General features: G+C 41.5%; 3 protein-coding genes across 6 annotated transcripts in view; 1 reads left to right on the top strand and 2 right to left on the bottom strand.

Annotated features, from left to right (window-relative positions):
* Positions 1-2,273: 2,273 nt before the first annotated feature.
* Positions 2,274-36,746, top strand: slco5a1 (solute carrier organic anion transporter family member 5A1). The gene is made up of 10 exons (XM_085418650.1): positions 2,274-2,361; positions 2,857-4,339; positions 20,515-20,647; positions 20,748-20,968; positions 26,541-26,705; positions 29,337-29,535; positions 33,790-33,949; positions 34,364-34,605; positions 34,706-34,770; positions 35,618-36,746. The coding sequence occupies exons 2-10, from the start codon at positions 3,379-3,381 to the stop codon at positions 36,073-36,075; spliced, it is 2,604 nt and encodes an 867-aa protein (XP_085274776.1). The 5' UTR covers positions 2,274-2,361; positions 2,857-3,378; the 3' UTR covers positions 36,076-36,746.
* A 2,033-nt stretch (positions 36,747-38,779) lies between these two features.
* Positions 38,780-73,280, bottom strand: sulf1 (sulfatase 1). 3 transcript variants are annotated; one of them, XM_085418646.1, is made up of 19 exons: positions 72,888-73,280; positions 59,741-60,035; positions 59,110-59,349; positions 58,271-58,422; positions 55,452-55,621; positions 52,735-52,885; positions 52,470-52,645; positions 52,211-52,339; positions 51,611-51,667; positions 49,654-49,780; positions 46,967-47,180; positions 46,189-46,435; positions 46,005-46,101; positions 45,815-45,909; positions 45,548-45,619; positions 44,619-44,791; positions 44,288-44,430; positions 43,942-44,065; positions 38,780-40,803 (listed from the first exon to the last, which is right to left on the bottom strand). In XM_085418646.1, the coding sequence occupies exons 2-19, from the start codon at positions 59,913-59,915 to the stop codon at positions 39,854-39,856; spliced, it is 3,492 nt and encodes a 1,163-aa protein (XP_085274772.1). In that variant the 5' UTR covers positions 59,916-60,035; positions 72,888-73,280; the 3' UTR covers positions 38,780-39,853. The 3 variants fall into 3 exon arrangements, with proteins under 3 accessions (XP_085274772.1, XP_085274773.1, XP_085274774.1); XM_085418647.1 differs by lacking the exon at positions 72,888-73,280 and adding an exon at positions 60,475-60,588; XM_085418648.1 differs by lacking the exon at positions 45,548-45,619.
* A 47,649-nt stretch (positions 73,281-120,929) lies between these two features.
* lg9h8orf34 (linkage group 9 C8orf34 homolog) overlaps positions 120,930-144,179 on the bottom strand; it is a 73,128-nt gene continuing 49,878 nt past the window's right edge. The window contains exons 11-15 of one of the 2 annotated variants that reach the window (XM_085418651.1): positions 139,547-139,673; positions 131,120-131,610; positions 128,256-128,352; positions 124,513-124,551; positions 120,930-123,721 (exon numbers count right to left, since the gene is read on the bottom strand). In XM_085418651.1, the coding sequence (XP_085274777.1) occupies positions 123,714-123,721; positions 124,513-124,551; positions 128,256-128,352; positions 131,120-131,610; positions 139,547-139,673 (762 nt within the window). In that variant the 3' untranslated portion in view covers positions 120,930-123,713. The remainder of the gene's footprint in view (positions 123,722-124,512; positions 124,552-128,255; positions 128,353-131,119; positions 131,611-139,546; positions 139,674-144,179) is intronic. The other variant, XM_085418652.1, reaches the window with a different exon arrangement.

The following is a 144,179-nucleotide window of genomic DNA, read 5'->3' on the forward strand; positions in this document are numbered from 1 at the left end:
CTGTATATTCCAGTTAATCCTTCTGTTTTTAAAAAAATCCACAGTGCCGGTCTCCCTCTTCAGTGCCAGTTCAGCAGAGAATGATCAGTTTCTTCATAAAACATCCCTTCTGTGTATTGGCCAACAATATTGAAATTTCCAGTAGTTTGATTTCTGACCCCATATGAGTAATAAACTATTCTGCAGTCATTATAATAAGTGGCTGTAAATTCTTACTGGTGGGAATATCTGAAATGCAATGCAGTGATAATAGCTGGCAGCGCTTGTGGGAACCATTTACACGTGAAGGAAAGCTTTGTAGTGGCTCCACTGTTAAAATGCAGTCTTGTTCAGGCCCTTGTGGTACAAATTTGCTTGTTTATGTGGGAAAATTTCTGTTTGTCCTTTTGCACAAAAAAGGCATGTTTTGTTCTTCTGCTGGCATTTAAGAGAGATTCTTCTAAAGCAGGACTGAACTCCATAAAAACTATCCCTGAGAAAACGTGTTCGTGTTAACCTTTAGAAAAGGCTGCTCCTGTCATCTGTGAAGTCTCCATTCACTCTCCTTGTTCTCACAAAGGTCATGGGCTAACCAAATGTCCCCAGGATAAGGCTAAAATGTTGCTATCCTCTCTGAAAACAGCATTTGGCATTTCTGCCGTACACCATGAATATACAGTATGCGGAGTAGACAGATACTTCTTGAACATCTACAATTCATTCCACATGATTGGAACTAAATGGAGATATTGTGTTGGAGGTCCTGACCTCATAACTTTGCCAGGTGAATGGTGGCTCTACTGAACCCACATAATAACCAAATATTATAGGACATAATTAGATAATCACACTTTTCTACATTGGATAGAAATGTAAAGGCGTTATAGGCAGTGGTCAGCATTGCAGCCTCACAAAAAGAAAGTCCAGAGTTTGAATCCACTGACCTCTCTGTGTGGAGGTCACAGGAAACTTTCAATGTCAGAACATCACAACAACATCAAATGTTAAGCCTGGACATCGTGTCTCTGTAAAAGTTGTGCTCCTCCATGGAGGAGCTGAAAGACATCTGAATTAGAGGAGGAAAGGACTGATGTAGCTTGTAGACCAGGAAATTAATTAATGACCACCAGCATAGCGATCCATCTTTCTGACAGGCCAGCCTCTAGTCTCTAAAAAAGGAAAGCCTTCAGCCCAGATGTTTTACATTTAATATCTACATTTACAAGTGAAAAATGAACAAATGTATTTTACAATCTCATTTTTTATGAGTGGAAGTGGTGTTGCAGTCCTCTTGAGAAATATCAATATATGTCATGAGACATTTACGTTGTCCTCCTCAAAAGGCAAGTTTCATGATTTACATTAATGAATCTCTATTGTGTATTGTTTGTATTTCTTAATAAAAGGTTAAAACATTTTGTCCAAGGATGAGGATGTTATGTTATTTGCGGTGTTTACTGCAGCGCATCCCTGGAGGCCGTTTCATCATTGACAAGGTGGTAGGAGCAGTGGTCTCAAAGAAATGAAATGACTACGCTTGATGTTGCTTTAAATTTATGGCTTCAGAGAGTGTGGCAAGCTCAGAGGCCATTGTCAATCCCAGTCAATCACTGCTATGTCAGCAAGGGTCCCAGCTGTCCACATGACGTAGTGCACTAAACCAGTGACCATATGGACTGACAAGCATGCTGGTACATGGAGTCACAGTGTCAGTGCAATTTAAGTTAAGAGAAAGAAAATTAAATTTCGGAGAATTTACTTGAGTAGCAGATGTAGTTTATGCCTGAAAGTACCTTCGTTACTGAAGTCAATTATTTCTACGATAAAGCAAAGAAATGGACGTAGGTTGGGCTTACGGAAAGAAACTACAAATCCCAGTATGGCTGGTGTGGGAAAAACAATTCACCCCCACAATCTGGGGCGTTCAAATTGCTGTAGCCGCGTTGGATTTTTACCGTCACAGTTGGAAAACTGTGAAAAAGATAATCAGCCTTACGATTAATGTTCGTGGTGAAAAACCGCAGGACGCAGGCCGAGAACTGCAATATCCCAGAGCTCAAAAACAAAGCACTAATTTCACTTATGGCCTTTAAAAACATGTAAATCTTCAATTAAGTATACACTTCGAACAAGAAAATGCTTATAGTCATATCAAACATGCAGTTCTAGCGCGTTTTCCATTTTACGCGTTTTTGTTATGAAAAATTAAAAACATTTAATAGTTTTTTCCTGCACTGTTTCAGGCTCTAAACTCTGCGTTATATGATTTCCGACCGTATTTGAAAGCATCCCCAGCGGTAGCAGCCCCTCCGCATCACACACAGATTCATTCACTGTGTGGCTGCTCCGTGTAGAACAACAGGCTACCTCCCTCAGTCCTGTGTGAGTATTCCAGCCTCTGAGCCCTTCGTTAAAGTTAGAATAAATATTAAATTGTCGTTTAGCCTCGAGGTCAGATTTCTTTTAAGCTTCAGCACAGTAATATTTCTCTTGCGGTTGAATCGGGGGTTTTATTTCTTTTCAAAGTCATGACTGAGACGTTTGTGGACAGCATGGTCTTTTGTTCTCTAGCTATATTTCTCGTTTTGACAAAGGAGAGCTGGGTTTTTATTTTGCCTAACCGCCTCGGCAGCTCGACACCAGTGTTTGCTAGTGTGGGTTATTTTTTTTTAAATTTTTGTTATGAAATATTCTCCAGTCCTGTGTAGCAGTTAAGCTTTACAAGGCGACTGGTATAATCCTGTGTAGACATAAAACTGACATAAGAGGAAAGGGCTGTATTTTGTATTTAGGCCTGTATGAATGTATCCACTTTGGAAGTAGCTATACTTAATTATGTTTTTCTTAACCCCCCTTTTTTGTATTGTTTTTTTCTAGGATGCTGCACAGCAAGGGAACAAAGGAAACAACAGAAGCTTTGAACCAATTTTGCCATCTAACAAAGAGCCATAAAATCAAAATCAACATGGGATCCTAGATAAGAAAATCATTGTGACAGCATCTTTTTGTTGTTGATTACATTCTAGGAAATGTGTTGTCAACAGATAACTCTGTTGATGACTTCAGGTTTTTAGTTCAAGAAGGTGATGTTTTTCCGTGTGCAGTCGAGCTACCGCTATCAGGATTGTTTTGTGTCTTGTAAGCATATTAGGAGTCTGATGTTTTGCTTTGAGGGAGGCTGCTTGTGACAGAGCAGTGCTGCTGTGAGTGGGGATGTGGAATAAAACATGCACATAACTAGAGGAGTTCAGTCTGCCTCAGTATCACTGACAGGGCAGTCCTTTCTCCAGCACACAGCCCTGCAGCAGCTCTACACTTTCCTCATGTGGCACTAGTTACTGACTGGCAGACTTGTCAGCGCAGCCAGGGGCCGACTGAAGCTGAAACTCCAGCTGCACCATGGCTTCATTGGACAATGATGAAACTGGGAGTGATATGTCTGAGTCTCTGGAGATCTGTGAGCTCCAGGACCAATACATGGAGCCAGAGAACTGCTTCAAGTCCAAAAGTCTACCAATCCTGAATGAACCTTGTCAACAGGGTGGCAAGGCTGCCGAGCCTCGGCTGGTCGGCACAGCCCACACTTGTGTGGCCCTAGAGGACAGTTGTGGGCTTCATCGTAAAACCCCAGACTCCAGCCAGGAAGAATCCCCCTCCTCCAGAACAGACTTCTCCCCCTCTATGTCCAGCATGGTGGGGCTCAGCAGCTCCCTGCCTGTGGAGGGCCACAGGGCCACAGGCTCCGGTGGCAGAAAATTTGGATTCTCCATCACCCGCCTTATCCGCATCCCAGCTAGAAGGTATGTGCAGGTCATCCTGAGCGACTCGCGCTGCTTCTTGTTCTGCATGTGCTACTTGACCTTCATCCAGTCCCTGATGGTCTCGGGCTACCTGAGCAGCGTCATCACCACCATTGAGAAGCGCTACAGCCTGCGCAGCTCCGAGTCCGGCCTGCTGGTCAGCTGCTTCGACATCGGCAGCTTGCTGGTGGTCGTCTTCATCTCGTACTTCGGCGGTAGAGGTCAGAGGCCACGCTGGCTGGCTGTGGGGGGTGTTGTTATCGCTGTAGGCGCAGCGCTGTTTTCCCTTCCCCACTTCATCTCACCACCTTACCAGATCCAAGAGATGAACTCCTCAGCGGGCCACGAAGGCCTTTGTCAGAGCAGCAACAACAGCGGCCGTGAACTGCTGGACGTGGCATCGTGCCCTCGCGACCAGGAGGGCAATGAGCACAACCTGTATGTGGCACTGTTCATCTGTGCCCAGATACTCGTGGGCATGGGGTCAACGCCAATCTACACCCTGGGACCCACCTACCTGGACGACAATGTGAAGAAAGAAAATGCATCTCTGTATTTGGGTAAGTAGCAGCAGAACAGGAGGCACTGCATTCAGAAGAGGATAAATCTGTTCCGTCCTCTAATCCACTTCTGTTTTCCTTGCTTATGACTGACATTTGCAAAAAGTCAAGGAATTATGTTTCAACACTAAAGCACTTAGTTGGTTTTGCTCAGCCCAGACTGGCTGAATTTATATAAATAAATCTGTAAAGCTTACAGACCGCTTTCTACGACTTGAGCAACTTCACAGTTAAACCGAGCAGCTCTGGTGTGTGGCTGGAAGAATGCCGAGACGCTGGGTTACACAGTCAGTGGTTTGTAACACAATTAGCATCGCTTACCCGAGCCTATTTCATTCCATTTGTTAATGGATTGGATGTTGGGAACGTCCGAGGCGGAAAGGTTATGAATTTCTAATTCGAGAGATTTAAAAGACTGCTTTTTAATTTGTTGGGTCATGTGATTTTTACAATGCATGCGTTTATACCTCAAGATTTTATCCCCCACTCTCATGCTCTGTTCTTCTGATTTAAACCTCTACGCCATGTGACCTCTGCACCACGCTGAGGTAAATACAGAGACTGCAAAGTCAACCTTGGGCCAGAGGCACACAAGAGATGAATCTGTACCAAGAAGCAGAACTAGGTTGCTTATGATTAATAGACCACAACTGGCTCTGTGCGTGCGTGTTTTCTCCAAGTTTTGTGTGTGCATGAAGAAGCCAGAAAAGACAAGGTTGTGTTCGAGGTGTTAGCAGACTGTTTTCTCTGTTCTTATGTGTACTTCTTCACAGGTTTCCTTTTATTTATCTGTGTCGGGGCTTTACCCGTCTCTTAATGTGTTTGCTCAGATTAATTGGATTTATGTAGATGTATCGCATACTTTAAATAGCTCATGGAGTAGCTTATGACTGTAGTAATCCTATATGTGCACTGTAGCTGGGTTACCGCGACATGGGGCACCCTTCAGTCTTGGAGACGGCCACTAAGGCTACGTTCACACTGCAGGTCTTAATGCTCAAATCCGATTTTTTGATCAAATCCGATTTTTTTTTTTTTTTTTTTTTTTTGTCTGCTCGTTCGCACTACAAATAAAATGTGACAGCAAACGCGCTCTAGTGTGAACCCTCAAAGCGGCCCGCATGCGCAAAAGAAGACGTCACACACAACGCGCTCTGTTTAGTCCCAGACCAACCAGTATTGTTTGACTGATGGCCCTTAATATAAAGACTTGTTTCGGACTTTACGTTTCCCAATTTTGCTTTAAGTTATAAAGTTATTTTGTTATTTACATATGGCCTAATAATTATCTTTATTGCTGTTTTAGAGAGGAGCGGTGCTTCAAAGGATAGTTGCAGATTTCTGTCAGAATCTGCAGATTATACAGTACAAATAAAATGTTCACGTTTCTCCAACGTTGTCTTCCCAGCTGTTTCACTAACATCTACACGGGATGGCCGGGAAGTGTTCGCGATGTCTTATCAGGCGCTTCTCTGGCGCTGATAATTGGCGTCTGTCTTGTGTCAGTGACATAGAAGACGGATTTAATGTGACATGACCGTTCAAACAGCAGTCGCTTTCTAAAACATCAGATATGTATCGGATTCAGTACCACATATGAAAGTGACCCCGATCGGATTTGAAAATATCGGATTTGTGCCGTTCACACTGTCATACCATGATCGGATATGGGTCGCATAGGGTCAAAAAAGTCGTTTCATTTTTGATTTTTTACACTAAAACCATCAGATAAAAGATAAAAACAAGCATTCAGAGATACAGAGAATATATGGTTGTTTTGTATAACTGTTCAAAACTCTTGAACCACTGACTGTTTTACTTGATTTGTCCACTTTTTGTCATCGAAATCGTTGATTAGATGTTCACCGGTGTGCATGAGCATCTGTTTCAGTGACAGCTGACTACTAGTACTTTTGAAATTAGTGCCTATTTTACCACTGAAATGAATTCACATCATTAGCCACGCTGCTGATGCTGGCCCAGTTATTTCAGCATTGCGCAGCCTACAGAGCATCGGTCTGCTCTGCTGCCTGCACTGTTGCCCTCGAGACCCAGTATTGATCAGATCCCTTCATCACAGCGACTCATTGCAGCATAGCTATCGAACCATCCACAAAAACAAGGCCCAAACGGTCTCAGACACCAACTTGCTTCGCCTTCATCCTGCTAAGGTATTTCCGCAGCAGATGCATTAGGGCTCAATATGCTCCCTGAGTCGTCCTGCTCAAGACGTCCCTTTGTGCAGATTTCCATCAAAAGCAGCGCTTGCTCTGATGACCTTGATGGCTATTTTGAGAGAGCTCACAAAGGGATAATCTGTTCACTCCAGTAAAGCATTGTTTGGAAAACCAGACATGTTCTGACATGTCAGAGGGAGCAGATAATCGGGGGAAAAATGTACGTTATTTGTATTGTAGATCCCCAGAGAACCATGGTAACGCAGTTTCAGTAGTATCCACTTTGAGAACTCTTATCTTTCAGAGTCTAGACAGCGATGGCTTATCATGCTTTCTTGTGAGTTTGAGTGTAAACATAACCTGAACAGAGGAAGGAGAAGAGACCTTACAGCAGGACTGCAGGTTTTCACCCAGAAAATCATTTTGTAAAAATATAGGCTAACCCACATCTAGAAGAAGCCTCCCCTTTTCTCCTCCCTTCAAACCCATTAATGTAAACCCTATCTCAATTTGCTCTGCCTCAGAGGGGAGGAGTTGCTCTTTTGTAGGACAACATGCTTTACGTTGAAGGGTACTTCTGGTGTCCTTGGAGAGAGAAAAGGCATGCACATGTGTAAGAGAGATGTATATTTGATGCGTGTCTTTGTGTCTGCATGAGTACACAGAGCCCATCACTCCATTTCTCAACTCCGGCCCACATCTCTGGGGTAATATAATAGGGACGGTGTCTGAACTTTACCTTTTTTGCTCTACTTTCAGAGCAAATGGTGACATCAGTGTAGCATTTATGGTGTGTTTTGCCGCTCTCGTCTGTTTTCTAAAGACATGACTTGGACGGACACAGGGGCTACTACCTTTCCTCTTGTCTTTCCTCTTCTTTCGCTCAGACAGATTTACAGCATATCGTTCTTGGTGTTACTATGGTGAACGTTTGTCTGGGAAGTCACTTCATTTGTGTGATGGTGGCTCGTTGCAGTGGGTACTGTTGTGTGGCAGAATAATCATTTGCAATAGATGAATGAAAGAAAGATGTATTTGAAACACTTTTGTTCTTGTTATTTCTGTTCAGTTTACTCAGCTATTGTTGTGACTTGTTCTCTATAAGTAAAACTACCTCAAAGCACCTTATAGTTAAAAGTAAAGACCCTACAAACCCTTAACAATCAGATGATCCCTATGAGCAAGCACTGGGCGAAAGTGGGAAGGAAAAACTCCCTTATAACAAGAAGGGAGGGGAGGAAGGACCAATTGTGGTTAAAGGGGAAGGAGACAGGAGAAAATTGTTGTTTTTGTTTGTTTGTTTTTTTAAATGAATGTCTCCAAAGAGATCCATAGAACTAATCAGTAATCGTGTTTGTCTTTGAATATTTCCTCCACACCAGCCTTTGGGCTGTGGCTTAACCTGTGCTTATTAGATGGGGTCTTTTTCCCCTCTCCACTGATGACCGCAGTGATTTACATGCTAATGATGCAGAGAAGGTATAATTGACATGGAATAACTTGAGATGCTGGGTTTGATTTTACTGCCTTCTGCATTCCACAGTAACTTTCAAATGGCGTGCTTGAGCTAAATTTATAATAAAATAAACAGAAAACACTGATATTAAAACCTTTTGTTTATGCTCTGTTGTTCTTTAATAACCTTTCAGTGTCTAGACGTTGCTGTCTCTGGCGCTTGTAGCTAGCTACCTGCTTTACATACAGGATAAGGTTAATTGATTCCTCCTAGCTGTCATCCTCACGGCCTCTGCATTAAGTACTGTAGTTTGCAGTGCAGAGGTCTCTCTGAAACTTCCATCCCAGTTTCCATTATTGGTGTTTTTGAGTTATTAATTTTTTATTAGGTACTCATGGAAACCATGCATCAAGCCTCTGGAGAATGAATAGGAAATGAAGGAGGCGATGCCCAGTTTATGAAGAGAGGCCTAAACAGCAGTGCTGTCTGCACGCTGACACACAGACACATGCTCACATGGACACAAGGGGTGTGTTTTCTGACAGATTTAGAAAGAACAGTTGCTCTCAGACTTTTCTCCTGCAGTGCGTGCATGTACTGCAGCTTAGAGAGGCAACAGAGGAATGGACTGTTAAGTTTACAGTTTAAACCTCACTGTGTTTATGTATTTATTTTTTTGATGTAGGATTATCACTCGTGGACCTGGTACGTCCCTTTTTCTGCTCACTCAGTCAGTTTCATTAAATTGTGTGTCCTGGTCTGCTTAGCAGCAGCCAAAGCAAATGCAGGTTGTGCACATAGTCAGGCAAACAGTGAAGTCCCCAGAGACCCCGCCTTCTCCCCGCTCCTCTCTGCCCCTCTGGGCTGACGGGCTCAGGTTTCAGGAGCAGTTTAGGGTACACATTGATCTGTCAGAAGCTGGCACACATATAGAAAGAAGACTGGTCTCGTTTCATTGCCGTCCTCATGGAGGGTTTAAATTATGCCACACTGGCCATGCAGGGTTACTCAGGAGCAGGCGACCTTTCTGTGGGACTACTACTGTTACTATGACACGCCTGTGAACGACTGACCTCTGCGTGGCTGTGCTACTGATGACAGTGTGTGCATCAAGAAGAGAAGTGATGTAAAAAAAAAAAAAGGTTCATGTGAGCATAATAATTTGTCTCCAGTGGTGGAAGTTTTTAACCGCAGCAATTGTAGTGTGTTGTATTTATTGCTTAACCTCATTGACCAGTGGCTGTTTTTCAGTGTGGTGGCCGGTTGTTTTGACAGTGTGGGAAGGTTCCTGGGGAAATGCCAGCAGAGTTTTTTGTGATATGAAGAATGCTAGAAGTCCTTTTGTTTTCAGCTATGCGGGAAAGAAATGCTTGCTTTGTTCTTGCAGCCTCTTTGGTGCATGTTGTTCCACCACATCCTCACTGATCCCTGACTTCTTTTTGGAAATCAAATTAAAAATAAATTCTCAGAAGACCTTTTGGTGTAGTTAAACTCTCAGAGCACAGAAACACTGTCGAGGATTGGGAACACTGGTGGTAGAAAACAAGACCGTGTTATGGGTATAACATAATTAATAGACACCTCAATAGAGTGATTATCTGTATCGCATTTGCTATTTAACTTGTTTAGGACTGGATCTAACTTATACCTAATTATTAATCTGCAGTAGGCAGTAAGCTTTTCCTTTGTCACCACTTCTTTGTAGGGGCTAAATTGAAAGCTGACTTAAACAGGATTGCAACCTTGCTATTTAATGATAGTTTATTCTGGAATATTTAGTTGCTAAAAACATTTTCACCGTTACAAGTTACCTATCATCCCTCACCCCAACTTCTTTAGCTTTTTATATGGATAGCTTTGCTCCACTCAGCTGTCAGATCCTTCTGAAAGTGTTTTATTGCTTAAAAACTGCAAGTAGCCACTTCCTTTTCATCGCTGCTGGATGAAAACCCTCAAAATAATTTCTGTGTATTTTCTGCTGTTAAGCTAATCATAACCGTGATGAGAAACATGGCCTTCCGTTGCCTGTTTTGTCCGGTCCGGAAATGAATTGGCGTCAATAATTGCCAGATGTTTGCTACCAGGGGTGCAGTATATCCTGCGATGGCCATCAGAACAGAGAGTACTGCTGCTAGCACACGCCATGTTCTCGGAAAGACGCATTGTCTGATAGAGCTGCTTTGGGTTTCCACGTAAGTGGCTTTTCTCTTGGGATCGCAGGGTTACACCAGCCAGACACCGTACAACCACATCAAGTTAAATTGCATTTCCTCCTCTCCTTCTTGTGCATGCTACCTCCTCTGCGCAGTCCAATCTCCATGTTGATGCAGGCTTCAGGGTGTTTTAAGAGTGTTGCTTTGCTACAGAGACGAGGGAGAAAAAAAAATCTCACTCCATTCCAGTGTTGTGCTCTCTTAGCGGTAGACTGGCTATTGTTCTTCTTGACCCCTGTGCTGCTCAGATGGAGAGTGAGCGAGGGAGGGTGGCTGGAGGGAGAAGTGCTAATGGGATTTACATAAGTGCAAGAACATGTGGAGAACAAAAAAAGTTCTGTTTATGAAAATATTTCTGTTGCTGTTGTCCATACAGATGCCCAGCAGATCTTTTTTTTTTTTTTTTTTTTTCTCTTCACAAGAAGTGATTTATTTTTATAATGGTTTATAAATGGACATAAATCCTGTGTTGAGCTTCCCAGAGCTGCTCTGTGGGATGAGATGGATGTCTTTAAACGCTCTCTGACCTAACCCCATTGGACGCACTGTGCACAATGACGCGCCTTTCGGGAAGCGCCAAAAAAATAAGGCATTATGACCAAAAACGTTGCCTGACAGCCGCACAGATGACAAGGGTGAATTTAGCTGTACGCTTTCACCTGTCTCTCGCAGCGATGCTGCCAGGCTCTGTTTAGCTTGTAAATGTAGCATTAATCTGGTCGTGCATTATGCAACACGGACTATTAGGCTACACATGCAACTGTGATACAGTTCACTGAAGAAGCAGTGTTTTGACAAGCGTCGTCCTCAGATGTTGGCAGCAGCTGAGTTTGCTCTTTGTGGCGAGGTTAGTGGGTTGGGAAGGTGTACAGGTACAACGGAGGATCCCTCTGCTTAGCACAGACACTTTATGCTACGAAAATGTTCATTTTTCACACTTTTGTTTCTGTTTACATGTGTGGGGGGGTGTACCTAGTTTTAAGGAGTTGGTAGGCTCCAGGTGTGACCCTGGAGAGAGCAGCTGTTGAGAGCTGGCAGGATGCTTGCCTGGGGGAGGGGGAGTACACATATATGAATGTGAGTGTGCACCTGCAGTTGGGGTGTGGGTTAGAATTGAGGGCTTTTGGGGGGGTGGCTGGTAGTGTGGATAAGTATTCGCAGAAGGCTTGTACACTTGTTTTTCCTACAAGCTTACACTTACAAAAAAAGAAAAAAAAATGCAGGGCAGAAAAGTCTCATCCTCAACGTCAAGTATGGCTTCATACTCTCCTGCCACAGTGTGTAGGAGGCACTGCTGCAGAGCACAGTCCTTTTCTTACTTGCGTAACACCAAATTAATGAAATCTGAATAAAGCATGGCTGTGCTATGTAATCTTCACATCCTCTCGTCGTGCTCTCCTGTGTTGATTATATTCACCCTGTTAGGAGATCATTAGATCGCCTGTCATCCTTCAAGATACCCAGAAATCAAATTGTCTCAGGAGTTCTTACATGGCTGTGAATTGCAAAGCACACCTACAGGAATGAAAACAGCAGGATTTTCTTTTTTTTTTTTTTTTGTTTAAGAATTAGCTTAGTGTGTGTGATTAATTTCCAAGTCAGAAAGGGGAAATTTTTAACTAGAAACGTCAGTTTGAGTATGAACACAACTTTTTCTTTTTTAAAAAAAAAATGAGCTCTTGAGTTGGAATGAACATTTTTGTGGTTTAAAAGAGTAGCAGAAGTAATAGTCCTAGTGGAGGATGTATTGAGGATGCCAAATAAATTCTGGGCATAGCTTTAGAGCCATGGAGCAGATTAGTGTGCCATGTCTGTCATTTACAGAAACTGAAAAGCTGCAGGTGCCAGCTTGTGGCACACTGAAAACCTAACTCGCTGCTGTAATGAATTCACAGCTTCACCGAGTGTAATGTGGTTCTACCCTCAGCCCCCAGATGCCTCATTCATGGCCACTCATCAGCTGAAAGATTATTTGCCACCCTCTCAAATGTTGGAACATTATCTATGCACAGGCAAACACACAGCTTGTTGTGTTTCAGGCTGGATCTGGGACCCCTCCCCAGTATGTTCCTGTTGGCAGGGAAGAAATGAAAGGAAGGTACTGTAAAGGTCTCCTCAAATGTCCTTAAATGCTACAGCTCTGCTCAAAAGTTTCTCTATGTGATGATTCACAAAGTCACAGCACAGGCTTTAATTATACCATTAATCTCCTAAATCACATACATTTTTGTTGCAATTTTTTTACAAGGTGTTGATCTGAATGTTTCTTTACCTTTTTAGAGAAACCTCTTCACTTATTAACCATAAACATTTAGTCTTGGATAAACAAAAAGTTGTCTACTTTCTGTTCAAATCTTGTAAAGTGAATGCACGAGAAGTCACAAAGAACGATGGATTAAGAGGAGAATCCAAAGATGATGATGGATTAGGCTGCTAAGTAAAAGGATTTGCTAAACGTGGCAGCACGCGAAAGACTTCTGAGAGTAAGTGAAGTAAAGTAAAGAAATAAAAAAAAAAAAAGGGAGGAGACGCAGTGGAATTAATCCGTTTCTCTTGAGCCCGTGTGCCTCTGAATGACATTTCATCACTAAGCCATTTAAAGAGAACCGTGTTGCTTTCATTGGCTTGTCACAAGGGCAGATTGTGAAGAAGAAAGATTTTCAGTTGTAACAGTGTTCACAAAAACACCCTTGCAGCTGCTGCAGCGTCACAGTTAAAGTAAATACGTCATGGCTTACTTATAAGTAATAATTAACTGCATATATGTAATTGTACACTGCTTAATGCAGGGTTTGCTTTTGTTTTTCATGTTTTACTGAAGGGAGGGTGGCAAAAAAAATACACGGTACACACGGAAAGTGGTTCTAAGAGAGGAAATCCTACTTAAGCAGATTTGTTTTCCCATGCGTTACTTAAACTTAAAATCTTACACAGGGCAGATTTGCATTCGAGGCCCACTCACACATTTTAATACATCACGGAAGAGCGGGCAGCTGAGCTGAGTCCTGATGTGCGTTGCTTGCTGGGTTTGTCATGTTCCCAGATGATTTTGAGATTTTTCTTTCTTTTTACCCTACCCATGCGTTATTTTTCAGCTGTGCTCTCTCATCGCTTCATCCCCTTGAGTGGATTCTTTTATTTTTTTATTTTTTTAGATCAGCAGCAGCAGATTTGAGGACTTTTGCTGCCAGTGCAGGACTAGAAGCCTTAGGCCAGCAATGGAATCAGCAGAAAATGGTCATTTGGTGTCAGACTGGGTCTGTGACGCAACTAATGCACGCTAGCGTGAAGCTGTGTGTGGGTGGATCGGCTCCCACTGGAGAGCAGTGGCATGCTGGAACCACTATTTCTTTTTGGACGTTGCTGACAGTCTGATTAAAACAGTTAATATCTTTTATTCCCATCTTTTAGGATGTTTTTCTTTATGCTAATTCAAATAAACAGATAAATGTGTATGCATACATGGCTGGTTGAAGTGTTGCCTCACTGGCTGACTACTGTACCTCAGGCTCTCTGCTGCAGCCGAGGAGCAGCTAAAAATAGAGAAAACCCCTTTCGTTCTTTTTTCCCCCCTCTCGTTTTCTAAATATTTGATTTTGCCAAGTGAGCTTGGGGAACCCCTGCATGGAGCAGCTTTCATGAAAAATTCATTACATTTAGAATTTTTCCTGCACCCTACACAGCAAAGTGCTGTGGTATAACACGTAATAACAGAGAACACAGTTTCAAAGTGACGCAACTTGTGCCACTTGACTGCAGCATGCACAGAATATTTATGAATGGGCCTGCACTTGCCTTTATTGTGTCTTACACTGGAGGCATCAATAATATACCATATTACCAGCATTTTTCACAGCTGGATTAGGCAAAAACATTCATAGTTTGTTGTACAGAAACAGAACGTAGAAGAGGATGGAGGAGACAGGCAGGCTTGAGATGCTGATCAAGTTCTTAGTGCTCCTTGTGACTTGTCATGTCTCTGCTTAAGGGGCTTCCACAGGAATGCCTGGAGGTAAAGTGGTACAGAAGTCTAACGGGTGGCCTGAATGTTGATTTCCTTCTGAACTGCTTTGATTGTGCAGTTCAGAAGGGTTCCCGGTAAAGACTTTGGTCTGGGTCTGTACCCGGCTGTGCTGCTGTACTGCTAGATCAAAGTTTTCCCCATTTAATCCATTAAGATCTTCACCGCTTTCGACACCTGAATGTAAATTCAAATGAAAACGCAGTTTAAAAAGGTGTAAATCTCATAAAGAAAATCGAAAAGTCTTGCTTGTTCAGCATGTTTTCATTCACTTTATCTAGAACATTTATAGAGTGCCAGCACTATTCCTACTATTCCTTAAATATAAAGATGGATATGTGTATTAATAGATCTGATTTGCATCATTAAACTAGTCCAGATTTAATGTTCTGTATAGCTATGCAATTAAATGAGGCTGTGCTTTGTTTGGGTGTCCCACGCAGATTTATGTTGTTATCTCAGATACGGTATCTGCCGGCTGCTCGACAGTGTTTGACTTTAATAAGTAGTCAGTCTGTTTTGGTTGCCGAAACTAGGAGCTGGCAGTACAAGGCATTCCTTTATCATTTCATATTACTAACACAGTGAATGTGCAAGTGTATTAAATGTAATCAGTTAGTAATAGTCGGCTCAGTTGTGCTTATGTTGCTTTCAGCTTTTTTTTTTCCTTTCATGCCTTATTCTCTTGCATTTCCACTGCCAGTACTCCATCGCATTTTCTCTATCTGTTCATGCATGTCTCTTGATTTCCATTTAATTCTCCTCCCTGAATGTTCTTATCTGACTGGAAGCAGTTGTACAAGTATGTATAGAGAACTTTCCCCCCATTATTCACTTGGGGCTAAACACATGCACGGTCTTGCAGAGGCAACTCATCCTTCAAGTCTGTGACGACGAATGTGTACTTCATTATAATTGGGACCACATCCATCCTGAAAAACATCATCAACACATAATAAATGGACTTAGAGATGTATGCCTTTTTGTGTATGTGTGTATCATATAAATAACTCATGCATATTAAAGCAGTCTGCCCCACTGGCCTCACTCTGTTCGTGTATGTGTGCCCTTTGGGTGAAACTGTAAGGTTAGGACTTGTAAGAAGACACTGCTATGTCAGCAAGTTGTCATGACAATGCCGCCATTCCCCTATTTCATTGTGTTTTTTCCTCCTCTTGTCTCTCGGGGTTGGAGAGGTCACATGACTGAACTGATCCCCATAATACAGGGATACATAGAGCGGCGTTTCCCTTCTGTGGCTCTTTTTCGAACAGCAGACGCCGCATAGATCATCTATCAAAAACCCCACAAAAAACAGCTACTACACTTTCCAAAGAGCTTTAGGAACTCCACAGAGCAGCAAATCAAAATTCTGTGGTGCCATATCGCATAAAGTAGATGTTATTAAATAAAGTAGAATAACTCATTCTGAGGCTCAGTTGTTATCCTAGGCTAGAGTGAATAGTTAACGTGTGATGTATAGTGCCACATAAATCAACGTGGCAAAGCTCAAGTAACGCTCACGAGACAACGTGATTGCATCTTTTTTAGAGAATCGGCAGCTCCCACGTAACGCGCTGAATACGAACCCAAGGTCGTTCGCTTGCTGCCTGCTGCCTGCTATCCATTCCCGGGCTTGTTTAGAGGCTGACTGAGCGGTGTAGGCTAATGGCCAGGTGGAGCGCTACATAATTCATTGAAACGAAGCTTTGCAGCCAGAGAGCTGGAAAGAGAAGGATTACAGAGCGAGGCTCATACCTCTACAGCCTTTATTGCAGGACAGTCACTGGAGAGAAATAAATTCCCGAAAAACAAATGAGATTTTTACTTTGGCTGCACGTAAACGTCGCTGCATGGAGTTTGGTTTTGTATATGTGGCTGTGTGGAGCTGTGCGACCTTTTGACCTCACTGACGATGCAAGCCTTGTCCTTTTTATTTCGTCAATGTGCTTAAATCAAATCATTAATCTGCGCTAATTAGTTTGACCACCAGGGAGCTGCTTCATTAGCCGCAATGTGCTTTCTCATCAGGTCCTGTGGCTCTGCATCCTCTGCTGCTCTGGCTGAGTCTCATTGGTGAGGAGAACACGAGGTCAGGAGAGGTCGTGGGGGAGGGGGGTGGAAGGTCACTAGAAGCCATTGCATTTTTATGGATGAAAGTCCGTTCTTGTCATCTAGCTATTCAAGCAGCTTCGGGTGCCTTGGTGACTACCAAAGATGACGCCGTAAAAGCTGAAACGCAGTAAGACCGAGTGCAGTGAAAATCATCTCACCAATTCTTTCAATTCATTCTTCTTTTTCTCTTTGGCCTTCATTCATTCCTACGAGCTGTGAATGAGTCACTGCTGCTCGTGAATACAAAGGAACCGGCAGTGTGGAGGAGGCAGAGCGGAGACAACAGAGCAAAACTGGTCCCTGAAGGTTAGATGTAAGAGGGATGCTGCTGAGCAAGCTTTATCACTCAGTTACACAGCAGGATCAGTCACCGCAGACTGCACCCAAGCTTCTTCTTTTTTTTTCTTTTGCGCTCCTTCTGTTTCTTGATGTTCGCTCTTTATTCTCACTCTCTGTCTCACATATTGTGACCATACATCACATTTGGTCAGATACTGAACTGGCAGCAGTAATCTTAGGCGCCTACCTTGCCCCAGCGTTTTAGAATTTGTAACTTTTTTACAGCAACACTGATTTTTGAAGCATTGTTTACTTTTCTGCAGAATCATCTTCTTTTATTTTGCGTTTTTCTTTTTGCATTGACATACATATGCTTAATACCTTCTTATTAAATTCCTTCGCAGCCTCTGCATGCACTACAAGTCTGGACGGACATGGGTGTAAACTCCTGCTTGACTGGTTGGTAGACAAATAAAACGGTTTCTTGCTTTACTGCCTTTCTCTTTCTGGATTATTGTTGAGTAAATCTCCTTTCTTCTCCTCTGCCTGACACTGCTGTGTCCATCCATCACAAACACTGGAGCTGAACTGCTAAATTGGTGTCAGTGAAGCCGTTTAAAACCCTAACCTCACTCTTACCCTTAATGCACCTTGCCTCCCTCCTTTCACACTTGCGGGTGAATGCACATTAGAGTTAATGTTTTTAAGATGCAGGGAGAGCTGACCTTGGATGCCGGTGAAGTCACTGAGTTGTAATTGAAACTGTGTGCTTCTTGTTGAGCTGTTTTTGGTGCTGGGGTGATTGTGTTTCCTGAGATTATGTGGCTCAGATGGATTCTGTTTGTGTATCTTAACATGTATGCGGTGTGACTACATTCTCAGTTTATATCTTTTGAGGCCTAGAAACCATGAAGGCTGAGCCGTTACCTCAGCCTACATGAAAGTCAAACTGAATAACCACGTGGATGATTTAGACTTTGTTTAACCTAAGAGTGATAAACCAGTAACTGCAATGCAGCGCTCCTAACGCGGTGCCTCTACACGTGTAGAAAGCCACATCAAGTCTTAATATGTTGTCCTTCAGGTGCCGCTGGTGAAGGTCCATTGTGTAATTCAGTGAAATGAGCCTGTGGGCGCCATGCGTTCCTCATTGGCATGCACCCCTGCAGTCCACTGACGTCTGCCACCGCAGCATGTGTTGTGTGTGTGTCTTTGATGGAGCGCTGCTGCTGTGCCAGCATATTTCTCAATCCGATGCCTGTGCCCCGGTCGCCCTTCAGGCCGGATGTGGCCCTCCAATCCCTTCATCCCAACCTGCTGATCTAAACTATCTCGGCTCTATGCCAAGTGGGCAGGATAGGGCAACGACTAAGGTACAGTTTATGACCCGCCCTTTGTCCTTCAGTCAGGCACAACGGCGTTAACGTGATAGATGGAGTAGCAGGACAGACACAATCCCCCACCAAAGGGGATAAAATATGGCCGTCCTAACCCGGACCCCCACGTATGACGAGGATTGAGTTTGGAGGGCAATCAAAGGACCATGCTTGGTGCTTAACTTTTGCATGACAACATGCTGGTTGGATGCACCTGGTGTATTTGTGACTCAAGCCAGAAGGTGTTTACACTGTGATGTGTTATATTTGGGACAATAGAAAGGTCTATGAGACACTGGAACTATAACTAGTTATTTAGCTATACCCTTATACCGAGAAAGATTGCTAATGGAAGCTACCTACAGATTACAGTTGTCTGTATTTCCATGTAACAGATATAGTTTATTGACTAATGTAATGGGCAGTGAATAAAAAGATGATTTGTGGATTTTCTTTTCTTGGATATTTGAAATTTGGAAAATGGGTTAATTAATGCTTTGCAACCCAATCTTTGTTTGCTTCAAGTTTGTCAAGCTTACAGTACTTGATAGTGACATTTAGAGTCTGTCTGATAGGAAGTTTTTAAGACAGATACTGATATTTAGTGAAGAAGAAGATCAGCCTGTAATATGGATCAGCAGATGAATCAGTGCGACTATGAGGGAGGATCGTGACGGGGGCAGATCATTTGAATCTGCAGCAATCTATAAAATGGCGTTTACCTACACATTCACCCTTGTCTTTAAACTCCACTACATTTCCCAGAATTCATGTGTGGTTTTTGTGAGACATTTTTAATTTCACAAAAGCCAAGGCACAATAAGACCTCTTATTGTCCCTGCCAACTGTAATGAACTGTTTATTGTCTCCAGGTGCTAATATCCTGTTGCACTGTGTAAATGCTTTGACTGCGGCAATGAATCGACTCTCCGGGCAGCAGGATATGAGAAACGGCAAAGTGAAATGAGTTAAAAAGATCAAACGTGATAAAGGGAGAAAAAGGCAGGAGAAGCTTTAGGTGTCTGGAGAGGAAATTCTTCAGTTCATGTAGATTTTATTGGAATAAAACTTAACAGATCTCCAGGCTCACCCACAACTTGGTTATACATTTTAATATATGTGTTTTTTTTAGATGTGTATAGGTTGTTTGTTTTCATTACATTTTTAAAAAATATATTTTTATATAGAAACTTTGAGTGCAGAGAATTGCTGTCTTACATCTTGCGCTTACAAAAGTGTGTTACTGTTAGTGAATGTCTGCTTTAGGTTGGCAAGAGGAGGCTGTTGAGCAATGTTTTCCTCTCTTCTTTTACTCAGTGCTTTTATTTAAGGGAGCCTTGATTTAATTAAGTTTTGATGAGGATTTGGGCTTTAGAAATACGCTTTTTTTTTTTTTTTTTGCTACTTTACTGGCCAAAATCCACAGAGGAAACGATGTCCAACAACACCCAAAGTGCTTGGATGAAAATATGTTGGCACGGCAGCTGAAACATTTGGTTAAACAGACTGGGATGAAATGGTGTTTGAGTTTCCATTCTGACAAAGGCGAGCTTACATGGTGGATAATGTGTGTGTGTGCGTGCGTGCGTGTTATGTAATCTGGCTGAGAAGACGCGTTCATTTGGTCTCAGAGATAGATTTGATATTTTGGGTGCTGGTGTGGACACACGGCGCACCTGCTGCCTCTCCTGCTAAACACAGGCTCTGTCACAAACAGCAAACACCAGCATGTGTGAACACACAGTTCAGAGACGCAAATCAACAAATCTGAGCGTGTGTGTGTGTGTGTGTGTGTGTGTGTGTGTGTGTGTGTGTGTGTGTGTGTGTGTGTGTGGGAGACGAGCAACAGAAGCATATGGGTTGTAGCTATTTTGATCTCTAACTGCAAAGTCTACATGTGGGTATGAATTTTGTCATTCACGGCAACATTTTCAACCGCACACACACACACACAGTAATTATTAAGTGCTAGCAGCAGTGTTCCAGGTGTAATTATAGAAAGTTTTGCCCCCTCATTCTGACTGGTAAATGTCTGCTGGATGTCCACAGGAGGTTTTTCCACTTGTCCAACTAACTTTAATGAGTTTTCCTCTTCCTGAAACAAAGAGACGGTGCATGATTGGCTCTCTAACTGATGGTCTTAGACCTCGGTGAGTTAATGTTTCAACCACACAAGGTCTGCTGGTGTGTCAGAGCTACAGGTCATCGTGAGACCTTTGTTTTTGTTTTTGTTTTGTTTTTCCTCAGATGCTTTATGAGCTGTGAGAAATTACCTGAGGTGTAGGTGCGCAGTTTCCACTGATCTCAGTGCAGGTGTTTAAGATATAATGAATGTGATGTAACGAACAGCTCCTCCAGGTCTGATGCAGTCAGTTGCTGGGAACAGTCGGTCATTAAGCATTAATGTGGAAATTTGTAGGCTTTGCTGGCTGCAGGCTTCACACTCATCAAAACTTGCAAATACCTGATAATGTTTAATGAAAGCTGCAAAGTGTTTGTTTTGCAGACTTCTGACTGTTCTGTCTGTGCCTCTTCTAGCCATCATGTATGTGATGGGAGCCCTTGGACCCGCAGCTGGCTACCTGCTTGGAGGCGTCCTTATCGGTTTTTATGTTGACCCCAAGACTGTTGTCAACATAGACCAGAATGATCCTCGGTTTGTTGGAAACTGGTAAATATGAAGCTCGTTTCCTCGTGCCAGCTGTCCTGTGATATGATCATGTATTTTCTCAGATATCTTTATAAAACTTTCATTTTTCTTTTCCTTTCAGGTGGAGTGGTTTTCTCTTGTGTGCCATAGCTATGCTTCTGGTCATCTTCCCCATGTTTGCCTTCCCTAAAAAGCTGCCGCCACGCCACAAAAAGAAGAGGAAGAAGAAGAAGATTGGCTCACCGGGTGACGTGTCCAGTGATGATGACGTGATGAAGGAAAAGTCCAATAGCAAAAGCCAAAATGTTTCCTCCTCCATGGGCTTTGGAAAGGATATTAAAGGTGAGGAACAGATAACATTATTTTCACTAAGTATTCCTTATAGATGGATCTCTAGGTACCTTACACAAAGGACCCATGAGCTACTGATGTCCAAACAGCCTTTAATTCAATCAATGACTGGGATTAGTCATTTTATACTGTAGTGCAAGGTTCACTGAACTCTCCTTTAAAGATGTTATCGATTAGTGATGGAAGAGCGTGTCTACATAGATGCCTAATGAAGCAGCAAACCTTGGAAGTGTTAGTGGACTTTAGGTTCTATTAACTTTAGTAAATAAACAGTAAACATGTCTAAAGGTCACACACAGGACAGTATGGCTGCACAGTGAACTTAATTTTAATCATAGTCACAATTTTGGCTTCCTGCAATGAAATGAGCTCCATTTTAAAATACATGCTCTGCCAATTAAAACACAAAGCAAAAGCAAATTAAGCACTCCTTAAATTAGGACCGACCAGGTGCCTGCATGTGCTGATCGCAGCTGTTCCCTGCACTGTGCTGCTTGAAGCTTCCTACACTAGCCTGGTTGAGCTGGTTGAGTTAAAAGACAGATTTATAAGAAAATTCAAATGTTTGGCACAGGTACAAACACAAGTTGGCACAAATTTAAAAGGAATGTAGCAAAAGTGAAAGCGGTGCTCCTTTTTTGGTCATTAAAATCAGTGTTGATCATCATGATGATAATCACGATTATCATCGTCGTGCAGTCCATCAGTTCATTTTGCCACCAAAGATTACTCGCACTTAAGGATGAACTGGTTCGACTTCAGTGATCAATGTAATATCAAAGCAATGCATTTTTGTGGTCAAAGGTCAAGGTTGCTGTAGCTTCTTATGTGTTCCATTCTTGTGGTTGTTGAGGTTTCATGTGCACCTGGATTATTTTCATTACATCTGACACAAACGTTTTCTTGTACTCAGGATGAACTGGGAGGGACTGGATTGTGGTTTTTGCACCACCCTAAAAAATGAAAAATGTGCTGTTAAAAATGTGATTTTTTTTTAAATTTTTTTTTTAAAGACCCGCCCAATGAATTCCTCCTTCACAACAAATCACATATCGGTCTAGACTCTAGACAGACGTGATTGCAAACTGCAACCGGACTGGTTTTTGGAGGCGTCCAGCTACAAAGTGGTGATTCTAGTTTATGTCATCTCTGAGCCAGATGCCCCAGGAATCTCCCGGCTTTCCCTGGAAGAGCCTCTAGCTGAGTCCTGCTCTAGTGTTTCCCAGTTACCTCTTGTGCAATTTTTGCTCTCAGTCAGACAGCTCTCTCACTCTCTCTTTCGCTCTCTCTTTTAAATGAGCTCTCAAGAGAGTTCAGTCACATTTCCACACACAGGACTAGACAGACTGAGCTGCAGAGGAGTGCACGTTCGCATATGTGAAAATCACAGCTGTAAATTTGAACACGCATTTAAGGTTTCTGCACGCTTATAAATGAATCCCCGTGTGTACGTCGGAGCATTCGGAACAGGATTTCGTCTCAGAGAGACGCACCCGTGCTGGAATGATGATGAATGCGTTATAGCTTCATCAGCCCACAGCTAGCTCTCCGGCTGTTTTATTTGTCTCAGCACAATGTTTTGGGCTGTTGTGCAAACTGTGGCCAATTTCGCAGACTCGGGAGGTTCAGTGTTTGGATCTGGAATGTATTACAATACTGTGCATGTCCTTCAATTGAGGTGTGCTTGTTTGTCCATAGCCCGAATTCAGCACTTTCTGCGAAAGATATGCTGCTGTGAAGTAGCTATCTTTTTTCTTTTTTTTTTGTTGTGCCCTTCACATCATAAGCAAACCCTGAAAAATACTAACACTGATTTTTTTTACACATCACAGTGACAAACTCTTGATTATGGGAAATTCCAGGCCTTGGTCTACTGCTGCGTGAATGCAGTTCCCCATGGAAATGTTGTCATTATGGATAAAAAAACTGCTGACACATACTGTGTATTACAGCCATGTTTCAATATGTGATTTATTACCTTGGCATGCTGTGAAATACACACACAGGTATTTCAGCTGGCATTTATTCCTCTCACAGGATAAAACGGATTTCAAGACTCAGTTCTTAGCTCCAAACGTCAGCATCCGTCTGAAGAATAGAGTCATTTCATGTCAAAATATGCGTTTTGCATTTATACCCTCTCAAATCAGTTTTAAATACTGTAGCGCGCAACGACTCAAAGCTAAAATGATATAGGGGTCGGTGCATTGTATTACTAACTGCGGTAAATTGTCGTTCTATATCTTTAACCAACACGAAATGTGACACGCGACTATTAACGACGCTTAACGTGTCTGTGTGTTTCAACCTTGTTGGTTGGCTTGATCAAATAGATGACACAATTTGACGGTGTCGTCAAATAAATCCTAATAGAAAAGCAAATGTGGCAACTCTTGTGAGCCAGTGGTCTGTGTGATTGAGGGAGCAGCTGCTGTAGATGCCAGCAGGACTTCACCATCTGTCCCCCTGCAGACAGCGTTACAGCACGCCTTCCAGGAATGAAATAATTAGCGTCACTTTCCTTTTCCTACCATTTGATCTGGGATAATGCTGACAGATGCTGCTAATATTTCCCCGCCTACAACAAGATCAGTTGCATTAGTACTGAGACTGCTATTCTCATATCTAGGCACCGTGTCATCTAGTCACACTGGCCGGCTTCCTAATAACCTCCTTTAATAAAAGGCGATAATAATCAACATCACTTTCTTTCTGCCCTTTCTTTTGTTCCTGCTTTGCTTTGTGGTATTTGCTTTTGAGGCGTGTGAGTCAGAAGAAGCCCTCGTGAGAGCCGCATGGCTGTAAAACCTTTTGTGTTTAAAATCCCTGGACACACATACACACTAGCAGGGAGAGACTGGAGATGCCAGTTGCGCAGAGGGTAGGCGAGCCACCTCCAGCTAAAAGGTTTTCCAAGTCTCGCTTTTGTGCCCAGATGTGACTGATCAGACCACACACACACTCATACTGAGAGAAAAAGACTGTAGAGATGGAAGAAAGGCTGAGCGGCAAGAGCAAGATTTTCATGATTAAAATATAAGGCTGTCATTATAATCTAATGATTTTTTTCTCTCATTTGAATAAAGAAGCTTTACTGACATATTTGTGACCTGACTTCTTAAAGTTGGTTGGACGTTTTCTGACTCTTTGTGTTTCCTCTGAATAGTAAAAAAAAAGAAAAAAAGAAATTTTCCCAAATTTATTTTTCTTTCTATTCACTTTGTCTCTTGTTATAAGTGTTATAATCAAAGGAAACCCTACAGACTCTTAAAGGATGATTTGCTCCAGCTCAAGGTGACTTTGGAGCTGTAGATTCTGCAGCACGTTCCGGGCGTTCTACGGCACATCAAACATCCAAACTACATGGATAGTAGTTATAGAGAAGCAGTAGCTTGAATCTGAGGTCCCTGTGGATTGCAGAGATCCTCATTCTGTCAAACTGTTCCTGAAATTGTATACCTTAGCTGTGCTGAGATGGAGAAGTCCATATGCGCCAGTGACCTTGTACCTCTTACAAGCACATTCAAGGAAAGCTTATCTTACACAAGGTTTAGACACATAAAATATACAGAAGACCGAAATAATGTCCTGAATATGTCGTGAAAACAGGGAAACCAGGGAGCCATCCCTGGCAGAGACTGTATATTTCCATCTCCTCTGATCTGATATCTTTTTATAAGATATAAGCAGGGATTAAAATCTGAAACCCAATTTTAGGGGTCAAATCTGGAACAGAATTACTTAAAAAAATCTTGCTTTTGTGAGGTTGTGGTCAGCTGACCTTTGCTGCTCTTTGTGTGTTTAGTCAGCTAAATTCAACAAGATACATATCGATGTTTCACAACTTATATCACTGATTTTTCCAACCCTTTAATACCATGAAAGTATTATAAAAGGTAGCAAGTGAATCTAATCAACATCATTTGAAATACAAATTAATGTCTGCTACCTTTGATGTAAGCTAATATTGACCACGAACACCACGTCTGCTCCGTAGCAGTCCAACATGAAGTCCTGACTGTAAACTTCACCACAACACTGTAAACTAACCAGTTTAGCCTGCATTAAACTGCTTAGTAGTGTCCTACAGTATTTTTATGCAAAGTTTGAATGAGACAAAATGAGTGTACTTCAATTCTTAACTTTCATTTTAAATGATCTCCAACTTAACCCACCCTAAACAAAAAATTGTTGTTGTTGATAATATTCGCTTCTCTTCTGTAGCTCTGACCGCAACTTTACATTTGCACCATGAACGGTTTACAGGAGTGAGAAGAAAACAGAATGTGTTCCGGGCATAGCAGTGAGTGGGATGTCTTTATTTTCTCATTTAATGAAAAGGATTTCTCTGTCATCATAAATTATGAACTCATTTGACGGTGTTATGCTGGCAGTATGGTAACCCGCCTATCAGATTTAATAGATCATTAATTAAAGGTGCTGGATTGTCGTTCCAGATCATTCCTGCACACATTAATGTCTGTATATAAGATATATGCAGAGATGCATTTTTGACATAACTGCATAATTGCATTGGGATAAAAAACATTTTTTAAAAACATTTCCTGGGACTATTAAAGGCTAGTAGCAGGGAGTTGATTAGTGATTCAAATGGAAGTCTCACATTTGTTTTGTCTTGACAGCAACCATCTGCCCTGCTTGTTTATGTATGAGTACCTGAATCCTTACTTGCTCCAAACATTTTTTTTTTATTGTCACCAGATATTTATCTTTGAATCAATAAAAACATTTCGGTCCACTTTTCTTTGCTGCTATTTCTCAGCCAGTATGACCAATGTACTGGACTCCATAGGAAAGACAAGGAGCTCAGTTCTGCCCGGTAACAGTAATGCACATTTGCAGTTAGACCACATGACTACCGAGTGACAGAATTAAGGGGGGGTGTTTTCATCATGGGGACCAAATCATATGGACACTGCCCTCAAGCAGACATAAATGCCCTTGTCATGATAAACCAAGGATGACAGTATTCAGGCTGTAAATGCAGAGATTGGTTGGTTGGTTTTGTGCACGCAGCACAGAGGCACATGATCCGCATGTTTGCACTGTATGGCAAACATGCCGGTGGCTTCGTAAAACCCCTGAAGCTCAAAACGATATGTAGGCACAACTAAATAATGAAGGGAGATAATTAAGAGGGCAGCATGAATGGTTAAATTGTGCTCATTTATAAAAAGAAAGCGTTTTCCACAGAAATCGCGGAACATCTGCATGTTTGTTTACTGTCTTTTTCTTCTGCAGTCGTGCGTGAAACAAGAATAATTACCCGGACTAATGAGACGAGGCTGAGTGCATCTTTGTATTTAACAATATTTGAGTGAGTTTCATAGACGTTTAAGTGTTGTTTACTCTGACATTACCTAAGGCTGATACTACTTAGGGCTCGTTTTGGCTTTTTTCAATTACAACTCTTCTTGCAACGATTCTTCCGATTGTAGAGTGTGTGTGGGAGAGAGTGAGAGCCAAATTAAGAAATTGATTGCGCGTTAATTACAGCGCGAAGGTAATGAGCTGCTCCGTCTTGTCTTGTGTCGCTCCTCAGACCTTCCCAAGGCAGCACTGAGGATCCTCAGCAACATGACCTTTCTGTTCGTCAGCCTGTCCTACACAGCAGAGTGTGCCATTGTCACCGCCTTCATCACCTTCATTCCCAAGTTTATTGAGTCACAGTTTGGTATCCCTGCCTCCAATGCTAGCATATACACAGGTGAGTGTGACTTTCTTTACTCGTAGGTGTGAATATGTTGCTACTAGCTGCCAGTGAAAAAGCTGTGGCAGATGGTTCACTTTATTAATGGTACTTATGTCGGTTTTGTTTTCTACAATCAGAAAATAGCCGTCGATTCAGTCTGTACTGACTTAAGCTCACATTTGTTCTCACCTCTCCACGTGCACACATCGCTATGACTCTTTGAGTCCTGCTGGATTTCATTCAGTGATAATCTTCCATTACATCTCATGACTGTAACACACAAGTCTCTGCAGGCGACATTCATCATAGCTTGGTCTCTCTGATATGCACAACCACACATACACACTCACAGGACCCTCCACCCTGCCTACGATTTGTGCACCACATACGTAGGGTTCACAAAGAACCGGTCTAATCCTTCAGTCGCGTCTAAGCCAGCGGTATTAATGCACAACTAATCTGGTATCAGGATTACTACGCTAAGGACTGATTAAAAACTTAATTATGTCTTTGAAGTCATGAAGGTGTGGGTATTTGTGTGTGTGTCTGTGTGTGTGTCCAAGAATACTGCTGGCTAACATATGGTCATTTTTAGACTCTCACATATACACACAATACCGTCGCCTCTTCTCGTCTGCCTGTTGCCAGGATACAAGGGGTAAGGGCAAACGGGTGGTGCAGTTGCCATGACTACTCAAATGATGCCAAGCTGCCAGGATGTGATGATGGTTAGAGGCGAGGAGGAGAGGTGCCTCCCGTTGATGGGAGCATAGTGCTTCCTCAAATAGTCAGCTGGACTGACCGAATACATTTCAGATATGATGCAAAGGAAGTGTTGGTTATAACTTAGTAGGTGTAGGTTTGGTATTTATATGCCAGATATCCAAATCTCTTTGCTAATAGCTCTTCTGGAATCACATTGTTTGTGCAAAAATACTCCTTTATGTCTCTTAAGCTGCAATATCTTTGGCATTTTTCATAGATTCGAGGAAAGAAATGGAAGCAAATTATATGTCTCTATAACAGGCTGCTACTAACAAACTGCCTAAAGGTACAATTTAAAATTGTTTTTTTGTTAAGTTTGCTTCAGTGATTCATAGGTCAGTGTTAAGTGGGTTAACAAACACAAAACTTTGAAAGACCTCCAGATAGCCTGGAGAACTATTGTGGCTGTAAAATACAAAATAATCTCATCTTTCAGGAACCTTTGAATGGTTTTTCTCTAGCACAAACAGTAATGGAGTTGTGCTTTTTTGAAGAGCACTTGTAAAATGTGCACGCTGCAAGGCTGATGTTTAAAAAAAGAAGAAAAAATCAAAAAGATCACTTTTAAAAAAAAAAATCCAAGAAAGTCTGGCTGCTGGGAAGCAAGAAAGAAATGAGGGGTGACTCAAGACTTTTGCACAGTACTGTATATAAATAAACATGACTCGGCTTAGTGTAACTAAAGTGAGCTAGCACTGCATTTAATGAATAGCAATATAGTCTCACAGACATCAAATAGAAATAACTTGAAATCACATTAATTACCACCTTGTTGGATCAGCATCATGCCTGGTTACAGAGCTGCCACAGCTACATGTTCATTAGATGTTGCTGCAGAGATAGAGCTGTAACATCACACACGCCCCTCTCAGCTGTAGCCTCCCCCTCTTCTGCTGCTTTGCTTTCTGTTTTTTGACTATTTGTCACTTTAGTTTCCCTTTGTGTTCCTTATAGTTCTTCTTAGGTTCTTAAAGCACCTCTTGCATATAGTGACACACACGTAACCTCTCATGTTAATAACTGTTAATGCGGAAAGAATATGTGTAAAGAGCCTTTTTCCCCCCATGTGTACATGTTTAATGTCTCACAAAGTGCATGGTTTAAGCATAGAAACATGCACTTATAGGATAATTTTAAACACCTGTATTCTGCCTAGTTCTCCCTGAGCATGCTCAAGGATACTTTGTCTTTTGTCCTCTCTTCTGTTTTTTCCTCTTGAGCTCTGCTTTTAACACACACACACACACACACACACACACACACACACACACACAAATACCATGGATACGGTGAGAAGCCACATGACATTTATGTGTACTCTTATCATTTCTCTGCTAATCCTCTGTCTTTGACGGCCCTCCGCCTCCGCTGACTGACCCGGTCTTGCTCATTACCCGGCTGTGAGCATGTGCGGCCGGGCTCGTGGGCTGCCATGTGCACCCACCCTGATCCTCGACCCCAGCATGAGGACACTTGCCACTCGGCCTGTTTTGCTAGAGGCCAGGGTTGCCTCTCTTCTCGCTGTCAGTCTGACTGGCTGTGGTGGACTGAGAGCACGTGCTGCAGCCTGAAATGACTCACAGCTAACCCACAGCGTGGCCTTGTCACATTGATGGAGCAAACCTAGTCTGGTCTCTTGCTTTCGATAAAGTAATTTATTCTTGATTAAACGGGCGGGGTGACCTTGAGCAACAATTTCTGACAAAACTCACAAACTCTGTCATATAAACGCATAACGAGCTCGCTTGGCATTCGTGTCGGTGTGCCTGATTAGAAAGCTGTGCCTCAGATGTGTACACCAATTCATCCAGTGTTATCATTTTTCCATGGCACGTTTTATCTGCTTGCAACACCTCTCCATCTCACCGATTACTTTCTCAGGTGTGATCATCGTACCCAGTGCCGGGGTGGGCATCGTGCTGGGGGGCTACATCATCAAGAAGTTGAAGCTCGGCGCAAGAGAGTCGGCCAAGCTGGCCATGATCTGCAGTGGGGTGTCTCTTCTGTGCTTTTCCACTCTCTTCATAGTGGGCTGCGAGAGCATTAATCTAGGAGGCATCAACATACCCTACACCACTGGGTAAGGACAGATAAACAGAAGTTATTGGAAAGGAATTGTAAACCTAACATTGCTTTTCATTCAAAATAATATCTAAACATCATTTAAGAGGTTTCATTAGTTGTAAAATAGACACACTAGACAGTTTTTTCCCCAGTCTGATCGAAGTCTTGATTTTTTGCTTTGCAAGCGTGACTCTAAAAACAAAATTAATCATTTAAAATGAGCCATTGCAAAGCCAGAATGCTCAGACTAGACTGTGTATAAGATGTATCTGAGAAAGGGTGTGGGCTGTCAGCGCTCCCATCTTCCTCATGTGTTGTGGTGTTGGGAGTGTGAATGATTAATTAGCAACACTGGCATCTGCTGAAGTGACTCGCTTTGCCACCTCTATTTCTGAAGCTGCTGCGGCTCGACAGCACATCAGCAGCCTGCTGCTGAGTTAACAAACAGTCATGTGACGTGTCAGCCCCGGGGGCAGAAATATGGAGTGGTCTGCTGGCACACTCAGCTATGAGCCCGCTCGCACAGACGGGCGGTACCATCCACACGGCGACCCTGGATGATGCAAAAGACCCTGCAAACTGATTACAAACATTGCAAATCTACTGTAATAATTTCCTCCTCTCCTCCTACTGTTTGCTGCTAGCATTCTCAGATGTTACGTGTGCAAGCATACAGGGATAAATAATACAAATGCAGTGAACATGACAAGTATTCACAGCACTTCACTTATTGGACATTTTGTTAGATTTACAGCTTTATTCCAAAATGTATTAGGTTCAAGTTTGGGCTCTGGCTGGAACACTCAAGGACATTTTCAGAGTGGTCCCAAAGCCTGAAGCACACTGAATGATGTCTCTCTACATTTGTATTCATCTTTCCCTAAACCCTGACTAGCCTCCCAGTTCCTGCTGCTGACAAAGCAGCATGATGCTGCCACCACCGTGCTTCACTGTAGGGATGGTATTGGGTGATATCATTTAACCTCCTAGGACCTGGCGTCCACATATGTGAACATCACATTTTGGGTTATTTAGACCAAAATACAAACTTTTGCTCTACAAGGGCCTGATATCCACTTACGAGGACATTGTACTGCCATTGTTCTGTCGAAATTCAAAATGAATGTCCTCATATGTGGATCTCATTTTTCTCAGAAACAAAAATCAGGTAAAAATAAAAAATCAGGTAATTCTTTGTTTTTACACTCATCTGGTCCCAATCAGCCCAAATAGCAAAGAGAAATTAAGAGGTTAATAATAAGGTGATGAACAGAACCTGGTTTCCTCCAGTAGCAACAATCGGCATTCAGGCCAAAAGGTTCAATCTTTGTTTCACTAGACCAGAGGATTTAGTTTCTCGTGGTCTGAGAATCCTTCAGGTGCCTTTTGCAAAACCCAGAGTAGGTTTTCCACCCTGTTGACCCAGGATAATATTGAAAACCTGCAGGACACTGGCCCTTGAGGCCTGTAGTTTCCCATCCCTGTTCCAGAAGGTTCCCCTCTCACCACAGAACAACACAGGAGCTCTGTAAGAAAATTTAATGGAACAACTGAAGTGTTGTGAATACACCAAACATTTTATTAGCCAAGAAAACTTACATTAATTAGGCTCAACCGAAAAACCATCCAAGAGTGGACGCACTTGAGTTGACCTCATAATTCACAGCAAGCTAATGGCTCTGTCACACAAGTTTACTAAGAACAGATTGTATGTAATTGCCAACTTGACCCCATTCAATTACAGACTGATATCAGATTGACGCTGTCTTATGGCAACATTTATGACAGGGTTAGGGTTAGGTTAACTTCGAAGACATCACTTTCAGTTTAAAATAAAAAAGTAATATCGCAATATTTAGCATAATATTGTACCTTAAGTAAGTTATTGTGATAATATCGTATCGTATAATATCTGGTGATTTCCACCTCTAGTTTGTATCCATGTGTATCCCACTAAATACACTTAACAGTGCTTAACCTATGTGAAATGTGCTTTTCGCATAACTAAGTTAATTAAGGGGACTATTTACTACACTGCCAGTAAGCCCCTGTGCTTTAAAGTCCTGGAGCTGACTCATTGTAACTGTAGTTTTTGTCTGAGCCCATGTTTGTAGAGGGGTCAACAAGACTGTGTGAGCCAGCGGGCCTCCTCATTACGAGCAGCGGTGGTCTCTAGTCACAGGTAACACCCACACGGGAAATATTTAACCCAAGCTGCCCTTTGTGTCTGTACTCTTATGCTAGTCTAGACGCGGCTCTCCCCCTGCTGACAGACTGAGGACTATCTGACAAAAAAAGGACAAAGCCAGGAGGCATGTCGAGTTATGTAATGTTCTTAAATGTCTGCTAAAGTGTAATGTGATAATGTGTTGGGCTGGTTTTCTTAATTGAAAGCTACAGCATCTTCCCACAAGACCTTTGTTCCTGATAAACCTCCCGACATCACAGGTTTGGTTGTTGTCCTTTTTTTTTTTTTTCTTTTCCTGGTCATTGTCTGCCAGCGACAAAGCCGATTAAACCACTCACTCTCGTCGCTCTGTGCTTGGGTTTTTCATGCAGCGTTGCCTGGGCACAGTGATGCAAAATTTGCAGGGTTCATTAAAGGCCGGGGTTTGGTCTAGAAAGGGACATGTGCAATCAGTGCTGCAAGACTGCAACTCCATGAGCCTTAAATGCCTTTTCTTAAAAAAAAAAATGTATGCACACACACAGAGTCTGGAATGTGACACTGTTATGTCAGGGCGAGCCCAAATGTGTCGTTCCAGTGACAGCTAATAAAGATGAGCCTGGACTTTCCGGTCCTGTGAAAAATGATGGTCCAGTGATTTAAGAGTTTTTTATTTTTTTCCCCTGTTTGGCAGATTTTACGTAATGAAAAAAATTACTGGCAACGAGAGTAACCTACCATTACACGGCATGTCAAAAATAATCAGAGAGAGAGGCCCCACCAGTGTTGGCTGTGTGTGCTTGCGAGCGTCACTCCTGACCGCTGTGTTGTTAGGGCCTGTCCCCATCTGTTCCGCAGGGCTCAGAGTGAAGCTTCCCAGAGAAAACCCAGGGCTCGCTTCACTGCTCCCGGCTTAGATGAAGCCAAAGTCCTGTCTGGCTTAGAGCGACTGTTCCCACACTGCCTAAAGAGCCAGTGGAGGTGTCACTTCCTCATCCCCCCTCGTTTCTGTCATTCTATCATCACACATTCCACACGGCTAGATCAAAGTTAATCAGAAGGCGGATTATATATAGAGACAACTGTAAAGATTGTCAGGAAGATCAGCAGCCTCCTCAATAATACTTTTTCTTTGTTGAATATACAGCTCCACACAGAAACTATTTCAGTTTTTTAATTGCTTTTTGATGCTTTTTCCCCCCTTTTTTCTCCACCCTTGAAACAAAACTTTATGGCATGCTGAGAGGGAGAGTGGGACAAGTTTAATTGTCTTTGCAGCAGGGAATGTGGTTTAAAATGCTGCATATAGGGCCATTAATTTGTTTTCAATTTTCCCGGAGCTAAGTGACGTGCTGATCCTCCCGCGGGCTCACGCTTGCAAAAAGAGATTGCACTCACGCTAACCTGGACAAATTAATGCTTAAGAAATTATTAAATTCTCCTGCAAATTGAATGGCCAATTCCCCTTGCCTCCAGCTCTTGCTAACACAGCGCTCGTGTGCATTGCTAAATTAAAAATGAGGGGTGGGGTATATAAAAAAAAAAAAAGACTTTGGTGCATTTTAGCATTAACTGATATAGTTGGAAAAATTGAATCGGCTGGAAAATATGAGGTAGAAATAAGCGCCGAGTCAGGCCAGAGGGCAAAATAAACAAATAACATTACTGAATTAAATGGAAAAAAAATGGCTTTATGATGATTAAAAATTCACTTTTTAAAATACCGTGCTCTGCTATTGGTGCATCTTCCACCCACTGATTTTTATTTTATAAACATATATCTAACCTGAGGTCTCTTACTGGGCTGGAACCAGCCAAAGCTGTGATTGGCCCCATAAAACCCCAACGTGCAAGCATTTGGTGACAGTGGCAAGGGAAAAAACCTCTGGAGGGGCAGCCATCTGCCGCAATCGGTTGACACGCATTCTCTCACATTCACACCTACAACCAGTTTAAAACTAAAGTTAGTCTAACATCCATCTCTTTGGACAGCGTGGAGGAAATGCAAACTCCACACTGACGATGAGGAGGTTCAAACCAGGGACTTTCTTGCTGTGAGGCGACAGTGTTTTTGTTCTTAGCGTCTACGCTTTTCCTCTGCAGCCCGACTCTGACGATGACCCACAGGAACCTGACGGGCAGCTGCAACGTGAACTGCGGCTGCAGGATCCACGAGTACGCTCCAGTCTGCGGCTCTGACGGCATAACCTACTTCAACCCCTGTCTGGCTGGATGCAGCACCGTCGGCAACGACAGCACTGGGGTGAGTGCACAATAGAGGGGGCGATTGCGTACTTGCTGCACTCATAGTTGCTTTTGATTTTGTGTCACATAATTGCACAAGCGTCAAATAAATCGGAGAATTATGAGTGGAAAAAGAAATCCGAGGAGTTTGCCAGAGGATACACAAATCATAATGGATACACAAAGACCTGTTTTCTGTGCATTCTCTTCTTGTAGCCCTGCAAATAGAGGAAATTAGCGAACAACAATGTCCCAGAGGAAGTTATAACAACACAAGGAAAGAAAATGTTTGGATTCTTTGCCTAGATCACTGATTGCACCGTGCTGGTGGTGCCATCCAGTCTGTATGTGAATCTAAACGTCTGTTTTAAGGAGCTTTGTTCTGATTTAACTCAGTTTAATTGCAATTTCTCATTGTTGTTTTCTCCCACAGATCAGGAACTACACCGACTGTGGCTGCGTGCAGAGCAGGCAGGTCATCACCCCGTCCTCCGGCAGCCAGGTCAACCAGCTCCAGCTCGTCATTGTTAAAACGTACTTGAACGAGAACGGCTACGCAATGTCAGGGAAGTGTGATCGCACCTGCAACACACTCATCCCTTTCCTGATCTTCCTCTTCATTGTCACCCTCATCACTGCCTGTGCCCAGCCCTCCGCTATCATCGTCACACTCAGGTAAGGGAGGCTGTCCTGCCAGGTTTTGCCAGAGAACATCTAACAACCTTTGTTGAAGGGTTCTCAGTTTTTCATTCTAATGTGGTTTCCCTTTACCCAGGTCCGTCGATGAACAAGAGAGGCCTTTTGCTCTTGGGATGCAGTTTGTCTTACTCCGAACTCTTGGTATGTTTCTCATTATTTACACCACATAGAAAAACTGTCCTCGGTATGCTTTACCAACTTGTTAGTTTGGATGAATCTCTTATCATTGCTGCCCATTGAATCTACTTTGCCCATACAGGAAGTGCAAACGCTTTAATTTAGTGAAAAGTGAGTATTTGTTATTATTTTGTTCACTAAGACAGCAAACAGCTTTCTGAGCAGCTGAAGATGTGTCGTCAAGCATGTAGCCAAGCAAATCTGTCATCTGATGTTTTCACAGCTTCTCCATAGTCCACTTTTCTCCAGCTTTTATTGTCTTGTTCGTCCTCACTAACGCCACAGAGAGCAGGGATATGCCAACTTGTAACACACCTCTGTGAACTTTTGAGCAGACAGGTGTAGAAAAGTGCTCGGGCTGAGTAAACACTACCCTTGCGTGGAATCCAATCAGCCTGGCCTTGCTGTGTGAACATAAAGTTGTCACAAAGTTGCAAAATGTGTGCAAGGATGCACAGCGGAGCCCTGTGTGTGTATAATTATAGAGTTAACACAATCTAATAATGAGTTTCATTATATACACCTATACAATGTTACTGAAGTTAGCGGCGCTTCTGATCGGCATAAAGACAAACATTGCCACCAAGTGGTAGAGAAATGGTACTGCAGTGCAGTTACTGTTACTACTGTGCTGTATGTATTAGGATGTATTTGAATTCTGTGAAATTAAGTTTATTAGCAAGAAAGTTTAATTTGAGTTAAATTAATTCAGTTCAATTAAATATTGTTATGTCAGCCTCAACCCACTGTATAGTTTATATTCAGTTGGCTGAAATTAAAGTAATTAACTACAGCTTCTCTCTCCCTCCAGCCTACATACCGACGCCCATTTACTTCGGTGCTGTGATCGACACCACCTGCATGCTATGGCAGCAGGACTGCGGCGTGCACGGCTCCTGCTGGGAGTACGATGTGACCTCGTTCCGCTTTGTCTACTTTGGCCTGGCTGCCAGCCTGAAATTCGTCGGCTTCGTCTTCATCTTCCTCACCTGGTACTCAATCAAGCACAAGGAGGCGCGAGCTGAGCGCTGGCGTCAGCACCTGCTTCCACTGGGTACTGTCAGCGAGCTCGTATGCCACGCCGGAGGCCAGAAGAGCCACGCGCGCACCCGTTCCTGCCCCGTGTTCATCCCGCCTCGACCCGAGCCGCCAGCCGCCCTCCTGCTTAACCGCGGCCACAGCAGCCTCAGCTGCCCAGGCAACGCCCTCAAAGCAATAACTCCCCCCATCTTGCTGCCACATCACCACCGAGGCTCTGCCCATGTCTGAGAGTGCGCCGGTTTCATAGTGACACGTGCCTTCCTGTCTGTGCATTTGCACGACACGGCGTCTGCTCACCACACCAGTCAGACGCCAAGCGGGGGGTCCGCCGCTGCTGTAGGACAGACAGGCAGAGACACAAGTGCGCCCACCACACCTAAAGGGCTGCTCGTCCTTTACGATGACAGGAGAGCGAAAGATGTTCTTTCACTCAAGAGCATATCATCAGCTGCAGCCACACGGCATCCACACAGAAGGTCAGACCTCCAGGTTTGGACGCTATAAAGACATCTCATGGTGCTACTGTTAAAGGGCAGGGCATTATCATTATGTACAGTCAGATGAATCATCATCAACACAGCGTCTAAAGCACAACCTGTACTATGCAAGCTCCTGTGTACAGCTCCTCCCTTCTCAGTACTGTACAGCTCCCTCTGTATTCCACATCTGTACCTCCTCTGCTCCACCCATACCACCACACTGTTGTCCATTCTTTGATAATCCCATTTTCACTTGCAGGTTAAGCATACTCTTGTGCATTTGAACCTTTTGCACCTGTTCTCTCGTCTGGTGTTGTCCACATCTTCAGTGGGACTGCTTTCTAATCCTTTCACCTCCTTCATTTTTTTTTCTTAACAGTGCCTCTCAGGCTGCCTCGGCCAGTCCAGTATAAAAGGCTAGCTACCAGGGTAAACGCTAGCTACTAAAAAGCCAGTCATTTCTTCTTCAGCTGGGCGACAGCACTTATTGGTCGTCACAGATGATCGTCTGCAAGTTAACCATGTAGCTCAAAGCAGGCAAAGACCAGTTGGTACAGTGTAGAATGACTATAGGCAAGAAAACGATATTTCATAGCAAGTGGTGTTATTAAAATGTTATTTGTCAGGCGGCAAAAAGAAGAAAGGAAATAAGAACGGTACATTATCTCTTACCATGTGCTGAAGTTACTGAATGTCCCAAAGATGTGACAGTAGGATTTATTTTTAAAGTGGCAAAACCCCCGTTTACTTTAACCCCTTTTTAAAAGCGTCGTCTTCAGAGTAAAATGATTTGTATGGAATGAACCTGCAGATGAACACGTGTAATTTTGGCTTTGTATTGTAAAGGCGTCTCCATACTACTGATCATCAGATGTACATAGTAGTATTTTAGAATATAAAAGTAGCAGTGCAGCAAGCTTGACCCCTTATGTCACTTATTGGGCGTTTGGGGCCATCTAGTGGACACAGAATGATGGCGCGTGAAGGCCAGTGAATGTTGCTGTTTGTCAGACCTACTGTACTATGAAATTATGGGTTTCTAAGTTAATCACTGCTCTGGATTAATTGCTTCAGACCCCCAAAGGTTATAATCGAGAGAACAGATGACCTGCTGTCTTGGATATTTATTTATTTAAGTCAGATGTTTAAATTTTTTCTGGCAAAGTCTGCTGAGTTTCCCGTAACACTGGGCTTGTGTTGTTTAAGTAAATTATAACTTAACTTCCTCTAATCAGGAGCATTGAAGCCTTGTTGTGTTCTGATGTTAGAAATATATAAAAGTGCATTGAAAAACTCAAATGTGAGACTTTTTTTTTTTTTTTTAAACCACATTTTTAGAAGTATTTTTTTCTCCACGTGCAAGGGGATACATAAGTCTAATAAAAGTAACAGTATTTTATATTCTGATTGGTATGAGTTAACAGCCCTGCCACTTAAAGATTATCATAGGTAGATCAAAGATTAATTTTTAGTGTTACCGTGACTTCAAATGAAATATTCATAAGTCATCATTGTGTAAATATTAAAGCAAATGAATCATATTATAGAGCTCACGTGTAGTTAGAAGCATATTTATAAACTAATCCATGATGTTGTAGTTAAAAAGGTAAAAAAAAAAAAAATTCTTAAAGCTAGAAAAATGAAAAAAAAAGTGGTAGAACAGTATTATTCACACGGGAAGGTTCATTTTACATCACAAAGGGGAAAGGTTGGGATTATTGAACTGTTATCCATCAACTGAACATAATAAATTAAAATGTTGAAACTATGCTTCCCAGAATGTCCTCCTATATTATGATTCTCTGCTCTTCCTCCCCTGGGTCGTATTCATCACGCACTCTAAAGAGGACTAGCAACGTAGGATTACGAATCATCTGCTCACTTACTGTGATTGCTGCTCATGAAACTCTGTTCTGATCCTTAAAACCTGTGCAAAAATACCTTAGGAATATGTTCACTGCAAGGCAGAACAGTAACATTTCCAAAATATTACTTAGCCCAAGGCCTTCTGTGTTCTTAAAATTCGATTTTTATTTTTATTAAAGCATGAAAACATCTCTTTGAGGTGAAGCAAACTGCTCTCCTTGCAGGGAAGGCTAGAGAATCATCCGGCAATGCCGCACCAAGGCGGCGATTTCTGACTTTGCTGTACTGTACACACACTTGGATTTCAGTGTCCTGCTGTTCAAATGTCTGGATTGCTACTGGCACAGATGACTTTGTGTTGACTGCAAGATTTGCTTTCTTTCTTTTTTCTTTTCTTCAGTATTTACACTGAAAGTGAGTTTCCTGTACTCTCCAAGTTGAGCTTTTATTGCTTTGTGTTCCTCAGGAGCAAAAGTCTAATTACTGTTTGTGAACACTTGATTTACAAATGCCTTGAATACTTGATATTTGTCATTCAAATAAAATAAAAAAAATCAATAAATAAAGAAAATGAACTTGCTTGAATCATTACACACGGAGACTTGAGGGTGAAAGGTTTTATTTCTTAACAGCGTCGTGGCTTTCCCGAAACCAGAGTTGTTCCATAATTTCTACACACACAGCTAATGCTGCAAAGAAAAAGGAGCTTCGTGAAACCAGTTTCCAAGATAGATGTGAAACGTTGCCCTTGGAGAACCTTTTAGGCTTTTACTGACATGGACAAACCTGTAACAGTGTGTCATAATGTAACCACCTTGAAATGAACTGGCCATGTGCAGCACCATTCTCTGTCGTACGGTGACGTTTCTTTACAAAGTTACAGAACCACACGAGGAAGACGTTCTACCACGCGAGCGCTTTTCTTGTGATCAGTGAAGAAAATCTTTATTTAAAAAACAAACAAACCCCAAAACAAACGTGAGCAGGTGTCGTGTTTCACGCGCCTCGTAGCTGACTGTTAAACTGTGCCGTGATTGTCTGAAAGCAAAACAAAGTTATGTTGATTCTGTAACCTTTTTTAAATTATTTCATAAAATCTGAGTTCACAGCAGACAGGCAGTGGAGGACCAGGGTCGTTATTTTTTTGGGTGGGGAGGGCTGTTTAAAAGTGCTTGTGGATTGTGATGAGAGTTTGTTGCGACTGGGCAGGACTAGGATAAACTGATGAATGGAGCGTAACTAACTCGATGCTAATCACCCATTTAGAGATGGTTTAACCACTCACACCGTTTTTCATAAAAACATATTAAAAACATCAATGGTGTTGTTATCCATGTGGAATTCAGCATTTTTAATTCCAACACTTAAGTTTAGCTGCATTAAGGCTTTTTTTTCTAAAAAAAAAAAAAATATATATATATATATATATATTTTTTTTTTTTTTTTTTTTTTTTTTGAGGAAAAAGAAACATAACACTGTTTACTAATAATTGTAGGCAACAGTAAAAAAATAAACAATAACTTTAATACTCATTATACAACTCTGACTGACTGAGGTGGCATTATTCTTTTTGCTTCGCTCTTGGCTAGCACTCCTTAGTCACCGTGTCTTTATGGTGACCGGAAGTTTATTGGCTGGCTGGCCAGAGCGTGAGTCTGCCTCAGAGGGTCTGACTGGAGGGTTGAGGCAGAGAGCCGCTGGCCTCGTAGTCCAAGGTGATGGGCAGAGCTGACTGAGGCAGCACCACCCTGACACTCTGTGTGCTAGTCTGTGTGGTGGGGATGGTGGTGGTGGGAGGGCTCCCTGTGGTGCCAGCTTGGACCTTAGGCCTCAGAGTCTGCGAGACAAAAGGGAGAAAGCCTTGGGCATGGAAAATATCATCCTCCTCTTCAGGGTCCAGGTTATGACTAAGACCCTGCGGGCTGATGGTCTTTCGGTGACCGGGGCCGAGTTCTAGCTGGGCTCGCAGGCTGTTGTGAGTACGCAAGAGATCATCGTGTCGCGTTTCGAGTTCTGTCAGCCCATTCCCGCTAAACGTTTCGCCTTCAATCTCCTCAAGCAGCTGCGCCCACGTATCGCTGTGGAGGACATCCCTGCCTCTACTCAGACCTGGTGATGATATCACTGCTGATTTTGACATAACGGACGTCTCAGGTCCGCTTACAAGCCTCTCGGGAAGGTCGTTGACAGCAGGCTCCAGTTTCTGTTCCAATGTGGGCCTGGGTGTGGGTCGTGCCGATGGTATTTTGCTGGGGATGGGGGTGGTGAGGCGAGTCTCTGTGACTAAGCCCGGCCAGACGTCACTGGCAGAAGCCAGCTCTTCTCCACTGCCCACTTCAAGCCCTCCACCCCCGGCCCCGGAGCCCAGCTCTGGCAGGGTGGAGTCGTCAAGCTTATGGGTTTGGTTGTTAAAAACGTGTCGCAGTGCAAACATTTTATCTACATCCTTCTGGAAGTTGTCCCAATTCTCTGGGCTGGGGCTGTAGTCAGGCCTACATTCATACAGGCTTTCGTTTATGCTATACAAATCCTCCAGTCCCTGCCAGTTCACCTCCTCATCTGTCAAGTTGGGTAGCTTAACCTTGTTGTCCTTCCCATATTGGCTGTGTGCTGTCAAAGAAAGAGAGAGACTGTGAGGAGCAGAAAAATACGGGGAGCTCTTTTCAGGTTCACTCAGTCAGCATGCAGTCACGCTCAGCTCCCAACTCTCACCAAAGCAGCCAACGTATAGGAGTCTGAGGCCTCAAGCAACACACACACGCTTCAGAAGTAGCATTAGAAAAACACAGTATTCACCCTGAGCTCAAGCCATGAGTAGTGCAAACACATGCTGGCTTTTTGCTAATTCAGAATAAATAAAAAAAAGTCTGAGGAAAAACAAAAATATTCAATGATCCATTATAATATACTAACAAGTAATATGTAATGATATAGTTAATGAAGGGCCTGGGCTCAACTGAAATGCAAAGTCAGGCAACCTGGAATAAAAGAATGTAATGGCAGAGGAAACAAAAAGATGGTCAACAAACAAAAGATGAAACTCATGAAGCAAAGTAAGAGAAAGTGCTCGGTAATTCCCAGGAAAAATGAGAAAGGAATTCAAAATGCTACGAAGAAACAAAAGTAGCAGCAAAAGCCAAAATCAAGAGTTTGTCTCAGTTTGATAAGTGCAAGAAAAGAAGCGTCAGAGCCGCTTTTGGTTGACCGTCCTCGTGGAATCGGCTCTCTTCAGGACTATTTGCAGCTAGGAAAATGGAGATTGTCTGACATCGGGTTTTTAGGGACTCACAGGAAGGAGAGGCTTGTTCTCCTCTTTGACCATTTTCGATGCTGCTGCCGCCTGGTAAGCAGGTGCCAGAAACAGAGGTCAAAAGTGCAGAGGTCAGTGCCTGGACAGAGAGGTCACGGCAACTCAAGTGTCCATTCTACTGCTAGCTAATGGCCATGAGTAGATATGAAGAGCTATCCTGAATGTCGCGTTACACCGGGACAAAATGGAATGACTGTGGCTGGCATGGCATGAAATGTCGAGTGTTAAAGGAATAGTTTCAAGTTTTGGGCAACTTTATTTTTTGCCTAAGTAAGATGAGGAGATGGATACTCCTCTGTCTGTTTTTACCCTTTGCTTTTGTGAGGATCAAACAAACGAGACATATATTGAGTTGATGAGAGGAGATTCCTGGAAGTCTCTTTCTATTCTTCATGCCTGGCAGGTACACACCATTCAGGGCTGTATATAAGCTTATCTCCCAAAAATGTCAAACTATTCCTTTAATGTCAGGTAGTGATGCATTATGGGGATGATGCGGTATCATGCATTGTCATTTACATGCACTTGATGCTTGGCCTCAAGTAAAGAAATATCCATTATTAAGACTTGGGATTATTCTATTTAAACAGCCATGCTATCCTATAAAAAGATACTAAAATGATCAATATTTTAACATAAGAAACTGATAGAAATGTTTCATCTTGAGCATTGCTGTGAAAACATGTGGCAGAGAGCATCTTAGCTGCTGCAAATCGACAATCCACAGCGAGCAAATATAAAGACAGACTGTGTGCGCAGGATGAAACAAACAAACAAAATATCTGTTATGCTTTGTTAGCGCATTCCCAGCATGCAGCCACAGATGAAGCGTCAGCACTCCGTGTATGACGGATTAATGGGAATGAGGCAGTTGGGCCCATGCAGGTGTTAAAGGGAGGAGAAAAAAAAAAAAGCCACTGAAGAGAAACAAAAACTTGGAGAATACCTGTGTGGCTCAAAGCTTCCTCCATCTTTACCTCCTGATAAAAATAAAAGCAGTCGATTGTTAATGTTTTGATTCAAGGAGGTGTGGGAGGGAAACAAACAGATCATTCACACTGAAGACGTCTTCATGCACCGCTCCTATATGCTATGGAGAAACGCAATCATTGGATGATTAGGAGGAGGAGGAGGAATGAGGAGACAATGGAGGAAAAAGTCTGAAAGGTCTTATGACTGGGCTGGGTTTAGAGATGAGGAGATTCAGAGTTAAGTGGTCTGATCAGGCGCTCACTTTACAGGTTATCCCCTTCAAAAGCAAAAAGGATACGAGGTTATCCAGTCAGGTGATTGCTGAGGGTTAAGTCACACATCACAAATAGATTCTGCTGGACCCATTTCACCCCACAGTTAAAATTTTAATAATCTAATTTTCCAACTAAAACATCACTTGATTGAACCACAACAGTAATTTCATTGGTTCACAGAGCTGGCACCATAACTGAGAAAGGGCAGCCAGTGCAAGTAAGAGATTTTCGGTTGTTTTGTGACATGTGCTGGCACGGATTTGACAAGACCAGCATGCCAGCGCTGAAACACAATCAGGTTTCTCAGAGCAGCTTTGGCCGCTCCAGTGCTCCACTCTCCAGCTGGTAATTACAGACATGAAAGTTTTATCCTCGGGACATAAAAAACGCAGCCAGTTCATGCCACACACAAACGCTGTATAGCTCAGACTTTACAGGCTTAGGTCATACTGACATTACTTATTAACCGCCTCCATCACTGGGATGTCTTCTTTTAATGATCCTTGGACCAATTGGCGGTGATAAAAATAAATAAATAAATATACTGTGGCTGCCTATAGCACCGATGCGTGACAGGCTCGAATAAAACGACAGCCTCAATTGCTGTGATGACAGAGTCCTCCAAATAATATCCCTAACACTCGGTGACTCACAAAGGGGAAGATTGGCCACGATGCACAACTGTAACCTGGCCCTGTATTTTTCTTTTTTTTTTTGATAAATTCAGAATATATTCCAGTAGAGTGGGAGATCCTGAGCTGAAAGACAAGTCACAGTGCACGTGTAGGTGTGTGGGTATGTGAGAAGAAAACACAGGAAACAAAGGGAATGCATATCTCAGTGATGATTACTTGACCTCCACCTGAAATTTGAGCAAACTGAGTGGATCGTCCCCAAACACATGCACCATGCAGATATGTACAAACACACACAAGACCGAGACTGAGACAGATTCAAACCACAGAAGACTGGAACACAAATATTATCACATCATCCCTCGGATTGTGAGTTATATTAACGATACCACTTGTTACACGCTTCAGTCAGTCTGTTTCTTCTGTGTGTAGAATCTGTTTCTGTCTTTATTGGCATCACAACCACCACTAAACCCAGTTCTTCACTCAAACGGGGAACAAACAGACTGAAAGGAGATTCTTTTATTTTAATTACTCTTTTTTTCTTTTTTTTTACCTGTATCCAAGCCTTTAGGGCGAGGGTTACACTGCTTGTATCCTTGACAACTCCTCATCTCCATGAGCTGGGCATGGAGTGTGTTCAGCACCTCTCGATCCACTGCATATACTGCGTTGGTAAGCTGCCAACACAACACACACACAGACACTTGTTTTATTGTCATGATGTTATATCTTCTTGTTATATTCCCATGTAAATACCTGCAAAATTACTAACAGCACCTGTTCTTTAACAGATGAGTTTTATAACGCAGGAGCCAATGAAAATTGTTTAAGAGTGACAAAGCAGACAAACGCAGTGAGAGAGAGCACAGCTGACTGATTGTAGACAGATGTTCACCCACCTGGTAGGGGTCACTGTTGAGGTCAAAGTACTCCAGGAAGCCGGTGGAGAATTCGCAGAAGAGCGTGTTGTGGGTCTCGTTGATTGTTCGCAGGCACCAGTACGTGTTGTTGTTGGAGCTGGTGCACGCACAGAATGCCCCCACTACGAAATAAATGACACAGCTGCTGCCGTCAGTCCTAATCCCGACCATTATTTCAGGCGAAAACGTGAAACTCATTAAATGAATGGAAATTTTACGAATGTTTGACAACCAGATCTACATCATGTTAAACGCTGATCAAACAATCATTATCTCGCTGATGTTTGGAGACTGAAGCTAATAAACGCACGTGTCCAGAAGGGAGCCGTCTGCCAGTGGTCATTGTTATGCGTGAAGCAAGTGAGGCCTGGAAGGCTGCAGTCGTCGCCATTCCTCTGGCGCTTCTTCTCCTTCCTTTCCTTCTTTCTCCTGCGGATCTCGTTGTACAACTGGGCCTTCCCGTCTATGTCCCGCGCAGCCTCTCTGTCAGACAGAAACGTGAGAGAGGATTACAAAGGCGTGACGCAAACATGACATCAGCCCCTACCCTCCCTGGTGCAAGTAACCGCAGTAATTGGGGGGATACAAAGGGGACTTCCAGAAGGCCTCACTGATGCCAGGCTATGACAGCCTGTTTACTTTCATGTTTGAGGCCTTACTACAGTATTTCCAATTTTCTCTGGAATGACATTCTAGCCACTGTCCCCTCTTCCTCCAGCCCGAACACACGGCAGGCACTGCGAGAAACAGCTGCTTTACATAAGCATAATCGGTTCCCAGTGTTTCCTGGTGCAAGCCGATCACTGTGTTTGAGGGACTAACTGATTTCCCTCTCTGCTGGATCATTCTGTCTTTCCATGCAACTCAATCACTTCCAGACACACAATGACAACATCTGCTTTGTCATTTAAAGTCTATTGAGGGACCATTTATAGATGGCATGCCTTCTTTAGAAACCTGTGTGTATTTTAGGATCGCATACATCATTAACACACCAAAGTAAACGTACATGATGGAGTGTTTCAACTGTGATCTACAAAGCAACCGAAAATGAAGATGAGCTTTAGTGATGGATTCGTGCAGGGACCACCATGCAGATGTACGGTTAAAGAGCATTACAGCACACACCATTTGCACATTTTCAATCAGTTGCAGATTTCATGGTCAGTGTTAACTGAAAGATAAAATGCTGAAACTAAACAGGGCAAACTCAGAATTAAAAGGGGAAGAAAAACTCACTTAAACGGATGGAGTTGATCATTCCTGCTCTTCAATCTCTCTGCCTTGTTTCTGTGTCCTTTGCTATAATAGCTGTTTTTTATGAACAGAAAAGGGACCGTGGAAGAAAAGTTGTTTTTTTGTTTTGTTTTTTGTTGTTGTTTATTTTTTAATCCATGTAATCCAGCAGGGTTTGGAATAAGGCCTAAAACAAGCTTTAAAATCAACTTTTCCAACAATACTGGAGATATAAATGCATTTTTTAAAGTGAAATTATAAGTGACTGACCTCTTCTTTCCACAGTCACAATCATCTGGCCGTGTCCTCTTCAGATGACCTCTTACTTCTCGCAGTTTTTTCATTTTTTCTTGAAGTGCTTCAATCTAGAAATACATAAGCAATACAACCAATGACCTTTGATAAAAACAAATATCCAGAAAACTGTCCAAGAGCCTCATATTGAACCTCATACACTCACCTCCTGGTCCACATAGCTCTTATGATCCTTCCACGCTCTGGGGGACTGGTAGATTTCTCTCTCGCAGTGGACGCTGTCGTTCACGAGGATGTAACACCTAAAAAAGATGCAAAAACACCCCCTGCTGTATTCTACTTTATTGACGCAGAGAAATGTAAGTGAGAGGGGAAATTTGATTGCTTACTTGTGGGTAACTTTCACAGAGTTCAGGTATCCGACTGCATTTGTATCATCTGCCAGCATTTCCTCTGAACCGTCGTCAGACCCCAACTCATATTCTGGTTCCTCTGGGTTGTAGTGACGCTTGGAGATGACACGAGGACGGACAGCTGACTGATCATCTGCCTGAAGGTCAATATCATATATTTGACCTTCAAACTCCACAGACAGAGACCTGGCAGGTCGAGTGTGGACGAAGCGTGGGCGATAACCTATTATAAAGAAAAAAGGATGCTATGTATTTCTTTTTACTCTCATTTCCACCTCATTTCAACATCGCAATGAAGTAAAAGCCAGCATCCTAATACACCAACTGATTTTTGGTAGGATATCCTATCTGGATCTTTAAGGCTTATTACATGTTCATACCATTGTTGTACTATTTCCAAGACACATCAGAGGGCATCAGACCATTTGATAACAAAGCCCCAACAGCCCACGCATGCACAAAGGCACGTCCAGAGCATACATTCCAGGACCTGTTGAACAATGTTTGCTTTTTCCATGCATGGGTCTCACTAGAGCATAAAAAATCCATTGCCGGGAATAAAAACTTGAGGCTTTAAAGATTTCTCTTTCTAGTACTGAGAGACAGACATTAATGGGACTTTTTAAGAAAACAAAAGCTCTTGTTTTTGAAGTGAAATAATCTGACACACATGTATATGCATTTTGCCATGGTTTCAATTAAATCACTGTCCCTCTATATTACAAGAAGAAAGAGCAGGTTTGGGTATACTCACGGCGGCTTGTTGAGGAAGGAACCTGTCGGTGGGAGCGGCGTTCGGTCTTGGATCGTTTATACTGTGCGTCTCCACAGTCGCAGGCCCTCTCCCTTTTGTCGTAACTGTCACGGGGCTTTAGGCTGCGGGCTCTCTTCCTGGAGCCTTCTTTGGAACCACCTTTACACTTCTGTATCCTCCACTTCCCTGTGATCTCCTCAACGCAGTGCCATTTCTGCAGAAAGAATTACTTTTGGTAGCACAATAGGCTTGCAAAAAAAAATAAACCAAAGTTTCCTTGCAACAGCAATGAACACATCTTATTTTATTTCTTTTTGGGTATGGCTAATTAGTGCCTTAGATGTTAATGATATGACAGCACAATTTGAGATTTCACAACTAAACCTTTAAGAAAATGAGCACATGCTTCTAACAGACATATCAGAGCCTGTGGGAAAGAACGGCATCAAAAAGCAGCGAGAAAGATCAACCAAAACTAAAACATGAGGCGAATTGGGTCTGTCTGGTTTCTGGAAAACAAAGCGGAGAGCCATATCGTTTTCACATTGGGTATGTCCATACTATGTGCGTCACTGGGGTAATTGTGTAAATACATGTCCATACAATCGCAGACATCCCCCGCGCCATTTCCCAACATGAATTCACGCTGGGAAAAGAAAGTTTTGAAGCTAATTGCTGTGAGTAGTGCCGCTTGTTGGGTCTCGAGTAAACGAAAGAGACACATCAGTAAAGTTTGGTATAGATGATGAGGGCTGAGTGTGGGAACGAGGGTCCAAACAAAGGGCTATAAGTCAGATCGGGTTCCTTTTGGAAGAGCTTACAGACCAAACAGGGCTGTTATATCAGCATCAGACAAGACGTGAGAGCGAGAGAGAGAGATGTATTGTCACTGGAGGACGAGAACAATCTCCATATTTCTTTCTCCTTCTCCCTCGCCCTACTGCGAGTGCTTTAAAGGTATAAGAGTATCACTGCAGCAGCAGAAAAGCAGAATAATATAATATAGAATTTCAGGATTTCATCCTGAGACCGATCCATGTTGAGATTTTCCACTGTGCATATTAACAAAATAAGATAACTGTAATCAAATTTGTTAGCATGGATGAAAAGGAGAGAAAAAGCATTTGTTTGCTTTGAGCAAGAAACACTTTACTGGCCTCCAGGTTGCTTATATGAAGGTATAGTTAAACCATTAATAAGAAGCTACTTGCAATCAGTGTTGGTCAAGTTACTTGAAAAAAGTAATCAGTAACTAATTACTTCCCCCCAAAAGTAATCCTTTATTTTACTGATTACTTATTTTCAAAAGTAATTAATTACTTAGTTACTTAGTTACCTTTTAAAAACATGATTTACTACCTGAATAGGTGATAAAGCGATAGATCTTTCAGCCCAATTCTACTTTTTCTGCGTAATCCATCATAGAAAATGTAATCAAATGGAAAAGTCTCTTTTTAAAACTTGTTTTAATCTTTTAACTTTATGCATCAAGCAAACATTAAATTATATGCATCATTCTCTGACTGGAAGAAATTTGTTTAACATTTAAACCTATTTTCTGCACATTCCAGCACATAAAATAAAATATTTTTTTGTGTTTACACTCAGTCTTTCAAATAAGTGCAAGTGAAACACAGCAGAAAATAAATAAAATCAAAGACTCAGCGGTCCTGTTGCTCTATTTTCACCTGTATAGTAGGCGGATGTTTTCCCTGGTGCAGGTGTGCCGCAGCGGTCAGTGGAAGAATCCGCGAGTTTGTCTGTGAATTTCCCTGGTAGCGCACTGGGTGCTTGCACGGAAGTTTAGGGGTTTTTTCACTGTAAAAAAAGTTTTCTTCCCACGCAGTGAACAGCGGACGCTAATGTTTTTGTCACTTTTTACGGAATCAAACTTAAAGTAAGGTCAGTACTTCCACGCTTTAAACGCTGCACGCTCACACTCTCTCCTGCACTCGATATATTATCCGTTGTTGATCTGCACACAGCTGTTGCCACGAACGTCACGACACTCTCGCAAAAAAAAAAAAATCACGGTTTTAGTAACGCAGTAACGCAGCGTGCTTACGGGAAAGTAACAGTAATCTAATTACCTTTTTTGCAATAGTAATCCCTTACTTTACTCGTTAAAAGATAAAATACGTTACTTGTAACGTATTACTGCCCATCTCTGCTTGCAATCACTTCAACACACTAGATGTACTTATGAGCACATATGATGAGCTTTCACTTGCATTATATGATGCAGTATACACCTCTGATGCCTATTGCTCCTGTTAATAACTCATTGTTATACACACTGTGAGGTGTTCGTTATGATGGATCTGGACTGCATTAGCCAAACCCTCATAAATCTCTGTGATTGAATACTACAGGACATTTGTAATAATTTGTCTTATTCTGGCCTGTCTGTTCCGGGGCCACAACCTCTACTATTTGGCTGTTGCTCTGCCAGAAAATTCATGGGCATAGATCAAAGGGATGTACCAATTAGCGCACCACAAAACGGTGTAAAGCAGTCCAATTATAAACCAGTTGTGGCTTTGTAGAACAGTTCAAAAGGCAGCTAAGAGGTCACTTCAAAATAATTGCATCGGCTTTCTTTAGTGGATATATCAGGGCACTCATGTGGTCAAAAGGTTGCAGAAAAAAGAAATGTGCTTGTGTGCAAATGGGTGTTTCTCCTTTACCTGTCCGGGCTGTTCACACGGTGTCTGGAATTCAGCCTGCTGGCAAGTCTCTCTGACCTTCTTGTACTTGGGGAGACTGTTGCTGTGTTGAGTACTCGCTGAGTCGTCCTTTTTTCTCAGGATCTTCCTACACGACAAAACAAGGAAAGCAAAACCATATCAAATGGTGAGTGACGTCAAATGGCGTCAAATTCAACTGCCCTGTCCCCTTTTCCTTTACAACCACCACCACAAACACTGGCTAAGTCTCTGCTACGGCCATGCCAACACCACTGTCCTTCCTCTTCCATTATACCTCGACTAGCCACAGCAGTCACAGACAGAATGAAGATGCCAGTGAGGCACAGAACAGCCTGTCCCCTTACACAGGAGGGCCACTGCAGTGTTTAATTTTTTGTTGCCGTCTTCTTTGGCTGGAACCAGCCAATGTTCACACGCTAGCTTGGCTGACGTATCTTGCCTTCAGCCAAGAGTGATTAAAGAGCAAACAGTTGTTAAAGACCCTCCCTGATTGCTGCATTACGTAGATGGAGTTTTAAACAACACAGTCAGTCCCAGCTGTCATTCAGCATTTCACAGGCTCAGATGTAGTACTGTAAGGTTATGTGAGGTTATTAAATCAGACAACATATCACATGACTGGTGCAGGAACTGCAGATAAAACTTCGACTACTGTATTTGTGTCAATAGAGTCAAGTTAATGGAGGCTAATCTTATCACTTAAAGAAAAGTGGACCTGTGGATGTCATTTAAAAAAAGTTTAGAGTTTAACTGAGAAACAGATTTAAAAGTCAGCAGGCTGCTGGCCGACATGAGCAGCAGTAAAGCTAACAAAAGCTTCTTTTATTCTCTTGATAACGTGTGAGAAATGATAGCGGTGATGTAGCAGTAACAGCAGCTGTAAAGAAGAATGTGACAATGTAATATACAATATTTTTCATTTTAATTTTTCTCCTTTTACACAGTTAGACTGTGCTGCCAGCACAATCTGCCTTCAGCCAGTGATTGTTCTCTTGCCTGTCGTTTTCATACGAGTGCCTTCATGGCTTTCTTTTCTTGTTTCTTCAACCTATGTTTTTTTTTAACCCTCGGGCAACTGTATATCATAAAGTCGAGCTTGACGGGATTATTTCTCTCCTCGGTTGTCATGTTTCTGTCAGTGTACCTCTGGCGTTAGCACAGCGAAGCATGTTCATTGAACAAAAGTGGACTGACAGCTTGGAGGTATCATTTTCTGCGACATATATCTTGTGGCAGAGGAGGTTAAATAAAGAACTGACAGGGTTTGTGAAAGGACACACACTGGATGGAATCAGAAAACAGCCTTGGGGAAATAGTCAAGTGTTTTCTGCAGTGTGGCTCCTGCATTCCACACTGGGAAAGCTGGTGACATGTCCTGTGAGTGGATTGAGTGTGAGGCTTCCAGCTATTCCTCAGGTAACATCATCCGGAGCTTGGCTAGCCTTTGTTTATTTTGCGTATGTCTAGTCCTCCCATGTTACTGAAATGTATCTTCCTCCTGTCTCCATCGATGCAAGCTAAGTCAAGTTTAGGACTATGATCTAGGATTGTGTACTTAATATATGCAAGCCCCCCTCCCCTCCGAGGAGACAAAGACTCGATAGCTTTTCTTTTCTTTTTTTCCCCCCTAAATGACCTGGTTACATGTGTCAGCGCCCCTTGCGTGAACTGTCATAATTTTCCAGGAATTTTAGCTTCGCCAAACAACTTACAACACTTTCAATTGGTTACACACTGCCGTCCAAGCCGAATGTGGTCAGGAAATGTCTGTCAGATAACAAATAACCGGGAAAAGCAGATGCGTTGCTCGAAAAGGGAACACGCACCGAGCCCTGCACATTTCGGGTTCATTTAAATGTTTTCATCAGGTTTATGTGACACACAGTGACACGGATGTGTTTGTGGTGTGGAAAGGGAATAAAGAAAGCCGGTTTACCCTCGCTCCACAAGGAATGTGTCCCTCCAGACTTTGGGTTTCCGGTTTGGTTTGAATCTGGGAAAACAAAACATACAAAGTTTATAAGCTTCATATGGCCTATGCACTCACTATCAGCTACAGCACGGTGGGAACAAAGCTAGTCAGAATTATGGAAGTTGATCACAGCAAGAACAGGACCTTGCGGGCGTAATGCTCTTTTAGTATTAAAGGGATTGTGCTAAGTTTTTCTGTAAAAACATTTTCGTGCAGATTTATTATAAATAGTGCAAGGCACAATAATCTTGCATTCCTTTTATACACGGTTAGTACAGTGGGTTTGCTGGAGACAAAAAATGATTCAGTTTGCAAACAAATTCTACAGGAAACCTCATAAAGAAGAAACTCAGTGTTTCCCAGCCAAAGTCCCACAGCCAAGGAAAATCTGCCAAATTGCCCCAAACCCACTCTGCCCAGCTGGAGCAAAAGCCATCATTTTGGCTATGGAAATTTGCATTTGCTCAATAGAAGTCAATAGAAAGAGTTGTTGCACATACGCACGCTGTGGAATTACATGTACATAGTATCCATTACAGCATGGCATAATGGATCCACACAAACCTGTTGCCAGTCCGTTCCTGTTCCAGCAATTTAAGGATGGGCTTTCCATCCATGTCTGGAGGGATCTCCAGTCCAGCAATGTGGAGAAATGTGGGAGCCAGGTCAATGTTTAGCACCAGATGAGGGTTTCTGGAACATTACAAGCGATAAAACTGATGGATTGAAATATCAGAAGTTTACTCAAAGAAGACAACAAGAGTGCAGCAAAGACTTACTGAATGTTTTTATAGTAACAGAAAAAATGTGCGTAGTTACTTACACTGCCCCAGGCTCCACATTCGGTCCTCTCATGAAAAACGGTACACGGATATCAAAATCATAAGGCATTGACTTGCCCTTGACCAACCCGAACTGACCAATGTGGTATCCATGGTCTGCTGTATAAATGATGTAAGTGTTGTCCAGTTCGCCTGTTTCCTCCAACATGTCATAAATCTGTGTGAAAAAAAGCATCAGTAAAATGATCCATGGTAGATTACTCAATTATTTACAGTAACTACATATCCATTAATAATTACTCATACCTTCTGCACTGAATCATCCACAGACATAAGCGTCTGTAGCCTTTTCCGATGCAGGAAGTTTGTGAACTCCATGTGGATCGGTTTCATGGGGCCCGTGTACTGCATGATCCAATGTTTGTCCATATTGGGGGCATAGTTGTAGCTCGGGGTGCTGAAAGGGCAAAAGGAAAGGAGAAAGGAGACGGGTATGTTAAAAAAATGCATTATTTGGGTTTCATTGTGTTGCCGTTTAACTCGCGTAGAAGTCCGAAAAACATTTTGGACGTGTCCACATCAGAGCGCCTAACAGCCAAACATTTAAGATGCCAAAAACACCTATCTGCTACTTTTCACAAACCTCTGCTCAGCAGCAGGTGTCACAGTTGTCCACTGTGCTTGACAAGCATCAATAGCCGCTCAGTTTGCTGGGGGAAAATGTCTTAATACTTTGCACCCAGCACCTTGACTGTTTTTCCACACCTCTCTCAGACCAGATCTCTCCTCCTCACACAGACACAAGTCTCCTCGCTTCACTACACTCCTGGCAAAGACGAGTCATTTGAGGGTTGGCACATGCTTAAGAAAATAATAGGTCCAAAAGTCGGGTTTGCAACAACTTCTGGTCTAAAAAAGCAAAGAAGTCATGCTCATTTGAAATTGGGGAATTACAAGACTGGACAAAGGCAAGACAGAGAGAAAAGTGCTTGCGTTTGTCAAGTTTGTGTTCAGCTGAAGGAAAGTGTTCCCCTGCTTGCAGTAAAGGGAAGCGGAACATCTGATGTTGTGCAAATCTTCTGCAGTTGAAAGCAAAATAGCACACAAATTATATACACTAAGTATATATAATGTACGTAGAAACCCACAGAATCTCAGTAGCAGTGAAGTTGTGTCCCTTCAGCTTTAAGTAATCCACTTTATAAATGAGCAGCTTCTACCCCTGAATAAACAGCCCAAGCCTCAAAATCTGCGTACTTAATGAAGACTTGCTTTGGGAGCTACTTTGCCCTCAGTGACTGAGCTGCCTTCTGTCCTCGTCTCCTCAGGACTGCTTTGTGAGAAGGGTGAACTCTTCACCCACTTAGCAGGCGGTCTAATAAGACCCACAAAGGGACCCGTTTCTGGGCAATGGGCCACCAAGGTATGGGGGCGCTGAGCACCAGGGAACCAGGAATGTAGATGTCAGTGGAAAGACGCCAGTCCGTAGCAGAGGTCACACCTGCATACTGTTGCATATAGTGCAGGTCTACCTTATTGTCTACATTATCCTTGGCTTACAGGAGCACTCCATGCACCCTAAAATGCCTCCTAACCTTAAAACGTTAGGAGGCACGCTTGAAGATGAGAGAGTTTCCATAAAGCAAGTTTTTAATCTATGGCCAGAATAGCATCTATCACTCCCTGCAGGGAAAGACATGCCATTGACAAACCGCACCAAATCTACGGTGTTTAAAATAGGTCGGGAACATACTTCGCATCTGAGAGAGAGTAAAAGCACCTGAGGAATGTTAATGACATTAACATCAAACCATCCCCAGCTACTGGTGCTGTCAAAAGCACAGACGCTTGTTTTGATTTATGAAGCGGCTCCTCCTTAACTGCCACGCGGTCTCTTTCCATCTCTGTGCATAACACACTAGCTGTAGATGGCATCTACTACAAAGTCAAGAATATTCCCATCCATAAAAAGAAATTTTTGAACATCGGAAAAAAAGTGTTTCCATAGCTGTTATGAAAGTTTATAGTCAAACAAACACCCAACCATGCCAACCACCTGGGCTCTCCTTAGTACCACTTAATCTACACAAACACACACACAATAACTGGGGCAACCCCTTTAGTCACTCGTGGGCCCCAGCTCCACCCCCTTCACCCGGAGACTCAAGCTAAAAATAAATTAATAATGTCACAAAGGGTGTTCCAGAGCGCACAATGCATTCCTCTGGTCCTAGGAGCTCCAGGGCGAAACTGCTGATTGATATGGATGGGGTCAGGAAGTCCTTTGCGAATTGCACAGGCGGGGAGGAAGGGGTAAGCAGAGCGAGCTGGAAAGAGAGAAGGAGATGACACTGGGAAACAAGGAGGGAGAGGTAAACAGAGTGATAGAAACAGAGATATACAGATAGAGAGACAGAGGGGTAGTATAAATAGATGACAAAGTTAAGTGTGACAGAAAGTGAGAGGCAGGAACACTAAAACCTCTGGGAAACATAAAGAAAAGGGAGTATTGAGTCTTCAAGTCCAAATCTAGTTCTCTAAAACACCATGCCTCCACACATTGAGCCGTGCAGTGAGGCAGTAGGGCTTGGTGCCAGTGAAACAACCCAAAGTACTGCAGCGCTGCCTTAACTCAATGAGAGCTGCTGGAGGCTGGTGTGGGTTTGGCATAGAGCACAGTGCTACGTTAAAAAACCATTCCCGATCTTCCCTATGGTATGTGCCTCAGCTACTCTTGGATGATAAATCATTTTGATTTCACGCTTGCCAAGTCCTCGCCCCCAGCGGCTTCAGAGCAACCTGTCATCTCGTGGGGATTGGGGTGCATACTTACTGTAATAATGTTAGGCAAACCAAATCGCAAAAACTCAATTTAGCTGTTAATGAGACAAAGGCTGAAATCAAAATCTGGGCCCTAAACACTCATTTTTCATTCTTCTCTAAGGCTACAATTCCTGTGTCAAAACCCTGATTAGTGTATATGTTTGAGCATGTATGATAATGTGAGCCTCAGTATTGCTTACATGTGCTGCGAAGCATTCGGGAAGAATTCGGCATACTGTGGCGCCGAGTCTTCTGGGCCGTGAGGAGCAGCGTGACTGACGACCATCATCACGGGACGGTGCGGGTACATCTTCTTGGACATGCGGAAGAAGCTGATGCTGTCGTTGGTGATTAGGTCAGTGAAATAGTCCTTTGAAAGAAGAGCAAAAATAAGGCCCGTTAAAAGGGCGAAAAGTCTAAAAGAAAAAACCTAGAAATAAATATGGAACTGAGGGAAAATATACACCAAAAAAAAAAAAACATAAATTACACAACACATGCTTTCATAACTCATTTGCAGTCCAATCACCGTGACATGTTGCTTGCCTTCGTCTAGTCACTTTCAAATAAATTGAGAGGGGCCATTGGGGATATGAAGTGGGGCCATTGAGTACACTACGGTACCAATCTGTCGAGTCAACAGCTGGCAGCTTGCCTGTGTGTGTAAATGAGTGTGCGTATGTGTATACAGTATGTGGGCAGTTGCCTCATCAGTGAATCTCTGCACTATTGAATGTGACACCACTTGATGGCGAGGGGCCAGGCCCTTTTAAATAGCATGTTGTGATAAATTTGCTTTCTGCTAACTTCATTTTATTTCGCTCACTTTCTGCTACATCTCCCTGCTTCCTTTTGTCTTTTTCACACAAAGTGACATCAAAATATCTTTTAAGAAACTGAGATATTGGCTTTGGGTAATATAAATGGTAAATGGACTGGTTATTATACAGCGCTTTTCTCCTCTACCTAAGCACTCAAAGCGCTTTATACAATTTGCCTCATTCACCCATTCACACCATTCATACAAGCACTTTTTCTATGCTTCTTCTATCTGACATTTACACACATTTATACTCTGATGGATGCATGGGAGAGCAACTTGAGGTTAGTATCTTGCCCAAGGATACTTGGCATACAGACCGGAGCAACCAGGGATCAAACCAGAAAGTAGACTCAAGCGCCAACAACAGTTCTCAAGATGCCAAATGCTGTGTTTCTCTAAATTAAACACCACAGGCAAAGAGAGAACAACTGGATGAATGTGAAGAGCTTAGACACAGGAAATGTGAAATTGTCACAACACTGTACAGCAGTCCCACCTTGAACTGAAATTACAGTAGCATTCGCCAAGTTTCCAAGAGAAGACCAACCATTGTACCTGTTGTTGCTGCCTGGCATACAACAAATGAAAGGGAGTGCCAGGCTGAGAATCAAAGGGTAACGGGTGATTTCCTTGAAATGTCAGAAGTGGGTTTGGCTGATTCATCTTGTCTCTATTAATAGGTTTTACAGCTAGACCAGCTTTAATGGCCTGGCGGCTGTACATGCCCGTGGAGGCCGATGATTATGTGCACATGGCAAAGCACCGCCGTGCACTTTATGTTGCCAGCTCCCAAATCTGAGCCACTGCTGCTGAGAGCTCTGGCAGGTCAGAAGGAAGTGACAGTGTCGTGGGGAATGCCTGGCCAGTGACTATAAAATAGTCAGGGAGGTGAAGAATATCACTTTTCCCTTTTGGAGCTGATTGGTAATAGTAAGTGGCACTCACCCAACGGCACCCCATTAGTACATGGTTTCATTTTCCCAAATCGTTCATCTATTTAATTTGTAATCCTCATAAGTTTTTAAATGACCTACAGGACAGCCAATGCACCAGTGTTTAATAGGTTTACATTTACAACATTTATTGTTTTTTCAAAGTTACAAGATTGCACATCTGTCAAATTAGCAGTGAGACACTTTATAATATCACAGCTGTTAGAGTTGTTGCTCTACTGTCATGGGATTTGATATCGATGGATGATATTCTGAAACTAAATCTCACTCAAGAGTGTTTGACAAAACCCTTAACCTCAATTAACTCATCCTCCTACAGAAGAAAAATCAAACAGGACCTAACTGGATGAAATCACACAGGGTCTGTAGCTTAATCAGTGTCATGATGTGCAAGATGCACTCTGCACAGATACTCTGACCTTCTCACCCCATCCAAACCTAAAGAACTGCGGTTGTCCTGGTGGCAGCAGGTTGATGGGCTTTGGCAGTAAACAGAAAATATTGTGTCCATTTGGTTGTAAACCACAATCTGCTGACCAAGTCCGTGTCATGTAAACACACCGGCCCAAGCCTGTGGGTAATTTTACACCTTGGTCCAAGTTGGCAGAGAAGTAGCAATCCAAACATTTGTTTGCCCATCTCATAGGCCAGCCCGCCACATGGATTTCTTGTATATCCAGCACTGTGCAACCTAGGGAGATATTGGCACGGACTTGCGAAAACAAACTGACAGCTCTTACAAAAACATTTGGGGAAGATTGATGACCGATGCCATCTAGAGCTACAAAAAGACAGTGTAACCACAGTCATCCCCCAGCAGTAGCAAACAGTGGTGTTACAGCACAAAGTCATTCTGCAAAACTTGATAGTGAGACACAAAGAGGAAGAATAAGAGTGAGAGACAAAAACAAGTGCAGGTCAGTTTTTGTCACAAGTTGTCAAGTTGGCTTCTCATAAAGATGCACCAGTTTTATAGCGTCTAAATATTGAGGAAAGGTGCATCATAATAAAAGGATGCTGCAGAAAGAGGAGGCGTCAACTCAGCTCGTTCCCTTTAATCCTCAAGAGAGAATTCCTGCCATCCTGAATCACCACACAGCCATAAGCTGCTTCACTGTCTGTATTTATAAGCGAGTGGAACCTGCAATTTGTCATGTGAAGTCTTAATATTAAGTCATAACGGCAAAACAAATTAGGGACTGAGCTAATAGAGCCTTTTCGTATGAATTATGAGAACACATACCTTGGCATAATCAGCACCATGTTTCTCCTTGTAACCATTCCGACAGACAGTATAATTATAGAAGCGGGAATTTTTGATCAATCCAACCCATTCGCGCCACCCAGGTGGGATGTAGCTGCCATTGTACTCATTGAGGTACTTGCCGAAGAAAGCTGCAGAAGAAAAGATGAGAGAAAGAAGGGAGAGATGGGCCTCTTTTAATATGCAGTTTCTTTATATATGCAGTCTTTACAAGCACTGCTTCCTTAAGGCGATGCCTGTAAAAAAACAAACAAAAAAAACATAATTGTGTGACTGTGCGACTTTATCTGCGCTTATGTGATGTTTAACATTTTTGCTTGTCTCCTTTTCCCTGGATTCTCTGACAACATTCTCGGATAGGCTGGGCAGGAAGCCAGGCTGTCCCAGAGACGGCTAATTGCAGACTAACGCAACGACTCCAAAACCACAAGTCGAGCTGCAGCCCACAGGACCCCACTGAGCTGCCCAGTTCAACGCCTGCCCATCACTCAGGCAGACAGTGTCTGATGAGACACGACATCGACCTGGCACGCTCAACGTGTTTGCATTTCTCACAGCAGACAGCCAGGCAGGCAGGCAGGTTTGTGGAGTCTAGCTTACTGTATAAATTTGCATTGACTAACATATGAATGGCGTTGCCAGGAGGAGATTAGAGCTAGTAGTGACTGACACTCTGTTAATCAGAACCGAGAACCTCATACAGGTGAACCATCGTCACTATCAAAACTGCCATTTTCCATAAATAAATAATAAGAGAACACCACAGGCATGAAGTAAAGAGTCCTCAATTATATTTGTGTGAGTGTGTATTCACAAACCTGTTCTATAGCCAGTTTCATTGAGGTAGACTGCAAAGGAGCGCGGCTCATGCTGAGCTTGCCAGGAAGGGGAGGAACAGTTCTCATTGTTGGTGTAGGTGTTGTGGTTGTGGACGTACTTGCCCGTCAGCATGGAAGAACGTGACGGGCAGCACATGGGTGTGGTGACAAAGGCATTGGTGAAAGAAGTGCCACCATCCTCCATGATCTTGCGGGTTTTATTCATTACCTGTAGAGAACCTGGAGGGCGAGGTAACGTGATCAGTGCTGTACAGTTACAGCGAAATCTTATTAAACACACGCAAATACTGTTTTTCACTCGTATTTACTTAATCTGTGATTCAGTGCTCTGAAAGGCAAATAATTACAATTCAGCACACGAGAGACCAGATGGCCATTCCGGTGTGGCTTATGGCCTCTACTTAATATTTAATGTGCCAAGAAAGACTACAGAAGTCCTGATGCAAATCACCACAAAGACAAAGAAACACATTAGAACAGAGAGGATTGAAGACTGGGAAAAACACTGAATTTTAGATAAACTGTGCACTTTTTCTTTTAAATAGGGAAAAAAATTGAAGCCAAATGAAAATTTCCAGGAAGACCAGGGGTTTCTGCCAGGCAGCCTTACCCAACTCAACATCCTGGTCGTCAGTCATGATGAGGATGATGTTGGGCCGGATGTTTCTGCGGTCTCTCTGAATGCGACCTCTGAGGCCCTGAGCCCTGGTGGTGGTGAAGGCCCAGCTGCCTGGAGCCCAATCCAGCGACAGGAGGGCCAACCAGGACAGCCAGTGAATCAGCATGGTGACTGAAACAACAGGCCAGAGGATGGGTAGATGGAGGAGATTAATGGAGAGAAGGGGAGGGAGAGAACCAGCCGGGCCGCTCACTCACACTTGTGCAGCTCTTGCAGCAGTGATGGACTGTGGGGAGACAAGAGGGGGAAATGTATGGAGACATTACAACAATAAGCATGGTGGGAGGTGAAACTTTAGGGTCAGTTTTGCAGTAGTGGAAGAGAAAACTGCATTGCACCTGCAGAAAGCCAGAATCCCTGTTGGAACATTTAAGCACATTTACTTCAGGTAACTTCTGTGCAGATGGTCACAAATCACACTCAAACAGAACAGTTTATCCATAAACAGGGAAGCCAAAACAGATTGGCTTTAGCCCTTAACGGTCCAGCAAGGAAAACTTATTCAGCAGTTCAAATATATGCTGTGTGCAGATGGAAACTCCATTAATACTGAACACAAAAATCCCTCACCCTCAACTCCCTGATCTGAAAGAAAAGAAAATACTCAACTCTGTCAAAGTTAAACAAAAACAAATAAACTGAAGATCTAGAAACACAGATCTCACCTCAGAGAATCCCGCGAGTCCCCTACTTTTACAGTTTTCTCTTTATCTCTCTCTCTATCGTTTCCTGGTTTTCCACTCTTCTACCGTGTCAGAGAACACACTCGTGCACGGAAAGTCTCCATCCCTACTGGACAGCTGCTGTTTAGCTAACTGTGATGAGATTAGGCCATTGGCTGCACACCCAGAACCACTTGCCTGCATGAGCCAATTGTGGCCCCCCTTTTACCTGCCACTCAAAAGTCACCCCCTGGTGAGTCAAGCATGACACAGGGCCAGTGGGGGGAGAAAAAAAGGCACTGGAGGCGGGGAGAGGGTTCCACTACATTAACTGCAACGCCACTGTCGGGAATCACAGATGACCACTGAGTCATCACTTGGCAGCCTCTTGCTCACTATAACAGTCATCATAGCTGAATGCTCCGACTAAATTCCAGTGATCAGTAAAGTAAAATGTATACTAGTACAAACCTGAGCTCAGATTTTATTCCTGTACCAATGAAAAGCCAGTCTAAAGGAATTCAAAACATTATACCGGTAGTGTTGTGCTACAAATTAAAGTTAAAATGTAATAAGAATTCAAAGATGCCTTCAAATATATATAAAATATATGTGAAAGAATGGCTTCTGCCTGTGAGATGAACCGTGATGCAGTAATAATGAGAACCTCATCACCACCTGTGAAAAAGTGCCTTGCGGACAGCAGTCCCACTGAGTGGCACCACACTGCTCCCTATTCTGGGTTAATGGCCTGAAAACAAATGGCAGGTCTATGACACCTGAGCCCGGCCAAACCCCACTGGGTGGCTCCGCCCTTACCATCATTTCCACAAAAGGCCTGTCCGAATCAGCAGAGAGTAACAACCCTAATAAATGATTTGTATCTTGATGATTTTGATCTATCGCACAGTCCAGAATGAACTAACGTGCGTTGTTCGGATGGTAGTCGAGGACGGTAAAGATTCTGTTTGGTAATTTGCATCAGGAAATTAAAACACCTACTCTAGTCGTGTATCAGATAGATGCAAATCATCTCAAACACCCAACACCTCCCAATGTTGACCCTGCTCTACTACGCTGTTTATTTCAGCTGCTTCTCCAGTTTGATGTTAGATATGATAAGCAGAGCTTCAGACAGAGCTTTAAGAGTACTTTGGTGTACTGGGTTTCAGACAAGCTGTGTCTGGACTAGCCAGCCAGCCCAGTCATCGTGACAGCCCTGTGCAAACACTGGCGCCGTTTGGACAAACACCCCTCTGGTGCGAGGTGGCAGAGTGCACAGAACCTTGCAGTGAGCTACACACACAACACAAACTACTTTACAAACACATGGTGACACGCAGAAACTCATAGACGAGCCTTTATCCCACAAAAAACACACTCTTCTGCCGTGTGGATCCAAGTCCTCCTACACAAATTGGGAACGCTTCCCATATACAAGACACATAACCCATATCTAGACAAAGCTCAAGTCTCTGTTTCTATCAGAGCTGCGGAAGACCTGACATCAGCTGTAAGCCAGTCGGCCAGCGAGTGTAATGTTAGCACCCAGCGCAAATTCAATTTTACATGCCAACGATTCCAAGCAATGGCCTCTTCTTGCATCTTAGACAAAACAGACAAGAAGGTTCATTGTGGTGTCTGATGCAAACCTTGTGGTGCTGATCTACAGTGGAGTCAATAGCTATTCTGTCTGAAATGACTGAGACCGCAGGGCTAATAAAGCGCCACACAAAACCCCCCAATAGAATGAGGGCTGTTATTATGCAGGCCCCCTCCCCTTTTTCTGGACTACCGCTCGTAGTCCATTTCACCTGATCCACTTTGCTCACTAGGCCATCTGAGGTTCACTTAGGAGCAAAAGGACTTCTACAGGTCTTGAGTCATTCGATCATCCTTCTCAAAGTGACCCATCATCAAAGAAAACCCAAGTATATGCTGGCATCATATCCTCAGTGCCCTGACTTCCTCATGCTAATGTGACATATGGAGCGTAAAGCCTCTAGAGGAAATGAGCAGCTGAGTGACAGGACATGTCAGAGTGTCGAGATAAGCAACTGCTGTTTATAAAGCAAAGATGGCAGGCTATATTGTGACCTTTAGTTCATGCAGAAAGTTTCCAATTCACTGAGCAAGAGTGAGAAAGAGGCAAAAAAGTGATTTTACTTGAATTAAAAATGTAATTTGCCCAAGGATGCTTAGGAGATATTCCTTCCATGCACCACATCGTGGTGCTTTTATCAGAATAAAACAAGTAGCCCTGCAGCAATTTCTGCCTCAGACAGGTCCACTCTACATGAAGATTTAATTTGGCTTGTTTTAAATATAGAATACATCCTGTGAGCACTCTAGAGCAGCACGGTATGCTTTATAGTTTAATATGCTCTATTTAAAATGTATAATAAAAACATCTGCTCCAGATTTGAAAGTGTGTCTAAGCTTTACAGACAGGATAGTTTAAACACCTATTTAACTACCGCTAGATGTCAGAATGAACTCCATTAGTTGTGTGTGTACAAACACACGTGTGTGTGTATTTTGTTTTGTACAAAAGCTTTACAAAGTGTTACACAGAGTTAATGGCTTCAGGCACATTCAGGGATCGGCATAAATTAGGCACTTTGTACACTTTAAATACACAAAACAATATGAATGACTTCTGATATGTGAAAGTTATTATTAGGCTTCCAAATCCATCTTCTGTTATCATCACTGATTCTTTTTTGCCTCCAGAGTTCAAATTCATGTTTCCAATTTCACGATCCCTCGCAGATCATTTTCATGTCATTTTCGCAAGCCTTTCATTTTGAATGACTCATTTATTTATGTCATGTAGCGTGATATCAGCAGAACAGGCAACTTCTATACATCTGTGGAGCGAACAAGAGGTCTTTATTACTGGACAGAGTCAGAGGACTAGGGAGCACATTGTTTCTCCTTCCTCATTGTTTTGAAGGATTAGCTCTAATGACCCTTTAAATGAGCCCTTACTGTACTCATCATGGTTAAGCTGGGGGGAGAAATATTGGGCATGGATGGGAGGAACGCAGCATGCCTAGGAGTTCAAAAGGACTGAAACAAAAAGGCCACTATGGAGTTTTCAGATGCACAGCTGCCAGATACATAAAAGATGTGCAATTTTCAGATTAATGGCAATCAACACTTTTAGCACACCTCAACACCGTACTAATCTTTGCTTTCATGAGGGTATTTTTTTCTCCTACTTGTAGAAAAACAGCTCTTTTACTTGCTTTCCTACAACACATGCAGCATTGCTCGGTAATTTGGTATGTCTATACAGACAGCTGTGCTTTGTGCATCGAGTAAAGCTGAACATAATAGAGTTGCTGCTTGTGTAGCCATGCAGGGCAGCAGTATTTGGCTGGTTGGCAGTTGTGCCCTCTTGTTAGGGCCTCAAACCACACACTGCTGCGTCCTGACCCTCCTCCGACCTGAGTGGTGTTATGGCTTTGATGGTGGCTTGTTTAACCTAACCTCAGCAACCTGAGGCTACCCACACACAGGGGTTAAGAGGTGAAAGTCTGAAGAGAGAGCGAGAGAAAAAAAAAAGAAAACAGAGGTATGAAGGCAACAAAAGTCTTGTCTGGTTGTGATTGGCCCACATTTTCATTTCATCAATGGTCTGCATCTGGCTTAAGTCGTGTTCGTTCAGGAGCGGCAGTCTATACATTTATCAGCTGTGACTGAAAAGTAGCAGATTACCCAAGAGCGCACATGAAAGACTTCTTATGTAAAAAGGCAGGATGACAGCCGAGAGTTCGCGTATCTCTAACAGCCACATGTTTGTCCACGAGCGCATGCATGCTCACAGAGGAGGATCTTGCCCAAGTTAACACAGAGAGTTTGGAGGTGAGGGGGTTCACATTCCCAAAACAAGATGCAAGTCAAACACAAACCAGATGCCATGCTCCTCTAAAGTAAATCAGTCATTCATAAAAAGGCCTTGCTATTAAGGACAATGGCCATTTCAAAGCACCTCAAATCCCCCCTTATTCCTGTTCAGTCTCTCTCTTGCTCCCTCGCTATTTGCCTAGTCCATCTCTATGGCAGCCAAGTCACAGAGGAACAATGGAGGGGAATTATAGTCCAACAGCATAGTTTGAATTCTGTAGGCTGCTCTGCGACTGTAGGCTGCATGACTTGCAATAACAGTAAAAATCATTTAATACATAGTCATTCCTCGACCATAGGAGAACTGCTGAAAGAAAGAAATAAACATCGCAGAGTCGGGATATAAAACATGCTAAACTACAGGCTGGTCTGATTAACAGATAAAGACACAATGTTTTGCACTCCTTCTTTCAGAGAGGAAAAAATGAATAAGACGAGGACTTAGATTAATATGGAGGTTTGTCCAAATATTTCTGTAATCTGAGGGAATTCAGCTGGTCTGCTGCCATGAGGGCTGACGAGGGACTTTTATACTGAGGAGAGCCTGTGTCAGGGCCTGCTGTGCCCGGCAGGCCAAGGGCAGCGCTTGTACCCATCAAGGCCCACCCGTCAGCCACACTGAGCCGACTGAAGGGGAGTTCTGTCCCAGTACATTTACTTGGCTGTGGGTAGGCACTGGGAAAAGACTCAAACCTTGGTGTTTTCAGACTCTTAACTCCATTGATTTGTTTGACCAAAATGCCCAAGTTGGTGTAAGATTTATGCAAAAATTCCAATGAGAAAACCCAAGTGCAAAGTAGTGAAGAGAGATCACTGTTCCAGCACGTTTATGGCTACAAAACCCTTTACTGTGACAGGCACAATCAGAATCTTTGTTTTGTTCAATATTAAAAACGATAAAACTTCAGATGTTTAAGCTTCCCGTTCACTGGAATGTGGTTTGTTTGGGGTACAATGCAGGCCACTTTAATGAAGAAGAATGGCCTCAATTCAGTGAAACATGAACCTGGAGTTAGTGCATTCACAGCTATTAGTTAAACCCCACATGTTTCTCTCGGACCTGGGGAGAGACCCTTTGTAGTGCCATGGCTGTCAATCCACTCCATCAATATTATGGATGCATCTTAATGTATAATTAAATGAATCCGGGTCCAAAATACTTCAAAGTGGGAATGACTTGTGGGCCCACAAGCAGCCTATTGGAAACATGAGTGGGTTTTGAGTACATTAGGAGGTAAATGATTAAAAAACACAAAAGGTCACATTTTATTTATGTATGGGTGTGTTCCCAGTCTGACGGTGGTCTGTATTTAAACATTCATATCCTCGGCTATTTAGTTCTTTGAGTCTAAACCAAGAACTTTATGTAGGCATCCATGGCAATCACTCACACACGGCTATCATACTTTCAGTAACCGGACTGGAATTTAGAAAGTTCAAGAGGCCCGTTTCTGCCTCCATGATTTAAAATTAGTGGTAATATTTAAAATCAATATATTTTATATATAACGTTATGATGTGCTGGTGCTACACCTATTGGTAACCTCTGCTGTACCATTGTCAAAGTATATAAAACAACTGTAGGTGGAGGACGGCTGGGCAGTTTTTTTCTTTCTAATCTGGTGTTTTCCTCCATGTCAGTTTAACACAGTAATTAAAACAAAGTAGTGCCACAAGTTAGCGCCTCCTTTCTCTACTGTGTTGAGCTAAGCTTAAAGAGTTCCACACATGGCACATTGCTCTGTCGAAAGAGTCTCATTAAGACTTTTGTTAATGTTCGTGTGGAAAGTCCTATTATTGTATCTGACAAATTTAGGTTAGCAAGTTAAACCAGAGACCACACCAAGTAAGCTAGCCAGGTGTTATATAATAGCATGTTATTGCCTTCGGCTTTCTTCCCCGAGGGCCTGAAGGGCGTCCTTCATCACGTCCTTATTTTAGTTTGTTTGTCTCACTGGTTTTTGTCTGGTTTAAAACAATTCAGTTCAATTTTATTTATATATTTATAATCACACTGATAGTCACCTCAAGGAACATTCAGACGACACCCTATGAGCGAGCACTTGGTGACAGTGGAAAGAAAAAACTCCCTTTCAACAGGAAGAAACTTCCAGCAGGGTTTCTCTGTATTGTTGCTTGGGCTTTACCTTACAATAGTGTCTCGAGGAGACTGTTGTTGTGATTTGGTGCTATATAAATAAAACCGACCTAAACTGAAATTGCATACTACTCAGACGCATCTTCAGCGACAAGAGCAACAAGTAGTCCTGCCACAGATGGTCTGGCCCTTATACAACCCCAATCTCAGCATGATTGAGTTAGTTTGTGATTAAATGAAAAGATAGAATATCCAGAGAGCCAGAAGCTTGGCTTTGTATACGAGGTTCAAGTATACAAATGGAAAAGCTCATTTACTGTTCACGTGGGTAAGGGAAAAAGGTAAGGGGGGTAGGAAGCAGAGAAGAAAGTGAACAGAAGGGAAACCACTCCACTGATTTATAGTGTGATATGAAAACATGGAATCACAATCAGAGGATCAGCAACCACAGTTATATGAGCCTAAAGCAAGCATTTTCTTTTTTAAACTATTCTAAGCCATGAATGGAAACCATTAGCAACAGACGACCTCAGCTGAATGAAATAAAAACGCATTTTTTATTCCTCCAGCCACGTTCTTGTCAAAATCCACACTCCCATCAGAAACACTCTATCAGAGTACAAGTGCTCCAGAGAGTGAGAGGGAGCAGAATGAATTGCTCACTCACGGGTGGCTTTCTTGTCTCTTTGACGTGTCAAATATACCCCAGATAAATTATTTCTTTTACCACAAAAGAGAGCTATGGCAAATTGCTTCAATGGGTTTCCACTGAGGTAATTGTCAAGAATAAAGAGACTGACTTCTTTTCCATGAAATCAGCAACATGATGGCAGAGAGAGAGAAACACAGAGAGAGCCAATGCACCAAGCCTGATGGATGATTTTTGTTCCCTTATGTGAAAAGTGTGACTTTATTTTTTTCTCTTGCACTCTGTGAATACTGAAAAAGCAAAGGATTTCTAAGGTGGTGAATTTGTTTAATAGGAACAAATGAGCTACTCTGTCAATGTCCACTAGTTAGTAATTGACAATAAAAACAATTTAATGAAATCTTTGTTTAGAATATGCTAATTCATCAGAGTTTATTACATCTAGCTTCTAGACAGGTGACTGTAAATGAGTTTAATCTTAGAAAAACTGTTGTATTATAAACCCCCCTACTTCTGTGAAAGAGTGAAAAAGGTGGCAACAGTTGAGAAAGGAAACTTCTATTAAATGTAGTGCGGCTCCTGGCACATGAAACTAAACACCCCCAAAATGTGAAGCATGTGGAGGCATATTTTTTGGGAATCATAGACAAACATAGATCATGGGAACCAGCCTGTGTGACCGTGAATGTCGTAAACAGACTTCTCGATGACTCAGACACACCAACATGATACCACTCATAAAAATGTATTGGACTCATTGCACCTGTGCCAGTTCAGCACTCCCCCCCTCTCACCCAATCATGCCTTTGGATATGTGTGTGTGTGAACGCCGGGTATTTGGATATCATGTACTCTGTGAGTGCGTGTCATTCACTCAAACAGAGAATGAATCACTCAGACTTGAACGCAGACAGACACGTAACCTGTAATTTGTACGCAGGGGAGATCTCCTTTCCATTGCCTCAGGCTTAGTGTGTGGCTTTCCAAAGCACGCAGCAACGTCATTTGTAATTGAATTAACTTTATCCTCTCTGGCAAAATTTCCATATTTAATTCCATTGTAAATAAAGAAATAATAAAACACGATTTCGATAAAAAGATAAATTAGCTCGCACAGCGTTGAACAGGAAGCTTACCCATCCGAATCCTTCCAGGCCTTTTACTTTTGAGCCAAAAGTAGAAGAATGCAGCCACTACATCATCCAAACATGTTCAAGAGACAGCAGACAGAATCAGCTGAAGTTGCCACGGGCAACTCGAGAAAACCAAGATGACAATAATGTGAGTCATGCCATCATAGAGCTTTTCATTATAAAGCAAGTTGCTGTTCAAACACTTTAAAGATGCAGCCATTCTGCATCCACACGGCCGAGTCGTGTTGATCAAATAAGGTCAAACAGGACTGGAGGCGACCAGCAGAACACGGCCAAGTCCTCGCATATAAGCGCTTGTGCGTGTACGTACACAGAGGCAGAGGAGGGGAGAGCGCTGGCAGAAGCTGAATGTGTTTGCTCGCTCCAGGGGAGAAGGAAAGAAAGGGAGCAGAAGAGCTGAAACAAACGCATGCTGGCTTCTATTAGTCGAGCTGTAGAGCGCAATGAAGGGGTGAGGAAACATATTCATTCCCTCTGCCTCCTCCCCACCCAACAACATCCCCCCCAACCCTCCCACCCCATTATATCCATTCTGGAAAGGCGGCGGATGAAAGGGGCAACCCCCCAGTGGCAGCACTTCTCCCTCCAAACTTTCGCCGACGCATTCTGACGGCTGCTTAATTGTACGTGATACAGGCAGGATCCTTTCTCTTTCAAATCTAAAACAGATTGCTTCTCCCTGGGGAGGAGGATTATTGGACAAGAGTAATGACAAAGCAGGGACTGTCCAGCCCTCTGGGAGGTGGAGGACAGAGGGGGTGAGCTCGTGCATAGTGTGCTTATGTGTGTAAATAGCTTTTCTGTGTTTGTCTTTTGTACAACCCTGTCCTGCAAGAAGATTATGTTTGTACCCATGTGTTTCAAAAGTGCACACATTATCCAACCTCCCTGCATCTTTTTCCACTTTAAAACTCTCTCTTTCATCCCCTCTTTATCACACATTCACACCTCCCTTTCTCTGATCTTGGCCTCTCCTTTATCTTATCCCGCTTCCACTTCCCCCTCTGTGGCTCTCTTGACCTGGCTTTCTCTTTCTCACTCTAAAGTCCATGCTGCATCTACGTGCAGTGACATCTGAACAAACGCTGCTGTGAACATTACAGAAAAAGCATTAAAACCTTCTCTCTCTCAGTCTCCCTCTCTCACCAAGGATTTACCCATTAAAGTGCACTTTTAGCCACCATTAGCAAACCCGCATTTACCCCTGTTGTGTAAATTCTCAGGCCACAATTGCACGGGCTGTCTGGGGTCATTCCTGGCTTTTGTGTCGCTGAACCACCTACTGAACATTTTCTTCATAAAACACATCTTTCCTTTTTGACTAGTCATCAAGGCAGAGGCTCGAGACAAAGGGGATGAGAGCCATAGAAAACAGTAAAGTACTGAATGTGTGTCTGGATTGCTGCTCCTTTTACGGTGTCCTAAATACCACATCAAAGGTTGGAGGGATAAGGAATTCCCTCCAATAATGAGATGGATGTAATGTTTGCATGCCCTGACCTCTCTCATTCAAATAGCAAGCTGAACAAACATATGGGGTGCTATCATGAGCTCCCAAATACCGCCTAAAAGATTTCTTTTGAGATAGGTGCCTAAAATAAAAAAATAAAAAAAAAGACTTAATTTAACGTGCACTTTGCAAATGGATCAAAACTCCATAACAATGTTTGATCAGTAAGGTCAACAAAGGAACTGGGAAAGTGGCTGACTCATCTAAAGATAGCCTTTCTGGATCCCACATAAATAAAAGCATGCCAAATGCTCACTGTTCAAATGCTGGTCATTTGCAGTGATAGGACTGTGCAATCTACACAAGCGCTACTATGCAATCAGGCTAGTATGAGGAACACTATCATTAAGTTGAAGAGATAAACAAGTTCTGGAGGAGAGAGGGTGGTTTAGGAAATCTTTTCTTAACATGCTCACACACACACAAGAGAACACACACAAACTACAGTTATACAGCACTGCTCTCTGTACTTTCCAGAGAGGGAAAAGGGGGAAAAACTAAACTAGTGTCATTCCACTGGACTTCAAAGCAAAGATGTCTCAATCCAATTAAACTGATTAAGTGCTACTTGATTCAAAATAATTATTCAATACTAGAACCTGTGTCACCACAATCCCAACTAAACTCTTTTTTAAAATAAATGACAGAATTCAGACATCTGACTCCTGTCACATAGGATCAAGTTCACAAAGCAATGCAGCATGATGAATGAGTCGGAGACGACAACAAAAAGCAGAGGCAAGTCAAAGCTCATCTAACATGGTTCTGATTTGGAGGAAGAAGTAAGGATAGAAAAGCTAAAAATACTGAGCACTCACCTGAAAGCATCTCCCCACACGCACACACACAAATGGAGAAACTTGGATCAGTATGACATTACATGTGCCTCTTTTCTCCAAAGTGGCTTCCCACAGGAGCGTTACCTAAAAGTTTAAAACTGTGTTTGCATCCCGTTTAAACAGAATCTTGTTCAGTCTATTAGACTAACACACATATATGCATATTTGAGCCATTTCCACTTCCTGCAGTAATCACTCTTCCATGAATGTGTTGGCCCTGTTCATGATGAGATGGCATGCGTGTCTGGGAAATCTCTGATCCACTGGTTTTGGAAAAAAAAGATATAAAAAAATACACATACAGAAAAAAAAATTCAGCACTTTTGGTAGCATTCGCTTACACCCAGTCTCTCGGCATGCTTATCAGAAGAACAAATTAGCTCACTGAATACTTTCACACACATAGAGAGACACACGCACATACATCCGCAAGCAGATCTGAATGATGGCAAAGCGACTACTGGAACAACGTTTGTCTTGGCAAGCGCCTACCCCCCAGAATGTAATTATTTGCAGCAGCTGCTCATGCGCTTGTTTGTACCACAGTTAAGCTAGAAACTGTTTAAAGGATCTATCTTCTTTTCTGCGCTGGCAATAAGGCACGGCGTTTTAAAGCAGTCCAAAGCTGCTTTGCTGTGTTCCGAGTAAGTTAATCAGAATATTGAGTCTAAGCGTTGCTTGCGGATCAGTCTTGTCAGTAGCGAAAGTTTCAAGTTAAAGTTCGCCATCATTCTCCAGCCTCGCATTCAGTAATACACATGGACACTGCCAAAGTGTTGAAATGTAAGTCAGCCAGTCTACTCAAAGAACTAGATTTGAATGGGACCACAGTAAAATTTTGCCATCTAGGTCAAAAGGATAAATTCCCTGGTTTTTGCGGACTTGTAGGTGAGCACAGTGATCCAGTACACATTAAAGTCAAACCGTTCACTTGGATGGACTTCAACAATGTACCACACACACAGCAGACAGGGGCAAAATGTACTCCACATTTGGATTTTTTCTTTATTAAGAAGCTTACTCAGTTTCACTCAGTGTCCCTAATAAAATTTAAGACTGCAAAAGCAACGACAGTCGGTCATGTCTCCAGCTGATTGATTCTAACAATCAGCTCATACAAACAACTCTACAGGTCTTAAAGCAGTACTAATCACTACCTGTTGGTGGTTGTGTTAAATACTTCGAGTAACAAGCAGGAAGTGTAGCTACGGCTGGTTTACAAAGGTAAACACAAATTCACACAGCAGCAGCTTTCACCCATACAACCTTCTCTCCTCTCAGCCCAGCTGCTGTTCACACAACTTTTCACAGCTGCACAGTCTCCATTTGCAAATGCCTCATACACACACACACACACACACACACACACACACACACACATAATGCCTGCAGCAAGGCATAAATACTATACATCATATTCCCACTTCATTGGCAAGTTTCGCTTCTCACTTGACTTGAGCTAAATAGCTAAAGTGAGGTGCACATTCCCAGCGTCTCTCCCTCTCTGCTGAGCTTTGACAGTTTGTCCGGAAAGAACTCTTCAGCAGCTCATCCATTTAGCGCATACTGACACGATCTGCCAGAGGTGCACTCTGAATGAGATTTATGAAAAAAACTTATCTGGCCTGAAGTGAAGGAACATTAAATGCCACGCTGATTTATGGAAATGTCGAAAAAAAAAGGTGTCTTCATTTGCTATTACAGAAAAGGAAAACAATTTAAACTCAGTACTGGATTTCTGTATGATAAAAAAAAAAAAGACACCATTAAAATAAGAACATGATAAAATACAACCTGTAATCTTTTATAGATTGCACCATACTGACAGTTACATACTTTTAAGTGAGAGAGCAGTTTAAAATGTAATGGAGCTACCTTTCACGCTCATATAATCGGTTTCGGAAAATGAAAAATGAACTGATGAACGCTCATGTTTTGGGGGAAAAAATGACATTAATGGAATGTGCTGCCTTCTAATCCCTTGAGACGGAGGAATTTGCGACCGAGGGAATTCCTGTCATTCACATGGAAAACTATGAGATCCTGCACACACTGAGCTGCTGTACGGGCAGCACAGACAGGCTGCAGGAACAGCGCAGCTCACAAGTCCAGACTTACTGAGTTATACCTGACTCCTGAACTGTAATGTGAATCAGAAATTTACTGCTAAATGAACAACAACATGCACGCTCTGCAAAAGAACTGGAAACCTGACAAAAAAAGAAGTGAAAGAGTAAAAAAAGTTGTACAGTACCTGGAAGGCAGGAGAGAAAAGTGCTGGCTGACTGAGAGGCAAGGATACGATTCCTCTCAGTTTTATCCCCACGCTTCTTGACCAGATCTGCCTTTGCTCATGGAGGGGTTTGTATCTTCGTGCTGGGACTTGGTTTCAAGAGTAGGGGGGACCACACAGCTCCTGGAAGACAACCTCTCTCCTCTAATCCTCTCCCCAATGTGATGACACTCTCTAACCTCGACCATCTGTTGAAACACGTCCCAAAGCAGTCAGCACCACGCTGTGTCAAGAACCCCACTCCCCTGCCCAATCACAGACCGGCTGCTGGGTGGCTCCTCGCTGCCAGGAGGCAGGGACAAGGACACAGCACAGCGCAGAGGGAGACACACACACACGCACAGTCGGTCACACCACTGCCTCCACCCCACACTCACACAGACACTCTACGAGATGAGAGCAAGAAAACCCCCCAGTCATCGTAACCTGAGAGGCAGAGTAGGACGGGGAGAGTGAGTGGAGGAGGAAGGGGAGGGGAGCAAGCAAGAGAGAGCAAGGGAGGGGAGAGAGGGTGAGAGAGAGGGGCACATGCTTAAGAGCTAAAGTAGGGAAGATAGAGAGATACAATTTGTATCTTTCACATTATGTTGCTGGCAATGTCGCTTAAATAACAATCCCTCCGCCCAATTCCTCTCCCTGGATCTATAGCGCATGTGGTCTAAAGAAATAATACTTTTCAAAAAATGCAATAAAATTCTATATTGGCTCCGAGGTGGGAATGCTGTTGGCACTAAACTGTTACATCTGCAAGCGTAGAAGCGCAGGCAGCAGCCCTCACACCTTAGTGTGTTAACTCCTTACGTCCCCCGGCCACATTCCAACCCTTCACCACCTATTGCCTTAAGTTAGGAAAGAGGGCAGAGGGGAATACACTAAAATGACAAAGCTAAGGGAAAGAGTAAGATAAGGAGAAAAGAGATAAGCGACGTCTAGATATTTTTGACTAGATGATGGCCAGCTGTTTAAGCAAACACCTTTGACGATCAGTCTTTCGATGGCAACACAATTACTACTCAGTTTCCTAAACAAATCAATCCAATTCTCAGTTTACTCAAAACACGAGGAGCGTTAGGTGAGAAAGGTTGTCACGTTCATCAGTTGGTTGAACTACTGTCCTACTCATTGATCCATTAAAAAGGGATTATGAGACCCTAATGATATTCAGGGATAAATTCAAAGGCAAGCACTAATGAGGTGATGCCCGTTTGATATGCAACAGCATCATCATGTGTTAATCAGAGTGGGGAAACGGCAAAGAAAGGCTTGTGAGTGATTCATTTACATTACATAAGCACGAGCAGCATACACACAATGCCCTCTGTTTGAAGTTGTCAGACAGGTATTAATCAAAAGTTTGAGTGCCACTTTCCAACTTCCCTTGATAATGAGTCATTTGGTGGGGGAGGGTGTGTGTGTGTGTGTGTGTGTGTGGGGGGGGGGGGGGGTTAATACCTAAAAGAAAGTTTCACCTTATTGTGTAACAGTCCCAAATCTGTATCAGCTTTATATTTTAATGTTATTTTACTGCACAAACCCAGACAGAGTGACTTTTTTCAGTGGATGCTACTAGTTATCTCCCCTGCAGGTTTGCATTAAGCTAAACAAGCCCTAGACATGTAATGCTCTTCCCAGCACCGACTGATGTTTGAAACACGGGCAGTGGTGAGACAGAGCAAGAGCCTGAGGGGGGAACGAGCTCAAATTAGATTAACTAAATTTACAAAGACTGTCCCCAGCCCCTGCTGCACGGTTACACACATCCCAACCCACACCTACAACCCCAAGCCCCCATTCTCACGGCCGAGAGGTTTCAAAAGGGCCTTCAGGCAGGACAGGGGCGACCAAATCCCTGTGCTCTTTACTGGATTAAAGATGGCTGCCCCACTAGGGGAGAGGGGCTGTTTTTATACAAGCTGAGCACATCTGTAAACATCTTAAAAGGTGTGTTTCTGTGAAGAAAACATCCAGAGTCTTATCCACGGCTATTCAAACTTTCAAAAAGGTAGAAAATGGTCAATGGTTTATGCAAACAAGCTAACCATTTTGCATGACCGCCATTAATCTCCATTTTCCATTTTCACTTCCGCTGATGGACACAAGGGCAACAAAAGCGAGGGCAGGGGGAGGTCTATAAAACGGCCTCATCTTATGAATGACTGAATGACCTGCAGGGGGGCAACATGGTCCTCTGGTAACCCCTATTCACTCTCCTTCTCCCTATCCTGACTGCACAAATAATTCACCAAGCACATCAGCGGGGACATCAGGCACATAAATTACCTTTAAGATGAGTTGTTTTCTCTTATTTTATACTTATCTTATTAGGTACCTCTTGTCTCTTGTGCAAGCTTTGCTCTCAAACTGAATCCAAGCCTCTTCTGACCTCAGGCTCACTTCCCCCCTTTTCCTCAGAGCTTTCCAGCCATCAGTTGGGTTTGCAGGTGCAGGCACAGCCCAGTGTGGGGGGGCTCCTCGGTTCACTAGCTCCATTTTCTATGGTTGAATGAGATATATAGGGGTGTCATAGCTGTGATTCTGCCTCTGTGCCAGTATAAAGTGCTACGCTCAAGCTGAGAGGTGGGGGGGATTGGGCAGACATGAGGTCATTTTGTCTTGTTTTATAAAGTATTTTCAAACCATTCTAACCTCCAACTGTACTACAGTAGTGTCATGCAAGATGACATGCACAGCTGGTCAATAAAGTGCAGAAGAATTAAAGAGGGCAGAGGGGATATAAATACGTGATAGACAAAAGGCAAGAAGGTCTAAGGGAAAAATAGAAAGTTAAAGTCATTGTGCAGTGAACGTTAAATACATACCCCACACATATGGAAGAATCTCACCTGATACCCACACTAGCAGTGCCATGGAAAAGGTCAAGAACCGGTACCAGACATGAGAGAGACATGGCAAAGCAATCTGAACTAAAGCTGATGATGTCAGAAGGGAAATAACTTCTTATACATCATTTGGGGCAAACTTTAAAAATTGTTTTTATCAGATTTGACTGGTAATTTTAAATTCCAGAGGCCATTAAAATTCAAGTTAATTTAGATAATGCTTTAACATGATTGCTCACACAACGCTGGATTTAGACCTTTGCTGTAAACCGACTTAGTAACTTATGAGGTAACTGGAAACCCCTTTTACCCTAAGCGGTAAGCTTCCACGTAGCGTCACGTGCACCTCCTGAAAAGTGCAACTACATGTCAACACAGCCCGCAAATATTGTGATATTATTTCTTCTGCAGTTTAGAATTTATCACTTAGAGAATAACAATTACTGTCTCAATATAAAGATGAATAATAATAGTGTAAATATAAGGACTCACAAATGTCAGCAAATTCCTGGGGGGAGATTGCTGAAGCTACCAAAATGGTCGTGAGGGAATGTACGAATAAGTAAAAAAACCTGAGGGACAAATGTGTTTGCCTCTGGAAAGGAAAAAACTGACCACAAAAAAGAGCCGGGACCCAGGAGGCAAAAAAGCCCCCAAACATGAAACATCGGAACAAGGCCACACAGTATTTAACACGTAAACACATACAAGCACAAATGTAAGCAATGACATCGGCCCCTTACATTAGTCTCCACAAAACTCCCCGGGGAATTCTATACCAGAGGTAAGTGGCCAGCGTGGTTTATTAAGAAGGCTACCGAGCGGCAAGGCTTGCATTTGAAAGTATTTGTTGCTACTGAATTGGTCAGAGGAGCAGATAAACTAACAGTACTCCAGTGTTCATTTGTGCAATATTGTTGGGAGATGGGATGCTGTGTAAAATGAAAAAAGACAAGGACTTGCTTATTTTAGCAAGAAAATACCAAACTACATCATTCACGTAAATAAATCAGCATGGCTAATTATTAAGCTAAATTGACGTGGCTGCACTCAACAACAACATTTGCAGTATTTTCTGTTTCATTGTGAGTCAAATAAATGTTACGATTTTTTAAGCAGCACAATTCCAACACCCTGCAAGAATAAGACAACACCTCCTGTTCAAAACGAAAACGATTTGTCTCATTTTTCTTCTGCTCAAATAAAGAAAGTGATTGAAAAAGAGCATCTGAGATGTTCTCACTTAATGCATAAAGTTTAAAATCAGTAAATACTATTTTTGTTTAGATTTTCTACAGCTTCCTAACAATTTCTTATAAAAAAAAAAAAGAGTTTCGATGTCACATGTAATAAAAATTCTACAAAGGCTCTGATAATTCTTGTTGGCTATAAAGCCATGGAAGTTAGCACAGGTCAATTTTTAACATCAGTCATACAGTACAGGGAGTGCAGAATTATTAGGCAAGTTGTATTTTTGAGGAATAATTTTATTATTGAACAACAACCATGTTCTCAATGAACCCAAAAAACTCATTAATATCAAAGCTGAATGTTTTTGGAAGTAGTTTTTAGTTTGTCTTTAGTTTTAGCTATTTTAGGGGGATATCTGTGTGTGCAGGTGACTATTACTGTGCATAATTATTAGGCAACTTAACAAAAAACAAATATATACCCATTTCAATTATTTATTTTTACCAGTGAAACCAATATAACATCTCCACATTCACAAATATACATTTCTGACATTCAAAAACAAAACAAAAACAAATCAGCGACCAATATAGCCACCTTTCTTTGCAAGGACACTCAAAAGCCTACCATCCATGGATTCTGTCAGTGTTTTGATCTGTTCACCATCAACATTGCGTGCAGCAGCAACCACAGCCTCCCAGACACTGTTCAGAGAGGTGTACTGTTTTCCCTCCTTGTAAATCTCACATTTGATGATGGACCACAGGTTCTCAATGGGGTTCAGATCAGGTGAACAAGGAAGCCATGTCATTAGTTTTTCTTCTTTTATACCCTTTCTTGCCAGCCACGCTGTGGAGTACTTGGACGCGTGTGATGGAGCATTGTCCTGCATGAAAATCATGTTTTTCTTGAAGGATGCAGACTTCTTCCTGTACCACTGCTTGAAGAAGGTGTCTTCCAGAAACTGGCAGTAGGACTGGGAGTTGAGCTTGACTCCATCCTCAACCCGAAAAGGCCCCACAAGCTCATCTTTGATGATACCAGCCCAAACCAGTACTCCACCTCCACCTTGCTGGCGTCTGAGTCGGACTGGAGCTCTCTGCCCTTTACCAATCCAGCCACGGGCCCATCCATCTGGCCCATCAAGACTCACTCTCATTTCATCAGTCCATAAAACCTTAGAAAAACCAGTCTTGAGATATTTCTTGGCCCAGTCTTGACGTTTCAGCTTGTGTGTCTTGTTCAGTGGTGGTCGTCTTTCAGCCTTTCTTACCTTGGCCATGTCTCTGAATATTGCACACCTTGTGCTTTTGGGCACTCCAGTGATGTTGCAGCTCTGAAATATGGCCAAACTGGTGGCAAGTGGCATCTTGGCAGCTGCACGCTTGACTTTTCTCAGTTCATGGGCAGTTATTTTGCGCCTTGGTTTTTCCACACGCTTCTTGCGACCCTGTTGACTGTCTTGAATGAAAGGCTTGATTGTTCGATGATCACGCTTCAGAAGCTTTGCAATTTTGAGACTGCTGCATCCCTCTGCATGATATCTCACTATTTTTGACTTTTCTGAGCCTGTCAAGTCCTTCTTTTGACCCATTTTGCCAAAGGAAAGGACGTTGCCTAATAATTATGCACACCTGATATAGGGTGTTGATGTCATTAGACCACACCCCTTATCATTACAGAGATGCACATCACCTAATATGCTTAATTGGTAGTAGGCTTTCGAGCCTATACAGCTTGGAGTAAGACAACATGCATGAAGAGGATGATGTGGACAAAATACTCATTTGCCTAATAATTCTGCACTCCCTGTATAGAGAAATTTGTTTGGATGCAAACGTTCTATTTCACTGCATGTAGCAGATAAAAAAAAGGCTGTTCCTGCAAACATCAAAGGTGACACCTATTCTTCCAAACCCATTGTAAATTAAGCTAACAAGCAGCGCTGCAGACAACAAGAATCCACACACTGACGCATTATGAACTCATTTACAGGAACCTGACTGAGTGTGATGGTGATGGGACTAAGAGGTCTTTTCATAATAGCACCCATTAACAGGTTTCAATCAAATGCCACATATGCCATCTCCTCTCTGGCAGATGTTTACATGACATAACATGTAATAGGTCACAATCAAACACACTGTTATGTTTGGATAATCTAATCTTCAGGTTAGAACATGACAGATTAGTTCAGAGTAGCTCATTCATTTTCATTCACGGAGACAAGTCGTTTCCAAAAACAACTCTTCTTATACTGTGCGGTCAGGCAATGATCAATTAGATTTCCATACAAATTTCCATCCATTTTCTTAGTATTGGTATTAATAAAAATTTAAAAAATACCTACTAACTACTGCATACGAGTTCTGAATTAACACCTCCCAAAGTATTTCTTTGTAATAAGGGAAATGACTTGGCTCTTACAAGCTACCCTCAATTAATCCCTAAATCATATTCTTATTCTTCTATTTAGTATGTAAAGTATTTTATGTACAGAGTTAAGAAAAACAATAAAATTCACTGACAGTGCAGAGGGAACAGCAGAAATTTCACAGACCACCCACAAAGCTTTTTTTTTTTTCTGTAAGTAGGATTAGGACCTTTCAAGGGCTTCTGAAAAGCAAGAAAACAGATAGCAAGACAAATCAATACTATCACAGTTCTGATCTGGTAAACCACAGGATGACGGAAATGTATTTGGGATGGCCTTAAGGTTCGGTAAGTGGCTGGGAACCAGTGCTGTAAACCATGAGATACAGAGAAGAGATACTGATCAATCTCCCTGGGTCAAAGTAAGATGAAAGCTAAGACAATGGTTATCATGTACTCACCAGGTTTCACAGGCAAAGCCCAAGGGACTTTTGACAATGAATTAATGTTAACTAACTATTAATGTCAACTAGTTAATTAACTTTTTTTTTCTTTTGTGTTTTTAAGCAAGTGAAAAAAAGTAGCTCAGGCATGTAAAGTTTATAGAATTATAATGATTTCAATTACACAAGTTTAAAACTTCATGCAAAAATGAAATTATTGCATTTTTGCCACATTCTCAGTCCCATATTTTGTCCTGTCCTCTTGGAAATCCATCTAACATAATACATCTTTCATACAGTGCCATTTATTATGAAATAATCCAAGAGCATAACATGCTGTTGCAAAGCTCACCTTTGCAACTTTTTATCATCCTGGTGTAGATCATGCATCAGTCTGACATTGAAACTCACACACCAGCATTTTCATGTTTTGGTACTTTCCACAATGAGACGGTGGCATCCAGGTAGATTTGGAACTATGCAGATTTTTCCCTCTAATAAAACATCCAACTCTCGCTTCTTGTTCATGTTATAAGTTTGGCTTTGGCTCTTAATTCAAAGCTGGCTTTAAAACGTAAGTTATTTCACTAACTTGTATAACTAGGCTATTCAAATTATTAGTAAGTGTCCAAAACTTTAAAACAAGCTCATCTAATTTGCTGATATTAACAGAACGTAACCCAGACGATCACAGTTCACTGAAGAGAGGGCTTGCAGTTTTGCACAAGAACTAGATGTCTGTTCAAAGAGTATTTCTGCTCACTGAGCCCAACCTGAATTTGAACCCTTTTGCTGGAACTGTCAATGGGACATGGATATTTTTGACTCTCAGCAAAGAATGCTTTTGACCATAAAGAGATTAATCAGCGATAAAGGAAAAAATGTATTGGTAAAGCATATTGTTGACCTCTAGAGAGAGTTCCTCTGTAGCCACAAATAAACAGTTTCCACACCACTAAACAATAATGCATTCAACAAATAATCATTTCCCCTCATACCCCTGTGCTCCGCAGACTCCAAACAGTCTCTTGGGTCAGAAAAAAATTTGTTTGTTTACACTGATATTCCCTCTGTGTTAACTTCTAAAAACCGGGACTCATGAAAGACCCAGAGAAAGGAGTAACCGTTGTTATAATGCTCAGCTTCTTCGTGTCATTGAGGCGCTTTTGGAAGTCTCATCCTCACAGAGTGGTGCTCCATTTCCGGAAGCCTGACTTACTAATCCTCTCAGGCGAAAAGGTGAAAGGAAAGACCAAGGAGAAAGGGAGAAAGCGGTACGTGGGAAGGAAGGGCCATGTATGCTACAACATTCAAAATGCCTGGTTGAAAATAATCCCATAAAGCATGCCGCCAGCGGCCTGTTGAGAGGAAGAATTAGGATTTGCGTTAGCCAGATAGGCTGTTCAATTATCCCCTCAGAGGCCTTAACTGGCCCCAGGCCACAATAAGGACAGAATTTTCATTTGTCAGCAGAACGGGGCAAGAACGAGGCAGATCGGGTTAGAGCATACTGTAGTGCAACACAACAGCACTGCGAATGATATGATACGCTGAAACCATCAAACTAACTGCAATGAGCAAGAAAAAATGCCTGATGAAGAAGCAAACTGACAAGCCAGGAAACATCCACTGCAGCACTGCTGTCCACATGGCAAACTTGGTAAACATGCTATCTGAATCAGAATACAAACTATGTTTTCTGGGGGCCACTAAGATTTAAAACAAAAACGAAAAAAACAAAAAAAAAAACAACACAGGGTTGTGGCTGTGGCTTTTAACAGGGTGTTTGTTGGGTTCCTGAGAAAGGGGAAGGCTCTGTGTGATTTGTGATTCGCACGCGGGTGGGAAGAGAAGCCTTTTAATCTGTGCCCCTGGACTCCGCTTCCCCTCACTAGGGGAAAATCAGTAAGATGAACGGCTCAACCACTGGGATGTTTATGACCCGCTGCAGGGCCACACAGCGTAAGAGATCATTTGTAAGAGAATAGGTACAACAGCGGGTGCCCTCCCCTTTACTAAGCTGCCCTTTCTTTTATACTCCCTGGTCCTCTCCTCATATACCCTGTACCCATTTATTGTTCTACACCACCTTTCTCCTTTTAAGATTAACTTAAACATTTTTATATATCAGTTCAGAGCTCCATCCTTGGTTTATAAAGAATGTATACTTCACAACAAGAGCCAGCTTTCAGAAAAGAAGCCCCAAAGAAGCTAGGTCTCAAACAGGTGCAAATTCCAGTGATACCTGCGTGCACTTGGACACTATTGTGCCTCTTTAAAACTGGGCCAAGCCACTCACTGAAGGTGATGGCCAGCAGAGATGTCTGACAGCTAGACCTGCTTTCTTGCAGGCAAAAGCATTTATTTTTACTGTGATGGTATGCATAAGTAAGGTAGACAAAGTGCAGCATGAACAATTAATATTTGTATTTATTATAACTTCTTATACTTATATTTTAAATTTAACGAAAAAGTAAATTGTGACACGGGCACAGGGTTTTCCATTTTATGCTCATCTTGCAGACTGTGGAGTCTGGAGGGGAAAAAAATGCACCAGACGGCCCTACCAAAGGAGAATTCAGAGGAGTCTGGAACTGTGTGGGTGGGTGAGCACTCATTTGAAGAAAACTCCCAATAATCCAATTAAGCACATAATTTCCTTTAGTACACAGGAACTGAATCGACTGTCAGAAAGCAGCAGAGTCAGAAAAAGTGAAAAGTTAAAAGGCTACGGATAGAGGAACGGGTAAGAAAAGACTTCTCTGTGTACTGTTCAGCTGCTGCACCGAACAAAACGCAAACAAAGCTTTAGAAAAAGAGGCTTTAGATCTCTGCAAACATGGTGGGGCCTCCCGTGCTCCACTTTGTAACTGTCCTGCTTGGCTGACGATCAGCTTCCTTGCCCGGGACTAGTTTTTATCCCTTGACCAAGAGCCAAGTTGTCTTTCACAGTATGTGTGAGTGCGAGTGCACGCGTGCTTGAATATGCATGAGAAGAGTGAAGGGGCTCCTTCACTGCGCAGCGTTCTATAGCTGGCCTCATATTCACATAGAGAGAGAACAATGACAAGATGAAGAATAATAAGAGAACGGAAATCTTCATTTGTCGGACAAAGAAACTTGGACCGCATATCATCGTTAATTCTCTGATTCCCGTTACAGATCTCTGATTATGTGAATATTCTTGCAAAAATAACGTGGAAATGACTGAGTGAATGCACTTCATCAAAGAGAAACAGAAGCTATAAAGGAATTCTGAACATCTTTCTTGCAAGTGATCATCTTCCCTCTTGGGGCAAGGAATCTCACACTAGCCAGAAAAGGAGAAAATGGGCATAGCAGGTCTTTGAGCTACAATTTTAACCTCTTCAAATTGTTTTCTACATATCTGTTGGGTTAGATCATTTAAAACATACACAGATCAAAGTTTGCACAAATCGAAATCTAAAATCTCATCTGAAGTTTACATTTTACTTAAAAAAAAAAAAAAAAGATCTCAAGTAAGTTTTTTAACTTTAAGTCAGCCTTTATTTATATACGACGACTGCAGACTTTGTTTTGACAGTGACAGTTGTCCAGCCTTTGAATAAAGACAGGAAGGAAGGAGCAAATGAAAAATGAGAAAAGTACGAAGGAAGGTAAAAGAAAAGGGAAACCGGCTCAGTCTCTCTAAGACAAGCTTAAACTGTGAAAAGGGGTGCTCGGCTTTCTTTTTCAAGCTTTCATATCCTAAAAAGATCCCCACTTAATTCCCCGTTCTTCATTTCCTGTCCAGATGGCCAAGGTATCTAGAGTGCAAATGTAGCTGAATCACTGAAGACTTTCACGAGTGAGTTGGTGCAGGAATAATGTCGGTTAGAGGCATTTGCCTGGTTTCTTATACATCACTTAAACTATTTTTTCAAAAATAATAATAAAAAAAAATCCTGAACTCAATGAGGGTCCGCTTGAGCTCCCGAAAAACTGGAAAAATAACATCCTCCGTTATATGGTAATAGTGTTAGACATACGGAAACCACACACATTAGAAAGAAAGGGGTTAACATGAAGGCTTTATGGGCCCCTTGCCAAATACTGTACTACACTTGAGCTCATGGTGAAATCAAAACATCTGCTTACAGCATTAAAACAGTCATAAATATTATAGCCTATAGCTTAGAAAAACATGCTTTAGGGATTAAAAAAAATACAAACCTTGCAGCTGTGGAGAAGTTTTTAGCACTTGTCTGCACAGGTACGTTTAGAAAATGACAGGATATAAGATGGTTTAAAGCTAGCAATAAAGACAAGTATTCTAATTTAATACTTTGAATCTTTATTTTTTTTAAATGCAAGAAACAACTAACAAAATAACAAGATCTGTGAAAAAATGTTATTGGTCATCGTCATGCTTTTTAGTGTCGCCTAAAACAGATAGCTGTCAGGCCAAGCGGGGCTTAGCGAGAGGACAGCCTTAAACAACCGAGGTGTAGCCCAGGTAAAGTGGGATTGCGGGCTGCTAAAAAGATCAAGCCTTTTAAAGCCTTTTGCAAGCAGACATATTCCAGCCAAATGCTGCAAGCTAACTGACAAATCAGGTTAAATCATTCTGTTTTGGGAAGCTGTCTAAATCCCATTACGGAGAAACAGTAACTCAGCTCAACCACAAATATGCAGAGTCAAAAAGTGTGACAGAAATTGCCTATAAAGTGCGCTCTCTGCACTTTCCACAACACATTGAGTTTGCCATATGAACCCCACGTTCTTGGCATCTTTGCTTATGCCATTACACAATAGTGTTCCATGTCAAACGGCAAGCTGGTCCTCTCAGGTCACCAGCCAAACAGAAATCACAACCTCAAGTTTAATATCCAAGTCAAAGAAAACTAGGCTTCTGGCCCCGCAAAAGTAGAAATCTAGATCAACAGGAAGTCAAATGGCTTTCACTTGAATGTCTTTTCTACCGCCGTTAGGACATCATAAATATATCCCAGAATATAAAACACCTAAAACTGGGCCCTTTTGCACTGCATCTGACTGACAAGACCGCTGTGGTCCAAATTATTCACAGGCACACACAGCAGGCAAATAGAGCACTTGGCTGAGATGTGTGTGTGGTGCCAGTGAGCTGTACACAAGCCAAACTTTTGGAGTCAATTGTCAAGGGCATGCAAGTCTTAGCCATGAAAGCCATCTGGAAAGGGGCAGAAATGCCACTATTTACAGCTATAAATAGAACAAATAAGACCCACAATCAGTGATAATCCCCAAACAATGCAGCGGCTTTGTGGTATTACTTAATGTTCCACATCAAGACTTGGACAATATGTTTTGTTTCACCTAACCGTCACATTGTTGCTTTCAGGCCAACTGACATCGAGTACATTTTATGTAGTCAGAGTGTTGGGTCGGCCACGTGACCTTTGACCTGAGTCGGGAGAGTCCGAGAGGAAGGCCACGACACTTTAGTTATGGATTCTCACTTAATCCCTTCATCTGAAAGAGTCCTCTTCAGCACAAATGAGGTGGAGACACATGCAGCAGGCGGATAAACTGCAGTCGCAATGTAGCTGATGAAGTCAACAAGGGCCCAGTTTATCATTTCATTTAAGTAGTTTCTTAAAATCTATATAAAGAATTTAATTTTGATCAGTGGTTTTAAATTTATACTCAATTGTATTAAAAAAGGGAACCAAATGTAATCTATTCTTCACCTCCATCTGGGTGCTGAAAAGCTAACTTGGCACCCCCTCTACCTCCAAGATCTAGTTCTGCATAGACAAACACATGAAGCGCTGCACTTCGGAAGCAGATTCTTTTTACCAAATAGCGTTTCCCCAATGGCATTGTGTTTGCTCCTTCTTCCTTGACATGGGGGCAATTTATTAAAATGTATGAGACTTTATCCTACTGTGTTCAAACAGAGCCAAGATGGGCTTGCCTAAACCTCTCACACACTCTCACTTAGACTCACACACGGAGACACAAGGGAGAGTCAGCTTCTGTCTCTGTCTATAAGTAGGAGCTGCAAATATCCATGCTGGAAGTGTGTTTGAGATGAAATGGCACACGGCGAGCCAAAACTGGCCTTTAACAAGAACAAGAACAAAGAAACCAAGCCGCAAAGCTACAAAAACAGAACTGCCAAAACCAAAGGACTTTGTGTATTTAAGGTAACCATCGATTTTTATTTGCGAGCGCTTTATTCTCTCTCAGTTTTTGTTTAATTACAAAACCATCTCATATTTCTTCCACTTTCAAGCACTCAAACACAGTTCAAGACTGCCCTTACTCTGTTCCCATTACTGGAGCACACAGTGAGGCTGCACGCAAAAACTTTAGGGAAAATGTGGTTATTTGCTAAAAAAAAAAAAAAAAGTTTACTCCCCAAGGGTGGCAAATATACTCAGAGTTGATGCAAAACATATTCAAGAATTAAAGCCCCACTTCCTCCTAATGTTGGAAAAGGGTAAGCAGCAACACAAAAGAGCCTCATCAATGGGTTAAAAAGATCAGACGTTTGCGCAAATGTGTTGCAAAGCCAATCAAAAGCAGGCTCCCCCCAATATCAGCATCAGCTCTGGGCTCAGTTTTAAACACATACCACTCATTATTGGCAAGTTTGTTCTGGCCATCCACTAGATAGGAGACGATTATCAGATATCACCCCTCAGTGCTGCTTCATCCTAACCCTAAGGCAACCCTTTCCTCAAACAATAAAGGTGCTATAAAGTTATCTGTTACATATCACAGACCTGTACGCTGTCCTGGGAAGAGAGTATTTACTGATAACAGTGCAATCTTTGTCATTTTTATAGCAGACATGTTATTGTTATAAAACACTTTTTTACTGAGAAATTTTAGACATCAGATATGAAGCTTTCTGAGAAACCCTAAACATATGTTTTCATATCAGCCTCCCTGGCTAGCTGGTGTTTTGTGGATAAAGGGAAGCTCAGGTTAAGCTCAGACTGCAGATAAATCAACCTCTACGCACACTGCTCTCTAACTCTTTTCTTGTTTTCCGGGAACTCCTAGTTTCCCTGAGCCCAGCAGAGCCGCAAGCTGTCGTTTTGAAACAAAACTAAATCTTCTCCACCACTGGTCTAGAAAAACAGCCTGGCGAAAGAACAACACTAAATAATGACAATCTATAGAGCAAACCACAAAAAAGGCCATATTTATTTTTAAAAACATGTGCAGTTGCACTGTACACAGCCCCAGTCCCAGGATACATAGATGGAAGATTTCAGACAGACGGGAAACACCAAAGAAATCATTTTTCATTGATGGTTATATAAAGCATATGCAACCGCACAATGGTTTCTGTATGCATGGCTTGTGACTCTGCAGCCTTTTCATGGAGATACACACAGAGGACTCTATGCATTGATCTCTATAGGTAAAGGTGATATCATCCGCTATTGAGGACTGAGGTGCCAGCACATGCACAGAAACACTCTTCGGACAGCTGCATTGTTATGCAAAAGGACAATAAATGCCACTAGCTACCTACTTATTAATACAAATGCAAACCTCAACCTCACACCTCATATAGTTTAGAATCTTTTACTTCTATTTTACATGTTAAATTTTAGGAGAAAAAAACATTTTCTCGATCTGAAGTCGCATAGAAAAGTTGTTACAGACCCTACATCTGCAGTGCAGTTAGTGGTCAACTAGATAACCATTATGTTGTGAAAATTAGAGACATGCAGGTCAAACAAAAGGGGCACACTACTAAACACATAAAATGCTCAGGATCATTTATCATAATTTTCATATATATAACATTATATTCTCTTTAAATGTATGATCTTGTTTAGTTTGTGTGTCTCTGCATGGCATCTGTGATCTTAGCGGGGGTCGAGGACCAATGTGGCATTGATTGTTTGCAACTCTAAGCCTTCCTGGTAAGCCATCTCCGTCGCCCATGATCCTTTCCAATGAAAAGCAGACTTGCCCAGGCTTCCATTGCAGTGTAACAGCTCTAAGTGATTTTGTTCTTAACCCCAGAGCTTGTTTTGAAACCTCCAGGGGGTATTGAAAAATGAATTGCGAGTGTTGCGGAAACTTTGCCCTCCTCCCTTCCACTGCCACGGTTAAGAGAACAGATAGTCCGTGATGGGGAAGTGCATCTCACTTAGCTAAATTGACCGTGTCTCATCCCTCAGTACCTACTGTTCCAGTGGAGTAAATGAGTTTCACCAGGTGCAACGTAGGATCTTTAGAGTCCCAAGAATTTTCCGAACTTGTCCACACCCCTGCATTCATCCTATTGAAGTGCAGCTTGGTTAGACACGCCTGAATGGCTTTGGTCAACACCTCACCATTACCAAACCTTGCTTGAGTTGTGCAGCAGTATTTCTGATGAGTCATTCAATATAGCTCTGGCACAAATCTTCACAACACACAATTTCACTATATAAGGTGTCACTTTTTTTTTTAAGAATTTGGATGGAGGGCAAATTGTCCAGATGGCCCTAACTCAGCAGTAGCCATATTACCTTTCAAAATGCCGTCTCAGTCCCGAGTTACCATTTACCTGCGGCAGCAGGGCACTTCCCTTTTGATTTCTGCACAGTTGCTCTGATCTGTCAAGCAGAAAAATAACCAGAGGCTACTTCAAAGGCCAGGTTTCCTCGCAGTGGCTGCGTCCTAAATGCTACTGGCTTCATGCAAGGAGCCAGAGCTAAAAGGCGTCTTTATATGAAAATTGGTTTCATTAAGATCACTGGAATCCTTTGAGGATCAGCGCAAAAAAAGAAAACACATGTTGACAAGCACAAACGTCTGCACCTTCTTATAAACATGAGCCCCCACTACTCTACACAATGCGTTTAGGGTAGTTTCCCCTCGTCAATTTACTAAGACGGTACACTACTCATAAAGCAAATGTTAAAAAAAAGTTTGAGACAGTTTCTAAACAACAAGACCCTGTTCTCACACCGGTAAGACACATTTATAGTCTCCATGTTGCTGAAAGCATGCCCTGTACTCTAACATTTTATCTTAATAAGAGGTGTTTTATAGCTTCCAGAGGGAGGCTAAGAGGAAAAAGGATCTACTTATGTTTTTAAAAAGCTAAGGTACATATGTTGCACTTGTGGAAAAAAAACACTAATAATCCTGTTTGAATCACCAATACTCCTTGCAGAGTAACTCAAAGCCTCATATATAAAAAAAATGTCAGTACCAACCACATAAAAAGTCAAACTGGGTGAAAAAAAGTCTGACAATAAGATATTTACGTCAGACAGAAGGGTCAAATTCACTAACAGACAGGATAAAAAAGATCAAAGGCGCAGATTCTAAAGATTTAGACAGACTCAACGGTCCTTAATTTTTGGGGCTAATTTCAAGACACTTAAGCTGGAATGTGAAACTGAGTCAGCTGCTTATTCACACCCTTCAGGATGGCCTGAAAAGCTTTCCAGCTGTAGCTTGGCTGCAGAAATATGTCCAAATCCTGTCAAGTCAACTGATATCCAAGCATGGAAATTATTAGACATCATACACGAGGAGACGGGAGAACTCCAAGAGGGAGGCATTTTATCCAGGCTCAGGACCTGTTGTGCTTGTTCTCTTCCAAGGTTACAAAGGTGGGTAACCCAGTCCATCAAGCAGTTCCTTATCTGGCTGTTGATCAAACCCCTGGGAGTGTGCTGTAATTTCTTCACACCGACTTTGACACAGAGGGTTTTGGTGTGGTTTGGTCCTACCATTAAACGCAGTGCAAGGTCTATTCACCTATACATTATACAGGACTGAGATTTAAAAAAAAATGTCAGCATTGAATGGAAAATGAGGTGTTTCTTAACACCACACGGGGTCTTGGGTGAATTGACTGCTATCAAATTCAAGCTCTTTTCCACGTTAGATGCTTTGTCATCAAAAGCACACAGGGAGGATTTCAGCTCTCAGCTGTAGGTCTTGTATATAATAAGTTACAGTTAGGCTACCACAGCTCACTGAGCTCCTTGCGGCTTTGCTTTCAGAAGAAGTGAAGACATTAAAGTCATCTGTTTCTGGATGCATTTTGGAGGATGGTTGAGTTATGAGTTTGGCTCGTGTTACCTGGCTGTGCTGGAGCTGACCTGAGCGGGACCTACAGATTAAGGAACCATCTGGGAGCTGCAACCTGAGCCCAGGAGAGGAGGAACAGGAGGGCCTGGCCAGGATGTTGTTTTTCCTTATTTACAATAATGCATGGTGCATACACACACATAGAAATTAGCCACAACGTCATGTTTAAGACCAATTTAACCCAAAATGCCTTTTAAAAGACCAAAGCCAACCAAAGTGATAGTTGGTATCCACAATTCCTTCAACTCCACACATACACCACAGAGCTGTGCGTGTAATGCAAATCTAATTAGCTCCAGTGATCGTCACAAAGACTCAATGATATGAGACAGACAGATTAAAGTCAAATGGTGGCTGAAATAATTTCATTTGACTCAATTTATTTAAAAAAGAAATCACTTAATATTCCTTTATTCTACTCTACTTTTATTACAGCTTCTGCTTAGTGGATTCAGCTTTATTTATTAGTTTTTCCATTTACACATTAAAACCTAAACATCAAATATATTTCAAGAGAAACATTAAAGAAGCACCAAAAAGAAACAAAAGACAACTAAATACTACGAAACTACTTTTTCTACAACGTCAAAAAAATATTCCGACAATGAAGCTGGCTGGCCAAAAGTCATTTCACGTGTTATATGTTCATGCCAAAATCCAGGATATACAATTTCATCATAAACAACGTGTTGTCTGTCTTTCATTACTTCAGTTTTGCCTTAACACTGCAAAGAACAGTGGCTGGAGACCAAGGACAACCACGATTACTTCGAACGTGTGCAGTGAAATTGTGATTGCTTTTGAAATAGTTGCTTCAGGGACCAAGTCTGCAACCAAGATCACAAAACGTAGTTGAATGATCATCGTACTTAACTACTTCAGCATATGCTAAATCATTAATAACAACTGAAACTTTTGGAACATCACAGGATATCTTCTTACTCTCCAAAAAAAGTAGATATCCCGAGAGTAAAAAAAACTTTTTCTTATTCTCAGAAAAAAAAAAAAAACCTCTACCAGTGAGGCAGCTCTTCATCAAAGCAAGAAACCATAATGTCTAAGCTTAGCAATTAGAATATTTGGGTCAGTGACATTGAAAGCTGCAGTAAGATTCAAGAACACAACCCCAGCTACTTTCCTTTTATGTATGAACCACTGATCCATCATGTGTACTGAAGCAGTGTTAGCAGAATGCCATAGTGTGTAAGCTTGCTGTGCTCATGTAAACAGATCATTAATGCTAAAATAATTTATCTGACTGTCCTCACAGGTGACTTCCTCACCACATGGAGTATCCCAATAGATGTAGAGTCAGAATCAGTAAAACCTGCTTATACATTTCTAGATTATACATTTCTTTCCAAAGCTCTGGAAAGGAAAGCAAAGAAGCTGCAATCTAAAACATTTTTATTCCAAGTTTTAGATTTATATACCAGAAGATGTTTTATCTGAAAAGTGACTCTATAGTGTGCTGGTTTTACACATTCACCTAACAAGCAAAAGATCCACAAAGCCCTTTGTGGTTGCGTCGGGAAGTGCATCAGCATAAAAACATAAAATACGTTTCAAACGCCCAAAGCTGCCCACTGTGCCCCGCCCCCTTTAGAAGCAGCTGAAATGAGCTTTGTTTGATCCTATAAAGACAGAAACATCTTTCTTGCCCTTAAGACAACCCCTGAGGAAGTTGAATTAAAGCAAAAGTATACCATTGTCCAAAAGAGGATTTGTTTCTTAGCAATTCATTTCCTATTTGGAGAGGTACTCTACATACACCAAAAGGACCTACACCAAGGTAGATTTTTCAGTGAAGCAATTCAATTTTGATATTTCCCACCAGTATAATAAATCCTCTACCTCATTTATTCAAATTATATTTCAGAGGTCACCGCAAGTAGGAAAATCTTCAGCTTTGTAAAAAATCCTGGTTTCGCATTTAAGAGCATTTGCTGCAGTTCATAACAGTATGGCTAGATGTGAAATACAGTAGGCATGATGTTACATTTTCTGGCCCTTTGATCCTTAAAGACAGAGTACATCTGCTGATCATTTTGCTAATATATTATCCTCTATACAGTTATGGAAAATGAGAACCAAATGCTGTCTAACTGTATTTAGGGAGAGGCCAATTCATCTTTAAGGGACCAGGTCACATGTTATTAACTGCTGCCCCTTAACCTTCAATATGACTACACAATCTCAGGATCGGGTTAGGTGATGATGATCATGCTCTTCAGAAGTTCAGAAGCTCCTTTCTAAATGTTCCATGTGATTCTCAAAAGGCTCATTTAGGTCTTTGTGGTGGCAACACTAATCAGTGTGTTACACACAGGAACCTGCCAGAGCTCTAGAGAAAGGCCTGGTTTCCATCTGAGAAAGCAATAATGGCTCCTAATGCCATCAGGACTCTTTCGCTGTCAGAAAACACACAGTGATAGGTCCATTTATGGCAATTATGCTCATTTTTAAATGAGCCTTTTAGGTCTCAGTTAAAAGGCCCATTCTCCACAACAAATGCCAAAGCAAGTAATGATTAAAGATCATATGTACAAAAATGACTTCTTTTTTTTTAGATGCCTTGATTTTCCTGCGTTCAGTCAACAGACTGACTTAAATTTCTTTTAGCTGATTAGGATAATCATCTAAGCCCCCTGAATAGGCCTAGACTAGTTAAGATTATGAGTGAAAGAACAGATGCTGCACTTAGAATTTTACTATTCATAAATTACAATGTTCAATCCAATCCAACCTTACTTTTATGCCTTAGTTTTTAAATTGCCTGTCCCACAACTTAAAGACATTTAGATTATAATTTTACAGTCAGAGGTAACAACTGAAATGACCACTGGTAATAATTAAAATGGGGTTTTAGTACTCCTTAATTACTCCTTAATTTTGACTTGAATGAAATTTTTGGGTGCGAGGTGTCACACTTGGAACAAGTGGGACAACTTTAAGCTTTAAGAGGGAATCATGACACTGGTCAATTTGCCATCAACCCCACAGGCCACTGCACTTTTAAAATATCATTCACACCATTACAATAGAATGGTGTGAATGATACAACACAATACAATACGATTAAGACTCCTAAAACCAGGTGACATTTTTCAGAGTGTATGCAAATTGTAGCCTCAGCTTCCTGTTCTTGGTGTGGTCTTCTGCTGCTGCATCCCATCTGATTCAAGGCTTGACATGTTGTGCATCCAGAGATGCTCTTCTGCATACCTCGGTTGTAATGAATGGTTATTTGAATTACTATCAACTCAAAGCAGTCTGGTTATTCTCTTCTGACATCAACAAGGCATCTTCAACCAGAAAACTGATGCTTGATGATTTTTTCTCTTTTCCAGGCGATTCTCTGTAAACCCTAGAGATTTCTGTGTGGGAAAATTCCCAGTAGATCAGCAGTTTCTGAACTTTGAAGAACAGGCCATCTACAACAACCATGTCACCTTTGAAGTCACTAAGTCACCCCCCCAATTCTGATGCTCAGTTTGAACTTTAGCAGGCCATCTTGCCTTAATGCAATAAGATGCTGCCATGTGATGTGCAGTTAGCTATTAGCTAATCAATTATATCCAATGAACTGGATTCTGGGTGTATACTGAAACTATACTATATTTGACCTGTAAGTCTTGCTTAATCTTTAGAATCATTTAAGAATTAACAGTAGTTCTACGACATTTTGAGGACATTACGTCATGCGCATAACCTCATAACCTAAAGCATAACCACACTGAAAACCAGTCTAAAAGTTCTTTTGAAAAATCACCGACATACTTACCAGCTCTACACCACTGCACGCTCTCACAATGAGGCTCACATCAAGAATCTGCCCACCCATTAGCTGTGCCTACAAGGCACACAACCCACCAGAAAAACAACCATGGACTCCATCTTCCCTGTAAAGCCCCAGTTCTGCTGACAGCTGTGATAAGCACAGGCCTCACAGCTGTTGCACTTAACAAGTTCACCCAAAACACGAAATCAGGATACCATCTGCTACTTATGTCTTTTCAACATCATTAATCAAACTCCCTATTGCCTCATTGATGGAGTAGAAGATATTGTTTCCATCACATCACTGGGAGCACAGAAGCACACACTGTTTTATATATGAAGCAGTTGATCTTTATGGGGTGAGGATTTTGCATTCTCATAAATGAAAGCATAAATCAGTAAGTCAAGAACTTTCAAAGTAATGGCATTTACACTCATTTGGCAGTACACACTTAAATTCATAAGGCACTGAATGAAGCGCAAACATTTCTAACATCAATCGTTAAACAAAACTTCAACTGACTATTTCGTCAATATAAAGACAGAGCGAGTTCTTAATATATGATAGTCTTTATTTTTCAGCAAGGCAAAAAAAATGATTTACTCCCCTACTTCCTGCTCTGTGGAGTTTGATTGTACCCACTAAAATCTATGGCAGATACACAATCACCACAGGGCCATTACAAAACACCACTAATGGATACCAAAATCGCAAGTAATGACTGTCAGTTGTTGACACACGCTGTGCCATCCCATAAACCTCAGACGCCCAACAGGGGGTTCTTTGCAGAATTTAATAACAAAGGAATGTTTTCTGTTGAAAGATAATTTACCCTCACTTTTGACACGTTGTGACATCATAGCTAGTTTGGAGCATTTCAAACCTCACACCTGTCCAAATACACCATTTGTGACATTTTATGATATGGCCATATCGAAAACGCTAATGAGCAAAGACAGAAATTTGAAGAAAACTACCACCAGAATGTTCTAGTGAAAGAATTTGCATTATTCCAACCTTTACCGGAGGGTTGGATATGGACCACCAACATATAAGCGTGGGACATATTTTTCTCCCTTGTACAGAAGGCTGGATGTCACAAACAATAAATCAAAAAACAAAACCCAAAAAACAAACACACACACACGCAAAATCTTGGCCTCGACCGACTTCTTTGACAATATCCTCAAAAGCAAATGACGTGTGACCACCCAGCAATTCTTCTACGGTAGGCCAGAAAGTGAATGCAACAGCAAAATCTTCTTCAGAGATTTTGTTTTGATGGGGGTTTTTTTTGGCACATCACAGTTCAATGTTTGAATTCACAGAGCTAGAAAAACTTTCTACTCTTTACAGTCCATTTCCAAGTCCAGACTTGCTGTCAGGGTTACCGCTAATATAGCAAACAAAGTATCTAACAGTGAACCTAAATTAAATGTAACAGTTACCTTTGTTCTCTAGACATTTCTGCATTAATGACAATATATCTGAAAACCTATGTACCAAAATTCTCTCACTTTCCAGTTATGTCCATGTTATGGCCTAATGGTGTGTTCATAAGAACTTTCCCAGTCAGGAACTACAAGTTTCCAAGACAACCTTGTTCTACAAGTTGCTGACCCCATAAGTTAGGAAGTGTCTATGTAATATTATTCAAGGACATGAAGAAAGGCAGTACTGTTAACAAAAACAGGGTCCTTATTTGCACATAACTGGAAGCTGGCAAAGGTCTACCATCTCCTCTGATTAATATCCGTGTTGTCCAGCCACTGAATCGATGGTCTTGTTTACCAGCTCACAAGCTCACAATGGATTTAGCTGAGAGGGATACCAGCTGGGATCCACATGACACATGGATTTCTTACTCATGTGTCATGTAATATGATATAGGGCTCTGAAAATGAATTTGCCAACTTTCTGATTTCTTGTTTTTCTCACATATTTGTCACATTTAGATTCAGATAGTCAAACAATTTTTTAATATTACACAAAGACAACCAGAGTAAATAACAAAATATAGTCTTTAAATATGATTTTGCCCAGGACCATCACACTACCACCACCATGTTTAACTGTTGGTTTGATGTTCTTTTCCTGTGTTAGTTTTATGGCAGATGAAATGGGACTTAAACCTTTGAAAAGGTTCAACTCTTGGGTTTTTTTGGTCAGAAGTGGTTTTCTCCTTGGAACTCCCATGGGTTAGCCATTTTTGCTCAGACTCTTTCTTATTGTTGAATCAAGAACTCTGACCTTAACTGAGGCCAGTAGTTCTTCTGTTCTTTTGAGACCTCCTGGATGAGTCGTCGATGAGCTCTTGGAGGATTCTGGTAGGCTACCCATTCCTGCGAAGGGTCAGCAGTGTCCCATTTGCGTATATTGGCTCTCACTGTGGTTCACTGGAGTCTCAAAGTCTTAGAAATGGCTTTGTAACCATTTCCAGACTGACAGATGTCACTTACTTTGTTTCTGTTCTTGAGTTTCATAAAATTATGGCATATGGATATGTTGCTTTTGAGATCTTTTAGCCTATTTCACTTCGTCAGACAGGCTCTATTTAAGTGATTTCTTTGGTTCAAAGGGTCTGGCAGTAATCAGTCATGGGTGTGGACAGTGAAATTGAAGTCAGCTCTCCAAAGAATGTGGTTACTCACAGTTAATTCATGATTTAACAAGAGGGGTCATTTCCCCCCCTTTTACACATGGCCAGGTAGGTTTGGATAAGTGTTTTTAATAGATTAAATCATAATTTAAAAACGTAACACTAAAACTGGATCCAAAACATTTAAGTGTAACAAAAATTAACAAAAAATAAAAATCAGGAAGGGGTAAATATTTTTTCACAGCATTGTATCTTTCTGCAGGTGATACAACTTTGTTTCTGAACTTTAGAAAATATATATTTTTTATGTGATCTTTTCTGGTAGCCCTTGAATAAAAGTTAAAAATACATCTGACCTGTGAGATTTTTAATTTTGCCTTTCTTGGAACCATCTCAAAGCTTTTAGCTGCATCTAGCTGACACAGCCACTGAAGCAGACAGTTTACAGTCACAAAAGGACTTTATTAGAAGACAATATACTTGACTTGCAGCAACTTGAGGCCCTAAATATCGTTTCACAAGAGCTGCTGGACCACATCACAGCTACAGAGGGAGTGAACACAGGACTTAAATTTATCAGGTGGTCAGAAACATAACTCCTGTGGGATGCTTATGGCATTCGATGCTGGTGAAGCCACTTGTGTTATATGTTACCCAACTTTGCACTGTAAATTGAGTTGTCGCTGCTGTCCATATGAATCTGTTTTAGGGCCTTACTGTTCACTTGGGAGACAAAAAGGACTTCGCTGCAGATTTAACTTGAGAATTGAATTGTCAAGTTGAACTTTTTTAGCATTTCATATTTTATTTATTATTTAATTACAGTATAAACAACAACAAGGCAAAAAAAAAGAGCATGTATGGACTTTGACTTGACCGGGGGCTCAGAGGATGGCATGTACCATTAAATGAAACATCTGTGATGGGAGGTTCCTATTAGATAAACTCAATGACCTACTCTTCTATGTCCTCCCCATCCTCAGAAATAAGCAGCTATATGAACCTGCATTAGCACCTACACAACATATACATCTGTCATCATCTGTGCATTAGTCCTTATCTATTACCAGAAGACTTTGTTCAGAATTCCCAACTGAGAAACCAATCCAGCTAAACTCACTCAGAAGAACTTTGAGCAGACTTTTGACACTGCTAAAGTAATGCCCTTGAGATCCTTTGTGGCTGTCCTGCCTCAAGCTGATTTATGAGAGTGCCAACTTTTAACAGCAGTTTTGCTGTGCTATTGCAACTGAGCCTTTAAAAATCTGAGCCAGGCTTGACAATAAATGCAGGAATGAAATTTCAACACAGACACAAACATTACTATAAGGTGCAGGGAGTTCATTTCTATGCATTTGTCTATTTACAGTGTGAGATGCATGCAAGCTGATGCATAAATGTTATAATTAGATGAATTGCCAAACATTTCAGTACTAGCACATTCTTTTAAAGGTTTCAATATGCAGGCTTATTGGTATATTAGTATTATATATATATTATATTAGTAGACTCATACAAAAGTCATCATTTTTGACCCACTAAAAAATTGGGATGGTCCATTAATCTGCAAAGACCCTACCCTCAGTTATTTATATTATTTTCATACTTTTTTGCTGTGGTGTTTTAAAACTGCAACATTTTGGCTGTGGGCGTATACCCAACAGGATGTTATAATTAGTAATACAGGACCCTGTTGCAGGGTTGCGCTAATGTGGGGGTGGCACGTTTATTTGCACTTTAATAATTTCATCATTATCAGAAAAAAAGATGTCTAATGTCACTGCTTTTCTCTTGCTAGGGCGGGTCCTTTGCTCGTCATTCACTCACTGAGCTGAGGCCCAGGTTTGAATCTATACCTTTAAAAACAGACATGAATCTACTGAGTATCCAGATAGGAAAAGAACCAGCTCTCTGGGACAAGGTTTGATCAGACAAACACCAATCCCTGGGAAGTAGGAGGATAGTAGCAGACAGATGGCAAACTAAAAAACTGTGTTAAGAACAACATCAATGAAAAACACCTGTCATTGCGTGTTTAAAACAAGACCATAACTGAAGAACAAAGTCCTGTGATGGGAGTACTTCTCAGATCTGTGGTGTAAACTGAAAACTACTCCACTACCATTAGCCATCTGAAAAGATCATTTTCCCTTGTTCCCACTCTCAGAATTTACTGCTTCTATGACAACGTGCTCTCTGTTTACTAAGCTTCTCAGAAACATCTGGTTGCACCGCCCATCAACTAAGGGCAGTGGATTTACTCCATTATGTATTCCTGCAACCAATCCATGATGGCAGATTCTTTTCTGTAATACAGACAATTATCAAAAGTGAAGTAAAAGAGAAGATAACATCCCCATCCCTGGGGGTTTCTAAAACACACTGTCTATAAAACATTATTTGCTAAATTAGTCCACTAATTGAAGATCATGTAGTCACTTGATACAAAGATACAAAAGTTAAATGGGTATAATGCTGGAAAAATTATTTTGCTGCCAACAAAACTACCGAGCTTAATGGCTCAGCTTCTTTAAAGTGTAATAAGGACTGGACATTAATGCTTGTCCACTTGTCATGGACAATGGAATTTTTGTAGGACATGTAAACGAGAGATGGACTTTATGAAAAACAAATACACATCTTAACATCAATCAAATCATTCCACAGAACAGTAAATGTTCACAGTTTAAGCATTTTACCTTTGGAGATCAGATCAGGCAATCAGGCATTTATCAATCGCTCAAATCAGAACATTATGTTCTGGATCATTATAGTCAGTTCCTGTATTCATTTTGACCAAAAATACACCAAGAACCATGACAATCTGACAAACAGAAATGGAAATTAAACACACCTGTTGATATGTATACACATTAATATGGCAATTATCCCATGTATAATTCCTGACTAAGAGAGAACAGACGCTGGGCCTCATGCTTGGAAATGTTTATTTTTGTGGCCTTAGGGTACAAAAAGGTTAAAGGGCTGCCTGTCTTAAGACGTGCAGATTTAAGAGTGTGATGAAGTGAGATAAAAGAAAGCAATGAGAGCGATGGACAGACTGGAGAAGTAGGTGGGACTGTGGCACAATAGGAAACAGAAAAAGCCTCAATTTTCTTATGTAAAAGTAATTAAACAGCATTTGTATTTAGCTCAAGGATGGCAGTCTATCATTAATATCTGTTACACTGTAATGGATCACTGTTGCTGTGGGCCAATTACCCTTGAATAGAAGAAATAAAGACATCCAACTATGAACACTCAGAGGACGATATAACATGATTTTATGTGAATAAAATTACTAATGATTAATACCGTAAGCAGGTTTTGGGCATATAATGAGCTTTTATCTAGCTAACAGACTTGTGCTGTCAGTCTGTCAGTTGGGTGATCTTGACTTGATCAAGAGAAAACTATCTGTTAACGTTGAGACACTTAGCGAGCACATTGTCCAACACTAACTTTTAGCTATTGGATGGATTGCCATGAAGATGTTTCCTGTAGCCACCCAGGATGAGTCCTAAAACATTCCCTGTCCCAGTGACTTCCTTTTGTCCTAGCACCACTACTTCTGGATACTCACTCTCAACCATTTTTTAACTGACCAAAGCTTTCCTCCTTCCTTCTGTTAGCTTTCCGCTAATCCTTTCTGCCCTTTGCCATCCTTCCAGATGTTCACTGCTGTCACTGGTGCTTCGTAAATCCCACATCATGTCAAAAATGACTCCGTGTCCTCTGTTGCATCTCTTTTGCTAACCCCTCCATCCTCCCAGCCACCAAATCTGACTTCAACTGTCCCACCCATAGGTATCCCTGTATGAGGACTTGCTGAAGCAGCATGTTTTCCTTAGGAAATGACTCATAAATTATGAGAGCTCCCAGGCTGGCTGTGAAAGAGCCAGACAAGCATACACAAAGGTCCCTGATTAGTAAAGCTGGGAGAAAGGCCAGACAAGTCAAAGCTGGAGGACCCATTTAGGAGCGTCCCTGACTTGAAAGAAGAAAGGAAAACATTTTGATCACATTGCACCGGCTGGGTCATATTAAGAGCTATTTTAGAGGGATACCTGAGATACAAGAACGAGTCAAGCATCTCATAAGGACTGCTTAATATTTTCCTTTGTTGAAAGGAGATTTTAAAAAGATTTTTAGAAGGTCAGTTTACATACAAAAGTTTATTTACATTATGTCACATAAGAGTCCCAGTAGCCTTAGGCTTCCGAAAGCTAAGAGTTTCAGATGTCCTATGGTTGCACTTCATAAAAAGGATAATGTTGCAAGTAGTGGTGAAATGCATACTAGAATAATAAATCGTTTGATTAAGAGAAAATAAGTGAAAAACGGTTTCAGATGACAACAATAGATTTGATATTAGCAGCTTTCTAAATGAGAACACTCATTTACTTTGCCTTTTAAATATATGTGTACTGAAAAATGTCTTTTGGCTGTTAGATGCTACAAATATTAATCTTTAAAACAAAACTCCTCCAGGAACTTTATATTAATTACAACAACAACAACAACCTTTATTTATAGAGCACATTAAAAGCCTTAGGCATACCAAAGTGCTTTACAAAAAAACAATAAAATAACACAGTTAAGAGCATTTAGTCAGCATTTTATAGAGCAAATAGTTAATGGAAAGCTAAGATGCAAAACCTTTGGCATGGTGGGGGATATATATTTACAAATTACTTTAAACTGAAATGGAAACATATCTGCAAATAACTGGACTCTTATTTGTATAGTGCCTTTTCTAATCTATTTGAGCAATCAAGCCACTTTCTTACTACATATTCAAAAAAGCATATTTTTATATAAAGAGGATTTAAACCTAACATTTACACACTAGCATTAGATGCAATTCAGCCATCAGCATTTTCCCCAAGGATAGTGGAACATGCATGCTAGAGGAGGAACCACTGATCAAACTACTGACCTTCTGATTAGTCGACAATCTACTTCATCTCTTGAGCCACAGATCAATCTATTCTAGTTAGTAATTGCAGGGTATTACCATCTTGTCTCTAAGGCACAATACAGAGAGATTAAGCCTTCCATTGTCTAACCTTCATAAAAGCCTTCAAACAAATCATTTCTAAACTGTTATTTTTATTTTTCATTTTACCCACAAGCAAATATCCCAGTTTTCAACTTGGAAAGCACCTTATTTTAAAGTGCTGGATTTTTTGTTTCATTTGACATTTAAGTGAAATTGCACAGGGGTATACTCGCCTTTGTCGTACACTGTATATTCAGAAGATGAATACCAGAAACCCTATATATAAAGTTGTAAAAACAAAGTCTGCAGATGAATTATAACAGCACTTGGGCTCTGGATTTTTTTCACTGTTATAAAATAGGCTTTCCATTGAGGAAAACCAGGATCATGTGCTGGTGCTTATCTACAGTTAGAGTTCATCCTCAGCCAAGTTTATTAACTTATGAAAGCATAAAATTCTGGGGAACAGCAAATTTATATGAAAGACTAACTGGATATTTTTGTTTGTAGAGTCTGTAAACAGGGGCGGATTTCAGAAAAGGAATGCTTTGTTCAGTCCTGAGCTATCCTTTGTACAGAATGACAGGATAAATCAAGTCACATGAATGCACACAAGTATACCTCTTTTGAACTTGGTGTACTTTGAGCACGCACCCAATATTTAATGAATTTCAGGTCGAGAACATTCCCCTCCTTCACATCTTTTCTGTCTGTATCTAAACGTTCTTTTTCACAGGACTCTATACAGAACTTTGCACTCTTACTGGTTCCATATGAATTACGAGGTAAGCAGCAACCAGATTAACCGATCATCAACAAGCATGACCACCTCTGTAAAAGCAGTTTTGGTACTTCTCTCTACAAAGAACAGGGCAGCATGTCTTAGGTTTGCAAAGTTGCATCTGTACAAACCACAAGAACAATATCCTCTGGACCAAAGGGAATATGTCTGGCTGTAATGTACGGCACCACATTTGGTGGAAACCAAGAACAGAATATCAACACAAACACTTCATACCAACTGTCAAATACGGTGGTGGAGGGGTGATGATTTGGGCTTGTTTGGCAGCCATAGGACTTAGTCACCTTGCAGTCACTGAGCTGAACATGAATTCCTAAATGTGAGGCCGCCGCTAAAGCGTGGCTAAAACTAGGTCGTGCAACAGAAAAATGATCCCACATCAGCAAATCTGCAACAAGAAAAGTGTTTCAGTGGCCAAGTCAAAGTCCAGACCTCAACTCAACTGACATGATGTGAAAGACTGATAAAGTCATGCAAACCTTAATTTATTGCTGCTTAAGGTGGCTCTACAAGCCACTGAATCATGAGGGTGTACTTAGTTTTTCACAGGACTTCATAGAGTCTTTCTTTTTCACGTCTATAAAGGTGAGATAATCGAGGTGCTGCCTATGTTGCTGTTGTAAAAAAAAAAAGGACCACAAATAGGTACTCCCATAATACATCTTATCGGCAGGTCATTATGACTAATCACACAATGAAGGATGTTAGCACTATAAACTAAACTTGTCTACATTAGCACAAATAGCAGTTTTGTGAAACTGTGGCTGCTGAGAATACTCAGGTATTTTCCACATTCTCACCTACAGCTTTTTACCACTTGAGCTAATTAAAACAGTTTATAGGTCTACAGACAAAGTATGTAGTTGTGAATGGATAAACATGATGAACACATAAAACACAGAAAGAACCTTTGCTATGCCTCAAACATATGAACAACAGCCATCTATAATCTCTAACTTAGCAGACAGTCTAGGTCAATAACATAGTATAAAAGACTCAACACCTAACAAAAACAACCCTTGAATGCTTACCAAATGCCCTGCAATTTTCCACTCACATTTCCACTACAAGAGACAAGGGATTTCAGTTGTGAGAGGAGTTTGGGTTTATGGGCACTCCCTGAGGATGCATAGGAGCATAACAGTTTACTTTAGCACATTCTCTGGGGGTTAACTTCAAAAATACTGTTCAGACAGACATAAATCCAATGAGTGCATTGTAAAGTACCAAAAAACAAATAACACATTTAACACAGGGTATGCAAGTGCCACACATGAGTGGGTCAATCAACCCAACAGGATGCCATCCATCTTTATGCCCAAGCTTTACAGAGAATAAAGGCATGCTCACTTAAACATTCCTGGTTGTTCAACGAGGTATTCAGGACTTCAAGTCAAGCATGTTTCTCACACTATTAAATTTTCCAAGAATGTCCTTCAGAGCAGACGGCAATAAAGAGAGATGCGGAAAAGTGTGGCCCTTAAGACAGAGCTATATTCAGTCTGATTTTCAGAGAAGCCAGGTGACGTCTAGCTTTTTGAGACTAATTCCCTTAAAGCTGGAAACAGCAGAGGATCTGTTAGCGCTGTGACAGGGATATGATTCTGTATAAAACATGGAGGAGAACAGGAAATTCCCGGAGAAAGTCTTGAGACGACCATTGTCTCACAGTCAGTGAACTGGAGAGCATCTGTGCCTCACCTACCCCTAACCTCTCCAAGCCAGGTCAAACTCAAAGACAACAGGCTGCCAAATTAGCATTTTATAGCTGTGGGTTGTAAAGGAGGTGCAGCAGAGAACAAGGTAGGAGGAGGAGAAGATGGTGGGAAAGAGGAAGCAAGGGCTTTGAAAAAATACAGTAATGACAGGAACTGTCATTCACACTGTTGTAAAGCTCACTGTAAATTAAATAAATGGATAATAAAGGAAAAACTGTTCACAGAGGAAGTAGAATCTGGTTAGTTAAGGGTCAAGGTCAGTAATTTTTAACAGCATATGAAAGCCATATCCTTAAGAAATAGGATGGGTTAAGTTGTCAATATGTATGGAGGAGGTCAGGAGAGAGTATGACCGTGATCCCAAACCCACTGCCAGTGCATTGCTATCATCATAGATTGGTCTCCCCAGAGCCCAGACCTCAACATCATTGACGTTGTGTGGGATCATCTCGACAGAAAACAACAAAAGGCAGCCAACGCCCAAAGAAGAGCTTTGAATATCCTTCAAGAAGCCTGGAGAACTCTTCCTGAAGACTACTTAAAGAAATTATACAATCTTGCCTAAGATAGTTTAGGCTGGTTTGAAGAATAGAGGTGGTCATGATAAATATTAACTTTCAAGCTTGTTAGAATTGGCTAAATTGTCCAAAATGTATGTTTGGAGATTATTTCACGAAGTAAAACAGTAAAAATAAGTCACTGATAAGAGTTGCAATAGACCTGAAAGTTATTTCCAAACAGCTTAGACCAGGAATCATCAAACACTAACACACTGAAAGTAAAGCACACCAACCTGGTATCTTACTGGAACTGATCAGACAGGACTGCATTACAAGAAGGCATTGCAGGCTCCAGTAACAGACAAATCAAAGCAAACCTCCTCACCCATACTACAGCATATACAGTGCACTCCTGCTGAGATAGTCTGACTGCCAAATATCTCGAGAGCTGTGGGAAAGAAAACTCAGTTGAGTTGAGAGAAGAAAAGTTTTCCACATCAAGATGTCTTTGAAATGTCCAACAAAGATAAGCAGAGCATAGTGATAAATTATGATGCGAGACAGTGGCTCACACGGAAGACCCCCCACCTGCACTCCATCCCCCCAAAAATCCCTTCCTTCTCCTATTAACTGAAGACAATACGAAAGGGAGCATCAAGTTTTTCCCTATTGAAACCAGCTGTACGAGCAGTAGTAATATCTCTAATCCTAAAATCTCAAATGAGTCCATATAAACCCGATCACAAATCTGTAAGGGGGCATATAACATATAACATATAGTTCTATGGCACAAGACGTTTACAAAAAGAAAACACACCCAATCGTGCCGTGTGTTAGAGGTCTCTCAATCAGTGACAGCAGGTTTATTTTAACAGTGTAGATGAAACATGTGCACGATCTTTGTCAACACTAGTGAGAAAAGTGTTTTTTCAGCTGTTTGAAACTTGTCATTTTATTTTTTTTAAAAGTGGTCAAATAAAGGAGAATTTATTATGACTAAAATAGAAATAGGCTGGCTCTCAAAAACTGTAGTTTACTATACTATAGTATACTATATAAAATATCTAGAAATGAATTACAGGTTTTTGAGAAATACACCATTAAAAAGATACAATATATCTACTGAAACCAAGACCACCAGAAAAAGCAGTTAAACTGGGAGTTCACTTCTTTTTCCTTTGCAACCACCTGTGCATACATCTTAAAAGTTTTGCACTCATTAACACATACAGAGCTTAAAAATATCATTTTCAGTAGCACAACAGGGCGAAGTCAGTTGATCTGAGGTGGCGGTGTTTGTATAAATTTAGAAGGACAAGTCCCTGTTGATCCCACCACACCCACTGGTTTCCTCTGTGAAAGGTAAATAACAGCAGGACAGAGATCATTCTGACTGCAGCGCTCCTTGACCGCTAATTCAAACACACGCACAACCGTCAGCTCGGCAAGTTGTGCAGCTACCCACTCTCCCTCTCATCTGAGGACGTACTCATCACCTTCCCCCGCACAATCTGACTTCCTCCATTTTGCAAGCCCGATAAACAAACACACCAAATGCTAACATTGCATAACCCAAGCAGCGACCCTAGCCAAATGTCACCTCTATACACACACACACATGCACTTGGCACATCCTCCACACTGAGGGGGAAGAGATGTAACTGCTTCACAAGCTCTGATTTGAGCGTTCATAAATTTGCTCATCATTCAATATATGTGTCACTGCTTTTTTTCTCCCCCTCCCCTCCTTGCCCTCATTTCCATCTTTCCCCTTCACTTTTTTGGCCAACAGGTCCTTCCATCTGTTAGCCAGCTGGTGGAAGACGAGGATGGTGGGAGAGTGTGGGGTGGAGGGGGTTGCTCCACCCGTATTTTTGCTACTCTCCACGGTTTTAACTTTCTCACACTAACTAATGACTCTCCTGTTGGTCCCACTAGGGCTTGACCCAGCGCCGGGTATACCTCCCTGCAGGATGTTACATCCGGGGCACAGACAAACCTGCGCTGAATAGAGAGTGAAGTAACAAATCACTAACATAATACTTCCAGTTCAGAGGGTTCGCATAATAAATGCAGAGACCGAATATGTGGAAATTATAATCTTAGAGCACTGGGACTCCGCTTGTAGCACGGCGCATACACCTATATGCCTCAGATTAACACACTTTAAGTGGTTAATGCAAAAATACAGTGTGTAACATACTGTGAAGTTAAATCATCACTATAAAATATTCCTTTTTTTTTTTTTTTTTTTTTTTCACCATCAAAGTACCATCAGGGTGTACACCCCACCCCTGGCGTCGTTGCCCACCTCTCAAGGTTAAATACACGTAGACATTGAGGGCTAGCAGGAGGGACCATGCGCTTACCTGCTGCTCTCTGGCAGGTAGCTCCATGCCCTCCTGGGTTTTAAATGCACCTTAGAACACACATGCATCAACACTACAATGAGCGGGTGGAGGGAGGTTTGGAATCTTCTCTCACCCCCGTTCTCTGCGACCTGCTGGAGCAGGGGGGCTAGGAGGAGGAGTTGGCTGTCCGACTGCGGTCTGGAGTGTGGGGCCTCCCTGCTGCTGCGGAGTCGGGGCGGTCTGCCTCCCCCCACCGCAGGGAAAAGGGTAACACCACCTGGGCCTGGGTGCAGTTCCCCCTCCAGGGGTAAGGGTACCTAGACCCGGTTTGTAGAGTACGCTTGGGGAGTGTGATCGTGTGTACAGCGTCTCTTTATGTCTGTCTCCACGTTGGTTGAGTGTGGAGTAAGTGCATATGAGAGCATGAGGGTGGGAATGGATGTTTGTATATGTGTGTGCCTGTATTTCTGTGTCTATATGTCAGGTTGGGTGTCAGGCGCCACCTCTCTGGGGACATCTCAGGCCCTCCAAGGTTTGGAGGCCTATCTCCCCCTACCACCACTTCCCCTGCCGGTGGCGGACTCCCTCAGGTGTCGGTGCGTTGGTGGTTCTTTGTGTCCGGGGGTGGGCGTCCAGGTACACACCGGCTCACTCCTTGGCAGCCGCTTATCGGGGCCTGGAGCCTGGGGCTCGCTCGGGCCACTTCGGAGGCGGGGTGCCCCCGGCCTCTCGGCCTGGGGCTCGGTCACTCAGGCACGGCTGGCTGCCGGCGGAGCTCACGGGCGCGTCACTGCAACTCCCCCTGGCTTCTGCTCCGCGGCTGCTGAGTGAGCCCTCATCTGGGACTCTCCTCAGCTCTTTCTGGGACAGTGGGACATCATCAAGGACTCCAGTCACCCCAGCCATAAACTGTTCAGACTGCTTCCATCAGGAAGGAGGTTCTGCAGCATGCGGTCCCGTACCAGCAGACTGAGAGACAGCTTCTTCCATCAGGCCATCAGACTGCTGAACACGTCATAGACACCTCAGCTTCACTACTGGAACTTCAACATTATGCACTCCACACTGTATATAAATGCCACTTGTTTTGCACATATTCAACTCTGTATATTTTATATATTTTATTATTACTATTATTATTATTATTATTATTTATTTTTTTTTATTTACTATTTAATTTGTAAAAATGTGTATACACACACACACACACACACACACACACACACACACACACACGTAGGAAAATATTTAGTATACACATCCAGAAATGCATACACTATTATATATTGTACATATATTTATTAGTTTCAGGTTGGCCATTCTTGTATTTTGCTCGTTTGTGTTGTTGTGTTTGCACATCTCTGTTGCTTGTGGGGCTCGCACACAAGAATTTCACTCGCATGTGCTGTGCCAGTGTGCCTGCACATGTGATGTGACAATAAAAGTGATTTGATTTGATTTGATTTGATTTGGCGCGGCTGCCCCTCTGTTGGTCTTCCTTGGTCTCTTGTGTTCTGGGGGCCTCTGGATGTCTGGAGTTTTGATCTCCTCCATACCTGCTTCATGCCCTGGAGGACGGGGCTGTGGCCCCCCCCCCACACACACACACACACACCCTCTAGCAGATCATTACATGAAGGAACCTTTAAAAAAAAAAAAAAACAAGCGCGTCCATGCTCACAGGTGTACACACGGGTGCTCACACACACAAACTACACCCTTTTTGGCTCCTACCTCAAAGCACACTGTGTTCTGTTGATCTTATGTGCTGCACAATAATGTTTAATATTTAGTATTTACTGTCATATTCCCATATATCATTGTGATGCTGTTTATTCTATTACTCTTGTTCTCTTCTGCTTGTTTTCTTTTTTCTTTCTCAGCAGGTGATCCAGGTGATTGATATATGCTGTTTTTATTTCTTTTTTTTTTTCTGCTCATTCTGTTGGTTTTTGTTTTTTGCCCTTCTCCCCCGTCCCTCTTCTCAGCTGTTTCTCTTTCCCTCTTTCTTTCTCCCCTTCTTTCCCCCAGTCAAGTCTGTCCCGTATTCAGTAAGTGAAAATAAAATAAACAATAAAAGGTGAATCAAATGGACCATTACGGCAAGGCTGGGATGGTCAATTTGGTAAAGTAAATCCGTTGGGCATCTTTCTTTGCCTTTAGACAACAATTCTGATGGCAAAAGAGCCAAACGGGACAGGCAAACAAAAAACAAAAAACAAAACAAACAAAAAAAACTATAAAATATTCCTAACTCACTGAAGAAGACATTTTCTTTTACTTGTGTTTGCGAAGAGAAAAGAAAATTACCATAACATGATAAATAAAGTGATTAAAAATATTTGAAATGGTTTATTGTTCTTTTTCTTAATCTGCTAATTTGTTAGCTTTTTAATAGTTCAAAAGACCAATAAAAGACACTGGCAGTGTAAAGATAAGAGTACGTATGCTTCTTATTCTCTTAGTCTTGTTTCTGATTTGAAACACTTCCAATACAACCATCAGGTCTGATTAGCCTCTCCTACTGTAAAGCCTAAAGCAAGAAACAGTCTGGCTGAATAGAAGCTATTGAGCTAAGCCTGCGTGTCAAAATGTTTCACTCGTCAATTTTCTTCCTCCTCGTCTTCACTCTGCTCTTACCCTCGGCCTCTCTGACAGACAGGTTCAGGGCAGGTCTGGGGTTGACAACATGTAACCTGACCCCGCATAGTGCTCTCACCCCCTCTCTAATGATCTTGGCCCCTTCCCATTCCTAATGTTGGTTTAACCTGATGTTAATATGCCCGCTCTGTGCTACTGAAACAAAGTTCTGTTCCACTATGCCTAATGAACGTCTAGCCTCGGTCACCTCCGCTGTCAAATAGAGTTTTAAGTAGCACCGTCTTAAACAAGAAAGACTACTTTCGTACATCTGTAGCCACATGTGTTATTGCAGCCATGGGGGAGATATTGAGTGAACTACAGTGATTATATCTCTGACAACTGGCTGATTTCTGGCTTATTTTTATAATCAGGAGAGGGAGAATTTTCGCTCAGGATTTGATTAGATCCTTGTTGTCTTTCTAGATCTATTCAAACATTTATTCTTGACTCTTAATCTAAACACTAAAGAAAGGACGCTCTGAAAAAAGCCTGTCTGTTCTTAGCTTTACTTGTTCAGCTGATCTATTTGTCACTTGATGGGCGCATGTGTAGAAATCCAAAGAATTCAAATACTGAATTTAAATTCGTATTGATGTGTAACCCTAATTTTAGCTCAACGTTGGTTTCTTGTAACACTATCACAACAATGAGAGACACAGCTGGCAACTGTTTGGGGTCAGACAAACTTTACTCCCTAGCACCCTCTTGAAATGTGGCAACTGCTGTGAATGCAACAGCCTCTTATTAAATGTCTAATGGACACCTTTCAGTACCTGAGGAGTCCTTCAAAAGCTCTCAATAGATCCACAAGGAGTATAATAACCTCTGTCTAGCAATAAAACTCAAGATTGGCTGTAAGCTGCAATCAGTCTATTATGAACGGGTTTGATTTGAATAAGAAATGCTGGTGCAATTCAAGAAAAGAAAAAGAAAGACAGAGGCAATATGTTTTTGGTCTTTTCACAGTTCACTGCGAGCCAAATCCTTCAATCATGCCCCTCACCTACAGGGCTGCATATTAACCTACAATTTAGCTAACTGGCTTAATTGATAGGTGTATTCTCAGAAGGTGAAAAAGTAGGAACAGGTTTTTAATGTTATAATTTGTATCTCCAAAAGCCTTTGTTATCCAATGACAATGTATTTCTTTACCACACTCAACAGTGTCAATTACAGTAAAGTCAGGGTTTGCCTAAGGCAGGACCAAAGCACCTGTTAAAGGATTCATTGGTCTTACATCTTAATCATTTCAATGGGGCAATGTCATGTTGTGTCAAACTGGTTTCTGGATCACTTGTTTTGCTTTGCTTGCAAAGTTTGAATATTGAACTGAATGCAAGCACTTGTCAAGCGAACTGTATCGTGCAAAGAATGTTAAGAGGGCGGAAGATAAAAATGAAGGAAGAGGTGGTCATTAAGGTTTCAAGTCTCAGGCATTTGTGAACTTTGATGATACTTGGCTTGCTTTGTGAATCTGCACAATGTGTTTTGTGGGTAGTCTAGCTATTATTACCCCCCACCAGTTACCTCAAACTCCAGGCAAACCCATGATTAAGTGTTAACACAATGCATAGGTCAGTCCTGTCTAAACATCAGGAAGCAGCTGCTGTTATTTGGACTGAGGGTTACTTAATATTGTTTCGTTTTTTCATTTTAGCTCCACTGTTTGTGATAAATAAGTGGAAACCAGATTGCCAAACACAAATATTAACTTAAATATCAATCAAATAGTGATCCTTGCATGTATTCAAAGGCATTTAACTACAATTTTAACCATAAATGGAGAAATAAAACATAAACATGACAAAATCAGAACACAAACAACAACACAAAGAGACTCCTGATCATACTACAAGACCAACAACCCGACTTGTGTCAGTTGCTCGTTCTGTCCAAGTAGCGCATTACCAGAAGCAATTCCAGGCTGGGACTGCCTTTAAAACTTCACTGACCTTTCACCCCTGGTTGTGCTACACCTGTTAGCAAGTATCAGTTCCATGTGCGATCCATGCCACCCACCCCCACGCCAATTTTACCCTCATTATAGGATAAGATCCTGACTTTTGTGAACTCAATTACTTAGAAGAAAAGTTCATGGTGCACAGGAATTATTTGCAGACTGCTCCTTTAAATGTTAAATTCATTTTAACCAAGGGCAAATGAGGCAATGACTTGAACTGAAGCTATTTCCTCTTTCCATGAGGTTGCCCTTAGGTGTGTTTCTTGAATGCAATTCCTGAGTGCATGTCGTTTCCATTTTTTAAAAAAAAGTGCTGCTGTTCTGTGACTATCTCCACAGTATCACAGCTCCAGAAGTGCATGTAGAGCATGTAGAGAAACAATTCCAGATGATTTCTTAAGTCCAGGCTTTGAAGTTTTATGATACTGCCTCAGAGGGCAAATCCCAGACTCGCCCAAGTTGCATCAGACAACTATGGTGCAGACCACGATTTGCTATCACTCTACCACATGTTCTAGACACATAGTTGACCAAAAATGTGTTTTCTGACCCAAAGTCATTAGTGGAAGAACAACATGATGACAGCATGAATCATTCGCTTTATACTGACCTCATCCTAACAACCTCCCCCCGCTTTCACTGCCCGTCTCTTACATCCTATTCAAACTATCTTTGGTGAAAGCCCTAAGTCTTCCCCTCATTCAATAAAATGCCTGTGCATTTCAGCTGGGGTTTCCATGTCTCTCCAAACACAGAGGGGCTAGGTCAGAAGAAAAGTCCACCAAAGAAAAATCCATTCTGTGTCCTCAGCCATTCGGCAGGTCAGGACATGAGCAAACAGCATGCTTTCACCACCCTGGCAACTCTTTTCACTTCACACTGGCAAACTCCTGGAGTCCACACACACACACGAATCAAAGTTCTTGACAGCAAACCCAACACCCTCTCATGAACTGAGAGATAAACGCTTTCGTAGTCACAACCAGAAAAAGACTTCCGGGCTCTTTGTGACACTGGTAGCAAAGCCGTCTGGGAAACTTGAAGGCTCTGACAGTTTCTAAACATTGCAGAGATCTATGGACCGCAGCATTTTGAGAAACAGATTGTTTAAAGAGCAAGCTTTAAACTATGGTGCAATGAGAATGTATTTGACATTAGCATATGGTAATCATTGACCAAACATAAGGATCTAGCTTATTTTTCAAAGGCTTTAAGATACTTTCATGAAGTGCATTCAATTCAATTAAATGAGTATGATCCACGCAAAGTTGCGTTGTTAAGAAGGAAAAGCACCTTTAGAAACACACAGAAGCTTGTGCCGATTAAAAATATTTAAATAAATGTGCCAGAAATTTCACAGAACAGGTGTAAAGTTTGTAAGTGGTCATTACACTTCACAACTGTTTTTTCCTTTTCTGTTTTTTCCCCAATTCAAAGGCTGCCTCCTGCTCAGTTCAAAGCATTATTCCTCTTTCAATTACATGTCACACAGACACAGAGCAAAGCGATGGGAAAATTCAGTTCTCAATTGGGGAGTTTGCTTGGACAGATTGGACAAATATTTCTTTTATGTGGTCGTATCCACGCCTCAGTTCTGCCCTGACAGCCACAGAAGAGGGAGTGAACAATTCAAACTGCACTACATTATGGGCTGGGTGGCTGCTCCATCCAAGACACATGGCTGTCTCAGCAGCTGCCTGTTTGTTTACACTTCACTGCTAGCCTTAGGTATCAATTAGGTTTATGGGGACAAGGAGGCTAATAGTACAACATGGACTGAATTCAGATTACTGACAACACTGAACGGAGAAGGCATGACGATGACAAAAGAATTTAACAATGTACTCTAATGAAAAACATGATGGCTAAGAATATGGTTTGATGTTATAAATTCAAGCCCAAATTTCATCTAGAAAGATTATTGTATTTGACATCAGTTAGGCCAGTTTTAAATGTCAAGTCAGTTTAGAAAAGAAAAAAAAATCACTTCCCTGGAACAAATAACTCCCACTTTTCACTCCAAACCAAACTCCAGCCACAGGAAGACAACTTTGAATGTCTTTCTTCACCATATGGGCCCATCTAAAGAGTCTAAGGCTTTGTAATAGCACACCAACTGCAAGGACAAACAGCAGCCCAGACCACATGCTCCTGTAAATCAAGCCCAGCCTGCGGTCTTCGGTGTCAACATCTGACATCCAGCACTAAAGGATAGGTGATATCATCATAATCACTGCATAGTAATGCATCATAGGCTGTTCAGCGAAGCACAAAGCCTTGTCCTGAGGAAGGGAAAAAAACAACAAAAAAAACCCCAAACATTGTAGATGTGTCAAACTTTTGAGAGCTCGCCAAGAAATGTCTTTGCAAATTCACACCACTGAATCGCAAGTACCAACGGTCCTTTATAATTTCCCTTGTTAAAATTCACATTTGTTTGGCACAAGTGATCCTTTTTGATAACCGATTAAATGATCTATTGTGTATAATAATTGTTTTTGATGTATTAGACCCTTGAAATTTGTTTAAAAGTTTGCAATTTCCTAAAGCTCAATTTAAAAGGAAAAAAGAACAACAGCCAACCACCCACAACATCTCTACATATAAAAACAGATTATGAATTGAGCCAGACTGAAGGTTAAGATGGAGTTTCCGACCCACTAGACTTATCAGCAGAAACACTTTTGGGGAGGAGGCTATCCAGCAACATCATCTGTGCCCTCTTGTGGATGGATGGCACAGTTCACAAACCTTGACTCCAAGCATCTACTAGCTAATCTGAGTCAAAAAGACCACAGCTCCTGGCAAGACACATTCATCAACAGCGATTCCAACCCCCTCTTATTTCTCTGCACGTCTTTTTTTTTTTTTCCTCCCTCAAAACTGTTGGCAAGACCCAGACCCCTCTCAGCATGAAATACATCAGAGTAACTGGTATCAGCCCCAAACCCCTTATTGTTTGGCCTTGACTTGAAAGACTATTAAACTTCAGTGCGCTATATCCATAAACTTAAGTCCAACTATGAGCTAAACTTGTCACTGACATCATGGAGGAACAGTAAAATTGCTTGGTTATCAGTGATTTCCTTTTATTCGTTCACCGGTCTTTCTTTAAAATGAGCCAAAGCCAAATATCAAAAGCAATCGGGGAATTATACAGGCAGCTTCTGCCCTACTGACATGAAGCAGGAGACAAAGGAGGACTCAGAGTGCTGATCCCGTAATGGGAACCATTAGAAAGGAGAACAGAGAACAGAATAGTCGGTACACAGGAGTCATCAACTGTGATTAAAAATCGTTTATGGCTCATGTTCAGTCTCAGGACTGAATAATTTGATAAATCTCTCTTTTAAGTTGTTAATGCCCACTTGAGAGGATCTAAAGAAGAGGATCATCATCAAGCAGTGGTTAAGTGATTTTTAAAGGTTGTAAATGATAAAGTGGGCAGACCTCTTGGTACTTAGGACTGGTGGATGTGCCTATTATACAGTCGTGTGTTTTTTTAAATGTACAATGGTAAGTGCAGAGTTGCTTTGGATTAAAAAAGAAGCAGATTTGTTCTTTCTCTTACCCAATAAATCCTTTTTATTCTCTTGTTCGTTCTTGTGCCGACACCAATGAGATCATTTACTATTACATCTGCTCTCAAGCCTACAGTATAGTACATATTGTATAGATCACACTTGTGGGTTACAGAATTTTACAACATTGTACTTTTTTTTTTTCACCTACAGTTTTAAATCTTTATGGTCTCTACTTAATCGGAGGCTAAACACTGTGTGGCTGCAAAACGAATCCAAAGTCAGTGTTTGAGGTAGCCTACCTGCTGCGTAATCTTTTAAGGCAAAATTTTCTTTCAAGTCACTTCTATCCCTGGGGTTTCAAATCACTTACTGAGGTTTCAGACCTGTTTAGTTTGAATAAATATTACATTTATAACCCCCAAGATTAAAAAAAGCCCCAAATCAAAACAAGATTTAAGCCTGCCTTTTGATGAAAAAATACATTGGGACAGCTGGTATGAACATCAAATCGTTCTTTGTTCAAAATCATGAAACTGAAACCCAGAAACTGGAAAGCGCTTTGTGCCGCCAGAGCAAAAACACTTATGAGTCAGACAGAATTTCACCGCGTGCTGGGGATTCATCTTCTTTGTATCTTGATACTAACAACATCCAAAGCAAATCATGACAAACTTCATCACAACAAATGTGACTGGTTCCTGTTCCAGTATGTCCATCGTGTTCCAATTCAGCAAAACCTAGCTAATGTATCATGACCCCTGAATAATTTCATTTTTCACTGCATTGCTGGGAAGTTGACATCAGACTCTTGGCAGGATAAGCCTTTGATGAGGGGAAACGGCGTCATCTTGATGATCGGGAATGCAAAGAACCAAACACTTCCAATGTTACTCACTTAGTGACAATTAATCTTTGCCATTTGTCCTGCTGTTACCTACAAGCCAGTGACCCTGAATTGCAGATGAATGAGTGTGAATGCACTGGATGCACAAGAAGGAAATAATTTAAAACAAAACAACAGCAAAAAAAAAAAAAAAGGTAAATCATTCACTACTCGCTTGAAAGTAAAGGAACGAAGAAAGGGGAGCGAAGGCAGCAGGTGTAGTGCAGCTTTTTGGCATTATTACAGACATTTTCTGTCCTCCTGTGGTCAGGCGTTCACAAATTTACGAACAGAGCTAATCACGCAGCTAATCCTCATCTGACCAGCCGGCAGCATCATTTATTCCTGCTCCACCCTTTTCCTGCATGGGAAATCATTCCACGGAGAGCTGATAAAATAACAGGAACACTACAAAAGAGCCCTTATTACCAAATCAAATGATTACCAGCTGTGACAGCACGGCCAATATTGTTTTTTTTATCTTCTGAGTCAGTCAGCATGTCTATCCATGTCATCACAGCAAAAATCTGATCCCTGAGACCACAAAGGCAGTTTTAAGTACTTTAGAAAGTATCTGGACAGACAAAGTCTTTGTAGACAGTTGTGTCAACATTGCACTGTAACAATGCAACAGAGCTTGACAGATGTGCAGCTGAAGATGAAGGTGCAATGAGACTGGGTATATGAGCACTTAGTAGAGGCCGTCAGCGGTAAGGGACAAGGAGGTCTGCGCCTCCTTCCCATTTTATGATTCTGTCAAGCTGTCTTTTGCATTTGCAGCGTATTTTCAATGTGGAAACACAGCAGCAACAGAGGAAAATAGCAAATGTGTCAGGATGTGTCAGGGCTTCCAGTGTAACTACATCAGGGGTAAGTCCTCCGTCTTCATGCTTGGCCAACATTTACAGTTTGAATGCAGATATTGATGTATGCAAATGAATAGATGTGCGACTCCTCACATGAGGGATCCTAATCTAATGTACAAACATAATACCTGGAATTTTTTCTTGGCTCACAACAGGCTTTTCAGAACAGTATGAAAGTAAAGGCAATTAATGTGTTTTGACAGAATATTACCATGCATATTACTAATATTTATGAACATCCGATAAATAAAAAGTTCAGTATCATTTCAACCGATAACTTACTCCCTACAGTACATGGATCTTAAGTGTTACAAAAATCATCAGAGAAGGAGCCAAGACAAAAAATATTCTGTGAGTAATACTTCCAACGCTGTAATTTCCAGAAATCAAAATAAATACTCCTGCACGGGAAATGGACCGTCAAATATTGTTTAAGAATACAACTTTCATACGGCAGTTTACAGTTGGTTTTTTTGAGTGTAGACATAAATCAGGCTGCAGATGTGTCCAAAGTGATTAAAAAAAAGGTCTCGAGTTTACAAAAACAGTCACTTCTCATTATACAAAAGGCCACATTATTTATGGACCTGACAGTTCATCCCAAAATCTCTCCTGCTGACATCCTAAATATTTATCTCCTCACATCAGCAAAGGAACACAGAAACATGACAATGGCTTGACTTCAAGACAAATACAATTAGCATCTCAGTCAAGATGATCGTTTTGATCGTATGGGATTGGCAGTGGAGTATCATATGGACATGGAAACATGAGTGCAAAGCATCTGGATTAAGATAACCAATCTCAGCTCTTTTCTCCTCAGACTTGTTCGCTGCTTCTTACAGAGTTCCATTTAAAAAGAAAAAGAAAATTGAAGTTTTAATTATAATAAACAGCCTGTCCGACCCCCAAACTCCCTTCTGTTTTTATTCCTTCAAGAGTCATTGTATCTGAAAAGAATTATAATTGCACAATTTTGTATGCCGTGACATTTTCTGAGATGGTGCGTGGAAACCTTTTATTGTAGCAAGTGGCGATGCACCAATCTGTCAGCCATCTGCCTGTCTGCAAACAGGATGACATTTACCAAAGGCAGTGGTAATATGCTAAAAAATACTGTGACAGAGACCTAAAGGACTTGAATAATGAAGAAAAAGGGAAATGCATACCAAAAAGTAAACAAACAACCAGAAAAATAAAATACTGACACTGGCCAAATAGTTATTTTAAACACCGACCCAAGCAGAAGGTTTGGATTAATGGGAGAAAACGCAAAAAAGCAAAAGTACCCTGCAGACAATTAGAACAAAGCACCATGAGAACGTGTAATAAATCACAGCTTGAGTAAAAAACACCATGTGCAAGCTCAATAAATTCACTGCAACTTTATATGTAAATGAAAACACAAAAGAGAAAGGAGCAGAAGGGATTGTTTGAGAGCATGATAGTGAAATGAAACCCAAGTATGATTTAACCGAGGCACTGAAGGTGATTTTCCTTAGCCTAAGGGAGCTTTGGTGGCTATCTACTGTCAACTACCACAACAGAAGGCGATATTCTATTTCAGTCCACCCCAAACATTTCCAGCACACTGTGCACCATCACACCATGATTTTAACCCTGTATTTGAAAGACTAATAACACTAAAGCTAGCACAAAGATTTCCTTGACCCAGAGACAGACGCTGAGTTTGGATGATTCATCTGATCCAGGTCTAAGCCTCACCCACCACAAAGCCTGGCAGTGTGTAACACACACACACACACACACACACACACCTACACACACACACACAGAGCTTTTGAAAAGATCTCCAAACATCTGGATACTGACCACATCAAGGTCAGGGAGAAGAATCATAAATTTGTCTGCGAGAAAGAAAAGGAGAGATATAGACATGACAGCTCAGACTACTGTTCTCACATAGTGAGGTTTCACAATTCAGCCATAGCAGTCTACAGGGGTACTCTCAGGGCTCCAGAGCCTGTGATTCTTATGGAGATTTGACGGAAAAAGCCTCACGCTCAGCCAGAGATCACAACAGGATTTCTGTTTATCCATCCACTTTGTAATCCCTCACTAGTCCATCTGGATTTTCTTTTAAACAGCATTAAATACATGTTGTTCCAGTGGACCCGTGCACGCATTTACAAATCCTGATAGGGATCTCTTTTTTTTTTTTCAGACACACTAAAGGAGATGAGTCACTTCCATGTCGTTAATCATTAAAATTAAGATCGCAATACCGGAAGAAAAAGAAAAAGCTCGTTAAACTAATGTCTCTGCTATCATTTGTAGCTGTTGAGCGTGGGTGCCAATAATCTGCCACGGCAGAGCAGCTGTAAACGTTAGGAAAACTGCCGAGCTAGAAACAACATCGCACTTGTTTAATACAGGCTGTATGTCCTTCAACGCACCAGGAGCCCGGCCAAACCTAACAGCCTCAACTATCCACACAACAATGATAGATATCTTCTGGTTTACATTGTTGGGCTAAGGATGGTCAACGGTTTCATTCTGCTGCCTGGGGTAATAGCTGAAAATTAAATACTGGGGTGATTTAAGATGTTCCGTACACACGTGGACATGCTGACAATCAAAGGACATGTGATTCCCCCGCAATAACAGACTAGCCCACCGCCAAGCAGGAGGTATAAAACTTTTTTTTTTAAAATAGCATTTATAAAAGCAAACGAATTAACCGACCAAACCACATAATTCAGCTGGACTTACCTTCAAACTTCATTTTGAACGTCGCTTTGTCTCATTTCTGATGCTAATCACGTTTCAAACTTTTTTTTTTTAGCTAATAACGTTTGAGGAACTGAGCTAAGTTAACTCAAATACACAATATTTATTCAAATGAAATGATAAAGAATGATATTTTGAAGTAACATCCTTGTTTTGAGCGTATTTCGAGACAGTTTGGAAAAACGAAGACGTGGTTTAGTGCAGCGGTCCCCAACCCCCGGGCCTCGGACCGGTACCGGTCCGTGAGTCGTTTAGTACCGGGCCGCGAGAGTTGAGGCTCAGGTGTGAAATGTATAGTTTTCAGGGTTTTTATCGGTTTTCAGCGTTATTTTGTTATCGTTTTTATCGTTAACTCGGTTTTCCTGGGTCTTTTCAGGTGTGTTATGAATAAATTCTCTTTTTTTCAGTACCGGTACTAGTTTTATTTTGTTGTATTTATCCGCGACACCTTAAAGGCCGGTCCGTGAAAATATTGTCGGGCATAAACCGGTCCGTGGCGCAAAAAAGGTTGGGGGACGCTGGTTTAGTGTCTGTCAACCATTTAATTAGATGCCAATGACCATTCCTTTGATTAGAAGCACGCGAAGAAAAATGCCGATGTGTATGATGTGGTTTTTTGTGTTGCTTATTGCTTGTTGTTCCTTGGAACCTGTACACATTCTAAACAGCTTTTAAATCAAAAATGATATAAACATTTAGATAATGTTACTCATACCTTTTAATCATTTGTTCTATTATATTCAGGGAGAAATGTGCCACATAATACTCAAGACAATGTACATTAAATAAAAAGATAAATAAAGCTTTGTTTATTGACTAATTTTAACCTAAATCTGTGTTATACTTAACAGTCATTGGGTACACCTGTTCATCCCCATGTTCAAGCAAATATCTAAGCAGCCATCATCTCTAGGGTTCTAGGGTGATCATATTTAGATTTCCAAAAAGAGGACACTTAGCCCAGTCATGAAGAATTTTAATAATACTGTCTGCTTAAAGAAAAGTTTTGTATATTTAAACGATGCCTTCTCTGTGCGGTTAATGAGTGGTAAAATTAAAAAATGTCATATAGGCTTTTACAAGTCAACAAGTGCAAAAAAAAGAGGATGTTTGGTCACCCTAGTTTACACAGAGAATGGTGTGAAAAGGAGAAAATACCCAGAAAGCAGCAGTTCTATGTGGGAAAATGCCTTTGTTGATGCCCAAAGCCAGAGGAGAACGGCCGGACTGCTTCGAGATGTTCTGCAGAAGAGCATCACTGAATGTACAGCATGTCGAACCTTGACGCAGCAGAAGACCACACCGGGTGTCACTCTTGTCAGCAAAGATCAGCATTGTTTGTATTGTAGTAAAAGTGCACCAATGTGCAAAACACTTCTGGCTGTGCGTGCAGAAACCAGAAGTCCTGTCAACAACATGTGAACTCATGTTCTGCTCTACAAACAATGATGGGTGCAGTCTTTTATTGCTTATTGTTTCTTTTACTGCAGCTAGGAAAGTTTATTGCTCTAAATTTTTAGAAAACAAAGCGAATTGGGCCTGCTTTAACGGGCCAAAACTCCTACCTCGGCTTCAAATGACAGCACTTCCATGCTGATGACAGACTCAAAGTAGTAAACAGTTAAAGAACAGCGGAGGCTGATTTTTATTAGTTCTGTGAGAACAGGCAGTTCACTTCAATGAACACAGAAAACAAAATCCAGATTGATGATTATGTTTTAAATTACAGTTACCATAAAAAGGACCCACATAAACCTCCCCGGGTGATTCTGCTGAGGAGTCCTCACAAAAAGGGTTTAATATGGAGCTTCTCCATAATTATAGCCTACCACGTGTAGCGGCAGTGTAGAATGAAGTACTAGCTACTTATGCAGATTTCGTCCTCTTCATGTGAAAGTTCAAAAAGTATATAATACGTTTATCTGTGGAAAACTCAAAAGCATTTAACGTAATTAGAACATTTCACAAACAGGAATTAAACACTGGTTTCCTTTCTCATAACACCAAAAGGCCTTACAGTTTAACCAACCTGCACACACACACTGTCCACAAAAAGTCATACCCAGTCTTTCTATACACATCGTTTTCCCCATGTCACACATTCTCATGATATTGGGACATTTCAAACAACAAATGACTCTATATGCCTTCAAAGCGTACCTCCCACCAACCATAGATTTATTTGTGCTGTACGTCAAGATAATTCCCAGTCTGTTCAGTTGTAAATTAGGACATGGGTCAGCCTGCTGACCATTGATGGTGGTCTGGATCTCACGGTAAGTACAGCGGTGGCTGTTGCTATGCCTGGGTGGCCCTTACAGTTGCTTTGGACCTGACGTATAAAGCCTGCACAATATGCACACTTTAAGAAGATGCTGAGGGTTTCATATTCCGCAGAGAAGTATTAACGATAAGCAATTTGATCTCTCTCTGATTGTGCGGCATAAAACTGACAATCACAATCATCTTTGCGGTAAGCATAATATCATATAGCTACAATCTGAAATATGATACTACGCAGCGCGAGGGTGTGGGTAATTTTATGTACAGAGACATTGGCAAACACAAAAAGCAGAGGAGAAAGGATCAGAGTGCTTATTTTGTGCGACATCTGTGGCAGTAATTGAAGTCCTCATCTCTCAGAGTGTCTTGCCTTTTTCCAGAACTCCTCATGCCTTGAAATTTGGCTGACACAAAACATGAAAGCCTGGAGGAGACACATGAACTCAAGAGAAAATATTGATAGTATAAACGGAGCTAACATGCCTGCGATCAGTGGAACAAGAACAGACAGCAGTCACATTCCCGAATGTTTTTCCAACATAGGGAAAATGGAATATGAAATACGAAAATTGAAATACACAAAGCGATACATTTCCCTTCTCTGTTAGGAAAATATTGTTTATGGTGTTATAAAGATTATATCAAGGCACCACTGTGAGTTAATTATGCCATGTCCTGAAATTTTTCCACAGATCTGCGAGAAACCACATCCTCTTTCCAAAGAGCACACAATGTGCTAGAATGTGCGGGGCATTAATTCACATGCCATGTTTTACAGGATGGGAGTTTTGAAGTGATTAGTCTTCTTACACATCCTTTTTACAGGAATCAGCCGTTGTGAAATGAGGCTGGAGATCTGAGTAGTTTGCAACCACATCCCGAGGGACAGACTCGAAAGCTGGCATTGCTCGGCGTACCTTACCGCAAAACTCAGTGGGGTTTGAGTGAAGGGATCAGACTGTCAGACTGAAGGCTGTGTCCGTGGTGCGCCTGTCTCTGGAGCTGACGTTGTCTGTGTTACTCTCAGACAGCCACAGTTTAACTAACAAGTGCCCAGGCAAACACAAGAGGCAGCGCGGTAAAAGGTCACGTCTCTGTGCAGAACCTCCATGTACGTAAGAGACGCAAAGTTAAACGCTGGGGAAAAGATGGGGGAAAGACTGGATTAAACCAGGACTTCATTATTACACGTTAGGTTTAGAGTTAATCTCTATGCACCACTGGAGGTCCTTGCACAAGGAACAGGCTGCATCTGGCCCAACTTTTCAAAGGTTGTCATGCATGGCACACAAAAAGTACGCAAAGTACGGCTATGAATATAGTGGATGTTATCCTTCATTTCTGTGGACTCATATTTGGTGGAATTTTTAGGACCGTTTAAGTATCATAAGAGTTTAATGACTCACTACGAGGATGTGTGTACTCTCCTTTTTTCTTTTTTGTTTAAGGATTGATTTGGAAGGAGTAAAACTAAAATTCTTTCCTGGAGTTTATAAGAACTCGTTCAACCTGATGATGGGGACAATGAGGCGTGTTGTATTACAAAATTCTCCCAAGCGCCTCATCCGTTGAGGCCAAGTTCTTTTTGTTTCTTTTCATTTTGGCTTATTTCTGGGGAAATTTTTTGAACAAAACTGCCTCGAGCTTTAGGGGGTAAAAACTCCTCTTTCAGTGCTTTTCCCCCCTCCCAGGTTGAAATTCAGAAAGCGCTAAATAAAAATAGCAGAACAAGGTGTGTTACACTGGGGTAGAAAATAGAACAAGTGCACCAAATCAATATAACAGCATTCCACGGATACCCTTCAGAACTTGCGTATCTTTAAAAAAACCCCACACAAAATCTTTCACCAGTGCATTTAATAAACACTATCCTAACATAGGTGTGCTGCCTTGACAGTGTGAATATGCCACAGGCCTAGAAAAAGTCTACCGACAACAAAATGCATCTGTTTGCTGGACTCCATGTAGAATTTCAGTAGCATGCTATAGAGCAAACAAAAATAAATGGCATATTTCATACTCTCAAGTCATATTTTCACATTTTTATCGTACAGTTACAGTACAATGTGTATGAAATATCTGTGAAAAAGTATACAATCTTTTTCTTTCCTATCTATGAATTATAAAAATAATTGTCTGTGTATTCACATATTCAAAATGTCCAGCGGTTTGCATAATAGTTTGATTGGATCAATGTCTCTGGTCTCCGTCACTATAGGCCTGTGAAAAATGAAAGACAAAAACATCAGTCTCCTAGAAACCAAAATCAGACACATTTAACCGCTAATAAGAATAATAACTGGGGCAATTACTTTGAAACAGCCGTTTAATATTTGAGCATGTCATGGACAAACATGAGGTGGAAAATTAGACTTAGTGTTGCCCAGTGGAGGTTCCAGTGACCATATTTCACAATATAGAAGAGTTGTGGGAGAGCGGTGAGCTTTGAGTTTGGTTGCTGTGGCAATGCTCTGGCCTCTCTGATAGCCAAGCAGCAGCAGCAGCCTGTTCTCAGATCTGCCTCCAGACTGGCACACTGACACTGGGAGCTGTGGGCACCTCCGGAGCCACAAGAAGGAGAACCGCAGACAACCTCAAACCAGACAGACTTTCTCCTTCTCCCAAATGTTGACGCTGTGACTTGACGCTGTCTGCTGCGTGTAAACTCACAACCCAAGTGACTTAATGGAATTGGGCAACAGCGTCTCCACACACAGGCAGCCTCCGCCAATCGCATTTGAGAGCCGCTGTGCCCTCCATTTAGCCTGTGACTGTAACTGAATGGACCGTAAATGAAGGTGGAGGCTACCAACTCGCCCATTGGTAGTTGTTTGGGAAACATAATGTGGCTCTAAACATGAGCTCACTGACAGACGCTGAGGCTCTCTCAGTTTGAAGCAGTTACTTACAGCAGCAGAACTCTTGACATAGTTTGCAGGCGGTGGCAAAATTATGCAACACATTAGAGACTGTCTCTTAAGGTTAAAACATCTACCTGTTCAGATTCTCACCTGAAAACACGGATCTCTTATTGGCGTCTCGTGAACCACCTGTGAAAGAAACGAATAAATGTCACGCAGGACGACGGCTCTTATTTGAAGTTACAGTAATGCAATACAATAAACGTTTATAGGCATTTGTGGCTTTGACAAAAAAAAAGTATTAGCATGGTTCGTTTGAAATATCTTTTTATACAATGACTGACCCATAGTAGGTGTCACATTAAGCACTAGGCTGGCAGTGAGGTTGGCGTATTAGTGCTGAGCTCATTTAGCACCATTTACTGCACTACACTACACACACATGTAGACTCGGTTTCACAGGCTTGGGTTAAGTAAGTCTAGCCTTGGACTAAAAACCTTTTTCAGCAGAGATCCTCTCTGATTTTTATTCTTTTAGTCTAGGACTAACCACTCGGATAGAGTTTCTAAAGTAATCTCTATTCAAAATTACTATATTCTATATTATATTACTATAGTAATCTATATTCAAAATTATACACATGCAAGAAAATCAGAATTTTACTGGTATTGCACAAATTTATATATTGTCAAAGTGCAAGCTGCAACTAAGTTCATGGCCTGACACTACCCTATAACAAAACGTAAGAAAAATATCCATGCTTTTTTCCACCTGTCTAGCTTTATTTCGTTTTCCAATACTTCTCCTGGCTTCTCTGCAAATTTTATGACTTTTCAGTTTTTTTTATGATCATGCAAACTCTCGTAGTCTAAAACTTTAACTATAGCTTTACACTAAACCTGTCAAACTCTAGCCGACAGCTATTTTTGCTTAGTACAAAGAATGAAAATAAGAGGTAAAACCCTTGCTTACTAATATTTTTCATGTGTCAGATTTTGCACACAAACAGCCAAAATGACAGGACCCAATTTAGCTTTAGCCGTGTTAGCAGACAGAGACTTTAACCTGAATCAGAATCAGAAAGGGTTTTATTGCCAAATGTTGAGCGGGTTTACAACATTAGGAAATTGCTGCGGTGCTTCAGTGCAAACATACTGTTATAAATACTGTTATAAATTAAGCTTAAATGGACATGAAAATAAAAATGAGAATAAGAATTAAAAGTGCTAAGTAGATAGATATATACATGATATATACATGAGTGCAGGTGGTGATCAGTGCCAAACATGGAATGATGCAGTGAACACAGCGTAGGGAAGCCTTTCTGTGTGGAGTTTGCTTCAGTCTGTTAGCTCTGTTCTAAACTGGTGACTTGTCCAGGGTGCACCCTGCATGTAACAGCTGGGATTAGATTCTAGGCACTTTGTGATGCTGAACCCGATAGGCAGAAGAAAATGGATGGATTTTAACCCAAAGTAGCCAGCTGCAGTTTCAGATTTAAGAGCAGCAAGATAGAAAGCATAATGAGCTATACTAAGGAGATGCATGTTGTTTTATATATGTAAATGAAGATCACTGACTATGTCTCCATGTATGTAAACTATTTAGATCCAGTGACATGCACCCCATATTGAAAAACACATACAATGAGAGCACTTCAATTTGTTTTTATTTGAAAATGATTTGAAGCAATTCCTAAATAAGCAAACATTAGAAGTTTGCTTTGCCTCTTGCTTTGTTTATAGGCTGTGATTTTAAAAAATCTTTTTTTCCCCAATCGCATATTTAGCTGTCAGTGCAGCTGCTGTTTAACAGTATTATTTCATAGGTCAAAAAATTCCCAGGAAAAAAAAATTGGATAAAGAGCGCAAAAGTGCTCTCTGAAAACAATTTTAATGCCTTGCACTGACTAATACAATCGCTCACATGCACATACGCAAATGCACACAAACCAGATTTCAGTGAACAGTCCCAGTGGGTCCTCTCTCACGCCAGAAAGTGCTTTGTCACGTCTTGTGGCTCTTTTTCTCTGTCAGTCTCCCTCTCCCCTGTCTGAGCCACGTCTAATTCAATATGCGGTTCATATCCTTTCTCAGCATTGCCATTACTACTGCCAAGACTTAGAGCAGACCCCCAGGGGCTATTAGGAAAATCCATCCATTTATTGTGCAAGATACACATTTGGCAAAACAACGGCCCTCTAGAGGAACTTGTCAGAAGAGTTATATTTCCATGTGACAACCATTCGCCTGCTTGATCTTTTGTTTGACTGGAATTCTTGTTTCATAGCATCAATGAAAGCGGTCTTTTTAAGTCCCACATGCACTTAATTTTCACTTTGTGTAGCTGATGATTCTTTGTTTGCTGAGAAAACAGGGCTTAGTTATTTTCAGAGCGTTGTCTTTTATCATTTAACTCATTTAAGCAGTCACAGGACCTCAGCGTGCCAGTGTTGGTCTGCAGCGCTCTGTACATCCAGCACATTGGTCCACTTCAAGAAGCTTTGACAAATACAACAAAGGATAGCGTGAGATTTGGTTTGAGCACTTGATCAGGTTGTAATTGTGGAAACATGTTGGATGGCCCAAAAGGAAAAGATTTCATCGAATTTTGTCTGATTTTTAATGATCCAAGGAGAATTTATCATAATGCTTTAAATATACTGGGCATATTCATGTTTCCCCAGAGGATGAATCTCTCAGTTTGCATGGGATATTTCATGATTTACTCATTTATTTGTTCGTTTCATGCGCTGTTAGGAAATCTTCAGAGAGCATATTCATGCTCTCAGTGACATAAACCCTACTGATTTTGTCTTGACCGTGTCGCCTTATGTCAGTGCCTGTATTGGAATAAGTATCAGAATGTCTTACTGAGTGGCTTTATAGTATAGCCCAACTTAAAGGTCCCAAATCCATTTGCGGTTACTTCAGGAAGGGCATCAAATCAAAAATGCAGGGCTACCCGCTGTGGTGACCCCTTGGGAATAATTGCGCAGCCAAAAATAAAGTCTTCTACTGATAAGGCTGTTATAACATTTGAAGCATTTCAGTCCAGTCCATTTATATTTCTGATACAGCAGACCTGCAGGAATATGTAATGTTTACATGACTGATTTGTCATTTAATGCAGCTGCAATAACTTAAAAGTCTCTCAGGACCTAAGACATTTATCCATATGTTAATCAGTCATAAGGCAGTATAAATCTGACAGTTTCTTAGCGGATCACAGTGAATTGAAAAGTACTTAGTTTCACTCCGGCGAGCATGTGATTATCAGACCATACCACCACATGCACTCATTTGATTTATGGACCAGAACTTTCAAGGAGGTCTGATTTAATTCTGCCATGTTCAAAGCCAGAGTGTGTTACTCTGCACCGCATCCAAGCCAGGCCATTACTTTGACTCGATTTATGACTTTTTAAGCAAAAAAAAACAAAAAAAACCCTACACATCTATGTGTTGGATTTTGATAAAGATATATTTCCTACAGGTGCCAGGAAAGGAAATTGTACATGACAACATCCCACCCTTTCAGAACCTCTCCAGGATTTCACCCAGTGATGAAATATGGAAATTAGCATGAGTCAGCCGTTTTGCTCCGTTGCAGAATTTTACAAGGAATATGTTTCTATTGCCAGTTTAATCCAACAGTTAATCATTGTGGTAAAGTGACTGTGCAGTGATGAAATGAACGTCACGTCTCACAAAGAAAAAAGAAAAAAAAAAGTCAGTGGAAAGGTAAAAACATTAGAGGTCCAGATTTGTAAACGGTGCAAATGAAAGCTTCTAAAAAACTCCCAGTAACTGAGATGCACTGTGGATGTTTGGTCTCGCCTGCATGAGGGGAAAAAAGAAAGAAGAAAGGTAGAGCAAGAAAAGTAACTCACTTTTATCCTGTTCTGGAGGGTCCAGGATGTCACTGTCTGTGTCACTAGGAATATGCCAAGGCTGTCTGATGGCCTGTAACTGCTGGTAAAACTCATCCTGAAATGGAAAAACAGATCATAATAGAAGAGAAATAATAGAGGATGGTAAAATATATACTCTGCAGATAGATGGACAGAACAAAAGAGAAATGGGAAAACAAGATTAGGAAAGACAATCTAGGCCAGCCTGTCCGTTTAGCAAATCTGAACTCTTAAACAAACTGAAAATGGAAACAAATCTTCAACCGGCTTATGGTTGTCATTGTATTAATGACTATGTATTCATAATTGTATTCAATACTGAACATTTGGAACCCTAACCCATCAAAAAGTGCAAAAGTCAAGAAATAAAAATGTACAAAACTAGTTGAATACCAAGAACTGTGTCAGTGCGTCCCATGGCAGCTGTAGCTACAATGTAGCTTGCCATCACCAGTGTGTGAATGTGTGTGTGAATGTGTGTGTGAATGGGTGAATGACTGAATGTAGTGTGAAGCGCTTTGGGGTCCTTAGGGACTAGTAAAGCGCTATACAAATACAGGCCATTTACCATTTACCATAATGAGCACACATATACGGTGAAATATATACTTTATATCCAAGAAGCCACTGCTTATGTCTTCATATTTTGCTTCTAAGGAGCCAGACTTTCTCTCCAGTTTTAAAGAGCCATAGTTGTCGAGCATTCCTGAAGGTCTTTCAAAGTTTTCTTTGGAAATTGGCTGCTTTTTCACTTCCTTCAGTCCAGTCCTTGTACCAAACCATTTTCAGAGGAATGTTTACTCTTGGTTGTTAAGTCACTGACCTATATTAATAGGTCATTGAAGCCCCCTCAAGGGATGAATCAGTGTTGTACCCCTTAGAAGTAACAAAAACAGGGGGGGGGAAGAGACAGAAAAGACCTGACACAGGACCCAAAAACTGCTTCTGGCCCATCAGTTGATCCATCTACTGTTCACTAAAGTCTCCTCAGAAATGGTCTCAGTGGAAGAGCGGCTGTTAAGAACCATTCTTAAAGAGGGGAAACAATGGCTGGGGTACTCAAGTTACACAAGATCTGGACTGAAAATCAGTAGCAAGAGGTCTTGTGAGTTAAATTTCTCTAACTAGAAATATATGTTAAAAAAACAAAAACGATTTTCAATTTTTTTGTAGTTTATTGCACTTTTTTGCAATTTATGTAATTACTATGCACTTAATGCATACATATTATTAAAATTTGGGCTATAATGGTTGTATTTATGTATAGCAACTTGAAATGCTCCCAAAAATGGCACTACAGCATGTAAAAATATAATATAAGCTCTGGCGGACTTGGGTCTATGGTAGGTCTTAAAGGGTTCATGAATAAAATTTGGCATTTTTGGTTCAAATCATCATCTATATGTACGGAGGACTTTAGGAGAGAGGTACAATGGTGAATGTTTACATCCTATCTGTGAAACACATTGGAGGCTCTGCAGTGGTTGGTGACTGCGAGGGACCTTGGCAAAGTTGATCCAATTATGAAAGCAGACAATTTTAAACACACCAGCAATGCAGTAAAAGCATACCTAGATGAAAAAACAAACAAAAAAACAAACAGTGAAACCCTAGCAGTCCTGGATTGGCCTCCCCAGAGCCAGAATTTAACATTATTAAAGCAGTGTTGCATCATCAGGGGCGATCGTGGCTCAAGAGTTGGGAGTTCGCCTAGTAATCGGAAGGTTGCCGGTTCGAGCCCCGGCAACCTTCCGATCTGGTTGGACAGTCTCGGTCTCGACAGTCTCGGTCGTTGTGTCCTTGGGCAAGACACTTCACCCGTTGCCTACTGGTGGTGGTCAGAGGGCCTGGTGGCGCCAGTGTCCGGCAGCCTCGACTCTGTCAGTGCGCCCCAGGGTGGCTGTGGCTACAATGTAGCTTGCCATCACTAGTGTGTGAATGTGTGTGTGAATGGGTGGATGACTGGATGTGTAAAGCGCTTTGGGGTCCTTAGGGACCAGTAAAGCATACTACAGGATGGTAATGGTAAATACAGGCCATTTACCATCATTTTGACAAAAAAATAAAATAGAAAGATAGCAAACATCCAAAAAAGAGCTTTGAATGTCCTTCAAGAAGCCTAGAGAACTATTCCTGAATACCAATTAAAGAAAACACAAGAAAGCTAGCATTTATATCCGTTGTTTTCTCTTTTAAGAGGTTAAAGATTCTCTCACTCTGGAACCTGGCCTCACTTTAAGGCTTCAGTTCTTCTACCTGGGACCAGGTGGCCTTAATAAAAGCCGACTGGGTGCAGTAGTGTTTTGGATAATGTGACTAGGTGTCAACTGGCATAACTGTCAGATTACACAAAGGCATTGTAAAATTCCTGCCCCACCATTAATAAAACCTTCAAAAAAAGGCTCATATTTAACAGTCCTGCTGTTAAGTAGATCATGAAAGGAATATAAGAAAGAAATCCCAATGAAAGTTCCCCTTTTATGCCAGACTCATTTTTCCACAGTGAAGTGACATCCTACTGTACAGACCTCCACGACTTTCTGCTAAACCCCACACGAAGTGGTGTGTGCCCGCAAAGGATTTGCACGTGTAATATTTTGTGCTCCTGGTGATCTCGCTCATATTTCTTTCTGAGGAAAGGCTCTCAGCTTCAGTGCCCGGCTTTACTTTTTTGGCTTTCAGCACACAAGTTCACTCTCAAGATGCTAAAACCTTTTCAGACCATGACCCAATTTTTATGACAGTTTTATCCTTGCAATGTGAAATATAACATGTAGAACTACATGTCTCATTAAGTGCTTGCATGACTTGTAAAAAACAAAAGTTTCAGTGTGGGGTCTTACCTCAGACAGATAGGCCCGTAGGCTGGCACCAAGGGTATCTGTGCTGCTTAGCCCTGGAGGGGTGAGCAGCGGTCGGGTAAGTATTGGCTGACTTGTGGGTGTAACAGGGCGGCTCCGCGACCTCCTGAAGGTCACCTCTTTATAAGAGCCGGAGTTAAAGGTGGAGCGTGTCAGCAAACTATTTGGGGTTATGGGCCTGCTGGGTGTTCTGGGGGTTTGAGTCCTGCTCCCAGGGTTGCTAGGAGACTGAGTCCTACCCATGGTGAGGGTCGTGGTCTTGGGGCTAAGCAAGGGGAGGCCCACACCACAAGACTTCCCCGTAAGGCTACCAGCTGGAGACTGGGGCCTGGACACGAGGCTGGGGAGGGGAAGTGTGTCAGGTAGAGTTCTGTGGCGCACTGGGGTGTGGTATAGGCTGCTATGTGGATTATTGGAGCTTCGGGTGGTCATCTTTCCCACTTCTGCCAGCTTTGCCAGGTCCTTCTCAACCTCTGGAGAAAGAAAGGCAATAATCCAAGTCAGTATCCAAACGCTTAAGGAGTAAATTTCCTATTTAAATCCTATGGTATACACACACATTGAAATAAAATTGACTTTATTTAAAGCCACGAAAATGCCCATAATAATTTTTAAGATAACTCTCCCAAATAACTCTGGAAAAGGAACTTTTAACATACCAGCAGGCTTACTTTGAGTTTTATTCATCGACTGATTTGACTAATGATTCACAAACTTTACTGTGGGCGAGACTGCTTGGGTTAATCCCTTTTCTCGGCAATGATGACAATATTTATAGACCTTATAAACTGTGGTGAATCCAGCTTCCTCTGTCAGAAAATGTCCCAAGTTGATACAGTAAGTGCAGCATGGCTGTATTTCTTCCCTTCTTCCTGACAAAAACACATTAGGCTGCTGCTCTGGTAGTCTCGAAAACATTTTTGTTTATAAAAAAAACGCGACGCTGCCAACTTCTGTGATCAACATCTGGGTCATTTTTTCCATGTTTTCTGCTTTCGTTCCAGATCTTGGCAATCGGGATTCAACAAACTGGGAGTTATCATTTAAGAGGCATGATTTAGAGGAATGACTCACTCGAGGTAGAGGGTACTTCTGGAAAACTGTATGTGTGACGTTAGATAAATAACAAGAGCAAGCAACAATTATTTCACAAACTCAAACTTCCATGTTTTTGAGCAAATTTCAGCTTTCCTGGGTTTTACAAACAACATTTGCAGAAAACATGAAACATGTGCTTCTATTCACTGACAAATATCCATTTAGTATGCAAACAGAAAATGCCTGTAATGCTATCCTAAATTTAGCTTTTGGACATTACTCCGGAAGATTCTGTTTATTTAAAATCAGACAGTGCTGCACAAAATCCTTTGGGGATCAAATGCATATAATTATTTGACATGCCTGAGTGGATTGCTGTTTATGTGCTTAAGCAGCTCAGCGTGCATAGAAGTAAACCTTCATTTGAGACACAATGCTGAACATATGCTGCTTGTTGTTGGTTTTATGTGTTCACTAACTTGTGTCCTGCGTGATGTTATGTGTGTGTGTCTGTGAACCGTTAAACTTTACAGACGTAATAATTTCTAAATTATAAGAGCAGCGGGTCCTCAGAGTTTTACTGCCTGAATGCCAACACACACTCGGAGGACACTTCATTAGGTACACATGTTCAGTTTCTTATACTGCAGCTGTCTCATCAGCCAATTGCATAGTAACAATTCAATGCATTGAGGCATGTAGAGATGGTAAAGACAAGCTGTTGGCATTCACACTGAGCATCAGCATTGGAAAGAAAGCTGATTTAAGTGGCTTTGAACCTGGTTTGGCTGTTGGTGCCAGATGTGCTGGTCTAAGTATTTCAGAAACTGAAACTCTCTCGAGTTTACATAGAGTGCCGTGAAAAAAAGAATATATTCAGTGAGCAGCAGTCTCAGTCTAATGTCAGAGGTCAAGAGAGAATGGCCAGACTATTAAAGCTCTTAGGAAGGCAACAGTAACTCAAATAACCCCACATTACAACCAACATATAAAATCTCTCTGAATACACATCAAATTTAGCCTTAAAGTAGTTGGGCTACAGCAGCAGAAGACCACCCATGTCAGCTAAGAGCATGAAACTGAGGCTATATTTCGCATGGACTAGAAATCTGACAAAAAAGATTCGAAAAAGTTTGCCTGGTCAGATGAATCTCAACACATTCTACACATTAGTAACAACTAATGGGCAGAAATTGGCAAATTTTATTAATGGGCCAAAACGCGAAAGCTGAAATGGATGAAGGAGGAAGTGAGACGGGGAGAGGAGAAGGTGGCAGCCTCAGAGGCTAATATTGAAAGACATCTGTGGAGTTGAGAGTAGCTTGGTCACTGCTGAGGACGAAGCAATCAAATTACGGTAAACACTCAACCGTGCGTGCTGTTCAAGGCAGGTCTTGACATCAGCTTTTGGCAGTGGCAACACTGCTGTATGCACTGTAACCATGTGCTAACCTCCACAGCTGGATCTTGACCATAACACCAAAGGATAAATAAGTGAATACCTTTAGACTACAGTGAAATAAATAATACAAACGTGCAAAGTAAAGTACAGGATATAATGATTTCCCGCTTTAAGTCCTTAATCACCCACACACTATGTCCACCCACACTGATGGCTGATATTATTTTAAAAAGCTGTAAACAGGATGTATTCCGTAGTTCCCATAAAGCTTATATTTTCATCTTGAGGTATTTACCAGTATAATGATAAACACCACATGTCTTTGCTCTAAATACCCCCCCACCACCACACACACCGACACACACAGAAATGGACATTCGACTCCAGCTACCTAACAGTAAAGAGTAGCCTATGAAAGGCAGTTTTAATTTTAAACTGACTTTGTTAAACACAGGAATACTTTAACATATCTCAGTGACACTGATATAAAGAGACATGCCATCAAAATTCATATACTATGAACCTTGAGTTTGAACCCAAACGCAAGTAACAACAACAGGGAAAAGAGGGTAGAAAATGAGACAGAGGGGGACAGAAAGAAAACAAGAAGAAATAGAAACAGATCTATTAAAGTCTTTGATCCAAAAGCAGTTGCATGTGGTGAGCGAGTACAAGGCCCTAGCACGCTATACGACCATTCAGAACTCATGAAATCTTTATTGGATCCTTCCACTGAAAATAAACAAGTTCGCTAAAGACATGTCATTTGTCAGCAGGCTTACAAGTATACAATATACTGTTTGCTTGACGAAATTAAAACGCTACCCTTTAGTCCTTGGATTGATAACGTACAAATAATGTGAAAGAAATGCACATTCCTCACACGGTGTGAATGGAAGTAAAATTAAAAGTTGGCAACGCGGTCTTGGAAAAATTCTTGGGATTATTTACTTTTACTCTGACGAGATATCCCTGGCTCTAAATGGGGGAAATTTTCTTTTACAAAAGCCTTTGTCACTGATGAATTGAGCAGTTTGCGATGTTTTGTACAACGGATGAGGAGGTTATAGGTATTATATAAACACAGCTTTCAGACTCGGGCCCCTCCCTGGCCTCAAACAAGCGAGAGTGAGGGAGCAAATGTGGTCAAGCAAGCTAAGGACTGAAAGGCAAAGCGGTGAATCAGGAAGATGAGGGATTGTTTCCTGATTGTTTCAGGGTGGTTTTGTTCAAATAAAAACAGTCACACCTCTGCACCAGCTCAAGAGAAAGGGCCAAACGCCGATGGAGTGCATGTTTCATGACTGGAGGGCAATGAAACCACTGCCGCCAAAAAATGCCCCAAACACAGCAAGTTCAGAAGAAAATACAGACAGAGGAAAGGGTGTCTGCATATAAATACACATCTGCACACTTCAAGGTAATAACTGAGCGGGATTATCTTTGCACGAATCGACAAAATTATGTATACTTATACACTTGAAGTGTGCTAATACATTAACTACTTAGGTATTACAGACATTTTTATACATAGACCCTCATTTTCAGAGGCCCAAAACTAAATTTAGGCAAATAAATGATCTGAACTTGATTTCGTGTTGAGCTTACATTTTTGAACTAGTTATTCGCACAAACTCTCAATATGGGGCCCAAAGAGATGTTGATGCAAGTAAAGGAGGTCAGTATTAGGCTGATAAACCTTAAATATTAAAACTTTAGAAGTGGACATATCAGCAATCAGGCTCAGCAATACTAAAATACCAGGTAGACCACAGAAGATGAAACGGCTAAAGACATATAGCCAAGTCAAAAACACTCTTGAGGAAGTAGGTGTATCATTTAAATTTCAAGTCTATAAGCAAGAGATGCTTTCATTAATGTAAATACAGAGGGTTTACAGTATGGTGCAGACCACTGGTCACAATCAAGAACAGAAAAACATCGAAAAGAGCCTGGACAGTTTTAGGGGGAAAAAAATGCCTCCAAACTGAGATTAACTTGCACTACAATGATGGGAAGAGAAAAGTGTGGCAAAGGAGAGAAACAGCTCATGACCTGAAGCATACCACATCATCCGTCAAACATGGTGGAGCCAGTATTGTAGCATGGTCATGTATGGCTGCCAGCAGAACCGAGCCACTCGTGTTTATTGATGATGTGACTGCTGATAGAAGTAGCAGGATGAATTGTTAAGTGTATGGGGCTACGCTCTCTGCTGCGATTCAGCCAAATTCTGCAAAAGTCATTGAAGAGCGATTCACAGTGCAAATGGATAATGGCCTGAATCGTACTACAAAAGCAGCCCAAGAGTTTCTTAAGACAAGGAAATTGGATATTCTTCAACAGCCAAGTCACTGACCTGATCTCAACCCAACAGAGCATAGCTTTTCAGCTATTAAATACAAAACTGGGGGCAGAGGGACCCACAAGCAAGCAGCAACCATAACGCAACTGTAAACCGTAAAAATGATGCTAGTTTGTCCAATTGCCTTTGAACTTCTTAAAATGGGTGACTGTGTAATTTCTAAATGATTAATCCAATGCTTTTGTTAAATCTGTTGAATTAGAGTAAAACGGAAAGTCTGCAATTCAATCATATATTGATTGTTTGAATTAAAATACCCCGTGGTGGTGTACAGACGCAACATTACAAACAAAAACTGTCCAAAACTGTCCAAAAACCTCTGTCTCTGCAATATTTCCAAAATGTACTCTTGCGCAACTGTGTGAAAAAAAAAAAAGAGTCCCAGATTTTAAGCCCTATGGGAATGTCCCCAAGAGGGTTATGGACCCCCAATCAATCCTCTACCTAATCACACGAGCCAAGGTGTGACAACGGGTGTGCGTCACAATCAGTCACTGTGAAACCTGGCCCCACCCTATGTGATTTACTGAGGTCAAATGGCCCAGGATGTGAGTGGGCGTTAAGGCTTCTGGGAAGGGATCTCAAAACTGGATTATAGATGGGAGACAGTTGGTGTTGTAAGCCGTCGTCCTCTGTTCAAAGATGGTTGTTCACAATCGACATCATTACTTCTTTTCTGTGCAATATGTGAACACAGGCATCTTCGAAATAGGGGGTCTATGACCCTCTTGGGGGACACCCCCATAGGGCTTAAAATCTTGGACTCTCCAAAAGTTGTCTTCAAGAAACTTAAAGAAGTCCAGACGCTTTTTTTTCCAAGCTACTTAGACTACGATGACCTGGCTGACTGAGAATCTCAGTGAGCACTAACTGGATACATACACTACTCAAATAAATTAAAGGAACACTTTTTAATAAGAGTATAGCATCAAGTCACTTAAACTTGTGGGATATTGATCTGGTCGGTCAAGTAGCAGAGGGGGTTAATAATCAGTTATGGCTTATTGGCCTCCCAGGAACATTTTTGGGCATGCATACAAGCATGTAGAGGCCATACAGGCTACTGACTACCGTTTTGAGTTGCTGAAATGAAATATTAGCAAAACAGACTTGCCTGCCACATCATATTTTCATTTTGTGTTTCTTTTGGTGTTTTTGAATCATTGAATTCAGCCCCTCTGCATGTTGATACTTTTCATTTCCATAAAATGATGTGGGATCCTTTCGTTCCTAACACATTACCCAGTGTACCCATATCAGTGTAGACATCCAGCATGATTTTTTTCCCCATTGAGATTTGATGTGCTTTCAATGTGTTCCTTTAACTTTTTGAGCAGTGTGCATAAGAAAATGTCACAAAATAAAAACACAAACTGGGGAAACAATAGTAGCTCAACAGTGAGGCTCTGGCTCATAATGTGGAAGAGATTTAACAGCTAATAAAGGCTTTAAAGACTTGGATTAGCTTGTTTAACAGCTTCTACAAAAGGCCTGCTGGGAATCATCAGGCTGACTAGTCAGTATAAAACTAGAAATCAATAACATCTGAAAATTTGGTACATTTTTAACACAAACTTTATCCTTTTTTTTCTTTTTTGGGGTGTATTTACTGTCATTTACAGATGATCTTAGAAGGTCATTCCAGCTGTGACCACTGCTGTTTGACAGAAACAAATTCACTCAGTGTGACCAGCATGTGTTTAATATATCTGGTATGCAAAGAAATCTTTACACACTGTGACGCTGTTAAACAGACTGGGAGGACATGCATATACAAACAAGTGTGTGACACATGACGGTAAATGGCAAGTCTCTCCCTGGCTTCTATTCCACACTTTCATCTGATTCATACTTGATCTTCATGACAACAAAAGCAGTCTCTGAGTCACCCAGACGTCACATATATCAAAGCTCAGCCTTGGACTACATTAAGAATAATCATTTCCAAATTGCCACACAAATTCCATTTCGTCAGACAAATAACACTCCAACAGAGTCAGCCTTCGATCGGCTCATATTGACTCAGCAGCGGGAGTGAGAGTTATTAACTGAACCTGTCAAAACTGAAGCTCAATGGGATTCCTGGCATGTGGAAAACATTTTAATTAGTCTTTCTATTTACTCTCCATAAAGCCCAGGAAGAGCAGAGAGAGATAAGAATATACATATCTCACTATACTAAGCGCACAAAATGCTATATAATTCATTCCCGTGTTATAGATTCATTTGTTCCTGTGATTTAAATAATTCAAAGCCAAAAGATACATCTTGTCCTCACGTTTTGGTTGTGTGCGTGAATTATATAAGTGTCCCAAAAGAGCAGAACACCCTGTGCAAATAGATTATAATTTCCCTGATCAATAGCTTATAAGAAAAACGTTTAAACCAAAACAGAGACTAAGATAAACAATTGAATTTTGCCAGAACAATCTCTCCCCTGAGCTGGATGAATACATCAGTCTTTTTTTGCTGAAGGTGAGTTGAGTGCATACAGAGAGTCTACACCGAGATGAAAAAATATTCAGTAACTTCAGTCCACATCCACATGTCTGGATGGTTTTACTACAGGGCTTTTAAGTAGGGGATTTGGGGGTTTTAATTTTACTGGAAGTAATTTTTCCCATTAGGACGAATGCTCATATTCTCCACTCTTACGCCATCATTGTGGACATGGATGCGGATATAGACAGCTGCAAATATCATGGGTGGATGCTATTAACTAACTGTTAAGCAGTGAACTGTTCACATATGCATTATATACATTTGAAAGAGATTGATCCAAAGTCAAGGTAATTTCTTTCCAAGAGTTATTGTGCATTTCTTTAAAGACAAAGTAAACAGATGCAGCGGTAACGGACGCCTTCACATGCTATTCTCAGATTCAGATTTCTCTTTGGATTTGTGGTTCATACGCAGTCGATGCCCTTGGTCCACAGTCACAGTGTGGATTTCATTAAAAAACTAACAAACTGCAATGAGCTTCATGTTCAGACCACCCTTGTGGAAAGTGCTCTTATATAAAGTAGTGTATAATCAGCCAATTATTATTGTTCTTGGTGACACTACCTCATGTAAGAGTGACCATCCCCGTGCACTCATTTCATCACTGGCCACTGAGAGAAGGTGAATTGTTTCATGAAACTGCATATGGAAAAGGGTCGCTGCTTGAATTTTAACACTTTGCATATAAGTTACCGATCTTTGACGTTTGTATTTTACTATTAAAGCAAGAGAATGAATTAATCAAAACATGCTAAAACCTTTATACGATGTAATAAAATGGCTCATTTTTTCTTTTTCTGGCTAATCCAGGGCTCCATAAGTCTTAGTTTTTAATTAACCAGGAAATTCCTTCCACCAAAAGCTGTGTATTCTTTTACTGGATAGCCCCCCCACCCCTCAAGTGCTATCTAAATCCCCTTCAGTTATATAAGACTCTATAGCTTTGTATGCCTGCATGTGTGCATGCTGGCACAGTGTTTTTGCTTTCAAAGAAAGAAGGCTTTTTGATCTGCCTCAGTCTCACAATTCATCATTATAGCTAATATCACATACAGACGCACACACACATAAAGCATGCAAACATACACATACAACTGCCTACCAGCAAGCTGCTTGCCCATGTTCTCCAGCTCTTTAGAAAAGAGGGAGTCACCCAGTAGCAGGCCCGTCTGCCCGACAGAGCTCCCACCTCTCACAGCCTTCAGATCAGCCTCCCAGACAGCCTGACGCTAGTTAGCAAGGAAAACAGAAAGAGAGAAAAAGTCACATTAGAAGAAAGACCCTTCAATTAACTCTTTATATAATTTTCAGCGTTTGCTGGAAATATCTAAGCCATATCTGCTGGGGGGAAAAAAAGAGCCAATTATTATTTTACGAGCTCAAGAAAAACACAAGAAACCACAGCAAGTGTAGATGAAAGCATACATCATGGAGTGCACTGTGTTAACTGAGTGCAGGGTGCTAGACAGTCAGTAGTGGTTCAGAGCATTTTTGTGTAACTATCAGTAAATCTATAGGAGCGTGTATGCACACCAGTCTGCTGGCAGCGAGCCTGGCAGCAGCAAATCTTGCGCTGCCAGTTACGGAGCAATAAATCAGCCACTTTGAATAGTTTCCAGAGTTTTTTTTTAAATAGAGATGATCATATTCTAAAGCATATGAAATGAAAGAAATAAAAAGGCAGATTGGATCACTTATGTGTAGTTGCTGTGTTTGGCCTATTTTGCTCGTACCAATCATGGCCAAGTGTGTGATTTGGAAAGGGACCTGTTAGACAGTCTAAACTTTGCCAAGTTCTTTAATGGCAGCATGCTTAATCCTCCTATTTTTTTTCCTTTGATAGGACGCAAGTGGCCAGATGATCTGTTTCAGTGGACCGAGCGTACATGAGCTCCAAGCACAGGTGAACAATAAAACCTGTCAGCCGTAATTCCACCTCCTGTAAGTTTGGTTTACACTAGATAAGTTATGATACCTCTGATGCCAGCACTTACATCATTTGATGTGCTAAGCACTTAATGGGAGACAGAGCTGACTAGACAAAGTGCTGACACAGAGTGAGGTTTGGAGACATCTGGTGATATACATAGAGCGAGGCTTCCAGCAGTCTTTAAAGACAATCCTGGGATAATCCCTTCACAGCAAAACCCGAGCACACGGCTGCGCAATATCACTAAAACAGTGAAATAGTTCAAAATGAAAACATCTTGCTATAATTTTTATGATTTTTATTTTGAAGTGCGAGGTACTTGATCCTATGCACGACAGACTATGAACATAAAACACAAGCCACAAAGTCCAACTTTAATAGAACAAATGTCAGAACACCTGTGACCACTGGAACCAAACCGATTCCACATGAAATCCTAGTTGAGGATAATTGCTTGAACAAGGTTATAAAAGAACACCTGTGAACACACACTTTCCTCCTGGGTTATATCTAATGCAACATAGCTGAGTGTGGTAAAAAATAAACAGTGTGAATGGGAGTGTAGGAAGAGCAGTGTTACCAGTAACGGAAGATGGAGTTGGTGACCTCACACAAACCTCCTATTTGGAAAAAAGACAAGCAAATGCTTTTGATTCGGCGAGAAGAATATCTGGGGGTGTCGGCCGCCGCGACGGACACTGGATAAAGTCAACCTCAAAAAAGCCATTACTCATAAAACTGCAAGATTTAACTTGGCCGAAGGATAAGAAAAGAAGCCTGATGAAGTGCAGAACACGCTTTGGTCAGTTACAACCAAAATAAATTTGTGTGGATCTGATGGTTTCCAGCATGTCTGGTGTGAACCTGGCCAATAACACCACAGAGGAGTGCATGAAACAAGGATGTGTGAGTGTAATGTTATGGGACTGCGTGAATGTCAAAGGTGCATGGACGGTCAGGGCAACTGAATACTAAATGGTGTTTTCATTCAGGGCAGCCACAAGAAGCTCGAGAGGAAAGGAATTTTACAACACGACGGTGTTCACAAACGCACAGGGGACAAGGATCTTTACGGGGAAAACTATGAGCTGGATAAGCGTGTCCTCTCACTAAAATCAAACAGATCCTTTGGAGATCTTCAGTGATAAAACCTCTGCAGCAAAGAGCGACTGAGAAGAACTGTGTGAATAATGAAGGAGTGAAAAACTGGCAACCATCAAACATAAAGGTGGGCAGACAAAATAGCCTTTTTAAAAATAAAAATAAAAAGAAGAAGAAGAAGAAAATTAAAAAAAATTCACTGATCAGATTTTTGGCATTGGGATTGTCCTTTTGGGTTAAGAGGTGTAGTTCTTAACACATTCGTCTTGCAAAAGAAAAATCCCCTGTCTGGAACACAAACTCAGGGGGTCGGCATACTCCTAATGCAGGTCCCATGCCCGGATAAATGGGAAGGGTGCATCATGAAGGTTATCTGTTGTAAAATCTGTGCAAAATCAGAAATATAAAAATATGCAGATCCATGGGCTGTGGCGACCTGCTAGGTAACAAGCAGCCAAAAATCCCAGTATATGCACAGGAAGGAATACACTCTATTATAAGAAGACTCTCTTAACATTTTAGTATTCTTGCACAAAGGGGAGGTTAACTCAGTTTGTTCTACAGTAACAAGTTAAGCTCCCCTCAAAGAGGACTGCAATGCTTAAAGAGTAGGTGTAGTGAAAAACAAGGGAAGCTGCTATCCTCTGATAAATGACAGAAGATCATTCCCAGGATCTATGGCATTGATCTTCATGCCTGTCAGATACATAAGGCCTTCTGTGGTCGTAGAACCACAACACCCAAGCCAATCTTTAATTACAGTCCTCATAAAGCAGCAAGGCGGGTTGAGTGCTACAAGTGAATCCCCTCCCCAGCTTTATTTCTTTCTCATTGGTGGTATCTCCCTAAATCCAACAGCATGACATCACACTGTCCTCCTCTTGCCTTTTATACTCAGCTCTGGCAAACAAGACCACCAACAGATTCCCAATTTTAAGTGGACTTTACGTCGTTACATTTTAAAGCCCCGGTGCTTCGGATATCCAGAGTCCAAGTTGATTATATCAAAGATCAAATTTATCGTAGTGCCTTATTAAAGAGCTCGGTTTTATAAAAGCTTTTGATATACAATAGATCATCTATTATTAGCAACATCTACAACGCAACATCTGCATTGAGTTCTAAAGCTCTGCTGTAATCAGGACCATATATCCTGGAGACAGCAGACTGGAGGCCGAGGCTGATGGGACTCCACAGTCCCAAAGACCAGGAAAACCAAGCAAGCCTGTAAGAAATTCACCTCATCAGACAAGATCAATAAACAAACAGACAGTGCAATGAAAATATGACTGTTATTTCATTGGGTTTAGTGACATCATACTAACAAAGTCACCTGGATGTAATCGTGTATCAATATGGCATATTTGAAAATCATGTACAAAACAAAAATGCTACACAGGAGATGTTGGGGCACAAAATGGACTTGATTACACGGTGAGACGATACAACAGAATGATGGAGAGTGGTTTCATTTAGCCATGGTTTAGAGCATCTATTGTTCTTATAACAAACAGTGCACGACGTGCGATATTTTAATCCTAGCGGCCGAAAAGACAGGAAGGAATGGCTTTTCATTTGCCAAATAAAAAGTGATTTTGCAATGACTTATAGTGTATTAATGTCAGTGGTGCAAAACTGGTATGATCTCCCTCCCACGATGATAAAACTAAAGAAAGCTTAAAGAGAAAAGGGGAAACCCTTCTGGTAAAACTTCTGGCTAACTAACAAACATGGGTCTTGTTTCTTACAAAATTGATTCCATGTTGAGAGCAAACAAGACAGAAAGAGAGAGGATAGACGTCTAGAGTCAAATATTTTATAGCCTGCATGTGTGGAGCTATACGTGTGTGGTCAGCAGTAATAATCACCGCAATCTGGGGTTTGGTCCAACATGGCCCCTCCACACAACAAGGACTGCCGGGGGTGTGTGCATGCAGTCACAGGGGTTTGAGCGTACTGCTGGCTTTGCGAGCACAACTGATGGACTCTTGTTGTGGTCAGGCCTGGGTTGCATAGGGACTAATATACACAAAACACACACAGGACCTTGCACCAAGACACTCTATTTGATCATCTCTCATTTCAGCTTATTATTTGAGGCTTTTAACTGCTTCACTTGAAGTATTGGGGCTCCTTTGAGTTATAAATGCTCTGGCTGATAGGATTTGCTATTACGAGTGTTTGGGGTGTTTAGTGTACGTCACTACCACAGTACCTTTAGTGGACTGCACTAAAGGTACTGCAGTTCTCCTTAAACACAAGTGGATCACTCCATATAAAATCTACTAAATTTGAAGTCAAATGTTTCCACCAAACCACCTTAGAATCAGCTTTTCTTTTTTTTGGTGCAATAACTTTACTATGTTTAAGAAGTAAAACAAAAGTTTATCTTCATGATATAGCTTTGAGCTTTAATCATCAGGAGATAGATCATAGTTCTTTCTGTGTCATAAAAAGCTGAAGCTGACTGATTTATTTGCAGGCTGATTTTGTCGGCTGCCATCTGCTACTTGATGACATATGAATGAATGAATATGAATGGCTCTGGTTAGCACTGTTGCTGCACAGCAAGAAATTCCTGAGTTCAATTCCACCATCAGGCCGAGGTCTTTCTGTGTGGAGTTTGCATGTTCTCCCCGTGTTTGCGTGGGTTCTTCCCACAGTCCAAAGACATGCAGTTAGTGGGGATAGGTTAATTGATCAA

This window comes from Rhamphochromis longiceps, linkage group LG9 (assembly GCF_057381845.1).
Source record: "Rhamphochromis longiceps isolate RC_006_pf linkage group LG9, R_longiceps_female_GT1.1, whole genome shotgun sequence".
Classification (NCBI taxonomy): domain Eukaryota; kingdom Metazoa; phylum Chordata; class Actinopteri; order Cichliformes; family Cichlidae; genus Rhamphochromis; species Rhamphochromis longiceps.

What these genes read in the sequence shown, in the direction of transcription:
- slco5a1 (XM_085418650.1), top strand. Translation starts at nt 3,379, where the DNA reads ATGGCTTCATTGGACAATGATGAAACTGGGAGTGATATGTCTGAGTCT. An exon ending in CAATGCTAGCATATACACAG is followed by an intron (nt 26,706 to 29,336) that starts GTGAGTGTGACT and finishes TTACTTTCTCAG; the next exon opens with GTGTGATCATCGTACCCAGT. An exon ending in AACATACCCTACACCACTGG is followed by an intron (nt 29,536 to 33,789) that starts GTAAGGACAGAT and finishes TTTCCTCTGCAG; the next exon opens with CCCGACTCTGACGATGACCC.
- sulf1 (XM_085418646.1), bottom strand. Translation starts at nt 59,915, where the DNA reads ATGCTGATTCACTGGCTGTCCTGGTTGGCCCTCCTGTCGCTGGATTGG. An exon ending in CAGGAACGGACTGGCAACAG is followed by an intron (nt 51,668 to 52,210) that starts GTTTGTGTGGAT and finishes TTGTTTTCCCAG; the next exon opens with ATTCAAACCAAACCGGAAAC. An exon ending in TCTGTGAAAGTTACCCACAA is followed by an intron (nt 46,102 to 46,188) that starts GTAAGCAATCAA and finishes CATCTTTTTTAG; the next exon opens with GTGTTACATCCTCGTGAACG.